The sequence below is a fragment of the Haliotis rufescens genome, unplaced genomic scaffold (assembly GCF_023055435.1).
Source record: "Haliotis rufescens isolate VD_foot unplaced genomic scaffold, xgHalRufe1.0.p SCAF_5, whole genome shotgun sequence".
Classification (NCBI taxonomy): Eukaryota; Metazoa; Mollusca; class Gastropoda; order Lepetellida; family Haliotidae; genus Haliotis; species Haliotis rufescens.
The window spans coordinates 52,186,951-52,312,948 of record NW_025964223.1 but is presented as its reverse complement, the minus strand read 5'-3'; the positions used below and the strand labels follow the sequence as shown (position 1 = coordinate 52,312,948).

At 39.3% G+C, this 125,998-nt stretch overlaps 3 protein-coding genes across 5 annotated transcripts; 1 reads left to right on the top strand and 2 right to left on the bottom strand.

Annotated features, from left to right (window-relative positions):
* The first annotated feature begins 18,172 nt into the window (after positions 1 to 18,172).
* Positions 18,173 to 54,296, top strand: LOC124126501 (excitatory amino acid transporter-like). 3 transcript variants are annotated; one of them, XM_048383904.1, is made up of 9 exons: positions 18,173 to 18,303; positions 29,022 to 29,220; positions 41,504 to 41,717; positions 42,613 to 42,812; positions 43,500 to 43,626; positions 44,901 to 45,134; positions 45,518 to 45,712; positions 46,498 to 46,632; positions 53,294 to 54,296. In XM_048383904.1, exons 1-9 carry the CDS (start codon positions 18,298 to 18,300, stop codon positions 53,451 to 53,453), a joined length of 1,470 nt encoding a protein of 489 aa, XP_048239861.1. In that variant the 5' UTR covers positions 18,173 to 18,297; the 3' UTR covers positions 53,454 to 54,296. The 3 variants fall into 3 exon arrangements, with proteins under 3 accessions (XP_048239861.1, XP_046345915.1, XP_046345905.1); XM_046489959.2 differs by lacking the exon at positions 18,173 to 18,303 and adding an exon at positions 21,877 to 22,035; XM_046489949.2 differs by lacking the exon at positions 18,173 to 18,303 and adding an exon at positions 25,977 to 26,128.
* A 5,762-nt stretch (positions 54,297 to 60,058) lies between these two features.
* Positions 60,059 to 66,957, bottom strand: LOC124127666 (excitatory amino acid transporter-like). The gene is made up of 9 exons (XM_048384329.1): positions 66,952 to 66,957; positions 66,331 to 66,535; positions 65,411 to 65,618; positions 64,660 to 64,847; positions 62,530 to 62,656; positions 61,847 to 62,080; positions 61,184 to 61,378; positions 60,648 to 60,782; positions 60,059 to 60,212 (listed from the first exon to the last, which is right to left on the bottom strand). Exons 1-9 carry the CDS (start codon positions 66,955 to 66,957, stop codon positions 60,059 to 60,061), a joined length of 1,452 nt encoding a protein of 483 aa, XP_048240286.1.
* A 15,240-nt stretch (positions 66,958 to 82,197) lies between these two features.
* On the bottom strand, positions 82,198 to 93,167 carry LOC124127676 (excitatory amino acid transporter-like). The gene is made up of 6 exons (XM_046491081.2): positions 92,963 to 93,167; positions 86,563 to 86,689; positions 85,694 to 85,927; positions 83,943 to 84,137; positions 83,164 to 83,298; positions 82,198 to 82,351 (listed from the first exon to the last, which is right to left on the bottom strand). The coding sequence occupies exons 1-6, from the start codon at positions 93,165 to 93,167 to the stop codon at positions 82,198 to 82,200; spliced, it is 1,050 nt and encodes a 349-aa protein (XP_046347037.2).
* Between the last annotated feature and the right edge of the window lie 32,831 nt (positions 93,168 to 125,998).

The following is a 125,998-nucleotide window of genomic DNA, read 5'->3' as shown; positions in this document are numbered from 1 at the left end:
TATCGTTATCTCTCTTGCAAACAGTGTGCAAGAAAACATATTTTTTAGATATCCTTACAAATGTACAAGTCAATAGTATACACGATGGATGGTGTCATCACTTGTTTTCAGTGATCTATTCATATTATTGTCACCCATATTTTGCCTTTCATGTCCAGTAGAATTGTTTTTTGTTGCGGCGGATAATAGATTATTCGCTGGCGTTCACATCTTTTGGTACATATGCTTTTCAACGTCTTGGTGTATCTGCACCGTGGTTTGGCACACACAGAAGCATCGGCACCAATTACGTCGTCGTTGTGTATCTTTCCTCGTCGGTTCTTCAGTGACAGTTAAAGCCACCCATGTTATTTTGCGTGTGCTTAGTTTCAGAGTTTAGGTACTATAATATATACTTAGAATGCAAATACTGTTTGCCTCTTTGAACACACCATGACTGTGGACAATTATACGGAACTGATCTGAATATTGCAAATGTTAAGCGAAAGGAAAGCACCATCGTTACCATCGACCATGCCATTATCTGGACACGTAAGTTTCTATCCATTACGGTTCACCAATGACATCCAGTGTAAGAAAACCGAATAACAGCAAACTTGCCTAAAAATACATCCCCGTCTCCTCTCGCACTGATAAACATATATTTCTAATATTAAGCGAAGCAAGCGGTCTGCGTTCTACCATGTTCTTAGAAAAGCTGAGATTATTAATGCTAAATCAACCCTGACACCCCATTTGCCACTTATATCTGAGTTATTCCACAACGTTTAATCTCCGTCCTCCTATAGCACATGTGATATTCGTCACGTGTTCCAGCCCTAGACCATGTTAACGTGTGATGTTAAAAATAGACCAAATATCCCACCTTTGGACAGTAGAACCGAACAGCGCAACTATCATGTTAGATAGGATAGGACCATTTTTACAAATACATTACAAATGGAGAATATATAGAGAATCTCACCAGAGTGTCTTTTGATATCAGATATATCAACACGAGTTGTTAAAAGTGGGAAAACTCCGAGGCTTGCCGAGGATTTTTTCCACTTTTATCAACGAGCGTTGATATATTTGATATCAAAAGACACGAGGGTGAGATTTTATTTATCATCCAACATCATTCTTCCAACTTTTCAGTTTGTAGACAGTAATAAGCAGTGTCTTAAGTGTAAAAGGTACTGTTAAAAGCTTCAGTAGCAGAGCTATTAGTGATGTCTTTGGTCTGCAAAGCATTGTGATGCAATTTCATTGCAGCGATATCTACAGTGTAGATCGCCCAAGCGATATCTCCTGTGGGAGCCAGTTTTGGATGATAAAAAGCGCGAAACAAGAACTATAAATGTTAATATACAATAACATTTTAGAAAAGTAACCAGCTTTAAATTACATTGAAATCTTTATTTCTTTAAAGATGAATAGATCTATTTGCGGTCAGCTTTTTATTTCTCTCTTTTGGAATTAAAAACGCATCGGATGCGAGGGTCCACCGGTGGCCATTTATCATCATCTGTCACCATGTTGCATGGTCCAGCGAAAGGGTCAGCGCAGAGCCTGTAAATGGAATGTACTCTTGTAACTTCAAACAGCACAATCTTTTCTGAGATCCGAGCGAATTCCGACCATGGGAGGTTATTGTATGTTGTTAATAGCAACGTACGTATTGGCGGCCATCGTTTTCAGTTTCAAACTCAACGAAAGCAGGCTAAGGTTGGATTTTGTACACTCAAAAAAGCCTTACAGACTCATTCCGCTGTTACGATATCTTATCCAGGACCTCGTTTCACAAGCCTGTGTTGATTAGGATTACAACTATCGAAGGTCTGTGACAGCCGAATGGCTATTATCGCTTTGTGAAACGGGCCCAGGATTCCATAACATGTTGCGCCGTGTTAAATTAAAATAAAAAAATACAGATGTATGAGTTTCTATATTTCCTAACGAGTATTGCTCTTTCAGTTTTTGGGATGCCCCCACTCTATGATCTGGACGCGTACGTCAGGCACCATTGTCAGCTTTTGACAATTAAAGATCGAGTGTACATTTAGTGTTATTTCAGTCGATTGAAATGTATTATTTGTGAAAAATGATAAATTAAGCAGACGCTTCGATCAAACGAAGTTAGGTTAATGTAAAACTATTACATTTGTACTTTTGGGAAAGAGTTAACAAACCTGTGGAAAATAGGAAATTACGATTTCTATAATTATCTCCCAAATCAGTCATGAGAATAGGATCCACTGTTCTAGAATACACTGTTTAACAGATAAAAACGTAATTGACCATGAAGCTATGTAATTCAAGAGCATTTTTTCTGAACAATGCTAGAATAGATTTCAATTTGATACAGCGCGTTTGATCAAACTGTTTGATTTGTCGATAATCATACATAAGAGACTGACATGCATATGTCTCCGATGGTTTGGATAATGTTTTATTGACTTATTTGTATAATACATAAAGTAGGGTTTTTTTCATATCAAGGGAAGAGAGGTCTTAGACAGGTCTGAGACGTTAGCTACTTTTCTGAAACCCACGATCACGATCTGGTCCTAACAAACCTAGAAACATAATCAGGGCGAATATTGGATTCGAACCCACAATGATTGGTTTAAGAGGGACGCAACACTGGACAGCGAATCGCGGCGCTATAATGCTGGCACAAGACAGTGGTTACATGACTTTATACCCACATGGTGAAGATACAGGTGGTAAGATACTAAATTCGTACGTCACATGTGTGTCGTACAAGGGTGACTTCGTTTTATTCGTTTTGATTGGATAACCGTGACATCTGTCCCACCGAAACTAATTTTTTCATTCATGAAAAATTGCGAAACGTCATTCATTTTGCAACTACAAGGCAGAACTGAAGCAATCCTATTGAACGAGAGATATTTACAACACTTGATTAAACCAAACAAGATAGTCACACGCATCAAATTCGGTTTGCATTCTATATAAGTTATGCATACAGCTTCTACAGACATTATACAATCGAGCTATATCCATTTACAATGTACGACTACCGATCAATAGAGCGAGGGTCCCCATGAGCGTGACGCACCCGACCACTTTCGTAACTTTCAATGTGATTTAACGAGGTTGTTGAAGAGGTCGGGGGTCAAATTCGAAATTTTCATTTTGCACGAGTTCCACTCATCAGTGAGAGCAACATGGGGTTCATTGAGAGTGGTGCGCGGATTTTGACGTTGACGCCCCAGACGTGTTCACTGGTGGAATGGTCCGGACTGTGTGCTCGCCATGACATGATGTGTGTTTTGCTGTTTGAGGAATTGGGTCATAATCTTGGCACGATGAACACGTGCATTATCATCTTGAATGATGAAATGTTGGGCAACACGTTGTGCAAATGGCACCACGAGTGATGCAATGTTGCTGTCCCGATGGTATTGACCTGTGACGAGCAGTAACTTTTTGGATGACACGCGAATGTCGTGCACGCAAATGCAATCAGTGCAGACTATTTCGCATTGTCTGGGCATGTACTCTAACGCCATTCGCCTTTTGTAACCGGTCCCTTTTCTGAGTGGCAGTTTGCAACCGATTTCTTATTGCCATCGTTCTTAATATTCTGTCCTGGGCTGGAGTTGTTGCCCTCGGGCGTCCAGAGCGGCGTCGATCATCGACGTTATATGATTGTTGGTATCTGGCCAACAATCTGCCGATGACATATTGGGAATCTTGCAGCGCCTGGACAACAATATTCCAACTTGTGCCCGACTGCAACATGCCAATGGCACGTAAACGTTCAGCACGTTGTAAACGTCGCATCATCAACGATATTTCTTCCTTAATGAATAAATGTGTCTTTGAGCATTTGGTTCCAAAAGAAACAATATGCGTCTGCTCCCAGCCGAGTCCGAGTGACAATGTTTAATCTGGCGTGCCATCCCTTGCACGTGCTGTTCCCCGTGACTGTCACAATGTTGTGGTTTGGGAGCTTGATATCTTTGGAAATGTTCTTGCCACATGAATCACTTACTTTCATTGCCAAACTTCGGTGAATTTCCCTTTAGTTTTACCTCGAAAGAAAATATCCCCTACTTATTGTTGTAGCAAATATACAAATGTAATTAATAACTGTCATGTCTTATATGTTAATGTAAACGTATGACACAACTACATTTTATCAAATGTTTACACAAATGTTTAAAAAAATACGTTCTTGTCTCCAAACAAATAGTTTAATGTGAAAGGCAAATGTCGTACTGATAACGTTATATATCATTTTAGACTTATAACTTCGAGGAATGCATCCGTTTATGGTCGACCTTCGGCCAAACAAAGAAGCTAATGAATAATATGACTTGGGCCAAGCTTACATCACTGATCGAGTATTGATCACGAAATTCTCTTGTTTCAGAGACAAGTCGCATCTAATTGGTTGATCTATTTACAAGCTCATGCAGCTCAGTTTTGTTTAACAAATCCGTAAATAATAATAAATATACCTGTATGACCGTATACTTTGTAACATCAGTCAATATATTAGAAACAACCATGTGCTGAGATGTCCTCATTCACAACAACAATGAATTCGCGTGTCCTATGCAGTCAATAAAGTATTTAAGTCAAGACGTGTAAACCATCCCCGGAACAACATTGCTCTTTTAATATTCTTGATGTTACAATGACATGAGACATACATTGAAATCATTGATTTTTAAAAGATATGTATGACCTATGAAAGCCAATGTTTATATATTGACGAAAACACATATTGAAGTCGCACATAATTAAATGTGTCTTCTGGAATAAACACTGGCTTTGAATCATTATGTGAAACTAATCGCGAAATCAAAAGAAATTAATACATTATTAATGAACAGGTATTTTAAACTTTAAGAGAATGTAAAAATGAAAAGTGCATTTTCTTAATTATAATATGACATTATATTGAGAGAATAAAAGAGATAAAAAACAATAAATAATAAAAAAACCTCAGCAGACCACCGGTCATTATAATAGTTTAGGTAACCAAATCTTTCTGTGGAACGACAGGAAACGGTTTAGTCAATCAATGTTTATTTCCAGAAGATCACCCACAGTGGTACATGGAATATACTGATGGTTATCATCTGCAGAATCAGCATAAACATATGCGAGCTAAATACATAGTGATTATTTCTGATACAGGATTGTTATCATCTCAAACAAGCGTGATAACCTCTTTATCATATAATGTCATTCTTAAATCATCATAAATAAAAGTCACTCACAAATGTTCCTAAGCATTGGTTGCCTGGAACAAGCGTATTGATACATGACGTTACAAACTCCGTTATTAGTCATTCGGACAGTGTCAACAGGTAATATAGTTCCAACTGTAACGTTGTTTGTAGACAATGGTTTAACAAACAATAAGGAAAAAATAATAATTTTAAAGGTTATAAGTTTATCAGTGATCGTCATTCCCGGCTATCAGGAGGTCCGCCGGCTGGAGTAGTTCAAAGGGAACCTACTCTAGTCGATGAGACGTCACGTCTAACAAAATGATTGTCATAACGTTACGAAATGGATACACGAAGGTGTATTTCGGATTTATTTCGTCCAAATCCAACTTTTTAAATTTTAAGCCACACCGTATATACACACCGTCCTCGCTAAAATTGATTCATTTATGTCTCTACACTTTTAAAATGCCACAGTTACGCCAAGTTAGACGCTGATTTTTTTTATAATGATAACACTTATCCCAGAAATTGGTCTACTTTCCCTACATCCCAGGTAACTTGCACATCGCGAATACGTACCACTGAGTTGACATGAACCAATGTTTATGCGATTTAATTGGGTAAGGGGAAGTACCTCGGTTCGTTGGCGTCGCCTGCTACGACTTTTGCCAACTCATTGAAACTGCGGACATATATTTCGGACCTGAATGAATGAATGTTGGTAAGATAAATTCGAAGTCAACCGATCCCTCGGGGCATATGGAGTGTTGGCCCCCTCGAGATCGGTTGATAACTTATTATGTTTCCCACTTGTCACTGAAAATAGACGCTTTGCAAACAAGAACTGATGCTTCTTGAAGGATTTACTTTTCTGCTCTACTTTTCAAACTTTATTGCTCATATATACACTGTAAACAGAATTTATGTACTTTTCTACTGTGACAAACTCTTTTGTAAATAAGTACTGATACTTTCCAAAGCTTCATTGTTTATTTATGCACTGTAAACAATTTCATATAAAGTAATCGGTTGGGACAAACCCCTGTGGACAAGAAATGATCTTTTTAGTATGATCTGCTCCATTTTTTGACCATTGTTAGTTTTATATACTCTGTTATCATCTGGCGGATACCGATAAATGAACAATGTATAATGGGCCGGTGACCCCCTTAAGAAATAAAAAGTCATTCATTCAACTTGTCACTGAAGCCATATTGTAAATGTCATTTGTACCGACTACCCGGATGTATCGTATATGCCATTTCTTGCACATGTGATTACGACATATTATATGAAATGAATATGTGGCATACAAAATAACATATAACACGACTGTTTGCATTTGTTTTTGTTTAATTTGTTTCATTTTTTTTAGCAGATACAGCCGTGTTATAGAAGGTTTATATCATGAAGAAGTTGACATGTAAACACTGATCTGCTGTAGATTCAGATTTATATCAGGTTTAATGTTTTTTATTATTGTTTATTTTCCTACAGCATTTACATGTCTTTGCATAACAATGTATTTGAGAAATATGACAGCTTGACGAAAGCTAATTGAAATAATCTCTGACTGGGTTGATGCATGTCATCGATCCCAATTGCGTGGATCAATGCTCATGATGTCAATCACTGGATTGTCTGGTCCAGACTCGATTATTTACAGACCACCGTCATATAGCTTAAAAAATTGCTGAGTGCGGCGTTAAACAACAAACAGAAACAGAAAAACAGAAATACTCTCTCTTACAAATAATTATGATTGTATACTTTGTTGATAGTTAATTCAGTGAACTACTGTATAATTTGGAATGTTGATGGATATTTGTTATTCCTTAAGTTGAACATGATACGTTTTCAGAGGAAATTGATAAGATTGAAAGGATTGTTATTTTTCGATGAATTATACCTCAAAATAACATTTTCCTGAGATATGCTTATCGAACTTTGCATTTTTCAATTCTTTCCAAATCCCATCGAACTCTCTGAATTTATTCAAGACAAATGTGCCTACAACATTATCTCAGGATTGCTCACATAAATTCTAATCTGATGTTAAACATGGGTGTCATTTTGAAATGAAATAATAATTATGAAAGTTTAGTGTACTCAACTGTTACAGGTTCTATTATAACTTCAAGCGTTGACCTTGAGGTACTGCTGGAATGTCACATGTGCCGTGGGTGTGATGATGAACATGCACTTATGCATATAAAACTGTGAAATTGAATCAACAATGTCTTAATCCCTCTTCATGGCAGTCAGATCGAATTTAATATTCCAGAAAATGCAGGTGAACTGCATTACCTTGTGGTTGTATTGTTTCACACTTTACTGTGAAATGTAATCAACAATGTCTTAATCCCTCTTCATGGCAGTCAGATCGAATTTAATATTCCAGAAAATGCAGGTGAACTGCATTACCTTGTCGTTGTATTGTTTCACATTTTACTGTGAAATTGAATCAACAATGTCTTAATCCCTCTTCATGGCAGTCAGATCGAATTTAATATTCCAGAAAATGCAGGATAACTGCATTACCTTGTGGTTGTATTGTTTCACATTTTACTGTGAAATTGAATCAACAATGTCTTAATCCCTCTTCATGGCAGTCAGATCGAATTTAATATTCCAGAAAATGCAGGTGAACTGCATTACCTTGTGGTTGTATTGTTTCACACTTTACTGTGAAATGTAATCAACAATGTCTTAATCCCTCTTCATGGCAGTCGGATCGAATTTAATATTCCAGAAAATGCAGGTGAACTGCATTACCTTGTCGTTGTATTGTTTCACATTTTACTGTGAAATTGAATCAACAATGTCTTAATCCCTCTTCATGGCAGTCAGATCGAATTTAATATTCCAGAAAATGCAGGATAACTGCATTACCTTGTGGTTGTATTGTTTCACATTTTACTGTGAAATTGAATCAACAATGTCTTAATCCCTCTTCATGGCAGTCAGATCGAATTTAATATTCCAGAAAATGCAGGTGAACTGCATTACCTTGTCGTTGTATTGTTTCACATTTTACTGTGAAATTGAATCAACAATGTCTTAATCCCTCTTCATGGCAGTCAGATCGAATTTAATATTCCAGAAAATGCAGGTGAACTGCATTACCTTGTCGTTGTATTGTTTCACACTTTACTGTGAAATGTAATCAACAATGTCTTAATCCCTCTTCATGGCAGTCGGATCGAATTTAATATTCCAGAAAATGCAGGTGAACTGCGTTGCCTTTTGCTTGTATTTCACATTTCTTTTCACGCAATTCCTTTTATGGTGAATCAGATGAGACGGACAAAGAAAGTGAGGAATCTCGTTGGCGCTTTCATTTTGCTTCGATACACATTTCCACGTTGACACACAAATGTCACAACGCGTTTCATAGTCAGTGAAACCCCATCAGGATATACTTCATGAAATATTAGGTGTTGTTTAGATCGGGCCACTCAGTGAGGATTTCGGAGTAGACTTGGTCCCAAGTAGTCTATGACGAACATTTCCGGTACACGGAGTACGAGGTGTGATAGTGATTCATTAACACATGATATATATGCATTTGGCATTCTTATGAATATGGAAATGGTTTTGTCGCTTATATACTCACACGCAAAAGAAACGCAAGTCGAGTATGCAGTATACATGTTATTTATTTTCAACAGAAAATGCAGGTGAACTGCGTTGCCTTTTGCTTGTATTTCACATTTCTTTTCACGCAATTCCTTTTATGGTGAATCAGATGAGACGGACAAAGAAAGTGAGGAATCTCGTTGGCGCTTTCATTTTGCTTCGATACACATTTCCACGTTGACACACAAATGTCACAACGCGTTTCATAGTCAGTGAAACCCCATCAGGATATACTTCATGAAATATTAGGTGTTGTTTAGATCGGGCCACTCAGTGAGGATTTCGGAGTAGACTTGGTCCCAAGTAGTCTATGACGAACATTTCCGGTACACGGAGTACGAGGTGTGATAGTGATTCATTAACACATGATATATATGCATTTGGCATTCTTATGAATATGGAAATGGTTTTGTCGCTTATATACTCACACGCAAAAGAAACGCAAGTCGAGTATGCAGTATACATGTTATTTATTTTCAACAGTAAAGACAAGAAATACAAATAGGGCAAGATTGACAAAAATATGACTGAAGACAGTTTAATGGATTAAAAGACATAATTGTTTTTTTCAAATGTTAAGGGCTTACACAGTTTCGGGTCAATACCCAAAATGTCAGTCAATACCTGGTGTGACCACCATTAGCATTGATCACTGTCACACATCTCCTGTACATTGAGTGGATCAGACGATTTGTGAAGGCTCTAGGGATCCTTCTGCACACATCCAGAGCAGCTGTGCGTAGTTCATCGGCAGTTGTAGGGACTTGGCGCACATTGTGCAGTCGCCTTTGAACCTCATCCCAGATCAGGGCTTAGGGCTGGCCACGGTAGATAACGGATGTTGTGTTGTTGCAGAAAGGCCATGGTAGCTCTGGCAACATGGCCAACGAGCGTTGTCCTGCTGGAAAATGTGTTATTGATGTTGTGCAAAAAATGGAACAATGTGGGGTCTGATCACTTGGTCGATATACCGCTGAGTAGTGACGCCGTGTCCCCGACCTTGACCAACATTCAGAAAGCACATGGGCCCAAGTCTCGCATGAAGTCCAATCCCTGCCCATATCATGACGCTACGTCCACCCCATGGATCCCTTTCCACAACGTTTCTGTCAGCGAAACGATCACATCGACGCCGCCAAATTCTGACTCTCCCGTCTGCATGGGAGACACAAAAGCGACTTTCATCAGAGAAGATGAAACGCCTCCACTTGCGATGACCCTGTGCCCACTGAAGTCGTGCTTGTCGATGCCGTGGTTGGAGAACAGGACGACGTGCTGGTCGGTGACACCTGGGGTTGTTGGAACGGAGACGTCGGATCACAGTGTCCCGGCTACTGTGTCGATTATGTGTTCCTATGGTCTGTCGAGCACTTTCACTTGCAGTTAGGAACGGATGTCGCTGGTGTTGACGGGTACTCTGCCGATCTTGTCGAGGTGTGGTGACCCTAGGACGCCCGCTCCGAGGAAGGTCATCTGTGGTCTATGTAGCATTGTATCAATGCAGGTGACGGTAAATTGTGGTTATGTTAACGTTGAAATGACGGGCAACATCTTGGACAGACTCTCCAGCTTCCAAACGTCCGATAGCCTGGTTTCTCTGAATTTGAGTTAGGCGTAGCATTGTTGACCAAGGAGTGGTAGGTCCAAGAATCAGCCACAGTTTTATACCCACTACAGTTCGTGACAATTCGTGCATTTGTTTATTTCGCGAGAAATGGGTGCATGCTACCCACATATTCATTGAAATGGTGCGTTTTGGCGACTCTTTTTTTATGTTGCGTTTTTACTCTGGGCTTCCAAAATGCAACCAAAAATATTGATAACATCATCAGGCTTCACTAAATGCTAAAACTCGTATCAATTTATGGTTCCGTGTTTGTTACCTATTTGCTCAAAACCACATGCGTTTCTTTTGCGTGTGAGTATATTTACAGGACACCGTGATGAAGCTAAATATATATCTGACTGTTACTAACTCAGTCATATCAGGGCACAGTAACTTTGCAGAACTGCGCTCGATGCATGTCTCGTAAACACCGCCATTACTTTACCCTGGCGGGATCGACGTGCATGTAACATGAGAAACCTCGCTTCGTACGAAAAATACTCGGGTTAATTACAAGGTAGACTGGGCAGTTATCTACGAACACATACAATGAAAGACACACATGTAGATTACACACACCTTAGTACTTGAAAAATATTTCACCCAAATTTAAGTCATCTCTGAAATTGATAATGTTGATTGAGCCAAACAGTTGAGCCAAAGGACGGATTATGCAAAATACATAAATCAGACTTACCTGACATAATGTTACATTTAATCAACAACTAGACTAGTCATGATTAGTGGCAAAATATATAAGCCCTTTATTCTCATAATTAATACACGATGTGTATCCGTGAAGATCCGTGTTAGAATTGGTCTTTAGTAACCAATGATTGACTAACGGGATCGGGTGGTCAGGCTCGCTGACGCAGTTGATGCACGTCTTAATATCCCGTTGGGTAGATCGAGCTCATGATGTCAATCATTGGATCGTCTGGTCCAGACTCGATTATTTACAGACCGCCGTGATATAGATGGAACATTGCTGAGAGTCGCATTAAACAACAAACAAACGCAAAAGGTGTTACCGCACTACCTCGGTACAAAGCTAATCAGCAGTTGACAGTTGAAAGACACGAGCTGTCGTACTTAGTGCTAGTATAGACATTCCTAATATGAACAATTGGCACATAGAGGCATTCGAGCAACAGTCATAATGTATTTAACCTAAGTCATGCGTACTTAGTACAAGGACCGCCTCCGTGGTCTAGTGGTAGAGCGTCATACCACAAGACGTTAAAAGATGGTACTTGTTATTACCCTGTCTGGCGCTCGGCATTAAGAGGCTTAAACAAGGATTGGTCGGCTTGGAGTCATTATACTGTGTCTGAGTGGGGTTTTCATGTTAAACTGCGGCATGGTATCTCAGTGAGCTACCAGTACAAGCAGCCACACAAACACACACACGTACATGCACGTCGCTATATAAGTGCAATAATCTTGGACGCGACGTTAAACCCCATTTCACCTCACCTTACCTCACTTAGTACAAGACATGTTGAGGTTATATTTTCACAATGTCATATTGGCCACACGCGTTGTTCACACGAGTATTTGCTGAACGATCATGATTATAAATCACCTAATGTATCACAGAGATTCACTGTCAAGCATATCTTGCTTCACATCGTGGACTTTTCAATCGTTAGAGCTGAAATGGATACGCGCGTGGGTTTAAAGAGCCTCTTTGCTTCACAGTCTAGTGGTTATTACCAGCCTTCCAGTCAAAATTATCTCTCTTTACAACAGGTAAATGTGTGTTTATTTCGCTGTGTATCGCCGTTGAGACGTCAGCCCACTCACACTTTTACTTTATTGTTATGCACCACGAAATGTGCGAGTGCCGATAAAGCGTGTGTTGGAGAACTTGAATTAACTTCAAGCGTCACCTCTTAACAATATGCTAAAGCAACTGAATTGCATGTTCCTGAATTAATTTTTTCAAGCAAGTGTGGGATTGATATTTTAAACTTAAAAAGCATTATCAGACATAAATCAGTTTCCCTAAATGTCCAGCAATATTTCAAAATTAAAAAAACAACCAACGGTTTAATTTTCCTCTTCGAACACCATTTCATCCTAGTTTAATCATAGGAACGTGTTGCAGAGCGTGGACATGATGTAAACTCATCATATTGCTCACAGCATGTTGGTCACATAATCACAGATGACTTCTTATTGCTGAGACCCGTGAAGATCCGGGGTAGAATAGGTCTTCAGCAACCAATGCTGGCCATAACGGGCGAATATGCTTGTCGTGAGAGGCGACTAACGGGATCGGGTGGTCAGGCTCGCTGACTTGGTTGATGCATATCATCGTATCCCAAATGAGTAGATCGATGCTCATGGTGTACAGACTCGATTATGTACAGATCGCCGTCATATAGCTGGAATATTGCTGAGCGCGGCGTTATACAACAAACAAACAAATCTTATTGCCACAACAATCTTCTTCAGTTATTCAAATATGCCCAAGAGATCGTGATCAGCTTGCTACCAAGTGGGATCACAACTTGATATTGACGATTAGCAATACTATTGTGGTGTTTATATGTGAAAACTAACAGTAGCAATGTAAACGTTTCCTCGTGAACACAAATTCAAGACAGTTTCACTCCTCGGGAAGATATACCACCTGAATCTAAAATCGTTTCTGTTAGGAGTAGCTACTTCAGTTTGCAGTTGTAACTTCTATACGTCTGTATTTCAAAACGACCCCCCAACCCCAACCCCCACCCCTGACCCTGAGCTGTGTGTGTATTAATGATATGTTTTCTTCTCATGAGCCATTTGTGAAATAAACATTTACAGTTTCTCACCCACTCCGTCCTTGACTCCAGCGTTTTCTGAAGGTCACTGCGTCAAAGTAACTGAAAGCCTCTGTACATAATTTGAAAGTTTGAAAAGAGGCGAAGATATCATAAAGACATTCAAACGCACTGGTGGTTGTGGTCGCCGGGATGTTAGGGCTACGTGTGTGAGAATGTATGTGTTTACTTGAAGCGGCTTTATATTTAGCCATGTGCATGTAGTAGAGAGCACGTCGTGTGACAGGACAAATAATGTCGCATATTGTATGTATTTAGACGAATATATAGAAAGTATATAATATAGTGCTTGTGTCATACTGATTTCATTACAACACTAGCTGACTATATTCTCAAGCGACATGATTTTTTAAACTAGGAATTTAGATAATGTGCAAAGTTTATGTAAATTAATTATTTTATTACTAAATTGTGTTTTTTTAGATTTTTATACACATGTATTGCGTTTCGTTTGAAACACACAGTAATAAACACGGGCTCTACAGAGAAAGAGTGTAATAATTTATGCATTACTCACTTACAAATGGACCATTATCTGAGCGGCTTCAAATGATATTTACCGGTATCGAAGCCTTGCAACTGAAATCGTGTTATGAACCGCCTCCGTGGTCTAGTGGTAGAGCGTCCGCCCGGAGAGCGGAAGGTCCGGGATTCGATTCCCGGCCGCGTCATACCAAAATACGTTAAAAGATGGTCCTTGTTGCAACCCTGTCTGGCGCTCGACATGAAGGGGCTTAATCAAGGACTGGTCGGCTCGGAGTCAGTATACTGTGTCTGAGTGGAGTATTCAGGTTAAACTGCGCCATGGTATCTCAGTGTGCTAGCATTATAAATCGGCATCAGTCCGGACCAGTACAAGCAGCCTGATTGCAAGATGAACAAACCTTGTGATAGTGCTTTTTGTGACCGAGTCTGAGGCGTGAGATAGCACTTTCAATTTTCCCTTCATTTGAGTATGAGTTTGGCTTTTGTTTGACATCGGGTAGAATTTTGTTCAATATCGCTATAAAATAGTTGAATTATGTTTAAATGATTACATTATGTGCCATAAAACTTGTAAGAACACCTGTATGTATTTGCGAAACAAAAACATGAGTTTTGGGCAAAGATAAATATGCCCATGGGCAAAACCTTTTTCTCCCCCCATTGGCGAAATATTTCAATATCGCTATAAAATCGTTGAATTAAGTTAAAAGGACTTAAATTTTGTGTCATGATACTTGAAATAAATACATTTATGTATTTACGAAACAAAAACATGAGTTTTAAGTAAAGGAACATATTCTCGTCCATGGACCTACCCATGGGCCACTCTTCGCCCATGGGCCACACTTTGCCCATAGGCAGGCCCATGGGCGACATTGTGTAAATATTGAGTGTTTGAACAATTTATTTTTCATTTTTTCTTCCTTAGTATGTTCCCATGAAAACAGCATGTCTATTTTTGTAAATACCTTTGACCGAGACTGGGCAAAGACCGTAGAGTTCTGGACTATTGGGTTTCCAGAATTAAAATGGAACGTGTTCTGTTCACGATGACGGTGCTATCTACAAATGTCACGAACCTAGAGGAAACACCGATCTGTAATTATGTTCAACATTAACCTTATGATTTACTGGTGGTAAAAAGCTTGCTGGCACGACCTCATGGCCAACGGAACCGTCCTGAAACTGTACATTGAGATTTGTACTTTTATAGCACCTATTGTGTGTGTTTGTGTGTGTGTGTTTGTGTGTGTGTGTTTGTGTGTGTGTGTGTGTGTGTGTGTGTGTGTGTGTGTGTGTGTGTGTGTGTGTGTGTGTGTGTGTGTGTGTGTGTGTGTGTGTGTGTGTGTGTGTGTGTGTGTGTGTGTGTGTGTGTGTTTGTGTCTGTGAGAGTAACAGCATAATTGGGTGTATTCGTCTATTGTCATAATTTTGATTTTATGTTTCAAGTTTGAGCGGTACATTTTTCAATTATATAAATGATATAAACTTCAGACAAATAGTATTGCCATGTGTGTTTGACCACGAGTGTTTCTAATTTCTTTACTATATCAATATGTAGTGTATAGATTGGTCATACATGTGTGTTCTTTTTGTAACATATATTCTTGACCATGTTAACATGCCATTATTTATAATTAGTTAGTTAGTTAAACTATTGTAATAAATAATCCGTTACATCACTCCGCACACGTTTGAGGCAGGGTCTCTTCAGAACAATATATATATATACGATGTAGTAATTCATAAATCATGCTTATTATGTTGACGGGAGTATACGGTAGACTGCCTTTGGCGACTACTTCTTATGATTATGTAAGGTGTTTTCTTAAAGGTTTTAATAAAAGGGACATGCAATCGACCTTGCTGAAGCTTTGTTTGTAAACAATAGCTGACATATCAATAGCCCAAGCTGACTCTGCTCTGCTCGCTTTATTCTGCTCCAGAAGTTTCTGCTCCAGTCACCACACCACGGGTGTAGGCTCGTCACGTGTACGGACTTTTCTCTTGCTTGTAACAAACGCACTTACTCTGAAATAAAAACAGACTTGCCTAATGCAAGCCTTTAAGTGCGCTTTTCATATTGGTTTGCATAATTATATAGACATACTGCTAGAACTGCGACAGTCTGGTGAATGAAAATATAGCTTTACATGTCACACTGACCTTATCGCTAGCTCATCGTAAGGCTTCGGTGACATCACGTGGATGATAAATACGCAGCGTCCAACAGACGAAAAAGACATAAATGGACTGTGAGATGTGACGATGTGACAGAGGAATGATGACCTCATTGGCTTCATACGACCGAGGCATATTTATTTTGTAATCTAGGCTTTGATAAACACTGACTTCTTATCTTATCAAGCTAGTGATTAATATTTCGTAACTCATTCGTAAGAAAAACACAATATTTCTCTTCAATTTGCCTCTGATACAAAAGCGCTATTATATTTTGGAAACACGCGATAGAGTAGTAAACTGATAAACAGAATGTCTGGTGCTACTATCACACAAGTAATAAATTTGACGGTGGTATTCGGTACCGATGTATTGGCGTTGTGTGAAAAATACTAAAAACGTTCATTTAACAATGCTGAAACGTATTAGCAACCAGCCCTCACCAAGAAGCGGACGGTCACATTTTGCAGTTAAAAACGATTATTGTCAGCCTAGTAGGAATCACCACTGACTCTGCAATAAGTATCTGGAATATCCGCCCTTCCCACAGATGACATTAGCGAGGCGTCTCCTCATGCTGCTGTTCAGACGTGATTTACAACACTGGAATCCTCTGCCATTCCTGGTTCAGGGCATGGGTTAGTTCACTCACGTTTTGAAATAGATGGTCTCAAGCTCTCACGTCGGGGCAAGGGTAGTTCCAAAGGTGGCCCAGTGGTCTATGGCGCCGCGATTTGCTGTGCAGAGTTGCGTCCCTTCGGTACGCCAGAAACCTATGATTGTGGGTTCGAATCCCGGTTCGCCCTGTTTACGTTTCTAGGTTTGTCAGCACCATACCCGTGCTCGTGGGTTTCACCGAAGTGGTAAACGTCTGAGACCTGCATCACTTCGGGCTTTCCTCCCACATTAAGCTGACACGCCGTGATATAAGTGGGATACTGTTAAAAGCGGCGTTAAACACAACTCACTCACTCACTCATTATGTGTCGGAATTGCATTTTGAAACAGGTGGTGTTTAATTAATTCTTATGTGTATTATATTAAAAAAATGTAACTGATATCTTTTTTGAAATTATTCCTTTTCTTCAAGTGTAACATTGGGTTTTCTTCAATGGTTACAGTGGGTTACCCAGATCTATGTATAACTGGGTCTAGATCAGTGAGTGAAAACGAACTACCCAAGTTTACTTAAAAATGCATTTGCGTCAGATGCATTACATTCTGTTGAATACCTCCAGCTAAACCGGAAAACTGAATGAATGGAAAGCAAGACTCCATTAACTGTTTCTTTTCCTTCTGTTTGTGTCCAGCGTATCTAACAGAAAATTGTGTATATAATGACAAAAACCTGTGCAGGTAATTAAGTTAGGACGTTAAAACCCTATCCTGCACTCTTGTCCTGGCTACGCTTGAATTTGAGTACTCTTGTATGTATTGAATTGGTGTGCTCCTTTATTCTTCTCATGAACTGTTATATTTTACGCTTAATTTGGCTAGATTTGGCCAGCTGTGATACGCATTTCAATATGTAAATTAGCACTTTATAATATTTACATTTGCCGAATCATTGCTATTTATGTTTGTTTGTTTGTTTATTGCTTAACGCCGCACTCAGCAATATTCCAGCTATATGGCGGCGGTCTGTAAATAATCGAGTCTGGACCCGACAATCCTGTGATTGATATCATGATGCTATTTATGATTTACATGGTTTTGCTTATATATTCAGTTCATACTTACAGATTGTATGGGCCCTTCACAAACATGTACATTATTTTATTGCCTTTATTAACAGAATAAACATGTATATTATGTGTTGCTTTTAGGAAAACACCGTTTATTTTTTTTACGTAAATGCTCTACTCGGCGCCAATAAGTGGTGCTGTTTGATTGGATTAAGGTAAGGATATGTATCATTCCATTGGGGATGGGGTGGGGGTGGGGGATGGGGTGGGGGTGGGGGAGTCGCGTTGATATTGAGTCGCATTGTTGGCTTGGTGTCAGCAGTCTTATTTATTTGGAGACGCATTAATTTCAAGATATACAGTAGAAATGAAATTGCAGCTTCAGTTGAAATAGTTTGCCTAGAGCCCAACAAGTCAATCAAAAATCTTCTTCACCTTTACTTTGCTCGTTCATTTCAGCTTGCTTTATTCTGACACTTGTCAATGCTTGAGCGACCGAGCGTGAGGCCAGGTCAGCGCGTGCAAACACTTGTGACACATTGCTTACCTTCCACTGCGACGGTTTGAATGTATACCATTTAAACCTGTTCATACACCCTCTGATAAAGCATTCACTCTCGAGCTCCTGAGCTGATAAACAGTAAAGTGGCAAAGGATAGCAAAGGATCAACAGAATGAAGGTACGTTATCCTAAAAGTTTGAACGTATAAACGAGTCCAGAGTGGGAGTGCGGGGGTTCGCACCAGCGTTATGGAAGCATATTAATCAAGTTGGCGTATGAAAACATATAGCAAAATCAAATTTGGTGACAAGTTTGCAATAAAATCACAATTCAATTATTGCTTTGTGACTTTGAATGTGTGTACTTACATGTTCTCTCGGTCAGAGAGTGTCGTAAAGAAAACGTTTGGAATGGGGATCGGACGGTGTGACAGGGTGCAGGCTAAAACGGCACCGATTTCTCTGGCGAAAACGGCTACTATGTGCAAGCGACCATTTTAGTTTAATACCACTTATTTTATCAAGATTTATTCCGCTCCAGAAGTTTCTGCTCCAGTGACCACACCACGGGTGTAGGCTCGTCACGTGTACGGACTTTTCTCTTGCTTGTAACAAACGCACTTACTCTGAAATAAGAACAGACTTGTCTAATGCAAGCCTTTAAGTGCGCTTTTCATATTGGTTTGCATAATTATATAGACATACTGCTAGAACTGCGACAGTCTGGTGAATGAAAATATAGCTTTACATGTCAAACTGACCTTATCGCTAGCTCATCGTAAGGCTTCGGTGACATCACGTGGATGATAAATACGCAGCGTCCAACAGACGAAAAAGACATAAATGGACTGTGAGATGTGACGATGTGACAGAGGAATGATGACCTCATTGGCTTCATACGACCGAGGCATATTTATTTTGTAATCTAGGCTTTGATAAACACTGGCTTCTTATCTTATCAAGCTAGTGATTAATATTTCGTAACTCATTCGTAAGAAAAACACAATATTTCTCTTCAGTTTGCCTCTGATACAAAAGCGCTACTGAAGTCAGTTTACTCTGCGCTGTGCTTGCCTGGCCGGCTTTGATGTGCGGATCTCTATTGCTTTGTTTTGAGAAGTGAAACGGGCATGTGACGTCAAACTGGGACATTAGGTCATGCATGATTTAAAAACACACAGAACCGTGGACATACTCTCCCTTTAAATGTCTAAAACTGTACATATTGATGTGGATGAATGCTTATGCTGAAGTGTGCACTCATGTGATTGTAATCGTCAAAGAATTTTAGCTGTGACATGTTGCAACACATAGACAGAGTAAAAAAACTTATTATTGTTGACGTGTTCTCACAGTTAACAAAGCCATTTACATTACACTAAAATAGCGACAAAACCCTTTCTATATATAGCAGAAATATCCTGTCACGGACCAGCACCATCACAGAAAAGGACAACACGCCTACTGTTTAACACAACAGAAAATGTATTCACAGATCACACAAGGTCATCCATACACAATACCATTCATTCAAGAAGAGCCAAGATGAAATCCTGCCACGAAGTTTCTGGATGTGCCACGCCTTTGTCAATGAAGGTTTGCACGTGTCCTGCTGTCATAGAGTAACAGTTTAAACAATAAGCCACTCCCCGTGATTTCCACTTAAGCGTAATAACTGCTCCCTTAGCAGGGAATTCTGGGAACCTCGCGACGGCTGCTTCCGCCATGAATGTAAACACTCAAGAAGAGTAAATACATGTACATCTTGACTATCCCTCTAATACCGGGTTGTCTTGTTTATTAAATGATTGTATGTAGTCTGGGGTTACCACACCTGCCTTGTCACAAGCAAGGTAAGACTGGTCCTGCCACAAAGCAAGGTGGAGTATCTTCCACTGAAGAAAGTTCTTGGTGACACCAGGTTCCTCAGGAGTCCTGATAAAATTTGACCTCATCCCGACGTCATCACCGCCGGCACATTTCTACCCAGCCATTGCAGTTAGAAATACTCAACCTCCTGTATGTTCAGTTTGAACAACTGGTCGTGTTCGAGATAGCAGTTCTCTGGTTGCGTTCGAGAGAGCTGTTCACACATACAGGCCAGTGGGCAACGTGTTGGCTTACTTTAACTTCACCGTAGCCTGATTACAGTTCAATTTGTGACAGTGTTGACAGTGTTCCATTAAAAACTGGCAGGTGCGAAACAAGGCGATAGAGTAGTAAACTGATAAACAGAATGTCTGGTGCTACCATCACACAAGTAATAAATTTGACGGTGGTATTCGGTACCGATGTATTGGCGTTGTGTGAAAAATACTAAAAACGTTCATTCAGCAATGCTGAAACGTATTAGCAACCAGCCCTCACCAAGAAGCGGACGGTCACATTTTGCAGTTAAAAACGATTATTGTCAGCCTAGTAGGAATCACCACTGACTCTGCAATAAGTATCTGGAATATCCCACATTAAGCTGACACGCCGTGATATAAGTGGAATACTGTTAAAAGCGGCGTTAAACACAGCTCACTCACTCACTCATTATGTGTCGGAATTGCATTTTGAAACAGGTGATGTTTAATTAATGCTTATGTGTATTATATTAAAAAAATGTAACTGATATCTTTTTTGAAATTATTCCTTTTCTTCAAGTGTAACATTGGGTTTTCTTCAATGGTTACAGTGGGTCACCCAGATCTATGTATAACTGGGTCTAGATCAGTGAGTGAAAACGAACTACCCAAGTTTGCTTAAAAATGCATTTGCGTCAGATGCATTACATTCTGTTGAATACCTCCAGCTAAACCGGAAAACTGAATGAATGGAAAGCAAGACTCCATTAACTGTTTCTTTTCCTTCTGTTTGTGTCCAGCGTATCTAACAGAACATTGTGTATATAATGACAATAACCTGTGCAGGTGATTAACTTAGGACGTTAAAACCCTATCCTGCACTCTTGTCCTGGCTACGCTTGAATTTGAGTACTCTTGTATTCTTGTATTTAATTGGTGTGCTCCTTTATTCTTCTCATGAACTGTTATATTTTTACGCTTAATTTGGCTAGATTTGGCCAGCTGAGATACGCATTTCAATATGTAAATTAGCACTTTATAATATTTACATTTGCCGAGTCATTGCTATTTATGTTTGTTTGTTTGTTTATTGCTTAACGCCGCACTCAGCAATATTCCAGCTATATGGCGGCGGTCTGTAAATAATCGAGTCTGGACCAGACAATCCTGTGATTGATATCATGATGCTATTTATGATTTACATGGTTTTGCTTATATATTCAGTTCATACTTACAGATTGTATGGGCCCTTCACAAACATGTACATTATTTTATTGCCTTTATTAACAGAATAAACATGTATATTATGTGTTTCTTTTAGGAAAACACCGTTTATTTTTTTTACGTAAATGCTCTACTCGGCGCCAATAAGTGGTGCTGTTTGATTGGATTAAGGTAAGGATATGTATCATTCCATTGGGGATGGGGTGGGGGTGGGGGAGTCGCGTTGATATTGAGTCGCATTGTTGGCTTGGTGTCAGCAGTCTTATTTATTTGGAGACGCATTAATTTCAAGATATACAGTATAAATGAAATTGCAGCTTCAGTTGAAATAGTTTGCCTAGAGCCCATCAAGTCAATCAAAAATCTTCTTCACCTTTACTCTGCTCGTTCATTTCAGCTTGCTTTATTCTGACACTTGTCATTGCTTGAGCGACCGAGCGTGAGGCAAGGTGAGCGCATGCAAACACATGTGACACATTGCTTACCTCCCACTGCGACGGTTTGAATGTATACCATTTAAACCTGTTCATACACCCTCTGATAAAGCATTCACTCTCGAGCTCCTGAGCTGATAACCAGTAAAGTGGCAAAGGATAGCAAAGGATCAACAGAATGAAGGTACGTTATCCTAAAAGTTTGAACGTATAAACGAGTCCAGAGTGGGAGTGCGGGGGTTCGCACCAGCGTTATGGAAGCATATTAATCAAGTTGGCGTATGAAAACATATAGCAAAATCAAATTTGGTGACAAGTTTGCAATAAAATCACAATTCAATTATTGCTTTGTGACTTTGAATGTGTGTACTTACATGTTCTCTCGGTCAGAGAGTGTCGTAAAGAAAACGTTTGGAATGGGGATCGGACGGTGTGACAGGGTGCAGGCTAAAACGGCACCGATTTCTCTGGCGAAAACGGCTACTATGTGCAAGCGACCATTTTAGTTTAATACCACTTATTTTATCAAGATTTATTCCGCTCCAGAAGTTTCTGCTCCAGTGACCACACCACGGGTGTAGGCTCGTCACGTGTACGGACTTTTCTCTTGCTTGTAACAAACGCACTTACTCTGAAATAAGAACAGACTTGTCTAATGCAAGCCTTTAAGTGCGCTTTTCATATTGGTTTGCATAATTATATAGACATACTGCTAGAACTGCGACAGTCTGGTGAATGAAAATATAGCTTTACATGTCAAACTGACCTTATCGCTAGCTCATCGTAAGGCTTCGGTGACATCACGTGGATGATAAATACGCAGCGTCCAACAGACGAAAAAGACATAAATGGACTGTGAGATGTGACGATGTGACAGAGGAATGATGGCCTCATTGGCTTCATACGACCGAGGCATATTTATTTTGTAATCTAGGCTTTGATAAACACTGGCTTCTTATCTTATCAAGCTAGTGATTAATATTTCGTAACTCATTCGTAAGAAAAACACAATATTTCTCTTCAGTTTGCCTCTGATACAAAAGCGCTACTGAAGTCAGTTTACTCTGCTCTGTGCTTGCCTGGCCGGCTTTGATGTGCGGATCTCTATTGCTTTGTTTTGAGAAGTGAAACGGGCATGTGACGTCAAACTGGGACATTAGGTCATGCATGATTTAAAAACACACAGAACCGTGGACATACTCTCCCTTTAAATGTCTAAAACTGTACATATTGATGTGGATGAATGCTTATGCTGAAGTGTGCACTCATGTGATTGTAATCGTCAAAGAATTTTAGCTGTGACATGTTGCAAGACATAGACAGAGTAAAAAAACTTATTATTGTTGACGTGTTCTCACAGTTAACAAAGCCATTTACATTACACTAAAATAGCGACAAAACCCTTTCTATATATAGCAGAAATATCCTGTCACGGACCAGCACCATCACAGAAAAGGACAACACGACTACTGTTTAACACAACAGAAAATGTATTCACAGATCACACAAGGTCATCCATACACAATACCATTCATTCAAGAAGAGCCAAGATGAAATCCTGCCACGAAGTTTCTGGATGTGCCACGCCTTTGTCAATGAAGGTTTGCACGTGTCCTGCTGTCATAGAGTAACAGTTTAAACAATAAGCCACTCCCCGTGATTTCCACTTAAGCGTAATAACTGCTCCCTTAGCAGGGAATTCTGGGAACCTCGCGACGGCTGCTTCCGCCATGAATGTAAACACTCAAGAAGAGTAAATACATGTACATCTTGACTATCCCTCTAATACCGGGTTGTCTTGTTCATTGTGATTGTATGTAGTCTGGGGGTTCCCACACCTGCCTTGTCACAAGCAAGGTAAAACTGGTCCTGCCACAAAGCAAGGTGGAGTATCTTCCACTGAAGAAAGTTCTTGGTGACACCAGGTTCCTCAGGAGTCCTGATAAAATTTGACCTCATCCCGACGTCATCACCGCCGGCACATTTCTACCCAGCCATTGCAGTTAGAAATACTCAACCTCCTGTATGTTCAGTTTGAACAACTGGTCGTGTTCGAGATAGCAGTTCTCTGGTTGCGTTCGAGAGAGCTGTTCACACATACAGGCCAGTGGGCAACGTGTTGGCTTACTTTAACTTCACCGTAGCCTGATTACAGTTCAATTTGTGACAGTGTTGACAGTGTTCCATTCAAAACTGGCAGGTGCGAAACACGGCGATAGAGTAGTAAACTGATAAACAGAATGTCTGGTGCTACCATCACACAAGTAATAAATTTGACGGTGGTATTCGGTACCGATGTATTGGCGTTGTGTGAAAAATACTAAAAACGTTCATTCAGCAATGCTGAAACGTATTAGCAACCAGCCCTCACCAAGAAGCGGACGGTCACATTTTGCAGTTAAAAACGATTATTGTCAGCCTAGTAGGAATCACCACTGACTCTGCAATAAGTATCTGGAATATCCGCCCTTCCCACAGATGACATTAGCGAGGCGTCTCCTCATGCTGCTGTTCAGACGTGATTTCAACACTGGAAACCTCTGCCATTCCTGGTTCAGGGCATGGGTTAGTTCACTCACGTTTTGAAATAGATGGTCTCAAGCTCTCACGTCGGGGCAAAGGTAGTTCCAAAGGTGGCCCAGTGGTCTATGGCGCCGCGATTCGCTGTGCAGAGTTGCGTCCCTTCGGTACGCCAGAAACCTATGATTGTGGGTTCGAATCCCGGTTCGCCCCGTTACGTTTCTAGGTTTGTCAGCACCATACCCGTGCTCGTTGGTTTCACCGAAGTGGTAAACGTCTGAGACCTGCATCACTTCGGGCTTTCCTCCCACATTAAGCTGACACGCCGTGATATAAGTGGAATACTGTTAAAAGCGACGTTAAACACAGCTCACTCACTCACTCATTATGTGTCGGAATTGCATTTTGAAACAGGTGATGTTTAATTAATGCTTATGTGTATTATATTAAAAAAATGTAACTGATATCTTTTTTGAAATTATTCCTTTTCTTCAAGTGTAACATTGGGTTTTCTTCAATGGTTACAGTGGGTTACCCAGATCTATGTATAACTGGGTCTAGATCAGTGAGTGAAAACGAACTACCCAAGTTTACTTAAAAATGCATTTGCGTCAGATGCATTACATTCTGTTGAATACCTCCAGCTAAACCGGAAAACTGAATGAATGGAAAGCAAGACTCCATTAACTGTTTCTTTTCCTTCTGTTTGTGTCCAGCGTATCTAACAGAACATTGTGTATATAATGACAATAACCTGTGCAGGTGATTAACTTAGGACGTTAAAACCCTATCCTGCACTCTTGTCCTGGCTACGCTTGAATTTGAGTACTCTTGTATTCTTGTATTTAATTGGTGTGCTCCTTTATTCTTCTCATGAACTGTTATATTTTTACGCTTAATTTGGCTAGATTTGGCCAGCTGAGATACGCATTTCAATATGTAAATTAGCACTTTATAATATTTACATTTGCCGAGTCATTGCTATTTATGTTTGTTTGTTTGTTTATTGCTTAACGCCGCACTCAGCAATATTCCAGCTATATGGCGGCGGTCTGTAAATAATCGAGTCTGGACCAGACAATCCTGTGATTGATATCATGATGCTATTTATGATTTACATGGTTTTGCTTATATATTCAGTTCATACTTACAGATTGTATGGGCCCTTCACAAACATGTACATTATTTTATTGCCTTTATTAACAGAATAAACATGTATATTATGTGTTGCTTTTAGGAAAACACCGTTTATTTTTTTACGTAAATGCTCTACTCGGCGCCAATAAGTGGTGCTGTTTGATTGGATTAAGGTAAGGATATGTATCATTCCATTGGGGATGGGGTGGGGGTGGGGGAGTCGCGTTGATATTGAGTCGCATTGTTGGCTTGGTGTCAGCAGTCTTATTTATTTGGAGACGCATTAATTTCAAGATATACAGTATAAATGAAATTGCAGCTTCAGTTGAAATAGTTTGCCTAGAGCCCAACAAGTCAATCAAAAATCTTCTTCACCTTTACTCTGCTCGTTCATTTCAGCTTGCTTTATTCTGACACTTGTCATTGCTTGAGCGACCGAGCGTGAGGCTAGGTGAGCGCATGCAAACACATGTGACACATTGCTTACCTCCCACTGCGACGGTTTGAATGTATACCATTTAAACCTGTTCATACGCCCTCTGATAAAGCATTCACTCTCGAGCTCCTGAGCTGATAACCAGTAAGGTGGCAAAGGATAGCAAAGGATCAACAGAATGAAGGTACGTTATCCTTTAAGTTTGAGCGTATAAACGAGTCCAGAGTGGGAGTGCGGGGGTTCGCACCAGCGTTGTGGAAGCATATTAATCAAGTTGGCGTATGAAAACATATAGCAAAATCAAATTTGGTGACAAATTTGCAATAAAGTCACAATTCAGTCTCGGTCAGAGAGTGTCGTAAAGAAAACGTTTGGAATGGGGATCGGGTGTGACAGATAGGGAATCACCTTACCCCGATGGTAGCAGTGTTGATCGAACTGTCAAACAGCCAGGTGTGTCTGGTGCAGTCTCGATTACATATTGGAACTGGAGTAATGCTCATTACAGCATGAAATATTTCTCATTCTCACGCCATTCGAGGAAAAACAAAGTTGTTTATTATGAACTATTATTCCCTTCCACCATCTGGGTGAACGTGTGATTAGTAACGATATGGAAATGGTTTTGTAGCTTTTAATTACAATCTGGCACTTCGATCATACTGATACAATGCTATTCTGAGCCCGTGCACGTGGTGGTCATTCCCACCCAACCATAAACTGAATAACTTCAATGAGTGGCATTTAGAAGTTGGAATGGTAACTAAGACAAAATCAGCTTGCCAAAACAATACTGAACTATTATCTTCCCACTGGCTTATCCCTTAACCATCAATCACTGTACACCAACCCTATCTTTTGTATAAACTTGTCTTATCATAACTACCTTATCAATCAGTGTACATCAACCTTTTCTGTTATATAAACATCTATCTATTGTTATGTATATATATCATGCTCATACCTAGTTTGTACATCATTTGCTTGATAACGGTGTTAGAATCTACACCGAAACGTCGCCCAATTGTATTAAAGAAGTTGCTCATCCATAACAATTTTGTCTTTGCCATAAACTGTATATTAAAGTTTTTAACGAAAACTTTCTTAAGAAAATGCATATGCTTTGACTTTATAAACTTGATAATCTAGATACAATGATAGTCACACGTTCGATGTAAAAAATATACCACTTACTCGTTTGATGGTCACCGCTTGATAACGCTGATGATGTCCCGTACGCCACAGCATGATTCTATAATGGGTGTGTGTTTTTGACAGTTAGTACAACGTCCACGTAGGACCATTCATCCTAGCACAAAAGGATCGCCCTCTTCAGGGAAAGGCATTGTATCCTTCACACATTGAAGGCAGTCTGCTTTTCAAGGAAGTGTCTACTCAGCTTAGGCTTTCGTCATGGTTTTGACTTGCAATAATGAATACATACGTAGGATGGCTGGATATTCTCGAGCCGATTACATAGTAGTCCCGGTACTATCTCAAAGCAGAGCCTTCTTTTTATACCTTTTTTCACCATTTCCTTCGTAAGTGCAGACAGACGGACACATATGGTTTGTTTTCAGCTTTGCACGATGCACACACGAAGATCTCATTAATTGAATATAATTATAAAACGCCAACGCCAGTGACTCATCTGCCACGATTATCTGCCGAAACAGATTCTATTTCACATAAAGGGCAAAATAGCAGTGAAAAGTGTGTGAATGTGGCATTAAACTAACAACCATTGGAACTAGATATATGAAGCTAGATCATCTCAGTTAATTGATTTGGGACAATAAATACATAATGACTATTGTAATTTCAATTTCCAAATACCTCGGCATTACAACATCAAACATTTGACGAACCGCTGCCACAGTGGATAAGCAGTACTAACGGAAAAGAGTATCTTCATATAAAGTTCAATACAAATATTTTTTCTGAAGTTAAATAATGCATTTTACAGTATATATTCACAAACAACATCTCCTCGACTTTAAGGTCGTGATTTACAATTTGCACTTGCATGTTAATGCACAATTTGGATGTTTGCGTGTTTCTTGGTAGCATACACGTTATTTTTGAATGAGAACAGCACACAATGATTTTTTTAGCTAAAACACGGCTTGCAGAAAATCGAAGTCTATGCGTCTAGCTCGGTGTAGACAGGGTCCGACGCCCAGAAGACAAGACTGGGACTGTGTTTCATCTGGACAGCTCTTATGGTCGTGCAAGGGTGTACAGATGTCCGGCAGAATGTTTTAGCGACGCTTTTATCACTTCACATCGTCCGTTTGAAGAGTCTGGGTGTCTGAGTCTAATGGAATAGGGTGGTATCACAATACATCATAATTGTTAATGACAATTTACATGACGTGCGCTACTGGGGCGACATCCTTCAAGATCATGCTCCACCCTTTGTGCAAACGCAGCGACGTAACATTACGTCGCAGCAGGACAATACCCGATCACTCGTTGCACGTGTTGTAACAGACTTTTGGAGGCAGCATAACATTGCTGTACCTCCATGGCCGGGAAGAGATTGGCCGACGCCTACGACAGGACAATAACCAGCTGGTAACGGTAGCTCAGTTGACATTTGGAACAACACCCCCGGGCTGTTTTCAATCATCTAGTGTCTTTAATGCACCGCCTGTATCAACGCAAACAGTAGACATGCCCGACATTGGCATTGTGAATTTTTACACCACCTCTCTTTTTGGGAGTCACTCTGTCTCATGTTACCAGGTATTTTTTTTTTATCAATAAGTTTGTTATGATAAAATAATTTTATTATATACCTTAATCACCAATCTCCGACTGTTTAATATACATTGCCTAGGCACGATGCGCGTTTTCATGTTTTTTGTTGCGTATTCGATACGCTATTAATTGGTTAGAATTAATGTTTCGCTAATGTTTCGTGCAAATGACTGTAAAAACTGTCTGTCACGTTCGTGCTGTTGAAATGAGGCGCATCGTGATCCAAAGTATTCCTTTTACTCGAAGTAATCACTGCGTCTGCGTTACTCATTAAAAGTCTAATTTCATACCTAAATATTGTCATGTTTTTGCAGGCCCTAGCATGTCTCCGCCGACATGCGTTGCTATTAGCAACACTCGTCTCTGTGGTTCTGGGATTTACGATCGGACTACTATGCCGTCAGCTGAATCCTTCCCCAGACGTCGTCATCCTCATCTCATTTCCTGGGGAGATGTTTCTGCGGATGTTGAAGATGATGATTTTGCCTCTGGTAGTTTCCAGCATCATAACTGGTAATTTAAAGAAATTTCAACATTGTATGCATTTTAGTCTTATAACTTATATATGAGATTTATATTAGTCGATACTATTTGCTTAATGTCAGTCTGTAATATCTGGACAAAACATACATTACGATACAGCTTGAAAATACTCTTTAGTACATAATGTAACAGATAGTAGTTGCATTCCCTAGATGAAGAGGTGAGTTAGAATTCTAATTCTAATGAAAAGATATCGCATACTTTGACGTTGTATTTGTGCCAATTTGTTAGAGCTTATTCCAGGAATGCACAGCTGGTACAATAATTGGTATACTAATGGCTACATATAGTGCACTGCCACACACGTCCCGTCAACTATATTGGCTATATTCTGCCTATGTGTTTAGGTTACACACAACCAAATGTTTTCGCATAGACTTCTATAGTAACGTTATATTTTTTTTAAATAACTAAGCATTCAACAGCTATTACCTGTACGTGTGTGCACAGTTTGACCTTAGAGCAGCAATAAAAAAAATATTAAAAATGACTAGCTTAGCCAGCTCCTTTTCCGAGTACACCACCCTCAGTTTCGCACCAAATGTCACCTACTTGAAAATAGCTGTGGTCACATTCAGCATAAGTCATCATGTTGAAAAAGACAGTACTACATATAGAAAAACAGGGTCAGTTTTAATAACTGGATGGATGTACATTTGAAAGACATAAAAACCTTACAGAATATCCTCCAATCACAGCCTGCAGATATATCTCGATCTGCACTGAAGGCTCCCTACGAAATCCGCACTGTCCAAACTGGTTCTGATTTGGTGTAGTAGAACCTGTATTGCGTAACAAGGATGGTGTAAAGATCAGACGCGGGTTGCAGAGCTGAAACATAATATAATTCATAATAAATACACACGTTCATAGATGTAAGTGTTGATTTCAATCCCCCAAAGTTTGTTAAAATATGATAATCTGCCCTGTAATTTATACTTTCAAATTTTTGATACAAAGATAATGCCAATTTTACTTTATGGATCAGAAATATGGGGTTCTCGAAAATATGAGTGTATAGAAAAAGTATTCATGTAAACGCGTAATTGGGTTTCGATCCTCCGACCCAAATGGTATTGTACTTGGGGAATGTGGCAGATACCCATTGTTTATAATGTCGTTTAAGCGCTGTATAAATATTGGTTTTAACTAACGACTCTTCCATCTGGTACCCAGTAAAACCCTATAACAAGCTATTCTATCTCGATCAAAATGCCAGTCACTCACGCAATAATGATAATAATTGGGCAACAAATATCAAAATCACCCTTTTCAGGTTAGGCCTTGGATACGCATGGATGGATCAGGGCGTTGGAAATATAAAGATGTTTGTGTCATTATTACTCGAAAGAGCTAAAGATTGTTTCAGCAAATATGGACAGAAAAACTAAGAAATAGCATATGTTCATATACCTATTCTCTCTTCAAACAACAATTTGTACTCGAAGAATATCTAATATCTGTAAACTTCGAGCAGATTATTATGATTTAAAGATCTATAAAGGCATATTTGAAAAATCTAACAATAACTGTACATCTTGTAATCTCAATGTTGTAGAAAATGAGAACCACTTTATGCTTGTGTGTAGGGTCTATTTTCAATTAAGAAAGAAGTATATTCTCAAGAAGTGTACAACTTATCCAAATATCAATTTGTTTTACATATTCTAGTCCAACTCAAATGTTACAAAATATTGCATTGTACATACAACATACATTTTAGTTGGAAGAAACATGCATACCTTGTAAATACGTTGAATAATGGGCCTTTGGCCTCTCAGTTTGCCACGAATAAGCAATTTGAAGATGTGTGTGGATACAAAACATTCTGTCCAACCATGTATGTATTAATTTACAATTTTAAGTGGAAGGCATCGTTATTATAAAGAATTAGGGTTTATGCAGAATGGTGTGATATTCATTATTAAACGCATATAAAAAATACTGAATACAATACTAGGCACCGAGGGCATTGTAATAGTTCAGCATGATGATAAATGATGATTGCATCTGCATTCAAATACAAAATAGAAACCTATTAACTCGGGTCAAACTAGTTAGCAAACAAGCATCATGTGATACTCATAACCTGTTTGTAAAAGCACTTTACGCAATACACAAACATAGATAACTTTGAGCGAACAGACACAGTAAGTAAATATGCATTCACCTCCTCATTCTCAAATAAGGATATAGGCAGGGTGAAGATATTGAGTGCTGGATAACTTTAAATTCTTTACAAACTTACTGACATGGTTGAAAACTATTTGACCATAAGAATTTTCTGTTTATATAAATATTTGAACACAATAATCATTTAATTGAATAGGCAAATATGTACAAATACATATTAACATTGCATATAACATATACCACCAACCTGTAAGAAGGATCGCAGTGGTCAACTTAAACACATACGGTTGTGGTCAGTCAATGTGATCAAGGTGTAAATGCATGTGTGCAGGTGAAAGACTGAATGCTAGATTAATGTTTGAACTGGAACAATCACGCGTAAGCAGACTTGAACAACGAAACCTACTTAAACCATACTGGAGTCGTTCACCCTCGGTACCTAATGTACCCAAATATACCCACAACTATTGATAGTTGGAGCTGAGGCTTAAAGATAGAGTTGACTAACGAAAGCGCTTTCTTATGACTAAAGTATGTGTCCATAAACCATACCACTTCAATTCACCATATGAAATATAAAGAAAGTATATTGCTGTCACGGTGCCTCATTTCAAGCTATACCAAAAAGATTGTTGCAGCTTTAGGGAGAAAATAATCACATTCCTTCAATCCATTCAATGTGTAAAGGGTTTGTTGCTTTACCTCTTCTCAAGTCCACTGAATCATCCGTGTCAACCCTCCGCCTTATATCATTAAAAAAAACACTTAAAAAACTCACAAAATGACAGCCTCCTTTCAGACATGACTTCACATACACATAGTTCAGTATTATTCGGTTTTATGCATGATCCAGGTACTGAAGCGTGGGCCTTGAAATACGTTCATTTTTGAAATACTTTCCGCATGAGGGCGTTCAACCTATTTTTTCTATTACATCTGATACACTATACGTACCACAACTTCCCCTTTACGACCGTATTTTCCTGTTGGTCGAGTTCCTGTCACAATCCAGTCAGTGTCCTGATGGGATGAACGTAATTGGATGAAGAACTACTTCATAACATTCAAGGCCATTTTACCAGCTATAATATAGTCGAAACATAAATAACTTGTGATACTTTCCGAGTCACTCACTTGTCAGGCTGTTATAGTATAAACATATCTTATATATGAAGTTTTAGAATTACAAAAAGATCTTTCTTCCAGACAATACAACATCGTCTGTCTTGTTTTTGCTGTCAGGCCATGTGCGGTAACAAGGCTGATGCAGCGCAAAGGCAGCACTCAGCAAACTGTGTCACCATTTCCTATCACATTCACAGCATTGACATGACAATTCCACACTCTCCTCTTCTTAGCTGACTGCAAACCATATCAACTCACCATTAAAACTAGTTGACTCAACTTGGTCTTGACATAATCAGAAAGAATAATCTGTTCCCAATTGATGCCCACTTAAAGTCTTTTCATCGTTAATAGTGCCATAAACGGAAATTAATATGTCGTAGTATGACATTTGTTGCCTCATTTGATCATCTCCATGTCGGTTCATCACGCCCTTATGTCCAATGTCTAGAGCAACGCCATTTAGTCTTTGTCCATTGTTGTTCGTTTTTCTATATATGTGTTATCATTTCACTGTTAGTCAGCTTGGTATTCCGAGTGCTGGTGTCGGGACGACCTCGAGCAGGATGTGCCGCTCGTAGGAAACGTCCTGAGGTTGAGCTGAAGCTCCGCTCACCTCATGTATGCCTGAGCTTGAAGGTCCGCTCATCGCTGTGTTTATGTTGTCAGAGCAGGTATTCAGCTCATTGAGTATTTTTGCTGTTTATTGTTTATATGTTATGCAAAAAACGTTCTGGGACGGCGAAGCCGAATTTGTCCTTGATTCCCCAAAGGGCTAATTCCCTGTCAACATGCGCGTTGACACATGGCAAAGATTAAGCAGACAATGATGTCAAACAGGTTGAACAGTTTGGACGAGTTTTAAATAATTTCCCATCTGAACTCAAACCATCCAGTGAATTCTATCATCCCCCTGAAGATGTAGGTGCCTGAGGTACTCTTGGATTTTATGCAGAATTGTCTTGATGGATGGTATCATCAAACGACTCCTGGAGGCTTTCATCAGCCCATGTCCTTCCTAGTGATTTGAGCTCGCAATGTTGATCAGAAAAAACACAATCAAATAGGATTATGTTCAATGTTAAACAACTTGCAAAGGACCCTGCAAGCTCTAGTGGAGATTAGGGGGACATGGATGGACAAGCATTGAACCTAGTGAATAACGTGCATGAATCAATGGAGACATTTCCGGACTCAAGAACTGCTAAATTATGGCTGCAGTCCGTGAATTTTGTATCCACTGTACACATGTTCATCCGGGCAGGGAGAATTGTTAATTGGCTTCTTTATTTAAAAACATCCCAATATATGGTTTGCCGCGATGGGACACAATAATTACCGTATTCGACGTAATAAGCGACCAGGGCGCTCTCAAAATTAGAAACAGGAGGCTCTTATTAGAATAATTATTATTTTGGTGAAAAAAAAAACAGATTTGAAAGATAAATTTCGCGGTTTATGCTGACAGACAGAAATGTTTATATACGACGGATATATTTTTTCAGAATTTAATTGCCCATAAATTAAGGGTGCATATAACACACGAGTGCGTATTATGCGCGAATAAATAAGTCTTGTGTACACTGATCAATCGGAAGGGGTGCTAATTGGGATTGTTCACTAGCCAATATATGAGCAATTATCGCCGTGGGCGCTTATTACGTCGAATACGGTATACTAAATACTGCAGTCTGTATGTACATTCAGGACTTTATCAGCCTTTGCGAGTGTCTCCCAAAACCACTGTCCTAAGGTCTGTTTACAGTGCATCAAAACACAAATGTGTTTTTGGACTGTTTCTTGATCAGATATGGTGATTGAGCAGTCTCTCGTGAGGTCAGGAACAACGCAGGGAAAAATCAACATCAGCTACAAGGACCGTGCTTGACGATCAGCCAACATCGCAGCAAGGTAAACAGAAGAACTGAGGCAGCTCACCAACAGTTCTGCCTCATTCTGGGTAGACCATCATCGCGAACTTAATTCTGGGCGAGTCAAAAAATTACAATGACATGACAAATTTTCTTGTTTATCGCAGAAGACACAACGTTTACCGGAGTCAAATCAGAGCTCAGAAATGTAGCAACATATGTCAAAGCTGATGACAGGGCCAATGCAGTTAAAGTTGGCCATAGTATATAGTCTGGCCTCACAAACCAGACATACAAACCAATCCCATCGCCAACTGTTTTCAGCTCTGTGTTTGCAACTGTGTCTGAGGTTATAATGAATGCCAAATTTCACAAAATCAGGACTTGCCATGTACATTACGAGCATAACTCAAGTGTTGTGATATTCCAGAAGGAGGTACTGTCATTGAAGGTTGTGCTTTACTGCAGCAGCTCAAAGTCGACACAATGTTCGATGTTTGTGTGACCTACATCACTGCGTTTTTTCATCAAAGTCGTCAAAAGAACAAAATGTGGTGGTCGTGTTTGACGACCATGATGTGCAGACAACAAAAGACCAGAAAAAGAACGTCTAAAACTGTTGAGAAAAGCAATTGACATGGCTACATATAACAGTTGTTGTTCATGTTATTACATAATGTACATCCTACCAGCAGCGTGCCTGTACACACGCACACATTACACTGCAGACACGAAAACGTCGTTTTTTTCCGTATATGGTCATTGGACGGAAAAACGACGTTATTTGGACGCTTTCAAACCATCGTTGTTATTTGACATCGGAATTTACTGGGAGAGAACGATATCATCAAGCTCCTCCCTTTCTTCATTGACATTGTCAATCAAGCAACAGCGTCTACCGGTATTCCTACTTCTCAGATTTCATTGGTCAGTTTTCGCGTGTTAGATTACAGGCCCGAGTTTGACGCTGTACTCGAAGCGCTTAGCGGAAGTACTGAAATCAATCGTTCTGCGCATGCGGATTGCTAAATGCCTTGTCCAAATTTTCCGTTCTGTGCATGCGCGATTTCGCGTATTGTTTCCACTATGTCACCACTATTTGACAATGATTCAAAAACACAGTCTCTTGATAAGTTCGGAATCGTACAATGTCGCTTTAATTTATGGCACGTACTTGATCGGCACGCATTTCCCATTAACTAATACAATGATAACGGTAATAATTTTAGTCAAAATAATTAGGAAAGCGCAAGGCTCAGGAACGTCTGAGTATAGGAATAGGATTTATACTTTCTAAAGTAATATAATCGTCAAATACGCAAACGAATATCAACCGGCTTTTAAAACTTATTTTTGTAGAAGGTTATCTTGGTGTTTAATGCCAGATATTATATGCACATACATTTTCCCGATATTGCTTATTTTAATGCTTACTAATAGTTTTAAGGTTCGTCCGCCTAATTGACGGGATTCAACTTTCTCATTTGTACATGACACTTAAGCACTGTAAACAGATTAGTTTCAAATTCCATACTGGTGATGTCTATTGAGACTAATGCTTAGTCTCTAAAACTGTATAGTTTTGAAAGAAACAAGTAACTCCATTTAAATTGAAGAGGAGCCCCAGTTATATGGGTGATTGCGAGATGAACCTATTCTATGGATATCTAAGCTGCCACCCAAACCGATCCAAACGGGACCCGAAAGCTTATTGTATGCCATATAGTCACATGGATGTGCACCAGAATTATACATTGTATTCCGGACGATTTGTTCTTTCATTTACTTTAAAGTCAGGAAAAAAGACTTAAAAGGAGAGTTGTTGAATTTAATAATAAAATGTTGCCTATACACTAATCTGGACTTACTACTCATTGTTCTATTTATGTCACCACATATATATATATATATATATATATATATATATATATATATATATATATATATATATATATATATATATATATATATATTAACGCATGTTACCGTTCTAAAGTCATACTCTCATATAACCTTATATTGTTCATGGTATCAAAGTTTAATCAACAATATCAAGAGCAGCAATTTAAACTACTGAAACACCCAAACACAAGGCTGTTATCAAGCGCTAGTGCAGACGTGATGCATCGTAAAAACTGTATCGGGATGCCTTTAGAAATACAATTTCTTGCAACATTTATACTACGAGATAGTAAGCCTAACGCTTACTCACCGGTGGAACGCAGACAATATCGCGAATACAGATATCAAGTATTTGAATGTTAATACTAAAGACAAACACTCATTATTTTTGCAGTGACGATATAACACTTATACACGTTTATTGGTGACTTTCATCAGTTTTGCTATTCATTTTAATAACTTTGTTTTCACATATACAAGTAGCAATACCCGACTAGCCTGTCATACATACTTATGGGGCAGTTTTCAATCCTGTACTGACTTACTCTGGTGTTCCCGAGCGAAGCTTAGTGGCTTGGGTGTTATACCCTGTTTTTATGGTAATCCTATTATTACTTCATTTTTATCTAACGACACCCTGTTATCTGGATCACGGCTCCGTGACTATCCATAACAATTAAGATAAACATTCAGATCAAGTACATGAATGAGTTTGTTTTGACGCCTCAGTCAATCAAAGACCAATGCTGTGCGGTTTGATTACACACTTCTACCAGGTGGTGGATCTTTATTTTCTACCTAAAGAGAAGAATAGTTCATATGCTAATCCATCTACGAAAACCGTCCCGCTTAAGATGACCTTACTTGTTGTTAAATCAATCATCTACAACCCCCCCCCCCCCACGCCACTCTCCCCCCCACGCCTCCCCCCCCACCCCGCGCCACACACACATACACGCACGCTTGCACGCACGCAACCACCCCCCCCCCCCCCCCCCCCCAATAAAGTCAATTCATAGTTACACGGTTGTGAAGAAGCTTACAACTTCATAACACTTATTCATCTCCATCTCCAATAGAGCTACTCGTACTCACATAAAGTTGTAGTTATTATGTTTTATTTCTTTAAAAACATATTACGTGTTCATCAATAACAATTAAGATGAACATTCAATTTCCGATTCAAGTAAATGAATAAGTGTGTTTTACGCCACAATCAGTCAAAGACCAAAGTTGTCCGGTTCAATCTACCAGGTACCACATTATGTTCACCCGATCCCCATTTAAGTCTCCGCTGTGTGGATATTCCTGCCGAAAAGACCCCATGTACCTCGAAATCTCATTGATACATTCATGCGCGGCATTCTCTACCTTAAGAAGATTATAGTTAACATGCTTATCCAACTCGAACTACTACCCCGCTCAAGATGAATGTTTAATGTTACATCCAACACACACACACACACACACACACACACACACACACACACACACACACACACACACACACACACACACACACACACACACACACACACACACACACACACACACACACACACACACACACACACACACATGCATGCACGTCGCTATAAAAGTGCAACAATCGTGTACGCGACGTTAAACCCCATTTTACCACACCTCACTGTGCAATTTGTATTTGCGATCACCATGTCCCAATCGTCTCAGTGATCGAACAATTCGGAAGTAATTGTAACATGTGTAAACTGCTGCCGGGGAAGAGTAAGTATACACCCATGTTTGATGGTGGTTAAAAATGAAACAAACAAGAAATGGTTATTCGATGGAGATATACTTGCTTCGGGTATCTTAGGCGATACTACATGCATCAAATCAATGAGTGTCTCACAACACTGGATCCATTGACCGAAGTTTGTAACTCTGTGACAACACGTACAAAAGAAAGTCTTTGTACAGGAGATGCAATGGGCTATTCATGACACATCACAGGCTTTTACGGATTGTGAATCGGCCTCGCGATGTCTAATCCGTTGTCCTCGCATAAATATTAACTTATCTTCACGATCTGTCTGAATGAAAGGCGTGGCAACATTCAAGTAGTTCTTTAACGGTTATGTGAAATATTAGAATGGCTCCTACACAGAAGCCAAATCTTTAAGTTGTTTGATTCTTCGGTAGCATTTTCAATAAATGTTGTTCACGAGAGGTTCCTGAATACATTAATCGAGATTACGCTATCCGCATGGATGACCTATTCCGGCATAGATATATATATCTAGATCGGTGACTCTAAGCCGGCGACCCGTACCCAGATCCGGACATACCAGTGGGGCAGGCACTCACTCACTCACTCACTCACTCACTCACTCACTCACTCACTCACTCACTCACTCACTCACTCACTCACTCACTCACTCACTCACTCACTCACTCACTCACTCACTCACTCACTCACTCACTCACTCACTCACTCACTCACTCACTCACTCACTCACTCACTCACTCACTCACTCACTCACTCACTCACTCACTCACTCACTCACTCACTCACTCACTCACTCACTCACTCACTCACTCACTCACTCACTCACTCACTCACTCACTCACTCACTCACTCACTCACTCACTCACTCACTCACTCACTCACTCACTCACTCACTCACTCACTCACTCACTCACTCACTCACTCACTCACTCACTCACTCACTCACTCACTCACTCACTCACTCACTCACTCACTCACTCACTCACTCACTCACTCACTCACTCACTCACTCACTCACTCACTCACTCACTCACTCACTCACTCACTCACTCACTCACTCACTCACCCACCCACCCACCCAATAAAACAACCAATAAAACAATCAATCAACTTCATAAAACAATACAATCAATATAACAAGTAAATCAATCAATAAAACAACTCAATCAAACAATTTAATAAAACAACAATAATCTAACTCAATCAATCAACCATTCAATTAACTCAAACAATCTATCAATCAAACAATCAATCGTGCTTTCTAAATGCAAGAAAATGGAAATCGAGTGACGGATGCTTGACTCATTGTAAGTCTTTGTACGTCATTGTATCGTTGCTAGTGGTACCAGTTACCAGTTTGGGCTAGACGAAGCATTGACGAAGCAAAGAGTTTAATCAGACGTCTCCTTGAGGGAGACTGGTATCACAACTGTGATCCCTGTCAGTAAGAGATATGGCATTGCATGCCAGGCCAGCAGTTAGACGTATCAACGCACAATCGCAAATTCTCCTCAGCGTAATATATATCTTGTACGTGTGTGGTAACAGGGTGTGTTTGGTTACTTGAGTAGGAAGCACAAGTACACGAATGGATGTTATTTCAGATGACAAATGAAAGAAGACAGAAACGCAAATTTAGTGACCGGTGTCCGTGTTTGCTTTCATCATTCGCCAACACACACACACACACACACACACACACACACACACACACACACACACACACACACACACACACACACACACACACACACACACACACACACACACACACACATGAACCACGCCTCCAGTACCCCAAGACTGCATGAATAGGTTAAACGTCAGTACCCATCCGCTCATTTCCACTCCCTGAGTGTGCATTTACAAGTCAGTACACATAAGTATCTGAAATCTGCTCTGAAACAAAGTCTACTGAACTTAACCAAAGCCGTTAATTGTTTTTGAGATCATCATTATTATCATTACAGGCACATTACTAGTATTAAAACACAGTATAACGAAACATATCCTGGGATCTATTGACACTGCAGACTCCTGAGGGTGCTCAGACTCAGTATTACCATGGTATGTACATCGTCACGAGGTTACACATTGAATACAGCTGCTTGGATTTTACAGTTTGAATATTGTGTCATCTTGGGGACATTACACATAGCTTTATTTACAAGATGGTGATAGCATATATTTGCACTGTCACTAACTGCGCATCTGTAAACAGATCACAGCTTTCTTCAACATGGATATGTAGTGCACATTAGGGGTAGCGATAACAAGGAAAGGAGGTTCACACGGTACAATATTCGCATTTTCATGTTTGTTTCTGTTAAATATACTACATCGTACATGCAAATGATTATAATAAGACTGAATGTAATTTTAATTTAAGTTTTGGGAGTTTAGCTGCAGTGAGTCACTCAAGGAAGAAACATAGGCATATAGGAAAATTTCAAATGTAAAACAAATTATTCTGCGGGCTTGAATTTGTGTGGGTTTCTTCGATAAACACTTTACACCTAACAGAAATGTTTCAAGATAGACTTTCGTTGTTGGGGAAAATGTCTGATTTGTGAGATTTTCCACTGTCTTAATCTTGTAGCTTCAGTATCAAGATCCATGACAAACGTTTGCTCCTTTTAGATAAGAAGAACTTTAAGTGAATAGCTAAAATGTCGACCTACTCATGCATTGATTCATATCACTCTCATCAGCTATACAGTGATAAATGTATATGTGACAGTGAATAGAGAATCCAGCATATCTCCTCCGTCCTCAATTTCGCCCCCATCAACTTAATGGACCCGAGAGAATATCTGTAACTTTATCTTTGATTTCTCTGCGATGATATCCCTGCACGTTTACACATCATCAGAAGATGACCTTCTTTGACACATTTAAACATTCTCTATTTATATAGTAACATTCCTCACTTATGTGATTCTAAAAGCCACCTCTTGTACTGTCCTCATTTTGCTTCCTCCCTTTGACAGTTCTTTTTACTGAACCACCGGAATGGTTTCCATGGTTGCCACTATTTCCTTGGTTACAATCACCCATTTGACGCACATTCTTTGCTTTCTTGGTAATCAAGCTAACATTCGCAATTCGATGCACATGCTTAAATAGGTTCGCATTGTTGGGGGGAAATGTAATGCACAGATGTTTCTCCTTCGCCTGCTGTGACTATGCCGTTAAAACGCCACAAAGCTGACAGTTGTGCAGTTCGTTGCGATGTGAAGTATCCAATTCGCCGATATTTCCTGAACATGTGATGCATTTTATTCCAATAGAGGAGTTTTCACCTAAAGTTTGAGCAGATTTGGGCGCATATTGTATGGGAGATGGTTGAAAAGTTAAAGGCTCTGTGATGTAGGTCCAGTTATATAGACTGCGATATTAAAGACCTTGCTCACTCGCTCATCACCAAATGGATTTCAAGTGATGTTGATACATGTACACATCTCTTTGACAGGTCTTGCTAACCTTAACAGCAAGTCAGCCGGGAAGATTGGTTTGTATACCATTGTCTACTACATCGGTACTACAGTATTGGCAACAATCATTGGCCTCATCCTCGTTCTCACCATTAGACCAGGTCACTTTTACAACAACAATGTCGTGGATGTCAGGTCATCAGGAGGTGCCCCTTCAGCTTCAGCTAGAGACGTGTTCCTGGATTTAGTCAGGTTAGTTTCATTGAACATGTTGATGGTTCTAATGCGTCAGCCAATATGAAATAGCGATTAAGAAAACACTTCGCATTTTATGGACACCAGAGAATATCTGAAAGAAATCGGTCTGACTCATACGTTTGTAACAATGTTTTTTCGTTTAAGAACGTGATGTAATACCTTTAGAAACAGAGGATATTGAAGGGTTTGCTAAGGATATTACACTAGTGTAAAACTTATGTTCCCTTTTGTGACTCGTAATTCTCATCATAAACAATATAACTATCACCAACCAGCGTTTTCAACCAACTCAATCCCTAAGAACGTTTAAATGTATGTGGACTAGTATTGTCCACAACCTACGGTAGCTTATTAATGACGTAAATCCTGCTGAGGTAGGATCAGGTACTGGCCTCAGTATTCTCAGTATGATGGACTAGGTTTGGCTGCAAGTTACCTACATTTGTGTTTAAAATCCTACGGACATTATTTCTCTGCTACAATATGTTTGACAGACTGCTTTAGATATATCTTTGATGATAATTTAATTCCATTAATTTTGTCAGTAATTAATCACCTTTATTTTGAGCATGCATATACTTTACTTTGGAATAGGTCCTTAGAAACACATGCTTGCCGTAAAAGGCGACTATGATTGTCGGAAGAGGCGACTAACGGGATCGGGTAGTCAGGCTCACTGACTTGGTTGGTGCATGTTAACCAACAAACAAACAAGACCTATGCCATGGGCCAGTGAAGTATGCAAGTTGATCGTGTGAAAACATTGTACATCATAGGCGAACGACGAGTCCATTCAACTTCGAGAAGACAGAAGGGAATTACATTTTATTGTATAATATGTGACTGTGGCTGCTCGATTTCACACTGACCTCTTTGTGATCCTCTGCAGGAACGTTTTCCCTGAAAATGTTGTTCAGGCAAGCTTTCAGACAAGTGGTACTGTTTATGTACAGAAGCATACAGGAGTATCTCTACAAGATAATTCTACAGCTACACATAATTCAAGTTTGAATGAGACATCATCAATTCAAACAAGTGAAGGCATATGGGCTCCAAAGTCTGTCTACAGATCAGGAATGAACACGATAGGTATGATTACCTTAGTAGTTCCATGTTGATTGTTGAACGTGCAATTTATACCGGTATGATCTTGTAATATGTTGACTGGGTAATCATAGCATGTCAATTTGCTCGTTAACTCTTGTCATTTATGAGCAGTCACAGATGTTTTTCACACTTGTCACGCTTGATTTGCATTGAAAAAATTTGTTAAAACTATGTAAAATAATAATTATATCGTTAAACATATATACATATTCGACGTAGAAAGCCATCTGTATTGATTATTGACAATATTGGCCTACAGTTTGATTGACCATTTGCCGTGTAGCGAGCAGGCTATTCTCTTCATTAATGATGACTTCACCGAATATGAATTCTTCCCAAATAAGAGTAATTATACAGTTGTCACATCTTTCACTTATGAGCTGTAATGGATTTTACTGGCCAAAATGTTTTGTACACCCCGAGACAAATTCTGTCACCTTGTAAAATCCCGTTAGTGACGAATGCAACTTATAACGCTATTCAGTTTAGTCAGGTCTCTATACTCAGGTGCCACACTGTGAGGACTCCGTTGTCTGTTAAACGATAGAACAGCCACAGGTAATGTGAGTAAACTGCACATGATGTTCCGCACAAAGTTAGTCTGGAACTATTATGGTTCATTGCCAGTTATCCCTGTGTATTTGTTATTGTTCTTTGTCTTATCTACAGGAATAATATGCTACTTCGTGTTCTTTGGTGTAATCCTGGGTCGCCTTGGGAAAAAGGGAAAAGTGGTGCTGCGTTTCTTCACTGTTGTTAATGACATTACCATTAGGATGGTACTAATACTTTTGTGGTGAGTATTATAATACAAAACAAACAGTGTAAAGTCCAACCGAACACAATATGCTTACATAGACAGTTGCAACCTCCGTCTGTTGTAAACTTTCTTAAACGCACGATGCAGCTAAATGTGTGCGTTAATGATCTCAGCACTACTGTCTCCATAAATGTTTGCAGAATCATTGTTTTTTTTAGATGCCACAGCATCTTTAACAACGATTTATCAGCAGTTCCTTCTTCCATTATCAAATAATTTGATATTCAGTTAGAATGTGGTAAGTGTAATAACACGTGTAACATTGTCAGATGTGTTTGGTGTTTCATCCTTCCCATACACTGGCGTTCATCTGGTGTGACTACAATGTGGATATCTTCCCCGTGGGAGGCTCAAATGGTCGCTATACGGCTGAGATATTGCCAAACCGACGTTCACTTGTAACACACTCACTAAGTAGCTCACATGTTACTTATATCAATGACACGACCATTTTGTTTATAAAGCCTCCATTCCGATTTGGGTGTCAGTGTTATCCACTGTGCGCCGTTTTGATATACTTTGATACATGATATATGATGAGATACGATGGTTTGAACTTCACATCACATCACATAATCTATTTGCAGCATTTCAGGATTCTCCTCTGAAACCACCAGATTTCGGAAGATGAAATGTTGTGCACACGATCCCAGCAATGATGACTACAAAGTGTGCCTGCAACAATAAACATCAGCCATAATGGACATCCATTGTCGGCTTTGCCCTTTACTCGTCCTTTTTTCGATTCATGTTGTTGTCTGCACAAAAAAATCAGCTATCACGGTTTGTTGTGTATTTCATTGGGCACAGTGTTAGTTTGCCCTCTGATCAGCCTAATGTTTTTCCATAATTCAAGTTCATGCTACCAATACTTTTTGGAATTCTTGTTTTCAATCCTTGGTCCCGTGGGAATTCCGGGGCAAAACGCGTCCTGGTACCCTATAAGATGATTGCCGGGAGCCAACTGAAGGAGCGTTGACATGGCTGATTTGGGTGTTATTGTGCCAATATAGCATTGATAATAATTTCACTCACTTGTTTGTTGGTTTCGAAAAAGGTTGCAGTGATAAAACTGAAAAGATGCTTTGACCATGCCTTGAGTACTCACTAACTAACTAAATCTTATAGGTGATCACGTTGGATCGATGTCCTGTTATTGAATGTACACGATTAAAACTATTGATTTCAATCTTATCGAGGAATAAACCTTTTGATGAACATTCTGAAAATAAGTTCTTTATCTTTTTCAGGTATTCTCCAATCGGGATTATGTTCCTGATTATGGGGAATATACTTTCAGTCAAGAACCTCACTGCCACTGCCAAGCAGCTTGCCATCTACATAGTAACAACTTTGACTGGTCTTGGAATCCACGTCCTAATAGTCCTTCCACTGCTGCAGCTTGCTTTGACGAGGAAGAATCCTTACAAAATCGTCAAAGGAATACCACAGGCCGTTTTAACGGTTCTTGCAACTGCTTCTAGGTGACTGTTTGAAATATATTTGAAATGACAAATATTGTCATTTGTTTACATCTGTCGATATTGTCGACACCGATGTTAACGACATGACTTGACATTTCAACTTGTCTTGAGTGAATTGCAATCGGGCCATCCATGCTGATAATGAATCCTTTCAATGTGGTACACCTTTTTGCCATACGGTTCTACAGTATGGTAGTCTTTCTTGAAGTATACTGTAAAACTTGTATATAATTTTATTTAACTTTATTGTCCCTTTCACATGTTGAGTCGTATATAATAACCCTATGTGTGGTCAGGATCTACGGCTGTTTACCAGACCTTCTAACATGTTCATTCTCGATGATATACGGGTTATAACGAATGAAAACGTAATTTCTGTTTAGCTCTGCAACCTTACCTATTACTATTCGATGTTGCGAAGAGAACTTGAAGATTAACACTGCCATCACTCGTTTTGTGCTGCCGATAGGGGCAACCATCAACATGGACGGTACCGCCATCTTCCAAGTCATCTCTGCCGTGTATATTGCCCAGATACGTAGAATACCTCTACACTTCATCGAAATCATTGTATTAAGGTAAGGTGAACCTAGCGACAACGAAGGTGCCTGAGGGTCAGACGATATATGGAGAATCTCACCAGAATGGTGTTTGACTTAAAAATGTCCCGAGGCTGATATATTTGGTATCAAACGACATTCTCAATAATAATTCTGCATTAATAACTACAAAACCAATCAGTTGATGTTTACATTGATGGCTGAGACTATCATGCAATTAATAAAGACGCACCACACCTCCAGTTCACGTCACTCGTCATTTCCAGTGTAAAACGCAACGTTAACGTGATTACAGAACTCTTCAACTGTTTATGTATCACCTAGTATAACTATGCATTCTCTCTGTCCCACAACAATACTTTTACGTCTACATGCTTTGAAACATCGAAATTTATACATTGCAATTACGAAAATATGTGGAAAGTGCGCAGTACAATCACATGTGGTAGTGTCTAAGAAATACGCCACTTGTGAAAATGTGAAAATATCTCCTAATAAATCGCTGCTCGAAACGAAAGAATACGCGCTGTTCAAGTAACGTGGCGCTTTGGGAGTTAAATGAAAAAGTTACAGTTTATAACGAAACATTTTCACGAGAAAGACAAGAAGCGATATTAACTCCATAAATTACCATCTGTAATTATCGGGTAACTCAACAGTTTGTGTACAGACTAAACAGTGAAATATAAAGTATTATGTTCACTGCAATGAAAACATCACTTTTCTCAACTTTGTAAAACTCAGTCTTTCACACTGAAATTGATAATGAATATAATTCAATGCCAAATATCTATGTTTTTCAGTTTATGCACAGTGTTGGGCAGTGTGGGTGTGGCTGGAGTGCCCAACTCGGCTATAATGGTATTGATGGTGATCCTGTCATCTGTAGGTCTTCCTGTAGAAGACATCTCCATCTTGCTGGCAGTCGACTGGTTCCTGTAAGCATGACGAGTACACATTTCAGTCACATTAACAATGCCTTGATAAGAGTGATTTTACGAATCTGTGAAACCAAAAGGATTTCAAAGCTAACTTGGCATTTTTATATCACGACCAAGTCTATAAAAGGCTACGTTGTTAAATATTGGGATAGTTCACCTGCCACATGAAATCCGCCATGTTTTAGCAATGGCTACACTGATGTGCCTGTGATCTTGTGATAATGTTTACTAAAGCCATATCAGCATGATAATAAGAATACAGTAATGACATATTATTCTGAAAGGACGAAGTGTGTGCTAAAGGAAGTTTTTGGCCCACTTGAAATAGCAAACACAATTGCCTTTATTATTTCTGTATGAAAGTAAGAACATAAATGTATATGGCAAAGAAGAAACACATTGACAAGAAAAAGTATAATCATCTTCATTTGACTTGTCAGCAAAAGCGGGGGTTCATAGTGGGAACGGGAGGTCATTCTAATTACAGTCTTGACGCTGTACCCGTGAAGTAGAATAGTAGAATCCGGGGTAGAATAGGTCTTCAGCAACCCATGCTTGCCGTAAAAGGCGACTGTACTTGTCGTAAAAGGCGACTAACGGGATCAGGTGGTCAGGCTCGCTGACTTGGTTGATGCATGTCATCGATCCCAAGTGCGTGGATTGATGCTCATGATCTTAATCACTGGATTGTCTGGTCCAGAATCGATTATTTACAGACCGCCGCCATATAGATGAAATATTGCGGCGTGAAACAACCAACCAACCAACCAACCAACCAACCAACCAACCAACCGTTGTTTTAGTATTAGCCATAACTGCCATTGGTTAAGCCACACGTTGCCTTTGGTCAAAATATTAATTCGCCATCAATTAATCAATTTCTTTAATATGGGCACATTCTTTTCTTTCAATGTGATTACAACAGGCTTTGCCTCTTTTATAAATTGCGAGGCTTTATTAAGTTGACTGTCTGATGAACATTGTCAAAATGTTGTCCCACTTCTTTCCGTCAAGTAGTGATCGAAACATGTGGCCTACATTTGTCAGTCGTTGAGGTTCATTAGTTTGACGTTGTGCTGAAAATCATCTTTTCTGAAATGCGGGTCAACTTTTTTAGCTATGTCAGTATATCCAGTGAACAAAACATATCGGCATATATACTCACCGCCAACAGAAACGCAAGCCATAGAAACATATAGATAAGTATGTACGTTAAGAAGAGATGTTTCCAATGTGTACCAATTAATGACAACATTAATCAGTAAAGTGTTACCACAGAGTAACTGCATTCTTATCACGATATGCTGCACGTGATTTCCAAACTTTACACGCTAATTCTGCACGAGACAAATGATCCTCGAATCATGGATCTATGACGTCACATGTGATGCGTTCATGAAAATCGGTTCACACAACATACCAGTATGTTCGTTTGTGCATGGAGCCAATCTCATATCTCTTGAATATTAGAAAGTCTTCACAGATTAACCATCATATATGGTATTCGTGTTTCTTTCGTCAGTGAGTATATATTGATCGGCTTGATTCTAAGTTTGCTTGTCTAAAATGCAGACGCACTGTTTTTCTTTCATGGTAGCAACAGGCGGACCTACATTAGCATTGTTTGCATGGATTTATTGTAAATGATATTATTCTCGTTTTGCAAGACTGAAGTGAAATGTTCTTAAAGCCCCACCCTGACTATAAATAGCCCGCAAGGTGGCGGTGTTTCAGTTTCGAACAATGACTGACAATGTAAACACAACTGAGTGTCGGGAGACGTTTTTTGAAAACCATAAGGGAACCAGATCACCATTGACCGTCAAACTTCGTATCAACTTGAATGACAAACCATGGATACAACAAATGGCTCCATATCAAGATATAAGTCAATAGATTTTCTGTAGTTTTATCATAAAAAATCGAATCGATCGTGTTTGGCGTCTGCATCAATCACAGTGGGCGGAGCTTATTTACGGTTGCGCTATAAATAGCAAAGCACATGGTCATGTGTACATGTGACACATTCAATGCATTTGTGGTCAAAGTGAATTGTGTTGCATATTTTTACGGCAGAACATCAGTTTCGTTTAATGTAACAGTAACGATATTTAAATACGAAATTGACGACGCGATTCTTTCAGTTCAATCCGAAAATTACAGATATTTGTTTAGTTTTGGTCATTTGCATTCAACAGTTAGATTTGTGCCACACAATAATCAGTTAATATTTATAAAACCTAAATTATTACACCGATTTTTCAACTAGTGTTTAGGAAGGGGCCTAATTTGAAGCACCAGAAGTTGCGCCAATATTTCTCAGCTTGACTTCCATAGATGAATATGTCACGTGTATCAACATAACAATGCACATAAGCAACTGGTAAATAAGTAACGAAATATACCTGATGTTTTGACCTACTGAAGGCGTATCCAGATAATATTGTACTTACGATAAACGAAAACTCCAATACACATATTCCAAGACAACTTTAATTATGAATTTCCTTTTCTTTCACAGAATTTTCACACACAAAACTGAGTTTGATCATTAGATCCACACTTGTCCCATGTATTTTTTGTTCGGGGTATTTGGATACACTTCGCGCACAAGTTTTAAAATACAATCTGGGATCCCTTTCCCGTTTTGTCAACACCAATCCTTCATCTGCTGCAACGTTTAATTCCGTTTCTTCAAGTCCAAGTATCTACGATCTCTCCAAACACTTCGTTTATTTAGCTCAGTCCAGAAACAATGTGTTCGAATCGACGAATTTCTGCAACATGGTGGCCGCACCATTCCCTAACTGCGATTGCCTGTGCCGTGTCACGCATGGTTGACAAAAGAAGTGTGAACATACATATTCGGCTTCATCTGGTTCCAAAATGAAATCTAGCTGTGACACTGATTCACTAATCCCAAGAATCGGCACTGAATTTATCAAAGTTTCTGTTGCACTTGCAAGGGCGGGAAGAGAGGCGCCATCTTGTCGATTCGAGTTGTGAATCGGAATGATGTCATCTTGAACTGGAACCTTCTCCACGATAAAGTCACCAATGTCACAATCGAAATGACCTAAGGCTCCCTGATTATCTCGAACAATTCTTCGTCAAATTCGGCTCCACATGAAAATGTTCTGTTGCTTATATTGAAGACAAGCGAAATTGCAAAGTTCTTGACAGTTGTAAGCAGCAACTCGATGCGCTCATGGGGCGTGGTTGCTAGGAGATCGCGTGTTCAGAAAGGCGAAAATAAAAAGTTTTAGAAAGTTATAAAAGAAATACCCAGTGCAATGAAAAAGTACCATGTACAGGATATTTTTTAATAATAATATTCACGAAAAAAATCTTTTCTAAAAATGCAAAATAATTTATTAATTTATCCCAAGGTCGTAACCCTGATCACGTGGTGGGTATTCGGAAGGAATCTTTGCGATGACGCCGTGAATGAGGCCGTGTGTATTACATTGTTGAATTCGACTGCCCAGGAAGATTGTTGAGGCATTAACATTATGACAGATGTTCGTCATGGATGGAGAGAAAAATGTATCTGAGAGAAACATTGTTGCTTTGAGCTTCGAGACAAAACACTACTGAAGTAGCCAGCGACCTGAATGTAAGCTTGATGAAAGTAATGTTGAAACCCATTTTCACGCACATGACAGAATTAATGTGAACAAATATTTATCTGAACATTGTTTCGTAGTCTATGAGGCTGTCCGTTTTTTAATATTTTTATCTCCATTCCGACGTGAAATAATATAATGTCTTCGTGTCTCAATTTTGCTGCCGCTGTGGAAAATTGCGCACCGATCTAATAAAAGAAATACTACTAGATCTACAATTGCACCGTCATAAAAGAACCAGGTCAACTTTATCTTTGTTCCCATGTTTATTAAAAATTCTTTTCCGAAAAAAGCGAATCGATCTACATCATAAATTAATTCATAGACTAGATTCTAGTACCAAGTGTTGAACCTTTTTTTAAATGTCATAAAATTACTTACACAATTATTGAAAGACATTTTTTGATAAGTCTGTCATATATTTTATTTCGTCCGCCCGCTCTCGACGAGGCTTGAGGGGAGAAACACATACAAAAAATATGGATGGCCTTATGCAAATGACACTTGGCATGCCAATCAACAGGGATCTGGGTCACTGGGACCCGCCAAGTTTCACGAATCGAGTTACTTCGGCATGAGGAGCTTCATCGGACAAGTGTGACTTTGCCAAAATACATTGCTACTGGGCAATGAAAAAACGACAAGAAACTACTTTGATCACTTGAAAATATTTTTGACCATTACCAGGGTTTTTTACACGATCGTTGTCATCCAGATTCCAGATGAGGCAAGACGAACACAACGAAGAAAAACATTGTTGAAATCACCGATTGCCGTATATATTGTGAGAAATGCTATTTGTAAACTGCAGATATACCGTACACCACAGGATAGCGATTGGTGCCCCAACACATATTATGTTTCTTCATTTACACTGCTCATATGCATCACGACAAACGTATTTCGTTCTAGAACTATAATTTGTGTGTTGGATAAATCGTGGACATTCCACGGTATCATTTTATGAAGATGTGAAGACGACATGGCAGGTAGGTTTTGAAACCAAAGACGTACGCGTTTGTTGAAAAGTCTTGGAATCGTTTGGTAGATATTTATATTATCATTAAAACTTACGTCCTTGTTGTCAAACGACCCACGTGGGTGGGTGTTTACATGACGTCACCCGTTTACGCATTAACCAATGAAATGTATGTGTTATCATGACGTCATATAGACCTGTCAAATCACTTTTATAAGCTCCGCCCACTAGAGTGCGGTAGTTACTACCGCAGATGGGGCTTTAAACATTATTGTATGTGGCGTGGCCTCCACGATAGGTACACAAAGTGTATGAAATTTGAATAGCGTCGCCAGCTCATTCGAGAACAGATTATAGAACAATACACTTACTTCAAAACAAATTTCGATTGGCAAAGAACCTTTTTTCCCAATATACTACAACACGTCAAAGCCGGAGAATAACCAGTCTCGATTATCGTACGAAACAGATTGTATTCGACGTAAAATGCAAAATAGTGGTGAAAATTATGTGCATGGATCCCCCCTTTTATCAAACCATAAAAGTCATCGGCCATATAAACAAGAAAGTTGAGTGTAAACTTGAATAAAACTGAGACATAACGCAGACCTAGGAATGATTGCATCGAACATTTCTGGGCACTTGTTCCATGAAAGGAATGTCAGTTTTCGATCTTTCTAGAAAAGTGCACGTTTGTACATTCAAATCCAATTATCATCGAGGGAACATACTTACTAAATAGTAATTAGTAAAACCGGTTTTTGGACGTAGTGCATATTTTCTTTGAAAGTGCGTTTCGAATTAATGAATTTCGATTAGTCAAGCAGTGTAAGCTCCCTTTTCGAACTACACATAAAGCGGTTTTGCGGACTCGTCTTATAACTTTCATAACGATTTCTCTTGCATACCGCAAGTATTCCTCTCACATCATGCATATCTAGATGTCCTTAACAAACCTCGTCCAATTGCGAGGTGTCATCATGTTAGACGTACACATAGATTTTGAAGAAATGATTCACATGCTCACATCCAGGTTATCTACGTTTTCGGGCGGCCCAGAATGGTCCCTATTGGGCTGTCATAATGACGGTGTATCGTGCAACAAATGTCACAAATTACGTCATAAGGCATTGTGACGTGACTGTAAACTTTGTGGTGCAGTTTCCCGTTCCACAAGGCGATCGTAGCGCAACAACAGTCGTAAGTCTTTGTTATAAAATTGTATGGGAGTTACGATTACCCCAGCTCACGACAGCTTTGTGGAACGGACCCGTAAATTCTAAAGGTAGGCTATTGTATGGTACGAAGTTAATACGTGTCTGTCATTAACTTTTAATGTGTTTTGAAGTTACTGTATTTTTCTGTTGAACTCAATTGGATGATGGTGTGGAGTGAGTGAGTGAGTGAGTATGGTTTTACGCCGCTTTTAGCAATATTCCAGCAATATCACGGCAGGGGACACCAGAAATGGGCTTCACACATTGTACCCATGTCGGGAATCGAACCGGGGTCTTCGGCGTGACGAGCGAACGCTTTAACCACTAGGCTACCCGACCGCCCCGATGATGGTGTGGATCGCATAGATGTATGCCCATTTACACAATACAGTGAAATTTAAGAAATAGTTTTAAACGGCAAGTAAAAGAATTGATACAATACTCGCTGCCGTGTTATAGCAATCTTATGACACTCGTGAATAGTTCTGGCATCTGACGAGTTTAATATTCTGTGTTTATCTGGACATAACGGTTAAGCTGCAAGAGCAAGTGGACTTTGTATTGCGTTATGGTACTTTAGTACACCCTCTGTTTGTCTTACAGCACAGTAAAATATACTGGACCCACGAATAGGCCTATGAACACATTACCGTAATATCCTTTTATAACACGTGGCCAAATTACCAAGTGCCAACATAACCAAAACATTTACCTGTTCTCTAACTCTACGTTATTGGTAAAAATGACAGGCTGTGATGATGCTTCCAAACTCAAGTAAGTTATTACAGTTATATAGGAAACACAGAACACTGACATATGCCTTCTTGTATTCACAGGGCTCGAATGCAGGGTATGGTGAATATAACGGGTGACTGTTTTGCAGCTTCTATGCTAGATCACTTCTTCCCATACACCCCCGTTGGTCAAACAGACGTCGATGATTCCATGCCCTCTGAAGACGAAGAGGAAACCGTGAAAGCGGATACAGACGTATAAGATGGGCAACTCCGAGATCAAGTAGTTTGTATAAAATAAAAGTTTAAAATACTGTGCATTACACTTGTAAATATAGGCCTAAGAGCAGAACATATAGATTTCATAGGCATGTAATGCCAGACGTTCGAATTGCGTTCGGATGATCAATGAGCGCTCTGTCACCTAAATAATGTATAGTGTGATTATTATCATTATTTTCCAAATGTTGAGAAGCATTGATGTATCACCTAGACTTGTGTTGATGAGAGCAGTGAAGTGGGTCAAAAACATTTCACTACATTGGGACTAACTATTAATAAGATTAAACGGATTTAAAATAGCCAAGAGAAAGATATTTTGAAGTATATGAAGTGTCACATTTTTAATAACATTAAAAACTTGTCGTTGTACTACTTCGTTGTGCAGCTACATTCATAGCTGTGATTAATAGTTTGTCGGAACTCTATTTTTCTGGTTGTATCGTGTTTTCATTAAAAACAGGATAAGAGTTCATTAGAAATTCAGAAACCAATCAGAAACGTGTTCCCACGGTGCCATTGGGAGAAGTCCATCAACCTCAGTACAGGAAATGGCGTTGTGTGTTCACATGTACTTCCACACCTGCGTAAACACCTTAAGATCTTAAGAGTGCTACACAGCATGTACCGTGACGTCAACATAAATGACATTGTTGGGAGCTGCCAAAAGTAACACACATACCGTGAGCTTATGACTGTTTGGGTTATTCTCACATTTTCAAAGAATCTACTGCTGGTTTGATTGTGTGGCTATATTGGCTATGGCAGCATCATAGCTGGTTGAGGGAGGAAATTGCGTTATGACGTATAAAACTCATTCACAATACATACTGTCTTTGTCTTATTTTCACACGTGGAACACGTGATATTGTTGCATAGCGCACAGGAGAAGTGAAGCAACATCGGCTGCAGAGTGAGTGAGTGAGTATGGTTTTACGCCGCTTTTAGCAATATTCCAGCAATATCACGGCGGGGGACACCAGAAATGGGCTTCACACATTGTACCCATGTCGGGAATCGAACCCGGGTCTTCGGCGTGACGAGCCAACGCTTTAACCACTAGGCTACCCGACCGCCCCTCGGCTGCAGAGAGATGGACTGGTGACTGAGCCTGACAACGGAGAGATTCAACGTCTTGAATAAGATGCTTTAAGATGTTATGTTTCCGTAAGACAAGTGACTTTATTCGAAACATGTCTCTGTTCACCCAGCGCAGCAAATGAGTATCAGCAGGATGAAATAGTAATGTGGCTATTAACCTTCTAGCACCTCATAAATACATTGCATATTAGCTGAGCAGAATGAAATTTGCAAACTGATCCATTCTTCTTCTTCATCATCATCATTATGATTATTATTATTATTAATTTATTCATGTACTTTGGAAGGGAAACTTTAAATGTTGAATATCTCAAATAAGCTTCATAAGTCTGTATAAATAGATGTTTGTTAAGTCGATGTTATAGTTGTACTGAGTCCTGGCATATTTTAATATAATTCAATTTGTTACTACGGTAAAGTGGCACAGGAATTTCCATTTGTATTACAAATGTTTCCTATTCATTTAAAGTTTAGATAGTGCTTATATAAAACTAGTTTCATTGTAATGCAATTATTCCCAAATCCTGGAATCAATTTGATGAATGTAAATAATAGCTTTCGGAATATGCATTTAATTTCCATAAAGTATTTTTGTTTCCTCTGAATTTAATGGAAAACACTCAGTTTTCACTGATAAAAGAATCATTAAGAACATGATTGATCGCGGCCAAATACATATGGTACTCTATATGTAAATTAAAAATGCGACAAAACCCTTTCCCTAACCACTTAGCATATCTGTTAAAAATGAATACCATGTGATCGCGAAAAGGTGAGCGTATTCTGCACCACAGGTGACAACCGTCACAAACACTTTAACAGGCAAGTCAAGTAATCACCTGAACAAATACGGAAACATATGGAACAAGTACAAATAGGAAATTGTAAAGGACATGATTTAGGTCACAGATACGTTTTGAACATATTTTGAATGGTTTACTTATGTCTAGAAAGCTGTACCACTGACCAAACACCTTTTGAGCAAGGATCTTAAGATGCTCCGTGAAATATTCGAAGAAATAACATGCTCGATTCTACATCAAGAGTTGTGAAATGTAGACCAGAAAGGTTGGAGCTACTGGAAAGTTGACTATGGAAAGTTTAAGTCATCCCACAAGTCATATATTCTTCTGGATCGGTTGGTCAATGGAAGAGAATTAGCTACTTAACCATCACTGAATGATATCAGACCATCGATATACCTGGAACGTGTTAAGTGGAACGTCTTGGTTCCATCTTTTGATTTTGCAAATCCGAGCACCCATGTTGGCAGTGATTTCTTATGAATTTGGAAAAGGTTTTGTTGTTTTTATTATGCTTTATCTTTGAGAAAGGGGTTTTGTAATTTATTTCCTAGATCCCGCAATGTATCTCGCAATACATATGTACGATTTTTATGAACCTCTGTTATCCAGTACTAGAGATGTAATTAGGTTTTAGGCAGCCCAAAAGCTTTCGGTACTGATTCGTGGTTTTGACGGAAAAACGTCATCGGATGACAGTGAGAAGAGGAATCGCAGTCAGCTGTATTCAATGTGTCCCAAAACCTTTGGTATCGTTACCAACAATAGGACAATATGACCGACCCAGGTGAAGAAATGCGACAAAGTCCCTTCAATAATCTTAGGAAATCATTCATTCTCAAGGTAATGATAACACATATATCATGTTCACCATTAGTCCGTTGCACGATTCCGACTAAACCCATGAATCACTATCAAATAGTGTTGATACCAGGTGTTCGCTTTAAGGTAACCAGATACTGCCCCAAGGTAGCACCCGACACAAACACATGCAAAGGCAAGTCAATTATTCACCTGAAACAACACGGGAACATAATTATGGTACAAGAAAAAATATGCTGATGCTTCAAATTTGCATATGTCCCATCCTTCACGTCTCTATCATATTACATTTTAAAAGCGTCACTGAGGCATAGAATGGTGGAAAGAGCATGTTCGACTGTACCACTGAAGTTATGAAAAGTAACAGTTAAGGCTGGAGCTGTTGACATATTGTTCGACATAAAGGGAAAGTTGTCTTTTGGAAAATTGAAGTCATCCCTCTCGTCATACAGCCTTGTGGAGCGTATTTTGTCACTCTGAATCTTTATGCTTAGATATAGTAATGAGGCGGCCTCACTGATCTCTTTTATTTCTTGATCAGGTAGGTCAATCAATGCAAGGGAAATAGCTATTTGATGGTTATTGAACGATATCAGATCATCGATACACCTGAAGCTTAAGTTAAACTTCCTGGCCAAATTTTGTTTTCACTTTGACAAACCGAGCAGAAATTCTGATTCATGTGCATGAAGAACCAGAACAGCAAGAAGGGGAGCACAATTGATGCCCATGGGAATGCCTTCTTCGTGCCTACATTGGTGACATTATGACTTTAAGGAAGCCTTTCTATTATTTCGCGTGGAATCAGACTCGAGGGAATTGCAGTATTTTATCTGGATGTAGTGTAGAATATGTATAATATAAAGCAAAAAATACCCATAATATTTAATCATACCAGAGAAGGATTAGACATCGTACCCAGGATATAATATCTTCCCTCCGTCAATCCCTACAATGTTAGCAGGTTAGCAGGATAATTGGAAAGCAATAAAATAATGTATGAAAAAAAATCTCGACCTTATGGGGCTGTTGACTTGAATTTCGCAAGCATGTCGGTAGTAGGATACAAACGAAAATTATTTGGATAAGAATTGTCAGTCGAGGGCCATTTTTAGGCTTCTCTCTTGATCCTATGACGAGGGCGAGGTATACGGGCCTTCTTGAACCCAAAGAAAATGAACAAAATATAATAATTATATATATGTCCACATCTAATAACCTTTATGAGATTTTAAAAAGTTTCATCAATTTCTTTAAATTATACAGGGGCAAGGAACCCTATTATCATACCTGGGCTGTCAAATCATAAGCGTCTTGTGTTTGATGCCAATGTGGTCATGGTGGAGTAAGCTTGTATGATTGTATTATACTATATTTTCAAAAAAAAATATTTTGTTGATTGATCCCTGTAATTGACATAAAACATTTGATTCAATGCGTCAGTATGACGATTGAAGCTTCAAAGTGGACACTGCTATTTTGGGGCAGGTAGGTTTGGGGTTTTACCTTTTCTCAGCAGCATTCTTCAGTTCTATCATGGGAGCGAAATATTGGAAACATTTTAACGCGAAGCAGGGTTTAGACGTTTTTCATTTTGGTCAAACCCAGGAGCATGGGTTTTGTGCTCACAAACCAAAAATCATATAGGCTGTATGAGGCGTTTCAACAAGTCATTAGCTAATACCGGATTTGTTCCTTGTAGTACCACCCACTCTATCTTGACTTCGGACAGGGATTTACAAAATTATATTTAATTTGTCAAGGATATTCCAAAGACACATTTGGTGGATTATGCTTTCTTTTTTCACTCGTAAGCATTTGTGCCCAGCAAACCTATAAATACTGATTGTGGTTTTGATCATTATTTGCAATGGACGAGTGAATGAGTGAACCATGGCGGTCATATGTATTAACAAATTGAAACAATGTACTCTACCCTATTTGAAAAAAGGATTGAAATGACAAGATATGATAACCGTTGGTTCTACATAATTTATTTTTGAATTGAAGAGAACAATTTCAAATCATTATGGCAATTGTCAGCTTTCTCCACAAAGAATGAGGGTTACAATATGTTCATGTCAACAATTGCATGTATGGGAGTTTCGATAACTCTTAATACATGGTAAGGTTAAGATGTGTCAAAATGATGACTTTGGACGTTTTCATGAAGCGTTAATTGTCTTAAATGCAGATGAAAACAGTACAACATGGAAAATACATGATCATGGGTCGCCTATACTTTCCATTTGAATATCGAAAAACTGCCCAATTTCACTGATTTTAAACAAGCGAATGTATTTGATCATGTCAGCTGTTAAAAATGCGGAAGTATTACATATCCCGGGGATCTCCACGTTTGGCAGAGATGTATGTGTAGGTAGAATTGGGACCTACACATGTCTGTAGAGGTAGAAGTGGGACCTAACAGATAGTTTCCATTTTTGCTATGTCATGACACTGGCTGTGATTCAACCTTTACATCTTTACAGGGTAATGCTTGCTTTCACAAAAGTTAAAATGATGTCATGGACAAAATAGATTGAAACAGGTGCAAACTATCTTGGCATATATGGCTTACTAGGCTTGTCAAAGAAATTTGTTGATTACTTCGGCAATCAAATCTCATTTAAAGATGGGCCTCACTCTCCTACACAAAGGTCCCTGTGGTCCACCTGTTACCTTTGTTATAGACCAGAGACACGGTAGCGCATTTATTGATTTAGTGGAAACTGCATTCGATTTGTAAATCTTGAATTACATTTGCTGTGCACAAGTGCAGAGATTCTGTTTCTTATATGTTCAGGCTCGTGATATGTTATGGAAATAACATGCTCTTAAATATTGTCTTCACCGATACTGCTGGACTAAATGAATAAACTTGTTCAAGTAAGCATAATAGTCACATAACTTATATGTGGCAGTAAATGAACACGTCATGCTCTTATCAATTCATAATTCAGGTGAGTCTTGTGGCTCCTTTTCTGAAGTGATGACACAGACCAATATTCTTTCAAATAGTTTTAATGAAACCAGAAAGCAAAGAAAGGAAAATAGATCTTTCAGATCATATGCTTCAAAATGAAAATTTCTTCATTACAAGGTACAATTTAGGAGGTCAGTTGTTGGCACATAACGCGACTGAGGCGTCGATCGTCGCAGAATATCCTTATCATGTCTTGACTGACACTCCAAGTAAGCATAACCTGTTTTTGGTTTACATTCATCAAGGTTATTGATGCCTCCTTGGGTGTCCTACCTCTTTGCATCAGGTTTCAATTCTGGCTAACAACACTGTCTCGGATAAGAAGTGGAAATATTTGTGTGTCAAGAGCAGGTTTAGTTGCAGCATTCACTTGTGAGTTACGTGCCATGTCAACATAGAGGGAACCACTGAAATATGATGCCACATTTGCCTGTGAAAATACAATTATGCATTTCTAAAATATGTTGCATGCATTGAAGACGCAAGCGCATATATGTGCATACAGGAGGAAGCTACATCTATGAGGTAACGAATAGATGCAGGTTATTCATACCAACACAATTGAAATAAACACTGGATAATGAAAGTGGATTGGGTTTGTCTTTTGTGCTCAGGAGAAATGAGTTGGTGGCATAGTGTTTTCAAGAACACACAATCACTCATCACAATAAAGTCAACACATTTTTATTACCTAATTAATAAAGGTTACACGGCTGAGCTACAATATTTGACACATAGAATACAAATTGAAGTGCATCTTTCGGAAATCCAGAAATTGTTAAATGTATTTTGTGTTTCCCTTACTCTAAATTAAATTTGACCTATCAAGCATTGTTCACAATAAAAAAATGAAAAGAGAAATGGGCCGCGATGGCCTCACACCAGTTCACTCTCGAGCATCACCTGCTCCTCACGTAGCGGCTCACTTTGTGTCTCTGACTGGTCACGTGGAGGAAGATTCGTGTAACGGGAGACAACTCCTACGACCAGGCAATCACTAGCCACATTTACCATGGTGCGAGTTCTATCTCTGGAGAAAGAGAATGAGAGAGTGTCTATGAGAGAGTAAATATCGTTTATGCCTTAGTAGACAGTATTCCAACTGTAACAAAGGGACGTGTATATTATCGAGGCTATGCCAAGCAAACCAGTTGAACATAATAATATCTCATGTATTGCGAATATTGAAACATTTTGATTCATCAACAGAATGAAGTAGACAAGTCATACAATCTCTGAGATCTATCGAAAAAATAATTTAGTTACAGTAAAACAAGATATCAACTATTTCCCCTCAAGTTATACGAGATCTGACATATATAAAATTTCTTTTTAGTTACACTAAAGGAAACCAGTAACTGTTCACCCTCTATTCACATCAATATGCTCACTTTAAGGGTTCGCAGTAACAATTAGATTAAACGTAGTTATTGCCTATAGGGATATTAAAGTGAGGATAACTCACAACAGCCATTCTACCGTGATCAGGAACGAGACGCCTCGATCCGGGAGTCCAACAGATTTAAGGACAAGCAGCAGGACAGCTAAACCCGCACCTGGCACACCAGCAGTTCCAACACTGCTGAGAATAGCTGTTAAACTGGAACAAATATTTCGATGTTTTAACTGTTGCAATTATGACATCTCAAATGACTATTAAGTATAGTACTTCTCGAGCGGACTTTTGTCTGTTCACCTTTCACCATTTACCTTGGAACTAACTGTTTCAGCTCATCAACATACCTTACAACTATTACATCTCCAAATGACAGGCTGACTCCATTGTACTGTGCTATGAACACAGGCCCAATGGCAGCATACACAGCACCGGCGTCCATGTTGATTGTGGGAGTCAGGATGGTAGAGGTGGAAGCTATGTGGCTTATGGTGCCATATGAATGTCAATATGGACTATTACTATGATAAAGAAGACACCAAAAGACGTTTGGTAAATAAAACAACTTTCAAACTTTTGTCAGTGTTACAGGGTCATGAACATACCTAACAATTATTACATCTCCAAATGACAGGCTGACTCCATTGTACTGTGCTATGAACACAGGCGCAATGGCAGCATACACAGCACCGCCGTCCATGTTGACTGTGGCTCCTGCTGGGAGGACGAAACGGGAAATTCGTGTGTCTATCTTCATCCGCTCCTCGACGCACTGCATGGTCACCGGCAGCGTGGCAGCACTGCAAGCAGACAAAGTAATTATGTACATGAGGCTGAGACTCACGTTCGATACAAGTCCTTTTCTGATCAGTGCACACTATCTTGAATTATATAGATATGCATTTCCGTTCGAAGTTGTCAGCTTCGTCATCGGGGATGCTGTGCTACAGATGTTATTTCACAGACGCGTACGTTTATAAACAACTGAGCCATTCAATAACTTGAGCAACAGTTAACATTGCACAATAAATATATGTTCTGCATGAATACACTATGTGCCTCGTCCAAGGAAAGGTAAGTACACAGTTTGGTGATAAATATTTTGATACTTTCTGAGAAAGTGTAACCACAACCTCTTATGCCCAAAACATTAGCATTGTAGACATGAGAAACATAACCGGCAGAAGTGGCGGCAGTCAAATCAGATAAAACCATAGCCATGTAACTGAAAGATAAACCGAGTTAAGATGTAGCTGGGGAAGTTATACCTGGAGGCAGTTGCAAAGGCTGTCAGAAGAGCTTGCACTATTTTGAGGTATATGGCAAATGGGTTTTTTCTTGTCAGGATGAAATACAAGCCTGGAAGGACCACCAGTGAATGGATTGCCAATCCGGCCAACTCAGTTGCAATGTAGATAGCCAGTGTTTGTCCAGTCTCCGTCATGTCAGTTGTGGACATTATCTGGCCCATGATGAGAAACAGTATGCCAAACGGTGAATACCTGGAACATAAAAAAATGTTGACTAATTTGGATTGAATAAACAGATTCGGTGATTGTGTTGTTGTCTTACTCCGATTTCAGCAATATTAGAACATTTTCACGAGTGCCTGTACATCAGTGGTTGATAATATGAGCTGCGCTGTTTATTTAGAATGGCATGCAATCAACCAAGTCTTTGAGCCTGACCCACATGCAGCTAGCATGGACATTCATTGCTGCCACATCGGCAGTTTGCATCCTCCATTAAACCTTTTCTAAATAAATAATGTACTGTCACCAATTTTATTTGTATGTTACTTTTCCCGGGACCAAATGAGTAATATGACGGACCTGTATATTTACAGATAAATCCGAAAACCTTTAAATAATACTGTGCCACATGAAGAACATATCAGGTGTGAAAGGTTACATGTAATGTTGAGATGTCAGTTGAAGTTGAGTCTACTCACCACATAACAAGTCTGATCATTTTTAGGGTGACGGTATTGATGACAGTAAAGAACTCTGTCACCACTGTTCCACTACGACCGAGTTGGCTGAGAGTCACACCAAAAACAATGCAGTACATAAGTACTCCTGTAAGGAGAATATTAGGGAATTAAAGAACATCACACATAATACCCATGATATACCCATGACAAACGACATTGTCAGACATTTACTGATTTCCGAATGGCCGTCCATGTGCACATTGATTGCGAAAGGATAAAACAGGATTTAATTTGGATCTGAACATTAGTGTAGCTAGTTAAACTTAGGTCACTGCTACTGTCAATATATACATATCAATCAAATGCAACCCTTCCTCAACCGACAGTATAGTGAGGAAATGTTCAGCACGAGGTAGTGCGGGTCATTCATTCTGTACTATCGGCACATGCGCGTATTAATAAAAGCGACGATCCCGACTATAACATGAGCATGGGTTTATGAATCACTTTCAAATATTGATGATACCATTTGTTTGCGACCCGGGAAGATCCGGGTAAGAATAGGTCTTCAGCAACCCATGCTTGCCGTAAAAGGCGACTATGTTTGTCGTAAAAGGTGACTAACGATAACGGGTGGTCAGGCTCGCTGACTTGGTTGATGCATGTCATCGATCCCAAATGCGTGGATCGATGCGCATGATGTCAATCACTGGATTGTCTGGTCCAGACTCGATTATTTACAGACCGCCGTCATATAGCTGGAATATTGCTGAGTGCGGCGTTAAACAACAAACCAACCAACCAGGTGTTTGCGAATAGGTGAGGGTATCCTGCCCCTCGGGCGGCCCCCGTCACAAACACATTGTAAATTGTTCACCTAAAAAAGCACGCGAACATATGGTGAAATTAGGGAACTGCGTCGGACATAATTTTTGTCACAAATATGTCAAATTTGGAAATAACAACAACACTTTTTGAAAGCTTTGACTGAGGCCTTAAATGTTTGTCAGACGACTTCTGAGCAAGAGATGTATGACGCTCTTTGAAATCTTGGTAGATTGAGTGTGTTCGATTATACCTCAATTGTGAAAACACTATTATACCTGTCCGATTTTACCATTTCAGTAATCTTTGGCTTGAGAAGAACTGCCGTTTTGTAACATGTTACAGGGCACCGTAGGCCAATCTACAAGGGATAACAAGCAAAACGACGGTCCCTTCAGCAATGCTTCGTAATTATTCAGATTTGAAGGAACGACTTGCATGCGAACAAACATGATTTATTGTTGAAGCGTTACTGTGCCACAGAAACGATGCATTTCGCGTCTGCAAAAGGCACGTGTGATGATGCCCAGATGACTGCTGTATCTGACCTGATTGTCGTGAAGAAACCGAAAGTGGAAACAAAAAGTGCTTCGAGCGAGGCAAAGGCTGTGATCCCGGACGTGATCAAGGCTGGTGGCCAGGAGGTCACTACTATTTTGAAGGCATCTGAAGGGCAATCTCAAACTGAACACAACACATACGAAAACTGTGAACGTGAGAAATCATTTATTTGACCACCTTAATTAGTGGGTTTAAAGTCAGACTTTGGATTAATCTCTTTAAAGCCAAAAATAAGGTTTAGAAATGAAAAGGGCTTTTGAAACCTTAGGTTTGAAATGAAATGTTTCAAAACCTAGGCTTTGAAATACGACACCTAAATATATAAGTATGTTGTTTTAAAATCTGGACTTTGACAGGGTGTTTCAAAATCTGGGTTTGGAAGTTAAGCCAGTAACCAATTACTTCAGCAATCTAGGTTCATGGAGCCTCACACATTGCCGACCAATCTGCTGATAAGTTTATAGGGTAGAAATTCCACGGCGACAGCGACAAATATATCTCTCAATTTCCAGAATAGTTACTTTTAAGTGCACCGAAATACTTCAATTAAAGTTGAGTTGTGAGCAAACAAAAAGGAGTTCCAGTCGTGTCAAAATATATTTCTGATAATGATATGTTCCTGTTATTAAATGTAAAAGTGAATGGGTTAAACATTGGTGGCATGCAACTTTCCATGACATTCTCCAATGTGAACTTGTGCATTCCACTTCCCAAAAACGGATTTGGGACTCTCTGTACATGTTGTTTGATCATTAAGAATACCTAAGATATTTGCACCATCAACCAGCTGTGTTTTTCTTGTTGAAGATAGTTGATTTGTCATGTTGACTTCTGTAGAATTTTCAGTATCATTCAAGAAATCATAACTGAAGCTGCCACCATCCTCTGTCCTTGTCACAGTGCTTGAGTGTTGGGATGTTGCAGCAACTATGTTGTCTGGCACTATGTTCCTAAGGAATAATGTATGAGTGAACGTGGTTTCGAATTGATTTTAATGTTTAAACCGTAGGATATTTTCATGGTGTAAGAAGCAAGACCAACCAGCTTAAAGGATAAGAAACTTAACAAATACACGTATATGGAACGATTACATTCACAATTCTAACGTTACCAGCACATGTATTGGCCCTCCTTAATGTTGTATTCAAACCAAGGTGTTGCATCAAAGAACTCGTGGATGTCTTTCTGGGATAGATTTATCCCACAGACATTTTTGGTCCAATGATCATTCTCACAACTGAGGTTGGTATGTTGGTATGAATGATTTTTGTTTTGATACATCTTTGTTAGGTACAGATTTTGTAATGGATCATGTGATATATACGTATAGTCCTATGTATTAAGTAAGAAAAAACGAGGACAACTCTAAAATAGCATTCTCTGTCAGATGTTTGTTCAAATTGCAGCGAGTTCAATTGTATACCCATATGTCTGAAATAACACATACACTTGTTCTTTAGTAACCACCTTTAGTATACATGTGACATGTACCTATTTCTCGTAAATATCTTACCTCAACAAGTCCAAAAAAATATCAGTTGTTGACGTCATGGCGTTGTTGTGTGATATATAGGCTGTTGACGAGTCTGAGTAAGCTCCAGGTTTGATGGTCAGGACTACTGTCAAGCCAACCAGTGTTGCCACAACAGAGGTACTTGCGTAATAAACCATAGACAGTACACCTATCCTTCCGGCAGATGATCCTTTCATATTCCCAAGACCTTTGAGACAGCATAAGATTCACTTCATAGTTATACAGATATAGTTTACATCGCAAAAAGAGCTTTTATATTATATATTATATCCAGTCAGTGCTGCAAAAGGAACTAGCAAAGACATATTACTGAGACGTACACGTTACATTAAATGTATGTATACACATATATACATTTGAAATAACTGGTTACAAGGGAAACGCAGGTAGACACACATGTGACTTTATCGTTTCTTGCAATTGTAAGAGTTAATGTGTAAGTAAATTTGGTTTATCGTTGCTTAGAAAAGTAGTGCAGGTATTCCAGTATGTGTCACTAACATTGGAGGAATGCCTTTGTCACGTAGATATTAAACGTATATTGCTTTCGTGAAACTCATATGTGGTCATGGTGCTAGCGCTGAGAAACTAAGGTGAATCATTGTGAATCAAGGATCCCTAACGACCTCCATCGGATTCCAGCACCCAATCAGAGACGCAATTCTGCTGAGGATGAATCACATAGATTTCTCCATAACGGTATAAGGTCCTTGGAATAATACGCTCACTGGCCATGCCATGAATATTTTCCATGAAATAACACTTTACAATTCTTAGCTGTATGGGAAACAGCTCCGGTTGGAAACATTGAGGGATAGCCCTATTATGTAAACAATTTATCTTATGGTCACTTTTCCCCCTTTCATCCTATAATGATGACAAGAACGTAGAAACATCACCTGTAATGATACTAGCTATTATCAGAGGCAGCATCAGCATCTTCAGCATACGAAGGAAAAGCTCTCCAGGAAACTGCACAAGATGAATAGTGTCAGAGGACGGCTTGAGGGGCCGGCACACCATCCCAGCAACAATTCCCAGTACAACAGCGAGAAGTGTAGAGATGAGGAGGATGTTGTGTCGGAGAAACTGAAGGACCTTCATCTGCCATAAGATCAAGAGTATGGTTATACATGTATAAGCTTATAAACATACCGATTGTAAATAGATGACGTTTAATTTGTCTTTCAGTACGACAATCCCAGTGCTCACTGTGCACGAATCGTCAAATCTCATTTCAAGCAGCACAACATCCATAGAATACCATGGCCAGCAATAAGCCCAGACCCTACTCCCATTGAACACGTCTAGGGCATGAAAGGGAGACGTGTGCGTCAAGGTCATTGGCTGCCGACCATGTTGGCTGAACTTGGCAGGACGCTGCAAGAGGAGTGGGTAGACTCCCTAAATCGCCATTGGGAGACTCATACGCAGTATGCCTGTTCGAGTGAATGCATGTTTGACAAATCGTGGTGATATAACCCACAACTGATCCAAAAACGTCAGATTTCCCATCTTACCCCCATCGTCCTTCAAGATAGCTAGCAGCCATAACATCTACTGTTATACTTAACTACCGACTTTGTCGTAAATTCGTTTATTGTTACCATACAACCACACCAGAAACTAATATATCTCTTTCAATTCTCTCTAAGTTATTTGTGAATATCCCCTACCTTTGACCGGAAACGTTTTAATGGTGTAAGTGGAGGAATAGGTTGTTCAGTTGTAGTTTGGAAATGTTTCAGTCAAGAACAAAGCCATATGATGTCTAATTTGTTGGGTTATTGTGTAAATTGTCATTTAAGGACTATAACAAAAGTAAGCACCTCAACATGCACGTACTTCGTACGCAATTCGCATAAGTAAAACTTTTCTATCTCTGAATTTCGCAGATGACAGATGCTCTCGTCTGGAATGGAGGGAGTGAGTGAGTATAACGCCGCTTTAAACAGTATTCCAGTTTTATCGCGGCGTGTCAGCTTAATATGGGAGGAAAGCCCGAAGTGATGCAAGTCTGAGACGTTTACCACTTTGGTGAAACCCACGAGCTCGGGTATGGTGCAGACATATCTAGAAACATAATAGGGGCGAATCGGGAACCACAATCGTAGATTTCTGGCGTGCCCAAGGGACGCAACTCTGCACAGCCTTAGACGACTGGGCCACCCGTGCCCCCTCTTCTGGACTGGAGGAGGTCGACCATTTTAACTATCTTTTATTATAAACTAAGCGGCAAAAGAAAGTATAGGTTGGCAATTTGTAATTTTCATAAAAAAGACAGCGATAACTAGTGGAAAGTGGGTATTGGGAATATGACTGCCCAGGAACAGGAACCAAAAACACCTCACCCGAACGCGCCACCTTTGACGGCGCTCGTGCGGTGACAAAAAAATGGTGAAACAGGTTTCACGCCTATGGCATAAACTGCACGTGCATGTTAGCTGTATACATGCGTTCGTCTGCAGGGTATGACCACACGTGATGAAAGCACACAAAAGAAATGCCACGACTGTCACAGGAGCAGAGAGAGAGAGAGAGAGAGAGAGAGAGAGAGAGAGAGAGAGAGAGAGAGAGAGAGAGAGAGAGAGAGAGAGAGAGAGAGAGAGAGAGAGAGAGCGAAATGGGGGCAACACAGTTCCAAATTGCCAGAAGGTTTGGTTGTACACCATTGACAGTAGCCAGGCTGATTCAACGGTACAGGCAGACAGGGAGGACACAGGACAGGCCTAGAACCGGACGACCCCGAGTGACAACACCACTGGAAGACGGTCAGATACGGCTCATTCACCTGCGAAACAGATTCGTAACCGCGGCGGCGACGGCAGCAACAGCTTTGGGACATCCCATTAGCCAACGTACAGTACTACGACTACTTCGTGCTGCTGGAATCCGAGCGTATCGTCCTTTCGGAGGAATGGTATTGACTGCTCAACATCGACATTGGCGTCGAGTGTTGTTTACTGATGAACGTCGGTTTAACTTGTTTCGAAATGACGGCAGAGAACGGGTTTATCGACGCAGAGGGGAACGTTTGTGTCATGGTGTGTGGCGGTATTTGTGGAGATCAGAAGACTGATTTGGTGATTATACAGAAAAACCTGAACGCTGTGCAGTACAGAGACCAAGTGTTGCAGCCAGTTGTGCTTCCGTTCTTACAAAACCAACAGCAGGGGACATTGTTTCAAGACATTACTGCAAGACTGACTCGGAACTTTCTTAACCAGCAGAACGTTGACGTTTTGCCCTGGCCTGCCCACTCACTCTATATGAATCCAATTGAACATCTGTGGGACCATCTTGACAGACAGATTAGAGCACGTCATCAACCTCCCGTCAACAGACATGAATTGCAGCAGGCCCTGAGAAACGAGTGGCAACGGATTCCAGTCCACGTCATCAGAAGACTGACGTCATCGATGAGGCGGCGTATCACAGCATGCAGCTGGATGTCATACACGCTATAGAAGGCAACTGTGTCGACAATGAACTTGTAGTGTGTCTGACAATTTTTTGGTGACATTTCAGACAACTTTTGAAAATGAAATTTCTTACCCCACCATTGTTTACCTGTGATTGCACAATTTCATTCAAACTGTGGTTGATCAATCATTTGTTACCCCTCCCTAGATTATATTATAATTCACAACAAAACCTCTTCTTGTTATTTTTTTCTCGTTCATGGCACTCGACCTATACTTTCTTTTGCCGCCCAGTTTATATCCTTAACAATACGAAGGTGTTATCATGATATGCTTTTCAGTGATCCAATCATATACTTTTCACCACTTTTGTCGCTAGTATTTTGCATGTTACACCAGATGGAATCCGTTTCGGATGGATTATTCTCTGTTGATGACATCCTGGCAGAATTCTAAAGTCTGTGTTTCATTATTTCATGTTTATGTTCTTTATATAGTACCAAATGATATCATTTACGAAACCAAACAGAAGCAGTGATGATTACTATTTCGTGAAATATGTCAGCATGTGTGCTTTGTTTCACTACGGAAACGTGTTATGCATACTGTGCTTTTGATACTGAGTTTTGGAGATGCGTTGGACCTTTAATGAATTGTCACAGTTACTGTCTCTTGAATGCATCAGATTCATGAGCATCCACAATTATATGTTCATTAAGACCTTGGCAACGCGTGATCCTGAATAGTGGCAATATCGGGGCAGTGTCCCATGCTTGTCGTAGAATCCGTTGGGGTGGATAAAGCGTGTGACCTGGCTGATGTTGCAATTCTGTGTCACTCCTCATGCAGTTCTCTTCCAGTGTAACTTGGCAACACTCGGTCATGATATCTATATGCTGCTGCATTAAACATAATTTTCTCCTGAGTTTAGTTTAACGCCTATTTGAACATTATTGCACTTATATCACGACATGTCGGCTTAGTGTGGGAGGAAAGCTGGAAGTGATGGTAGGTCAAAGCAGGTCTTGGGGCTATACCACTGTGGTGAAATCCACGAGCACAGATATATATGTGGTGCTCAAAAACCTTGAATTATTAGCGGGGCGAATCTGGATTCTAACCCACAATGCACAGCGAATTGCGGCGCCATAGAAGGCTAGGCCACCCATGCCTCCAGCACATATTTGATCATATACATGTACATAGGACAAATCATTGTATGATTCCGACTATATGATAAGCATGTGTCCATGAATCACTATCTATTCCCGACCTTGGCAAATATCCAATGGGATAGTTTTGTTGTACTGGTTGCAACGGTAAAGCTAAATACAGGTCAGTCAAATTTACGTACCATGTATATGACACAACCAGAATGCATATTTTAAAGATATAGTAAGAAACACGCTCCTCTGAGATGTCATTTGGATAGTGTGAGAGGCCATTTTGACACCAGTTGTAATATATTCTTGTTTTCTGACCACGTCTTGGTCCCAAGCTAATGCTGGAGTTTAAAATAGTAGTTTTGTCCATGTTATCATTATGGTTATTGTGCCACCTACCTCAATAAGGACAGTATGTACGGCAACACCACAGAAGAAATATCTTCTTTTGTGACGAGAAAACACCAAACAGGCAAGCCATTCTCTTTTGAGGTAATGTAATGAAAACACGAAAATTATTGACGTGTTACCCAATACAATCTTCACATCAAATTAGATTTTGATAAATAACAGATAGATCCCACTGATATGAAAGCACAAGTTATGGAAGAATATCATGTTGTGATATTGTGGAATGGATTTGTACACGAACATAGTTTAATGTTACATACTGTCATGACTATGTGGATGAAAATGTTAATATACATGCATACAAATAGCACAAACAAGAGGCCATAATCCACGCTAACCATGTCTAAATCAAAGGATAAAGACTTATATGTGTTGTTAAATCTTAAGTCTAACAGTCTAACGTTACCGGCCGATAATATCTGTGCTTTGCTGACGAAAAAGGTGTAATACAAGAGAGGCACCATTTGTATTTCACACATTATACAGAGAAAAGACCAAAAAGTTTTAAATGTATGTACTTCCGCTCAATCCATTTACTTATAGATACGGGCGAAAGTCTCACCCACCTGATCTCATCTCACCTTGTTATACTTGAATTTTTGAGGTCTGAGACATGAACTGACTGGAACTGCTCTGTTACAAGCCACTGACATTTGATCCATGGAAAACGTGTTTTGTTTCACGAGAAGCATGCAGAATAGGGCTATAAAAGACAGACTTTTAAAAGCCACATCACTTGTTGCTGCAGACGTAAAGGGTACTGACACAAGAGGGAGGGAGTGTCATGGTGTGGGGCGGCATCAGTCATAACCATCGAACAGAGCTCCATGTTTGTCGTGGAAGAGTTAATGCCCTTTACTACAGGAATAACATATTGGCAAATCACGTCATCCCATTCTTTCTCAGCACCAGGATATGCACACCTTCCAGCAAGATAATGCAAGAGCGCACACAGCACGTGTTTCAACACAGTACCTAGCGAACAATAATGTGCCTCTGCTTCCATGGCCAGCCCTGTCACCCGATCTATAGCCAATTGAACATCTATGGGACTACCTGGGTCAACGCCTCTCACGTCGTCCGCAAGTACAGAATCTGATAGAACTTGAAGATACACTACGTCAAGACGGGAATGCCCCAGAACACTATTCGCAGAATTATTCGATCAATGAGAAGACGTTTCATGGCCTGCGTTGCTGTCAATGGCGGACATACCAGAAACTGACTTTTCATTTTAACCCCGTGTGTCTTCCTTACACCGATGACGTAATTGTAATTACTGTGTGGTATTCCTGTTTCCTTTGTCGTCTTTCTTAATAATCCGTCTATGTCTGTTCTAATCAAAATCGATCATTGCTCAAGTCGTTTTTGTAATATTTCAAGATTTATTGCTTGTGCGTTTTCAATGCTGTTCAGTATATATGAAAATGTTATAATCAGTCGTAAAACGACTGGCTGAGACTTAAAGGTTTCGGAAATAAACCCAAACGTCCCAATACACCCGAAGCATTGCACGTGGACCAATTCCTCCTGCGTAGGGGGTCATTCTTGATTTTGACACTTCAGAGAAGGGTCGTCAAATTGCTCTGAGCCATTTTCGTTATCCACAATAACACATAAACTCATTACTCTTGCTTTAATGCAGTATCTGTGATCAGATTTGGAATGTATCAAAGTGATGAACGCCTCAGGGTTATTAGCATGCATAAAACATGATTTGTTACAACCCATTGTGTTCAGTGTTGAATTGGTTGGTATTGTGACAGCACAACATATCAACAGTGAGTGTTTGATGCAAATAATCAACATCAAAATTAAATAGTCAAGGTTTCATATTTATGTGCTACTTTATGTGGTATAAGCATGTGTAAAGTTGCCACATTTCAAAGAATTAAAATTTACAACAACTTCGATATGTTCCCGTTTGTCAATACAAATAATGCTGGTGTCATCGCCGGTCGTCACTCGCGTCCTGTCCGAAATACAAATCAGCTCGCGATCCGAATACATCGCGTTAAAAGGAAGCGTTTTTAAAGATTGAAATACGATTTCATGTCTTTTCAATGACACTCGAAATTTAACGTCTTATGTGAATAGCTCCTCAAGTTTAAGGTATGCCTGAGCACTGCGAGCATACAGTCCTGAGGGAAAATGTCATACTCTCGTAAGCTGTACGGGTGAGTGAGTGAGTGGGTGAGTGAGTTAATATTTAAAGTCACATCGGCAATATTTCAGCCATATCGTGACTAAGCAATTTATACATAAAAACAACATTAATTTAGACAATAAAAACCTGTCAGCAAAGGACAGTAAAATTACTAGAGTTATCACAGATATCAATTGGTTTTTAAAACTAGTACATGTATGTGACCATAAAAAGCTATTACTTACGAGAACAATACGTTGTAAAAACGGGCTATAGATCGCCAGCAATTGAAGGTAGATCACCATACTAGGGACCATGCTGTACGGGTGATCTACGCACACATCGCTGTTGTCAACATCTGAAGGGAACTATAAGTGACGTTTAGTTCGGGTTCAGACAGACAGACTAGTTTGTTTGAACACGGTTACGATTATTTCTAACTAAGTATTGTATGAGATTTCTTTTGACGAAATACAATATTGTTTCAAATTTAAAGTCAAACATGTTAATAATATATACGTGTAAATGGTATATTTGTACTATTGGAACGGTGTTTGTATGCTTCTGAAAAATAGGTATTTTCGTAAAATTATGGAGATATTCACTGGTAATGGAGGGGTGTCGAAATGAGTTCTGTGGTTTCGTCAAATAGTTTTTCGTTTTATATTTTCACATATTTTGGGGCTATATAAGATGAAAGTTCAGTATGTAAATATTGTATACGTTGCTCTTTATTACACATTTCTGGTCTGTTAATCTCTGGCTAGTCTTTAGGCTGTGATTATACAGTGATGGCCCGTGCATATATTTTATCTAACTTCTCATTGTATATTTGCATGGAGTCACTTTGTCTTTAATATTATCATGCTGCATGAGCGTTGTGAATTTAATCGGTAATTAACACAAGCAATGGGCTAACAGTTATAACCGTATTTATTGTTTGGGTATTGTCCTTTCAAAGTGAATATATTTATTATCCCGATAAAATAGCCAGCCGCCCATAAACGAAATAGATCTGCTAATGGCACAGATAGACGGAGCTGAAACCAAGCGGAGGAATATGTATTTGGATCAATGTTTCCTGTTGACTTGCAAATGGAATTCAGTTTGTCATGTCTTACAGAATGCATTGCAGGGATGGTGGTCCCGAAAGGTTTGTCAAGTACTAATTAATGAAGTAATATTTAGAAAGCCATTGAACAAGTTATAATTGCCATTTAGGACCTGCAGATTAATTATTGATTCCACTGTCCACTAATATAGCCACCACTTTCCTACAACAAATATTCAGGTGTATAACATTTTTGCAGTATCATTTAGTCATGTCTAAGAATTAGTCCTAAACGTTTAGGAGTCTGTTCTTTATGTATTATTTTATCGTTCATTTCTAGAGAAGTTGTCAAATGAGTTGTCAAATGTTTAACTGATATCGAAAAAGCCAATATTTATTTAAACTTCAGCTGAGTGACATACACAGAAGTGGTCTTCGTGACATAAATGTTCCTCTGGAGATATCACCTATAACAGTATAAAAGTATTCTTAAGTTTGAATTGAAAGAATTTCAAAGGCGTAATGGTCTTAAATTTCGATGCTATATTTCAACTGAAGTAGGTTGAAGGCAATATATCATACAAATAATACACTTTATTAGGTTTTAAAGTGATCGTGCCATATATTTGATGAAATAAGACGTAGATTTCGTAACTTCGTAAACCACAATTTATGTTCTGTTGGAGCACCTCACATTATAATTCATGTACTGATCATACATAATTGACTGCATTAACATGATCGCAATTGAAACCACATATGTAATGTATTGCATAATATTTACAAACACTTGTGTCTGTGTGTAGTACATTACAAAGTCTGGTAATCCAATGGTGTTATCCTCTTCCATTGTACTTAGATAAACTATGCTTAGTTTATTTTTTGCCGCAAATAGAGACAATTTGCCACATGTTTAGGTGTTACGATTCATTTTCTGTTGGAACATCCGGAAGAGGTACAGCTACATGTATTTACCCAAAGTAAGAATCTACGTTTTCATTTCATTAAACACTCATGTTTTGAAGATCTCCACCGATCCGTCTTGTCATTATGGAAGTCAAGTGAAATTGTTAGTTCGCTTGTTTAAATTTATAAAATAACAGTAAGAAATGTGTGATTAAATATGATTATAATAGATACATTTACCTTGGCTAAATTTGAAAATTTAACGACAGCTGGCGTCTGGCTTGAGGAAAAGATTAACTTTAACTATTGTTTGTAAATCATTTGTCTGTGCAAAAATATGTGATAAAAGAGGTTTATATTTAGATGATGAATTGTATGTTCACACATCCCTTTCATGTTATTATATTTTCCTGAGTATAATATGTTTTGAATGGAAAAAAAGGAATCTTTCACATGACTGAGAAACATATAGTATTGTCGATCTATAGTAATAGAATTCCAATAATTATATATTTATAAGACTTATTTCCACTGCTGTTATTGTATTGAATTATTTATTCTCACCGTTCCAACGTCAGAATACAAGAGTCAGTTATGTTCACAAACTATTATTGAATAAAACAGGTTCAGAATCCAAACAACAATTTTGATACAGCCTCAAAACCATATGGTTTTCGATATAAAAACATTAGTAATTTATATTAAAATATGGTAATAAAATAGTGTGGTATCAAATATCCGTATCTGACTCAAAAATAAGATTTGTTTTATATGTTATTTATGTCTTCTCTTACATTGAATATCATGACACTGCTTGATGCCAGCATTGGAAGAAGAAGAAGAAGAAGAAGAAGAAGAAGAAGAAGAAATGGTCCAATTCATGGCATTCTAGTATAAATTGAAATTCATCACTAATTTAATTTAACAGAGAGAGCAAAGTCTATCTTCCCTATTAAGGTTATAGCATCTACCAGTTCTAATTGGGCGTAGGTGTTTTGAGGTTGTGATTCTAGTAAGCCAAGTGCGTAAATTATAAGGTAAATACAATAAATAGTCTTCTTTTGAGAGGATATTGTTATATAAATTATAATAGTGTCCTTTTGAGGAATTAACTTTACTTCTCCAACTTTGTAAAAATTGATCTATGAGGACAGTTTTGACGTAAGCCTTTATCAATTGTATACTGGGAAATTCCTGAGACAGCTAAATGTGATTCACACCTGTACTTTGCAAAGGTGTTCACCTTGAGTTACCAATTATTACAATAATTTTCAAATATTTTTAAACATAGTTTCAGGTCGGAAGGTGTCTCAGACATTCAAACTGTATCATCCGCGTAACGAATAACCAATAGCTTAATAAAACTTCCAATTTTGTTTAGAACTCAATCATTTACTTTTTGAAGACCAATAACGTCATTATATGACTCAATGTCATTTAGATAAAGGACAAAGAGAAATGGTGATAAGCTTTCGCCTTGCCCGACTCCAATGTTACATGGAAAGAATTCATTGACAGTCCCGTTATAAGAAACACATGATTTTATGTGTTTGTATTTGTTATTGATAACATATCATAGGCCATAACGCCAAACCGTATCGAAGGCCTTTCTAAAATAAACAAAAACACAATACAGCCTCTTATTAAAGTTTAAGTATACATCGACGAATGCTTTTAAAATATATATATTATCAGCAGTTGAATAGGTTTTCCTGAACCCGACTTTGGCTTGGCCAATTAGGCCAACATGGTCAGAGGAGGTTCGTAGTCGGTTATTCAAAATAGAGGTGAAAATTTACCCAAACAACTTATAACGCATACTTATAAATATAGCTATCTGGGCCCCCAGGATCGCCTTTGTTTTTGAAAATGGGCTTAATCATGCCAACAAGCTAGGTTTCAGGTAAGATACCACTCTAACAGATTAAGTTAAACAATGTTACATAAGCAGGCAACATGAGGTGAATAGAAGCTTTGATATACTCGTTACATATATTATCTAATCTACAAGCTTTGTTAGTTTTAAGACCAGGGACTGCAGAAATGATTTCGTCACGAGTAATTGCAAAGTCTAACTCATCATTCGGTAACAAGTCCCTCAGGACAAACACATTATCGCAATCTGCAGCTTGTCTCTCATTTAGATCTCTAAAATGAGTGAATAACTTATTTATATCTACTTCATCCTTTTTATTACTATTATCAAATGATTTTAATACATTCCAAAACGTTTTGATCTCTATCTTGTGTAGAGCGCAACTTTTCAACACAATTGAGGCTAAATGAGTTGAAAGATTGTTTTGCTGTAAGTTTTACTGGCATTCAGAAGATTAGATCGAATTTCGTGAGAGTTATTACGTCCATAAGTACGATTAGACTTGTGATAATTACGTCTCATAGCTCCACAATTTAAGTTAAACCAGGGTCTGTGCTTACTACTATTTCCTCTCGGTCTTAATTTGGCTTTTCTACTTCCAAAGGTGACATCCTACGATGGTACTTATTCCTGTACATAGTGAGGTTACACAAGCATTTGCATTTTCAACATCAACATTTTCAGTTTCTTTACATAGATCAACTAAAACGGTTTTGTCAATATTATTTACAAATGTATCACATAGAACATTGTCAAATTTATTTACAGTTGAACGTGGGATCATCCCCGAACTGACACATGTATTTGTACTTAAGGGGTCGACAGGGGTATAGTTCAGTGAAATGGACACACCACAAATTACTCAGGGAGAAAACAGTGTCGAAATCACCCTGGTGAAAGGTTAAAGGTTTCTGCCGAAGCTATACAATAGTCCACTGTCCACTTACAGGTTAACTTCCCGTGTTTCTTATCACAGCCGAGACGGCTATTAGCGATAATTAATTCCAGTATTCTTACATAAGTTTCACAGCTTTCTCCCGTAGTTGTCAGACGATTTGTCCGTTGCAGCACGGTCAGGTGAAATACTTTTATTTTCAAGTACTTAAATACTCGAACATAATATATCACAGTCAATATTGTCTTTCGTCATGAAAAAATCAGTAGGTCTTTTGAGTACGACGACGAAGTGTCATCTCTCAGAGACGGTTGATGGACGGACAACAATCATGCCATTATAGAAGCTATAAAACTTTAAGCGTATTTATAGTAATATTTCTTTCTCTGAACTTCACACATCACAGATGTCTTCATTTGGAGTGGATGTGGTGGACCATTTTGACCATCTTTTATTACACTTCTTTAGGAATTGGAAGGTGTCAAGTTTTGCTTTCAAGTAATGATATCACTTTTCAGTGATCCAATGATATAATTTTCACAACTTTGTTTGCTAACATTTTGGCTTTTACACCAAATGGAATCTGTTTCGGCAGATAATCGAGACTGAATATTCTCTGTCGTTCTATATTAATGAGATATCGATGACATATTGGCCTACCTCTAATGTTTGTATTTCATGTTTTATGTTCAGTATCTAATAACCATAATTTCATTAACAAAAACAAACGGAAGCAGTGATGAATAAATAAATGTTTCATAAAAAGCAATGTATGTGTGAACTATGAAAACTTGTTGCCATATGCATACTATGCTTTTGACATTCCACGCCAGATGGAATCTGTTTAAGGTTGAATATTCTCTGTTGATGACGTTCTGTACATATGAGCTTTCGATAATGAGATATTGACGTGATTCTTCTGTCTGTATTTCATTATGCCATGTGTATATTCTTTATCTAATGACAATAATAGCTTTTACAAAAGCAAAAAGAAGCAGTGATGTTTAATATTTCGTATAAAAGTGAAATATGTCTCTATGTGCTTTGTTTCACAATAGAAACGCGTTGTGATATGCATACTATGAGTGAGTGAGTGAGTATGGTTTTACGCCGCTTTTAGCAATATTCCAGCAATATCACGGCGGGGGACACCAGAAATCGGCTTCACACATTGTACCCATGTCGGGAATCGAACCCGGGTCTTCGGCGTGACGAGCGAACGCTTGAACCACTAGGCTACCCAACCGCCCCTGCATACTATGATTTTAATACTAGGTTCCGGAGATGTGGTGTACCTTTAATGATTGGTCACAGTTTCTGTCTCGTGCTTGCAGACGATTCATCACAATTCATCAGCATGCCGACAACCATACGACAGACAACCAACAGACACTCCCGTGATAATACATTTTAACATTTCTATTTACCAGCAAACGTGTAAGCCATTCTCTTTAAAGGTAATATAAACAAATAAAGTGACAAAACCCTTTCCATATCCAATAGAAATCTCTGTATAAAGCAGAATCGATTGTACGATTCATACAGTATCAGGAGCAGGTGTTTATGAATCACTATCAAATAGTAATGATACCAGGTGTTCGCAAAACGGCGAGCGTATCCTGCCAAACGGTGGCATCTGTCACAAACACACACAAAGGCAAGTCAATTGTTCGCCTGAAAAAACAACACGGGAACATATGGTACAAGTCACAATAGGGAATTGCATCGGACATCATTTTAGTCACTGATGCGTCAAATTCGGAAATGTCCTCCATGTATCTACCATAACACTTTTTGAAAGTTACTGATGAGGCCTTGAATGTTGTAACCTCAATCAAACAACTTCTGAGCAAGAGTCGTATGACGCTCTTTGAAATCTTCGAAGAAAGAGCGTGCTTGTATCTCAAAGGTTGTGAAATGTAAACACCTAAGGCTGGAGCTGCTGGAATATTGCTCGACGTGAAGGGAAAGTTTACTATTGGAAAACCGATGTCATCCATCTTGTCATACTGTCTTGCGGAGAGTGTTTTGTCACTCTGAATCTTTATGCAAAGGTCTAAATATGAAACGGATGAGGCGGTCTCACTAGTCTCCTTTATTTCTTGTTCAGGTGGGTAAATCAGTGGAAGGGAATTGGCTATTTGATTATTATTGAACGACATCAGACCGTCGATATACCTGAAGCTTAAGTGAAACTTCTTTGCCAAATTACCTTGTTTTGACTTTGCCATTCCGAACAGAAATTCCGATTCATATGCATAAAGAAACAGATCTGCAAGAAGGGGGGCCCAATTGGTGCCCATTGGGATGCCTACTTTTTGCCTAAATGTCCTACCCCAAAATATTACGTAGATGTTATCAATGAGGAAGTCCAGCATTTCATACGTTGTTTTCTCAGTTAACTTCAGAAGGCATTTGTTTTGTTTGTTTCCCACCGCACCAGTGCCTGCCACTATATGCCACCTAATTAGCTGCATACATTGGGCAATAAGCATACATTGACAGACAGGTTTTCACGTATTGTTATCGTGGAAACCAAACTTAACTTCAAACAGAAGGGAATGGTTGTTGTTAGGAGTCTCCAGCAAAGTATCATCACCCTACACCTTGTGGAAAGATGAGTACACAGTGAAACAAGTTGACGCGGGTTAAAGCTGCGGAGAGAGGGTTGGTTGGTTGGTTTGTTGTTTAACGCCGCACTCAGCAATATTCCAGCTATATGACGGCGGTCTGTAAATAATCGAGTCTGGATCAGACAATCCAGTGATTGGTATCAATTGGGATGTCAAGATAAAAAATTGAAAAAAAGATGAAGATGATGACACAATATGATAACGAATGGATACAGTTTATTCATGACATGATAATAGAATTGAAATATACACTGGATAGTCCAGGAAGGAAAGGGAACACTAACTATCAAAATTGAAAGCTTTAACATGTATTGACGGAAGTAAATCTGGGTGCCACTGAACATTTTCATTGATCACGGTCAGTGTTAAGTGAGTGAGTGAGTGATAGGAATTACATGTCACACAGAGGGACAATAATTTTCGAAGCTTTAACATTTAACGTCCTGGGCAAAGCATTCAATCTGACTGTTGATAACAGAATCACGCCAAATTGAAAAAAAAAACACCAAGCAATTTGTTATTCACATACATATTACAAATTTATGATACAGACCAATGGCTTTCAAGTGGCTTCGGGTGAGATGCCCGCCCTCTCGAGAAAACAGATCTTTTCAGATTTACTGTTTGATATTGTGAAAGTCATAATATGCTTGAACCTTTCATCACAAGAGATACACTTACATGTAGGAGGTTCGTCCTCACCTGTTCTATTCGCGAGTAAACGGACTGTGGCCAATACGACATCGACGCAGAACGACCTCATCATGTCTTGACTCACAACCCAGGTAGGTATGACCAAAGAGGTTTTAAGAGACTAAGATTGTTTAGAGATGAGCCCATGGCTGGCCCTTGAGATGTTCAAACTTTGTACTCTGTTGATGGCGAATTTGGAGTCTTTCGTCCTTTCAAAGGTTAGATGTACCTTCATTCTTATTGACATGGCCTTGATGTGTCTCCAACATAACATTCACCACATTCATGTATATATGATGAGGTAAACTGCACCGAAGGAGGTACATCATTCTTATTGACATGGCCTTGATGTGTCTCCAACATAACATTCACCACATTCATGTATATATGATGAGGTAAACTGCACCGAAGGAATTATCTGGTCTTGTTAAAAGTCTGCTGTTTGCTTTGACATTGTTGTGGATCCTTTGTTCCCTCTCTTGAACAGTGTTGGTTTGTGTTTAAGAAGTCGGCTGATTTGATGGATGGCTATACCTGATCACATAGAGCTGTTTGATGGCGTGAGATTGGAGACACGTCAATGCCTCTCCCAATAAGAATTAAACTTCTGTACAGAAGACTCCAAATTTGTCATCTTTTATCATATCCAGGCCACGACATCAATTGGAATAACGTCAACATACTCACCAAAAATCATACCACATACAAGATCGTTAAACATAAGAGTCATCAAGGTTATTACATCCCTACAGCCTGCCATGAGCTCATCACTAAACATTCTTAATCTCTTTGACATTGTGCATTATTTATGTCTTAATCCTTCTCATCTAAATACTGGCTTTCAGTTAACGTGCCCATACCAAACACTGTGACGTTTTACTGTCATGCCTTGTTAATCCTATTTAATCCAATGTGTACATCATAAGGCGTCATACTTCAACGTCATCTGTTGTGTTAACATCAATCTATTATCATTCAATCTTGTGTCCACATCAATTATCCACATCACATTTCTGTACATAACGGTGTTAGAATTTATTGTATTAAAGAAGTTGTATATCCACTAAAATGTATCTCCCTTGTTTATTCAGAGTCACTCTTTCATTATACAAAGTCAAACATTCGTCAAAGGAGAAACGAGAAAAGTTAAACTCCATTTCACCTCGCTTCAGCTCACCACCACCACCGACACCTGTGTACATTATTTAGCACATAATCAAGTCTGGTCATGACAAACCAGTGATTGATATAATGAACAGTGTATCACAAAGTAGAGGTAAGACCAAACAAGATCAACCACGTCATCGAACCCGACCCTCCATTTTGTCGTTTCTTACAGGCCATAGGTTGCTCGGAGCTTTTTTCACGGGATAGTTAAACAACAAACAACACATACAAATACATATGAATACAAGGGAAATTGAAGACAAAATAATTCTTTTTTCATGTTTTTCACAATTTTGAAATATGATTAAGTCACTCATAAAAAGATATACATAGGAGTCGTATATTGAATTATAGAGAAAAGAGTTAACAGTGCTTAGAGACTTGAGAAGGAGCTTTTGTAGCTTCACACAAGGCCATTCTCAAGCATCTCCTGATCTTCCTGTTGCGGCTCACTTTGTGTCTCTGACGGGTCACGTGGAGGAAGTTCCGTGTAATGGGAGAAAACTCCTACGACCAGGCAATCACTTGCCACATTTACGGCGGTGCGAAAACGATCTCTGGAGAGATAGAATGAGATGAATCAGTTGTTGATGGCACTAGTAAAAACCCACGACGTCGAGACACTCCAACTGGGTTCCAAAAGTAGACTCACAGCCCAAGTGCCAAGGCTAGCTAAATACACTGTTTATTTACAGGATATTGACCATCCCAAAACACAGAAATGTGGTAATGTCATTATCATACAATGTCATTCTTAAATTCTTTTGTCAAAAAAAAAAATTGTCATCCCTGACAATCGGTACCTAAACATTGCACATTTTCCTGGAATGCGCGCAGTAACATATTAGATTACAAGGTCAGTTTTGTTTACAGCCGGACAGTGACATCAGCCAGAAAAGTAGCTTGTTGTTCAGTCACTGATATATAATGACAACAAATACGTAACAATATGTTTCAATAAACATTTAGAAATAACAACATAAGATTTGGCTGGATTTAATTGAAAGTAATATCTACCTGACCTTCATATTGGCTTCGTTATCTGTAAATGACCCCAGCAGAAATGTACCGTTTTGTTCCATTGGCTTTATCATGTCAACATAATGTACCCTATTATGTGATAAACATTTGCTTTCAGACGGATAACGACATAGTTTCACTTTGAGAACACCAGCTAATGTAATATCAATTATCATTTTCAAACTGTAGGTTGTTTTAGGCATAATCAGAAAGGTAGTTGTGACCTCAGACAACTACCAAAAGAATAAAACAGATGACATGAAACCAAACATGAAATGTTTTCATTACACCGTATGCATATCCTTATAATTAGACCAAACATTAACATATTCTGATAAGGATAACTTACATCAACCAGTCAACAGTCACCAAGAAGGAGATGCCTCGATCCGGGAGACCAATAGAGTTTAGGACAAGCAACAACACAGCATACCCAATACCAGGAACGCCAGCAGATCCTATACTGTTCAGAACAGCTGTTAAACTGGAAAATAGTTTAGTGTGACACAAAAGTCATTAATCATGAAACTAGTTTTTCTCAATTTACATTAAAGCCTAACAACTTGTCCACAAATGCATCAAAGCTGATCGTTCTTCTGTCGACCGACCATACCTATTTTATTTCATGATCCCCTAATTTTTGGGGCGAGTATACTTCAGGACCAGATTTGTTTAATGTTTCTTATAAGAAGGTTCTATCTCATGTTTTTGCATATGTGAGAAATCTTGTTTTGATGCCACAGTCAGTTGTTGATATTACTTCCACCGTAAACAACTACATGTATGTCATAAAGATAGACCACGTCATCCAATGTATTGACCGTGCTCGTGAGTTTCACCAAATCTGTAAACGCCTGACACCTGAATCACCTCGGGCTTTCTTCCCACATTAAACTGACACGCCATGATATCACAGGAATACTGTTCAAAGCGGCGTAAAAAAACCTTACTTCGCTCACTCATTCTAAATGCATTGGACGTGTCCGAGTGCCGTGCTATATGTATTTTAAAGCCTCCTTTTAGAGTAAGAGGTCAAATGGTCTTACTACGGAATACATTACTTATCTAAACAAACTGCGTTTTCCTGACCTACAGTATTCCAGAATTCCATCAGGGTCATCAACATACCTTACAATTATTACGTCTCCAATTGACATGCTGATTCCATTGTACTGAGCTATGAACACAGGGGCGATGGCAACATACACCGCTGAGCCATCCATGTTGACTGTGGCGCCCACTGGGAGGATGAAACGGGAAATCCGTGTGTCCATCTTCATCCGCTTCTCGACGCACTGCATCGTCACCGGCAGCGTGGCAGCACTGGAAATAGATCCGACTGTTATGTAAAGCAGGCGATGCTCACCATTCTTGGTTGCAATATGATTACACTACGTGCGTTCGATAATTATATGTTGAGTAACCGAGGTTCTTATTTTTCTGACATTAACCAGTGTCAACAAGGATAATTAAGCGCAGGACCAGTAGCAAAAGACAACTTCAGATTAAATACAAAATGGCTGATAGGAGAAGGAGAAACACAACAGCAAAGATATAAAAAACAACATATCTTTCTGAATTCTAAAATTTCAAATTTGGGAAGCAATTTGGATATTTTTGTCCACAAGTTTGATATGTTTGGTTGTATCAAACTAATGTCAGAGATGTTCAGTAATTTAAAAATACAAGGTGTGGTTTTCCTTGTGCGAGACTGATTGTCCGTCAGCTAGGGTAAATGCAGAGTGGATCATACCTGCGTTTGTTCTCCGTTGACACTTGTATACAGAGTAAAAGAACTTTACTTAATATGATAAAATCAACGTTAACGGTTTCCACAAGGGTGAACCAATCAGAAGTCACCCGTGAAGATCCGGATTACAACTGATCTTCAGAAACCTATGCTTATCGCAAGAGGCAACTAACGGGATCGGGTGGTTAGGCATGGTGACTCGTGTGATGCATGTCATCGCATCCCAATTGTCTAGATCGAGGCTCATGATGTCAGTCACTGGATTGCCTGGTCCAGATTCGACCACCTTCATATAGCTGGAATACCGCTGAGTGGGGCATCAAAGAACAATTTGAAGTTCTATATTCCATACTGAATTCATATGGATTGTGGTAAAATTCCCAGTGTCGATGGTAACATGAATATTCAAATTAATGTCATATTGTGAGTGAGTATGGTTTTAGTCAGTTTTGGGGATTATTCCAGCAATATCATGAGGTGGGACACCAGATGTGGGTTCACACATTAAATTCATTTAACCACAACGGAGCTTGTGCAAATTAAAATTTAAAGTTGGAGCTACTAGTATATGTCGACTATTATAATGATTACTGTTTAATGTCGCATTAGGAATGTTCAGCGCATTACACTGTTAGTAACCTGTTTTCTGATTGCATATTGCTCATATTCTTACAGTATTCAAACACAAACAGCTGTTGCCGTCGTATAACATTCGTTTCAACATATGTATACATATTTCGAGGATAGGAACTGAGAAAGATATAGGTATAAAGGTTCATTGGTGTAGAAGTGAGCTGTAATTCATATTGCAGACTTTAGAGATCGAAAAATAAATCCAGACAGGTAATAGGTCAGGGCACGCAAACTATGTCACCCAACCTGATATCCCTATCCAAATTTCTCGTCCCTTATGAAAGGTAAGTACATCGGACCCAATCGAGACCCTGCCCCTTTGAAGTTATACTTTATAAAAATACCTAGAATCTTTGATCTGTGTCATAATTATACGGTAAAATCGTTTTGTATAATTTGACGCCATTCCTCATTATACCTGCGGTGAATATTGTTTCATTCATTGCACTTAAAACTAAAATACGACAGAGATGAATTGAACTGTGAAAATGTGTACCTGGAGCTTGTTGCAAAGGCCGTCAGCAGAGCTTGTATTGCTTTGAGATATATGGCATATGGGTTCTTTCTTGTCAGGATGAAATACAAGCCTGGAAGGACCACCAGTGAATGGATTGCCAATCCGGCCAACTCAGTTGCAATGTAGATAGCCAGTGTTTGTCCAGTCTCCGTCATGTCACTTGTGGACATTATCTGGCCCATGACGAGAAACAGTATGCCAAGTGGTGAATACCTGGAGTAATGCAATGTTGACAGAAACAGGCAGTGGACAAGCAATCAAATTAAATGCAGACATATAACTTATACAGTAATCATTGCTATTCTCTTCGTTTGGTGTTCAACGCCGCACTCGGCAATATACTGATATTTCTGATGGCCTGGAAACAATAGATTTTGGGCCAAATAAACAAGTGATTGATATAATGAGAAACGTTCCATCCCTTCCGGGAAATAAATTTGACACGCTATCAATCAAGTCACCGATGCTTACCACCACATCATTTAAGACGGCTCTTTCAACCCGCGCGTGCGTGCGTGTGAAAATATTTGTTGCAGAAGACACCCCGAAATCCTCACGGGGTGAATGTAATATATAGGCGAAATACACAAAACACTTATCATATAGGTAAATGAATGTTATTGATTACTTGTGTAAGACACTCCACAATCCTATGTTGACAAACACCCATACTGAGTCCAGCACTAACGTTTAACTGATATGAGTAATCACAATATCATTCACAGTTTCAGGATTCTGATCCTAAATGTTTTTATTCACAGACAATTTGATTATCAATTGTTGCTTTGTTAAAACAACTGTTGACACATGAATGTCATTTTATTTCCCGAAAAGTTTTATCTACCAACCACATGACAAGTCTGATCATTTTGCAGGTGACGATGTTGACGGCTGTAAAGAATTGTGTCACCACTGCTCCACGACGACCTAGCTGGCCGAGCGTCACAGCAAAAACAGTGCAGTAGGTAATGACACCTGTCAGGAGAAAGTTATGGGATAACAAAGAATCACGAACACAAAATACGGAGACCTTTAGCAGTGGAGCCGAAATCAAGAAAACGTGTAATTGTGATCTCATGGCGCATTTACAGTTTTTCTTACAAGTGTCTTTTGCTCCGTGCTCCGAACGAAACAAAGGCCGAATCTTCCAAAGTACTAAGCATTTGATATGCATGTCCCATCTCATAATGAGATTTCTGAGTAACGTTTGTTTGTTGCTCAACGGTTTTCGGAAGAACCTGTAATATCAAAATATCATATTTGTTTTTTTCACCTGACCAAAAGGATATATGGCATCACCATATAGGTGGATTATATATGGGGATCTGAGTACTGCAACATTTGGGGAAATATGTCTGACAATTTCTTCCGATATAGTGTTGCATGTGGCTGCACAGTCTCTCTGGCATTTCGCTGGAGTGAACTTATGCCATGTGTCAGATGTTAAGACGTTGCACAGAGTAATATCTTGCCTCCTGCGTTAGCGCCTACATTGTTCACATGTTGAGTATCTAACGAATATATTTGGAACGCCTCCTCTTGTGTGTGTTCATTTTCGTAGTGACGTGGTTGGCAGCATGAGTGTCACTGGTGGCGTACTTGTTTGATATTGATATTGGCTATTTGCTTGTGTTTGCTACCGTCCAATGGAGTTAGCTTGTAGGCAGGCTCTAGCGAATTGGTCACATTTAACATAATTTATTCCTCTTGTTGGACACAGTTTCCATATGGGAGGCCTTGTAACTCCATTTCATTGTGTTTGGTCCAACGCACTTGTTTCTCTATACCTCTTATCAACTCTTTAAATTAGCTTGTTGGCTTTCTGTGCAGCTTGGGGCATTAGTTCCTTATTGTTGTCTGATTTCAGATGTGTCATCAGCAATTCAGTTCTTAATTCACTGTCGTGGTGATCAAAATCAAACTTGTCACACCATTTCTCACCAGCTAATGCTGCATAATCACACTAACTGCCTGCTTGCTTGACCTTGGTAGTTGGTAAGTGCCACAGAACCTAAATCTGTCAATCACGAGAAAGCTCCTGATTGTTCTGGTATCGAAAACCCGAAGTTTGTAGATCCATATCCATGGTTTATTACCGCCTGCTTCGGATATGTGGGGTTCAATTGTGTATCTGATTACCTGCAATACTTCATCTGGAATCGATGACCTGAGCGATGATATTTCAGGTGGTTGGTACTTATAATATAATATTCAAACTTTTCAGGATCGGGGTTCTTCCTTAATCTCTATAATCAGTTTGAATACAACAGTTGTTGAACCTGACTTCAAATTCTTGAAATTCGCTGCTACATTTCCCCGAGAGTTTGAGCTAAATATAAACCAACACCACAGATACTATTTTGATGAGAATCGTGATGAGGCTTATTTCTATTATAGGTTACAAAGTATTTAATTATATTAACCTACAGCAATCCGTTTGCTGAATAATATGATATCCCTAAATGTCAAACTCTCAATACGCACACCTACGCTCGTTACTTCTAAATATGTGGATAAGGAATCTTTTTAACTCATTTGTGAGGTTCCGTTTTGATATGCATCCTTAAGATTAAGATCTGGTATGAGCAAACCTTCTATCTATATTTCCTCCATGACATTTTGTATTCAGAAATTGCATTCAACTGAAAAAAACTATTAAAAAATATGTAACTTTGAAAGTTATCTTTTAAAACTGTTCAGTCAACATTACTCGATTTAGAGCTTCGTGTCATCGCCTTTCCATTGAGAGAGGACGTTGGAATAAAATACCTATCGTTTCTGTACATTATGTATGTCCTAGGTGATGAATACCATTATTTATTTACATGTGACTAATTTAACATTAGGAATTCTTACATACCTGCATATTTCAGAAGGAAAACATTTAGGTATGCAAAATTATCTCCTTACTACAATCCCATAGACTAAGTGTTTTGGGCGAAATTTGCTTGTTCCAGTCGAGTAATTTTGTCAAAAACAAATATGCTCCTCAGTTAACCTCAACATACTATTTACATAGTATTTACATTGAGTGGAATAAAGTTCTGTTTTGTTCTCATTATCTTTGTTCTTATTTACTGAGATCGACTTAAGTAGAAATGTTAATCTTTAGATTCAATTCATGCATTCTTCATTTGGTTTGTGCGGTCAAGAATTGCATAATCGTTGGACCTCAGCCTTTAATAGAAGGAAAGGAAGTGCATAATCGTCAGCTTATGAACATGCATGACGCCTTTAATATGAACACGCTAATCATATTTGCACAAACATATTTCAAAGTGGCTTACGTAACTATTTAGCAACAACTTCTAAGAATACCTATGATATTTGCCCCATCAACCATCACTGTTTTCTTTGCCGTAACAGATTGGTTGACCTTCCTGGAATCACCACCAGTATCCTGCAGGTAACCAGAACTAGAGTTGCCATCGTCCTGTAACTTTATTCCATGAACAACCATCTCAGTGCGTGAGTGTTGGATAGTAGCAGCAACTATGTTGTCAGGAAGTATGTTTCTGGAGGACAAAATGAAAAGCGATGAGTATCAATGAATGAAAGAATGACATCGTAGTGGGTTATGTGTGGGTATCCTGCTTTATCCGGCGAAAATTTCACGTCATCTCATATCATTTCATTATATAACATGACTTAGATGTATATGACTTATTGTCGACGAATACAAAGCATCTATTAAACCTGTTTCTATTTATGTGCAGCAAATTCAAATACGACATCGCTATGTGTAGCGAAATGAAACACGGTCATGGCAGCTGTTTTCAGTACGCGATTATTTTCGCACGGAACAGTTGTAAATTCACTTATCAGTATGTTGTTGTAAGTGACAATATATTTTGTACGAAATCCACCTTTGATTCAGTTGCCTCAAATATGTATTTAACTACCATCTTGTAAGTACTGTTGAACAATGGAGATTCTGTAATTGCGCTCATGTTATTCATCCTTCAAAAATAATTTTCATCACTTCCTTCTGTGTTAACATTTTAATGCATGTATTAAACAGGAAATAACACGGATACTTACGTAGATTACTACCTTTTAGATTCATATCATGATGAGCAAATGCATAGATATTTAACATAAAGGCCCTGTAAAATTCCCGGTTAGAATTGCTCTTCAGCAACCCATGTTAGTCGTATTAGGCGACTAACAGTATCGGGTGGCCCCATTTGCGTTGGATGAGGAGACCTCTGTGGTCTAGTGATACCCAAGATACCCACTTTACATTGATTCGCAAATAAAGTGTTTAAAATTTTGGTTTAATATCATCCGTATGCCAGAACATCGGCTTCCGAAAAAAGCTTATAACATGCTCTTTCATTTAGATAGTTTCGGTAAGGTTAAATGGGTATCGCATATTAGGACACTATTATTCTCACATCGATATGGGTATATATGGCTTAACCAATCTGTTGGTGATCAACATTTATTTCTAAATGATTTTCTTAAAATGGCAATAAATATGTTCTATCAAGGGTGGCAATGCAACTTGGAAAACAGTTCACGTTATGATTTGTACAGAACATTTAAGACTTTATTAGAGCCAGAACAATATCTATCAGTTTTAACAAATAGTCACCTAAGAAATGTATATATTAAATACAGACTTGGCTTGTCAAAACTTATGATTAATTATGGACGGAATATATCACTTGAAAGAATACAAAGAATTTGTCCATTCTGTAACTCTGCTATAGAAGACGAAATACATTTTACCTTTGAATGTCCTTATTATGCAGAACTACGTACTAAATTTATACCAGAAAGTTTCGTATCTAAGATGAGTAGAATAGCGTTTGTTTCTATTTTGTCATCGAATGATGCCGACGTAATGTTTAAACTGTCTTTATTTGTAAAACACGGGGTTGAACTACGAAATAACATGTTGAGTGGGAATTCAGAATTTTAAATTCCTTACCCTAGAAAGTCCTCATGATTATCACCGATTGTTAACAAGTAACTCGTCGGCTCGGTCTGTGTATATTGTGTTTGAGTGATATCCACTTTAAACTACAGCATGGTGTCTCACTATAAAATCGTCAATAGTCCCGACAAGCAGCCACACACACTCGACATTTCATCTCAACGCGTAGATCGATGCTCATGATGTCAATCAGTGCATGTCTGGACCACATTATAGCCTTATATAGCTTAAATACTGCTGAGTGCGGCGTTAAACGACAAACGAACCAACAAACAAACCCTACCTTATCAAGTCCAAAAGGATATCCATTGTTGATGACATGGTATTATTGTGTGATATATCCGTTGTCGACGAGTCTGAGTAAGCTCCAGGTTTGATGGTCAGGACTAATGTCAAGCCAACCAGTGTTGCAGCAGCAGAGGTACTTGCATAACAAACCATAGATAACGAATAACGGACATGTCATACGTGTTACGAGTAGAAAGCTTACTTAATTATTACTATATTGTGCTGTGCTTTTTCTATGCAATATAGTGAACCGCAAAAGAACCGTCACCATGGATAGATATATGAGAAACCTTATTTGTCCAAACATTGTAAACATACTTTGAGACATAATAAAAAGATGAAACTTGGCAAAACTGATCATCAAGGTTGAAATTAAAGTGTAAAATGTTCTTAAAGTGAAACACTATTCTCTAAGAAAATGTCATCACAAGTCAGTGTCTCGTGTGTCCGCCATGTGCATTGATGACTGCCGTGCAACGTCGATACATGGAATGGATAAGGCGGTAGATGAAGGTCATAAGCACTTGAGCCCACACTCTGAGGAACGCCTGACGCAGTTCAGCTGCAGTTGTCGGCCTTGGTCGGACGTCATTCAGACGTCTTTCAATCTCTTCCCACAGGTGCTCAATGGGATTTAAATCGGGACTGAGGGCAAGCCACTGCATGGTTCGACGCCATTCTGCTGGAGGAAGTTTCTTGTTGCTCTCGCAGTGTGGGCACGGACGTTATCATGCTGAAACTCGTGGTTGCGGCGACGTGCCAAATGAGGTATGGCGTGTGGTCTCAAGACTTGATTCCACCCCACACCATGAAGCTCGGACCACCAACGAGTCTCAGTCAACAACACACGCATCTGAATAATGTTCCCAACGGCGTCGCCAGACTCTCTCTCCCTGCCATCTGAATGTTGAGATACAGTAACGGCTCTCGTCTGAGAAGAGGATTCTTCTCCACTGCTGGTGGCGCCAAAGCTGATGCTGTGTTGCCCACTGAAGACGGTCCCGGAGATGACGTGGTGTCAGAATGTGTCCTCGGTGTGGCCAGTGACAGTGGAAGTGTCTGCTCGTCAATCGTCGACGCACGGTGTCCGCACTAATGTGTCTCTGGTGTGTTCCCATGGTCTGTCGAGTCGTTTCCCCAGCAGTAACAAAGCGATCTTGAAGATGCTGTCGCACAATCTGACCATCCTGACGTCGGGTGGTGACCCATGTCGCTGATTTCTTGTCAATCTTGGCATGTGGTAGGAATTCAGTAACGCATGAATGTTATCCGATCTGGGTGGATGTTTATAGGGCAAGAAATGGGGGAACGCATGGCGATTTCAGTTTGCACGGAACTCACGTGCACCGGGTTACCATGGCCGTTGCCGTGATGCATTTGGGCGATCGGTTTTATTGTCATCCATTTTGTTTTTTCATTATCAAATTTCATTTTCCAGGAAACTTTTGGAAACTTTGACAAACATGTCCAAGATATTTAAATGACAACTTTTCATGCAATGTTCCTTGGGTGACGTTTCTATTGCGGTTCAGTATATATATATATATATATATATATATATACACACATATATATACATACATACATACATACATACATACATACATACATACATACATACATACATACATACATACATACATACATACATACATACATACATACATACATGCATGCATACATATATATATATATATATATTGTTTGTGTGTGTCTAATTTTGCTTTTCCAGAATAGAAAAGATAACATACTTTTCAAACATGTGACATCATATACTCTAATGACATACATGTAGCATTATTGATCGTGAGTAAGTCAACGTGGTATATTGCAAGGGCAGGGTTTAATTCGGTATCTGTTCCTTCTTATTATCAAAACTGAAAAGATATAACCGGAATAGAAAACGTGGCAGTTGTGATGTCATTAATGTGCAAATATCATAGGAATATATAGACAATGACGACATGTACATGTACGTCAGTACACAAATGTGTATACATGTAAGATGGTAATCTTACCTGTAATGATACTGGCTATTATTAGAGGCAGCATCAGCATCTTCAGCATACGAAGGAAAAGCTCTCCAGGTAACTGCACCAGCTGAATAGCGTCTGGGGACGGCTTGAGCATTCGGCACACCATCCCAGCAACAATTCCCAGTACAACAGCGATAATTGTGGAGATGAGGAGCATATTATGCCGGAGAAACTGTAGGACCTTCATCTGCAATTTTCACAATGTATGCTGACGAATAAACACCAAGTATGTGTGTAGTTTACACATTCACTGAACGCACATGGTGGATTGTGGAAGTATTGTTCATTTATTACACCCCCGGTTTGAAAAAAAACAATTGGGGGGATATAGCGATCAGCATGTCCGTCCGTCCGTCCGTCTGTTTTCCTTTTCCTGAGCAGAACTCCTAAACCGTTGAAGTGAACTGGTGCCTTTTGATCATGTTTTGGGAGTTGATGAAATTTCCTTTATAGAAAGTCGTTATTCTGAGGATTTAGGGTATTAGAAAATACTGAATAGCATTTTATTGAACAGAAGGCATTCAATGGCTAAAAACCAAAAGTAGGGTATAAGTATCCAAACTCCATTTCATAATTGCACAAGACCAGGGGAAAGGTAATCTCCTGATGACTTTTGTTTCAGTAGTTTAACATTATATATTCTGGTACAGGAGAGACGTATGCTGCTGTCACATCACAAACGTCACATGCAATGGGGAACCACGTTTGAAAAAGGTACATGATAAAGTCTGTACTATTCTATCCGAAGTTGACATTACCCTAGGGCTCGTTAAAGGAAATAATAGATTGATTTTGAAACATTTGGGCATTGCCTATAAACCTCATTCAATTACATAAGGGTATTATAGGGTATTTGTAAGATAAAAAGAATATCTGTATAATATGTCTGCAGGGATTACATTGACTCAAAGGTTACTCAAATTCCGATGGCACTCACAGGTATTTAAACATGCATGAGGGTAATGTACAGAGTGGAGGATTAGTTTTGTAGTTGAGTTATGTATAATAGTTTGCGTTTGGTTCACAACATCTCGGCCATATGACGATCGTTCCAGTCATGAGAATATATTTCAAAATGTTATGACAAAGATGTGTTTATTATCGGTGGGGTAGGATACGCACACAGAAATCTGGTATTATTAATATCACTATTTGATATAGATACATAAACATATACGCTTATGACATAGTTGGAATCGTACAATGGACGCTTTGTTTATAATATTTTCCCCACCAAAATCTAAGGATCTAAGGCAAGAAGAAGACGTCGAGATGGTAAAACCTCCAAAACAACATGACGTCGAGGGTAGATGGTACCCCATTTCGCCTCAACAAGTAGATGGAAGATCCTAAGAATAACGGTCATTCCCTGATGGCATCTACAGCAATAAGACGTCGAGGGGAGATGGTAAGAAGACCGTCGAGGGTAGATGGTAACCCATTTCACTTCAACACGTAGAGGGTAATTAAGAAGACTAATCATTCGTTGGGGTCCTTCACAACAAGACATGGAGGTTAGATGGTAAGAAGATTGTCGGGGTAGATGATAACACATATTACCTCAAGGCGTAGATGGTAGATGGTAAGATAAACAGTCTTTCGCTGAGGGCCTCTACAGCAACATGGTAAGACGACTAATCATTCATTGGGATCTTCACAACAAGACGTCGAGGGGAGATGGTAAGACGACTCATCATTTATTGGGATCTTCACAACAAGACGTCGAGGGTAGATGGTTAAACGACCAACCATTCACTGATGGCCTATTCAGCAACAAGACGTCGAGGACAGATGGTAATTATAAGAAGACCAAACATTTCTTGGGGGCCTCTACAGCAACAAGACGTCGAGGATAGATTGTACAAAGACCAACCATTCCCCGATGGCCGCTTCAGCAACAAGACGTCGAGGGCAGATGGTAAGAAGACCAATCATCCAATCATATATATGTGTGTGTCTGTGTCTGTGTGATCAAAAACATATTGTATTATACCCCGTGAGTGTACAACCCTTTGCATCCCAGAATGCAGGGGCCATAAATTTCTTCACTGATCTTGAATACTTGAATTTCGTTGGTGCCGGAGAATTTGAATTGTGCCATTCCACGGATTGACGTTTCTACTCGGGATCATAGTGAAAGACCTGTTACTAATCTCTTTTTGAATGATGAAATCCTCCTCATGCAATAAGCTGTACATTTTCTCTGGCAACGTCAATTCTCTTTTCCTTAACATCATAATTTAGAAACCTTGGCACCCATAGAGGAGGTATTGTATTCATCCGTAAATGTTAATGAATAACAGTTACAGTGGATCCATGTCTTCCCCTAGTTCAGCAATGGTAATACGTCTATCTGAGGGTACAAGTATTTCTATCTCGTGGATTGAATCTTCATTGATGGAAGTTGAGGGACGTCCAGACCTTGGGTCATCCTCAATTGTTGTTCTCCCAGCCTTTAACATAGCTTCCCAACGTTTAACAGTGTAATAGCTTGGATACTTATCCCCATACACTTGTTTGTGACATGCGGTCATTTCTTTGGGACTACTTTTCACTAAAATAAAAAACTTGAAGAATTCTCGGTACTCGTTCTTTTCCATTTCTGTGTCCATTTGGACCCCAACTGGCTGTCACTAATATACAAACGGTATTAACGGACCAAATACACTTGCAATGAACTACTCAAACAATGTACTACATTGACTGGCTCACTTTGTTTTATGGCCCATGGTTGAAAATTAGACGGGCTTTAACCAGCCCTCGGAGTATCAATGGGAGATAATAAAAAGATCAAAAACCCTATCTCTACTTACAATGATCTCTGATTTAATAAATCAGAGAAAATACAGAAGTGGCTTACTTAAGCAACTGTATTACAGTAATAAAATGCAAGTAGCTAAAAACAACACTTTGTTACCGACAACATGCATAGACAGCCAATTAAGTCGGTTGCTACCAATCAACACCTGAGTTAATTAACTAAACACTCTAATGATTGAATAACCTCGGTTAGGTAAAATAACGGGTCATAAACACAGAAGGCCTATCCCCAAAATAAGACCCTTTTGACATTAAAATAGACGAGAACGTTCGAATTTCAAACTAGACTAATAAGACTAAAGACTAAGAAAGCTACTTGACAACCACGTAAATGTTTGTTATCTACGGATAAATAGAAAAACAACGGAGATGAAAACCCAGCTAATAAGTTTAGCTCAAAACAACCAGAGTACATTTGTAAGTCAGTACGAGATAAAAAGTGCCCCGTAATCACTTTCTAACGAAACCTGAGTTTCGAGTGACGACATAGTAACATAGCGACCCGTAGCGGCCTAGCGAATCCTGGGGCGTAAAGACACGAGATCTAGGTTTTAAACTGCAAGGACAGTACAATAACTAAACTGTTACAGATTTGAGGTAAATCTAGCCTGAGAACATATTAAAGAATAAACTATCAGTAACCAACACAATATAAAAAAGGCTACAGATTGCCAGCAACCAAAAAGTTAGGCCACCGTGCTAGGGACCGTGGGGACTTACGATATGTTGCTACCTTCACGGTTCCCCAGCAGGATGTACACAATCCCATCAGCTGCTGGCTATGATAGGCGAGTTTAGCCATCAATAAAATAACAAACATGCTGCAATTAAAACCAAGGTAGGAATAACATACTTTGAAAGTCATAGTCTTACAATACCCTCTCAGGGGGACAATATTTTTTTCAGTACTTCAACCCCCGTCAAGGGCACAGCCATAAACAATCTCGGTTAATAATTATACAATACCAATTTATAAGAACCATCTATTTAAATCAAAATCTATCAATAGGTTCTATTTCCAATAGTTCTAAAAACCAATAATTAAATGAGAGCTAATATTGTTAACAAGATCCTTCAGCGATGAAACTTTGAAATATTGATCCCTTGTGATGGAAAACTCAACACGGTCAAGCAGGACATGCTTGACCGTGATTCTCTCATCACAAGGGATACAGAATGGAGGATCCTCACCTTTTAATACACTATTCGTGTGTTTATCTGCCGTGGTCAATACGTGGTCTTCGTGAAATGACCTCATCAAATCTGGACTGACAACCGAAGTAGGTGTAACCGATATTTTGTTTGATTTCATGTAATTTATTAATACCTACTTCGGTGTCCCACTTCTTTTGCATGAGATCTCGGATGTAACATCTGATCACAATTTTGTAATCACTGTATGGAATCAGAAGTGGTGTCACATATTTGTTGAGTGCTGCTTTTGCATCAGCATCAGCAAGTGTATTTCCTTTTATGCCCACGTGACTAGGCAACCAACAAAAGACGATGTCGTATTGGCCAGTTACACATGCACTACTGTACCATAAACCATGGTACCATGGCTTGTTATATTAGGTTGTCCCAGAAGTTTTACGTATGAAAGACTGTGTGCTTACATGTAATATCGTAGTTTTAAATACCACTGTTCTATGGGAAAACGATGATGCCACATTTGATATTGTATATCATTTTGTATGATACACTGACTATAGGGGTAGATATTTATCTTAAAGTTATTGTTCATACAGTGTGTGTTAGTTGTACTGATGGCCAAAAACAATCAAGATTGCATGAGGAGCAGTTATTTTATCCATGGTCCCCACGAGGTGCCACGTGGAATAAGATTAAACATGGTACACGGTCGGTACATAAGGAAACAGGTATCGAAGGCACGTTGGCGGGACATAGGTCTCAGAAGGGAGTCTATAGAAGTGTTATATATCCTCTGGCTCAAGAAGGTATCATATGTATCTAAATGTGCATTATATAGTTCATACAAATTAGATAACAGCTGGGATATAATAATAATAATAATAATAATAATAATAATAATAATAATAATAACAACAACAACAACAATAATATTTATATATACTGACCAGACAGGTTTTGTAATACGGTACGTGACAGTTTGACAGTGATTCGCCTTATGGTATTATGTATTATGTTTTAGATTAGTCAGGACTTGACTCAAAGGCAGGCGTTAGAGGGGATGGGCAACCTACGCCAGCAAGATGCCAACTGGACACTGCAGTCCCATTATCATTATCGTTATTATGTCGTTGGAGTTGTGGCTGAAACCTGAACGTCTTCGTGCGACGACATCTTGGAATAAACGTTGTGGATCCTGATCTTGTGTCAATATCAATGTATCGAGTGGAGTACCAAAGTCTTCAGGGGAAACACGCTACACCTTTTAGTGTGATGCATGTATGTATTGTTCAAAAGACACATTCTTGTGTGTATTGAATACTTAATCGAGAGACACAACACTATTCTCTACAAGGTATTCACATTGTACATTACATTAGGAGTATGCTAGTACTCACCTTGTATTAGAACATCGGGTATCAAAAAGCATCAATAATGAACGTCACTGTAGGGACAGAAACTTCGTTTCCCTATATTCCCCAGTCGTTCTCGTGACGATATTGCGTCGGCAATGCCTGCGGCATTTGTTGTAAGAGAGACCGCTCCGCCTCCAACTTTTATTGACAGTGACAATCAACATTTAGCTCGCGCGTGCAGCTGGTCCTGGTACGATATCGGGTGACAGAAATAGCATCACTGGATGTCACCACTCCTTGATCATAAGATGCTTAAAGTGAAGCTCACTACTGTGAAAACATGTTGTTTGTTACTGTACACTGAGTCTCGCATCAACTATTCCCTGTAAGATACAACTGTTGCTGTAAACATGTTGTCATCGACTTGTGTAAGATGGTATCATGACCTTACATTGACCGTGGTAGTTCTTCGACGTACACAAAAAGCAATGGTGAAAAGGCCGAATCTGTTACTTGAATCCATAATCATAGCATCATGGCACTAGCTAACGGCAACATATTTTTGAAAGCAAATTGTGACACCTCAGACGACCGGGACAAATACTTTTATAACAATAATGTCAATTCCATCTACTGATGGAGTGTGGCTATCTAACTAGGTTTTATGTAAGAAAAATTTACACGTTTCGAAGGTAACATATTTACAATTTGGGTTTCTATTTCATACATCTAAATTGATAATGGTATAAGGTTGTGAGTCACAATATCGATCTCAATGATAAGATCAATGTTTCTGTAATCAGTTCCCAATTGTTTAGTACTATTTTATCTGAAAGCTATAGCGAAAAGGGACAAGAAACAGTTGCTGACAGGGGCTCAACGGCTCCACGGCAGATCAAGGTGTACAGCTGGGACGGAAACTAACATACTACATCGCTATGACAGTACCATAGCAGAGAGAAGTAGAGGGACCACAACCACGCTATAGGTGAAGGCTATAGAGGTTCCAATAACTTCTTCCGTGGCGCTATCCGAAGTGGCATCCACACCATCCCTTCTTTATTACCCACTTCTAAACCACCACTTGTTCCATCGATCTCCAGCAGTCCAGAACTAGCACCAGGTTCCAAGCTAGAACTAGAATCAGAGCTAGAGTTGGAGTGAATTAGAACCCAACTTGTTTTAAACTGAGTTGGATACAAAATGCATTGTGACAATGATTTAAGCTATACTTGTGTTGTCAGAGATGGACAACTTACATCAACATCTCCATGTCCACTCCAAAAATACAGAAGTTGTTGTCCCAGCCTATACCGTAGCTACTTGCCTATACTATATAACCCCGAACCTCCAGTTGCGGGATAGTAGGAAACCGGTATTGCTTCGATGTAACTACACCCAATAATCCTTATCACATAGTGTTTGATTGAGGGATGTCAGATATACTAACAAATTCAAAACGTCCACGCCAGAAAATAATCAGCCTCGATTATCTGCCGAAACAGATTCCACTAGGCGTAAAAGAAAGCAGAGTGATGAAATTGTATGAATGGATCACTAAAAATCAGTGATGACACCACGAGTTCGCATAAAGGGTACACATGAAGTACAGCCTTACAATTATGTAAATTAAAATTTGTTTGTTTGGTAAAGGTTATTCTTTTTTAATTCATCTATGTATTCAAAACAATTCTAAATTCTAAAAAATCATGTTCGCTTCACACAAATTCTCACTGACTATATGTACGGTTTATTAATGATTTTATCATGAAGGTGTTGGTAGCGTTTGCTTGCTGTGACATTGTTTTCTGATCTTGTTTCCCATTGCGGCTGCCAAGACACACCATACAGCTACCGACCTGTTGGTCTATTAATCACAGGTGACTCTGTTCTTGACAATAATAACCGTAAGCAGTTATTCAAATATGGGACAAGATATCGTGAGCAACTTCCTACCAATTGGGATCACAACTTTAAAATCATTGTAGATTCTGTCGAAGCATATGCTAAGACATCGACCAAACGTGAAGGTTAACCCGTTGAATGTATTTCAGAATGGAGTAAGATGAGTGCGTTGTATAATGGGTAGAATGCAAAAAAGAAACAGAATTGGAATAAACCCATTCTGTATCAGCCAATTGTCTTTCAAAGTAGAATGCTCTGCACAACATAACAGTATTGCATGAATTTTCCCATCGTAAATATTAAATGATAATTGTCAAATCCTATCAAATATACTGCAGTTATATTAAAAAATAGATTTACATGAAGCGTTTGCACTAGCCTCCTCTTGTTACTGCTCATATGCTTGTTTTTCCTTCTGTCACATCTGGAGTTAATTGTAGTGTTTATTTTCAGGCTTCACTGCCGCTCAAAAGTCATACAATGCGCAGTACGGAGAGCTGACAGATCCCCTTGCATGCATGACGAAGTTTAGATCTACTTCCCGAGTTGATGATTAAAACTAAATGATGCAAACCGTACCCATTAAAGTATACTATGGATATTCAGAATTTATTATTAGTGAGTGAATGAGCTTGGTTTTTCGCCGCTTTTAGCAACATTCCAGCAATATCACGGCGGGGGACACCAGAAATGGGCTTCACACATTGTACCCATGTCGGGAATCGAACCAGGGTCTTCGGCGTGACGAGCGAACGCTTTAACCACTAGGCTACCCGACCGCCCCTAGTTCAACAACAGAGATTGTGGAGTCAAACAGGTGATTTTGTCAGGACTACTGGGCAGGAATACTGTACATGTCTCTTTACATAATTCTATTGGGATACTATTCTTTTCAGATGATTTATTGTTCACCATCTGTTCGTCAGTAATGCTGCTGTTCAGGAATACCATGGTAATCCAATCATAAAGTGTCATGGTTGTAATTCGTAATATGTTCAGACAATATTTTATTGTTGTTCGTCTAAATCTATCTAAAAGTGATTTGTGCCATCCTACATCGGTATCTGCTCCCATGCATTAATAATACTGGAAAGATAACGAATAAATGTAACGAGCATAAAAAATGTGAAATAATGAGAAATAGAAAATGTGACAGTTGGGATGTTATCAAATTGCAAATATAATTGGAATATGTTGACACTGACGATATGTATTGTCTGGTTTATGGTACAACTTCAATACACGAGTGTAAAAACAAGAAAGTGGTAACTTTACCTGTAATGATACTGGCTATTATCAGAGGCAGCATCAGCATCTTCAGCACACGAAGGAAAAGCTCTCCGGGAAATTGCAGCAGCTAAATGTGTCTGAGGACGGCGTGAGCGTCCGGCACACCATCTCAGCAACTATTCTCAGTACAACAGCGATAATTGTGGAGATGAGGAGCATAATTATCATGTCGGAGAGACTTGAGGACGCACATAATGGATTGTGGAAGTGTTGTTAATTTATTACTCCACCGTTTTCTTATATAGCGATCAGCATGCCCATCCATTTTCAGTTTCCGGAGCAGAACTCCTTAACCGTTGAATATTTCCAGATGAGTGAGTGAGTTGGGTTTTACGCCGCTTTTAACAGTATTCCAGTTATATCACGGCGTGTCAGCTTAATGTGGGAGGAAAGCCCGAAGTGATGCAGGTCTCAGACGTTTACCACTTCGGTGAAACCCACGAGCACGGGTATGGTGCTGACAAACCTAGAAACATAATCGGGGCGAACCGGGATTCGAACCCACAATCATAGGTTTCTGGCGTGCCCAAGGGACGCAACTCTGCACAGCGAATCGTGGCGCCTTAGACGACTGGGCCACCCGTGCCCCCTATTTTTTTCCAGATGAAACTTGTCTACATAAATAAATGCAGTAGTAAACGTGAGCCTTTTGGTTCTTTGGAAGTTTTCTTTTTGTTTGTTTAGGTTGACAAATTGGACTGAAAATGAATAAAATGTAACAGTTTCGATTTTCAACTTTGTTAAAAAAATATGGACTTTAATGCCATTATTTGTTAAAAAATGCATGTATGTACTACAACATAGCCAATCAAATACAGAATTGATTTCGGGGACTGAAAAAGGTGTCTGTTGATAGTATATGTAATGACGAGACAGGAACAATTTCCATTTGGTTATGGAGTTATGGACAAATTAGAATACACTCAAATGCTATGGGTTAAGCATGGTTTCAAAGGACTATAAGTCAAGTTGTGTTAATTAGGGTTTCCAAATTAGAGCATGCAACAGTGTAAGGGCTTAGTATTGATAAAGTTGTATTTGAATTGCTCACTTTTTTGTGTCCTCATACCACAGTTATTCCCCCCATTGTTGACAGTGGTTATGGCGAAATCCAGGCGAGGATCCAGGCCGATACTTTGCGGTTTAAGTGACAAGTTTTGTTTGTTTGTTTGTTTGTTGTTTAATGCCGCACTCAGCAATAATCGAGTCTGGACCAGACAATCCAGTGATTGACATCACGAGCATCGATGCACGCAATTGGGTGGGAGTGAGTGAGTTTAAATTGTAAGTCACATCGGCAATATTTCAGCCATTTCGCCGATGTGACTTAAAATTTTAACTCACTCACACCCAATAGCGTGGATCGATGCTCGCAATTGGGATTCGAGGACATCAACCATGTCAGCGAGCCTGACCACCTGATCCCGTTGGTCGGCTCTTACGACAAGCATAGTAGCCTTTTACGGCAAGCATGGGTTGCTGAGGACCTATTCTAAACCGGATCTTCACGGGTTTTAAGTGACAAGTGGAAGGTTAGTCAGCATACAACAGGAGACCGATATTAATTATGTTGGGCTGTCATGTCACTGAAGATAGCAAGGAAGAAAAATAATTGCGGTCTGATGCCATCTTTGAACGTCTTTTGGTATAACGCGGCCGGGGATCGAACCACCGGACCTTCGGCTCTCGGGCGGACGCTCTACCACTAGACCAAGGAGGCAAGGTCGAACCTCCTTCATGTATACCTTGTGATGAAGGGTTCACTGTCAACCATATGTCGATTAGAAGGAGGTTTTCATTATAAAACAGACACTCGGATAGATTGTTTTATGCGCTGACATGAATTTGACATATTATATTGAAATACCTGAAAGTAACAACAAATATCGTGTTCTGAGCTTATGTGTAGTTTATTATCTGTAAATACTTGTGAATATAACACAGACCATGCATTTATTTGAACCAGTAATTATAAATAATACTATATCATAATTCAACATGTAAGTTTGTAAGTAGCAACTATATTGTTTATCAAGCAGCCGTGTATGTTTCCCATAGCATATGGCGCTTCTATATCACAGCAAGAAATATATAGAATTATCTATGATATAATTAACACTTGAAAATAAACCTATTGCATGTTCAGATGAAACAATTAAACCTTTATATCACAATTCAGCACTCACTCAACTCTCATTATAACTCAACACACCTGTGGATATAACAAATTAGATGTAATGTGGCAGCTAGATTGTCCTGCATGGTGCGTGCTCCGCCTCATACACATATAGTTTTTATGGGGGACAGTCAGGTGACCGGCCTCCACAACAATTGCAGGGACTGCATGTGCCAGGGCCCAGATGGCAGACCACAAGGTCGGCTGGTCAAGCCAAATCAGATTATTCATAACGTGAAAAGTTGGTGACATGAATCATAATTAGTAAACAACAGATTTGTAACAAATTTAACCTGAGACAACAAGAAGCAACCTTATACAGGAGGCATTGTGTACCGCATAGTACCAATCATGATTCTTTTCTTGTGTCATTCACACAAAGTTTCAACATTCTGTGTCTCTTGGTTCAGAATTCATGCTCGTATAATTTTACAGGAAATATAAGTATATATTTATATTTTTAATAAAACGCGTAAATTAAACCACAACGACGTGAACAAAATAGGATAATATTGAGAAGGAACATGAATGCCACATTTCAGCTTCAGTTGTGCAGCAGCACCAGTGAAGAGATTAAGAGCATGGTAATTGTGCAAAAGAGCCACAAGACATAGACACCTCCTGGTTGTAGATCCCTTGTCCCTGACTTCACAGACGGAGCTTTAAGTGGCCAAGACTTGAACATCATCCAATATTTGAAAGAAAACATCTGTAAATCAGACTACCGACACATTTCAGGCTTGCCTATGGATTATATGTTGTCATAAATCCCAAACTTGCAATTGTTGAAATGAGCAAATTCTAACGCGAAATTCTACATTGCGCTCTTTTTTCCACCAAAGTGTCACACGCTGAAATCTGCTTCACTTTAATATTATTGAAAGTATTCATATGAAGATTTCTGTAATGCTGATAGCTCTACCAAAACATGTCAACAACACGTTAAAAACAAACAAACAATAATGTTCCAAAACAGATGAATCAAATCTCTTCTAAATGTATTGATATGTTGAAGATATATTATCCTTCCTTGATTTGATTACACGTAATAGATATTTGTGCTTTCTATTATACACATTTTAAACTGCATCAGGAACATTTCTTCGTGTCTGATATGCTTTCTTATATAGACTGATTAAAGCACAACGAGTAAAAGATGCATATCTTATACGTCCAAAGAGGTATTGAAAGTCTGATCTTCAGATATCCTGGGATCGTCCTCGACTTTTTGTTCCATGGGCGTATGTGGAAAGAAATGATCAAGCATAGACGCTGCAAAACAGTCACCCGTTATATTCACCATACACTCCATCCGAGACCTGTCAATAGAGGATAGCAGATATAGTAGTGGTAATATCTTCCAAAAACATTGTAATGTCGGGTAGATATCAATCTTTTTTTATGCCAATACCTCTTCAATGTCAATGGATGAAAACGCCACATATTGTGTGTTCCCCAAACAGTTCATAACAGTCTGAGACAGTATAGATGTTAAATTATTGGCACAACACCGGACCATAAACATATTACATTATCAGAAAATGATGAAGCGCACATAAAAGTACTTACAATGTACAGTATGGGGTTTATTTATATATCTTAGAAAATAGCATACATTGGTTTGGATATTTCGAATAGAGTTCACTTGCATCAGGGTTCCATATTATAATTAACTTTATCAAACCTTGGCAGTGCTATCTGATTCATAACACGAGTATAACCCTCACTGTTACATTGTACAGCACTGCTATTAAATGAACAGAATGATGGTTTGAAAGGTCATGTGTTTTAAAGGGCAGTTGTTACAATCAATCTACTTCACAACACCCATTGTGTGTAAAGCAGGTGCATTCACCATGCTTATCTGCAAAAAAATCCGCCATTCATAAGATAAGATGATCGTGAATATTATCCTGAATAAAATCAACATTGTCATTGAGAATATAATCGATGAGATCTTGAACTCTTGCATTCTGGTCTCCTGTGAGGGGAATATAACAATTACGGTGATCAGTTTTTCCCTGCCATTTCTTCTTCAGTAAACCAATGTGATATGGCGGGGGAAATACTCTGTCACTCGAAACTGTGTAGTCTGTAGCAGATCCGTAGCGTATTTGAATCGGGCATTTCAAGTGACCCAGACAAAACGTCACGAACCTTTTATCAAATTGTTCCCATGTTTCGCCCCCACAGCCAGATATTACATGACAAATATTTCGATTATTTCTTCTATTTCGGCATTCGAAATCATCGCAGTCTATCGCTCATAACCAGGATTTTAGTTGTTGGTTTTCATTTTTTTGTGACGCGATATGTTACATTTCACAACTTTTAAGGTACTGTCCAGTATGCTCTTTCCACGAACGTTTCAAAGCGCGTCATACGACTATTGCTCAAAACATGTTTGATCAAAGGCCCTAGTAAAGCTTTCAAATGTTTTATAGTAGACATATGGAAGACATGTTCACATCAGTGACAAAAAAGTCCAATGTCCAATGCAATTCACTATTTTGTCTTGTACAATATGTTTACGTGTGTTTTAGGTGACCAATTGTCTTGCACTGGCATATGGTTTTGACGGGTGTAACAAGTGGGGCAGAATACGCTCACCTTTTCTCGAACACGTGGTATCATCACCATTTGATAGAGATTCAGAAACACATGATCATGATATAGTCCAAATCGTAAAATGGGCTCTGATTTTAGCAGAAATTTCTTCTGATTATGGAAATGAATCTTGTCGCTTCTATGGTTCTAGCCAACTGATGTGTCATGTCTGTATATCATTGATACCCAACAAAGACACATTATACTGACTCAGGGTCGGCCAGTCCTTGTTTCTCCCCTTACAGCTAAGCACCATGCGGGTAACAAACAAGTACCGTCATTAACATATTTGGGTATGACGCCGACAGGGGATCGAACCACCTTCTGCTCTTCCTGCAGAATCTCTATCCTATGCAAAATAGGAACAACATCATGATCCACATTCCATTCCAGATGAATGTCACACTTTATTTGACAACTGGATATGGTTGAATGCAGACATGTTTGTCCAACAAGCGAGTAAAGGTTGTTTTACGATTTTGTCTGATATTGTTCCAAATTATCATAGCTTATGTACAAAATCTGGAGGAGTCAAACAAGTGTATGAAAACATAATAACGTCAAATGCCATCCTGGGACGCTTAAAGAATCACATATTGACCATACAAACATGGGTAGCTATTGGCCAATTCATACATGCAATGCCCACGAGGCAAGAGTCAAAACTTTGACGCGCAAAGTATTGTCATTACCAAGACGACGTTACGCAAACCTCTTCGTTACTTAAGGGCCACGAATAAATAATCATCTACGCGTATCTTCGTACACAGCTTGTTAAATCAATATCATAATAAAGGATGTTCAGTGCTTACAGGAACCAGTCGACAGCCAGCAGGATGGAGATGTCTTGTGGAGGAAGACCTACTGATGACAGGATTGCCATCAGTACCAATACAGACGAGTTTGGCACTCCAGCCGCGCCCACACTGCCCAGCACTGTACATAAACTGAAACACAGGGATTAAGTATTAAAATGCATAAATGAAACAAAACGGTGTTGACAAAATGGGAATGTGTTGTGCGGATGGGTAGAAGAAACATAAATTTGGAAAAAACAAAAACTGTCAAACTGTGACACTACTCAGGTCTACAGGAAAACAACATTTAATGATTGTTTTTATTGTTGTCATTTGGATCATGGGCCTAATGCTCATCCGAACATGGAGAGATTTATTAGTTCTTATCAAGAACCGCGTTATTAAGACACTATATGAAAGCCTCGAGAAAACACATGCACGTATTGGTTCACTTTACCTTAATACAATGAGTTCGATGAAGTGTAGAGGTATACAGCGTATCTGGGCAATGTAAACTGCAGAGATGACTTGAAAGATGGCGGTACCGTCCATGTTGATGGTTGCCCCTATCGGCAGCACAAAACGAGTGATGGCAGTGTTAATCTTCAAGTTTTCTTCACAACATCGAATAGTAAAGGGGAGGGTTGCAGAGCTGAAGGGAAAAGAAGTGTTCTTTTGTTACAATAATTTGACATATCCTACATATTAATATTGTACGTGGCACTTATGGATTTTATGACAAAATCATATATTATTATTCACACCAGTGTGGTTGCATATATATATATATATGTATATGTATATGTATATATATATATATATATATATATATATATATATATATATATATATATATACATGTGTGTGTGTGTTAAACATACACCCGTTTCTAGATAGAAAGTATGTAACGACAACTAGGTAAATGTGAGTTGCAGACACATCTATATTTTACATCACCTCGCTGCAGTTGCAAGAGCCATTAAAACGGCCTGTGGTATTCCTTTCATGATTTTGTATGGATTCTTTCTCGTCAAAGCCAGATACAGTAGAGGAAGGACTATTAGGACATGGATTCCAAGACCAGTCAAAGTTGTTATTATGTAGACGACAAGGTGCTTGGCGGTGTCAGTGAGGTTCTCGACTTCAAGAATATTCCCCATTATCAAGAACAGTATTCCAAATGGAGAATACCTGAAAACGGGAATTTAGGAGACACTTTTCGGAAAAGTCGTCTGGAAGAAGAAAACCAAACAACACTAATAGATTTCATATGCCTGAAAGCACGTTAACAAGGTTAACTAGTGGACTGATCCAAACTATCTATTTCACAGGACATCGATCCCACATATGTTCATCAAACAAATTGAATCACAGATTACTTTATGTCAGCAGGGGGGCTGGTCACTATAAAATAAAGTATTTTGTCTGGGTTGATGCAAATCCTCACTTGAAAAAAAGGAAGCCTTACAGTCAAAAAACGAAAACGTTTTCTTTCATAACACTCACCACAAAAATAACAGCAACATTTTAATGGTAATATCATTGACAACCGTGAAGAAACGCAGCACCACTTCTCCCTTTTCCCCAAGGCGACCAAGGATAACACCAAATAACATGGAGTAACATATTATACCTGAAGATGAAAATGAAAGACAACAGACCTTTGTGAAACAAACAGATTTGTAGAATGCTGAAAGCATATGTTTTTCAATAGACAATGATGTAATAAGACTCAATATCACTTGAAGTGTTCTTTATTCTGTCAACTGTATATAGTGTTTAACGCCGCAATCCTACTATGCAGAGGTGCATCGCTCTGGTTCCAAGATTCTCGTTGATAATGATTACCAGATGCACGGGAAGTGACACCTCTGTCGAATTGGTTCGACGTTAGCGTGCAGAGCTTTAAGGGACTTGTAATTTATTGTGGAGTGGGGGTGGAGAGGGAGCCTGGTGGATGAAATAATATTTTTTTAATCGATTGAAAAGAACATTATTTAAATATTAGTATAACAAATCCCACACATATATATCATGGTCTGTATGCTGTTAGTGGGTTTCACCAAAGAAATAAGTACTAGTATATACTGTGAGACTTGATCTCCAATAGACATTAATCCATCAACAGTCAAAGCCATAAGTAGAAAACATCTCAACAGTATTAGTGAGTGAGTGAGTGAGTGAGTGAATGAGTTTGGTTTAACGCAAACTTTAATAGTATTACAGTTATATCACGGCGTGTCAGCTTAATGTGGATGGAATTCCAAGGCTATGCAGGTCTCACAGTATTCAACAAATTGTTTCCAAGATAAAACACACATTGTAAGCTATTATTAAGTATTCGACCTATCGCCTGTTGCTTGTCTCATGCTACCCCAGATTAAATAAATTAGTGCATTTGGTCAGTTATCGAACTGATCATGATTTAGTAAGAAATGTTAATGTTTGAGATTTTACTAAAAAGTGAATTGTATTTCGTGTAAATATCATGATTATTAATGAATAAAGAAAAATGAAATATTTTGAATATTCATGGATGTACAATAAAGAAATAGAACAAGGTCGGACCAGTACAAATTCATAGTAATTGTATATTGTACATCTGCCCCTTCACCATGTGGGTAATACATTCTAATACCAACGTCAACATACCTATTGTATTCATTCCTGAACTGTAGACAGACGTTGGGGCCCACACATGTGTGCCATCTTTGCTTTGAACTGACAAAGTGTCATTGAAGTTTGAACTGTTTAAAGCCGTAGAGTTCTCGTGCCGAGATACCTCTACATGCTTCTCTACATAAACAGTCCCACTTGTCTGAAAACTCGCCTGGACAACATTGTCGGGGAAAAGGTTCCTGAATGGCATTACAAAAACATTGGCACTATGACCATCATGATGTGATGTATAGCTAACATGTCCAAGACCATCAACAATTGTACCGATTGATACCTCAAAGTACCTCATGATCAACTATTCCTAAAAGTAGTCAGTTTTAAATATCGAGTGTTGACAGTATTCATTTCATGTTTGATGTGATTTGATGTCAGTATTACTTGGTATCATCACTTATTTGATAGTGATTCATAAACAGATGTTCATGATGTAGTCATGATCGAACAATACATTTTGCTTATAGTAGAGACTCCGTATGATGATAGAAACAGTTTGTGCCGCTTATATATTACAAACACAACATAAAATCACATGGTACACGCTCTTTGATCATCCCTGTGAAGAAAAAGAATATATCCCCCGCGTATCATGTCACGAGATTATAATCCGTTTATCATTAAAACATTACTTCACAAAAGCAAATGCTGTTATAGAATTAGACATACAGGAACATTGACTTTGGCTTTAAATGCCATCTTCACTTTCAATATAACTAACCTGACTAAATCCAGGAACACGTCTATAGCTGAAGCTGAAGGGGCACCTGTTGATGACATGACACTCGTGACGTTGTTGTTGGCAACGTTGCCCGGTTTAATGGTGAGAACGAGGATGGCGCCAATGATTGTTGCCAATACTGTGGTACCGATGTAGTAGACAATGGTATACAAACCAATCTTTCCGGCAGACTTGTAATTAACGTTAGCAAGACCTGAAAGAGAGACATGTACATATACACACATGTATGCTGACATGACTGGTCGAAAGAGAGATATTTGAAACCCACATTCGTATAATTTAACCCACATTAGTATGTGTCTGTTTTAGGTAATATTTTAAAAATTGTTTGAGTTGTTGTTTAACACCACACCAATCAACATTCCAGCTTAACCATGATGGCTTTTAACCGAAGCCTGACTGCTCAGGTTTATTAACAGGACGTTGACCATGATTAGCTCCCTTGGTGCCAGGGGACTTCACTACGTTAAGTAATGATATTTTCATTACATTACTTTGCATATCGAAACATTACATTATATTGTTTATTTCATTTTTTACATAATAACAAATATATTTTTTCATATATAACTAAATGATGAATATTTTCTGACGGTCAGGCATGGCAAATAGTTAGATATGTAAATGTTAACTTTAGAAAGCAAGATTAAAAAATATTAATGCAAATGTGTAATATTTCTTATGAAAATGAATTATTGTTTATAAATTTAAGCATAAATTACATAGATGGAAAAAGTTACTTCGACCTTGACTCATATCCATAAACATCACAGCAGAATGTCACACTATCACAAGACTTGGTGTAAGTTCACGACTTGAGGAGATGAGATGCATCGGTTCTGTGTAGATTCTATCACCGGAGTGTCCCCCGCCGTGATATTGCTGGAATATTGCTAAAAACGGCGTAAAACCATACTCGCTCGCTCTATCACCGGAGTCACGCATGTACTGTCACAGCAAATATGACTTGGACGTGATTATAAATGTAAATTATCTGCACATTTGCGATTATAGAATGATAGTTAACACAAGCTTTATTGCTTTTATTTAATTGTCTGTGCTAATTATCGAGCCATGGTTCATTTGTCCATTACTATTATCCATTGCGATTACCTATCATTGCGAATTACCCCATGCCTCCCTGATCCATTTAAACACCTCCCATGACAAAGCAATATAGTATTGAGGACATATCCTAATTCAAGGCTGGAGTCCTTGCAGTGTGATGACGAATTCGTTGTCCAGCCGTAATACAGTTAAAATAGATATGATACATGTGCATACACAGAGTCAACAAGGGCCGGCCAGGATATACCTGAAATAAGCATTTGAGATAACTGGTATTAAACACATGTGTGAGATCGAATTCCAGGCCTATGATTGGCAACTCCATGGTGATGACCTGAGGTCAGATTCTGACGGACTATTTCCCTTATCGTAAGTCATTGATAAGTTACTCGTGCTTCAGTCGAATATTCACCTGTGTTCGTTCTGTGTTGAACGTTGTGGTTTTAGAGTGTTAGCCCCTGGATGCCACAGCGACATATATGTCCCTCTTCATCAACCCTCACTTCGAAGTCGAATAAAATTCATTCAAAGTACATCACGCAGACTAATACACTTCACAGGTTTGAATAATTTGGTAGCTTCCACAGTCATTTTAGGCAAAGCAAAATTACTGATAATTTGGTACATCATCGTATAGTCTTTTTGATACATTACTAAAGCACTATTCACAGCGTTAATTACCTTTTTGTGTAGGGTCACACTATGTATGACTAGTAAGCAGTACGTCGGGTGAAGTCAAAAATTACATTTGTGTTATGTACGAGGGGATATCAAAAAGTTTTGAGCCTCACACAGTAAAAGTAAAAGAATTGGATTGTTACTACTTTATTTTTCAACATAGTCCCCTCCCAACTCCACACACTTGTTCCACCTAGTTTGCCAGTCACTGATGCCCGATCGGTAGAAGTCAACATGCTGGTCCCCTAACCAACCCTCCACAGCAGCAGTAAGCTCATCGTCATCTTCAAATCTCCGGCCCCGGAGGTGTTTTTTCAGCCTGGGAAAGAGGTGGAAGTCACTGGGGGCTAGGTCTAGAGAATAGGGTGGGTGAGGGAGGAGTTCGTAGCCATATTCTTGCACAGCTGTCATTGCAACACGGCTCGTGTGGACTGGTGCGTTGTCCTGGTGAAGCAGAATCCCACAACGGATTTTTCCAAGGCGTTTCACCTTGATGGATTGGCGCACCTGCTTCAATAACTTGGCGTAATACTCCCAGTTTATCGTGGTGCCATGGGGCAGGTAGTCGATGTGAATCACTCCTTTGTTGTCCCAGAAGATGGTCATCATAACCTTGTTGGTGGATCTGGTGGCTTTGAACTTCTTTGTCTTTGGAGAAGTGGCGTGTTTCCATTCCATCGACTCCTGTTTGCTCTCCGGATCATAATGATTAACCCAGGTTTCATCACTGGTTACAATCCTAAAATGAAAATCATCTAGGTTGGCGTTGTACCGAGTTAGCAAGGCTCCACTGATGGTGATCCTTGATAGCTTCATGTCATCTGTAAGCATTCTCGGGACCCATCTGGCAAACACTTTGGATATGTGGAGTTTGCCATGAATTATATTATGTATGGATCCATATGATAGGCCTGTTGTTTCTTCTAGCTCATGTAGAGTAATACGGCGGTTTTCCATCACTAGTTTGTGTACAGTGTCAATGTTTTGAGGGCTGGTACTGGTTGATGGCCGTCCGGACCGGGCATCATCTTCTAAGCTCTCTCTGCCACGCTGAAATTCCTTCACCCACCGTTTGATAGTTGCAGACGATTGGGAAGACTCTCCATAAACTGCAGTCAATCGCTCTTCCACCGGTTTGGCAGATTGACCCTCTAGGACAAGGAACTTTATCACGGCTCTGTACTCAGATTTGTCCATTTTGCCAATTCACTAGGGGTAGGTCTCTTCCACGAAGTTTTGTGACAAAATAATTGCAGCCAGCAATATGTTTCTACATAGCATCAGTAGCTAAGACATTCACGTACATCAGGTGTAGCGCATTGTACCATTCGACCAGGAATACTGTGTGAGGCTCAAAACTTTTTGATATCCCCTCGTATTAATGCGCCAATGCGACCATGAGAATAAACAAAATGCGTCGATTCGATGTTAAAAAGGTGCGATTTAAGGGTATGTAAGAAACAGATTACTGCACTCGTTCCTGTCGGATACCATTTATCTTACAACTCGTTGTTTCCAAGCGAATAGTAATCTCTAATTTGTATACAGATCTAGAGTCTTCTAAAGGACCGTAGTATAGATGAAATATATATGACACATGTTTATACCCACGAAGTGTGAACTAAGGCCAGCCGTGATATAGCCTAGAACAACATGTGAAGTAATTTCCCGTCCCCACGCAATACATACTCACTGATTAAGCTAGGACTCAGCTTCATCTATCACAAAGGAGAGTTTAAGTGTTTTCATAACCGGGCCTTTTCTTTCGTACAAATCACGAGATATTCTAGAGAGAATCATGAAGAAATATATCTTCTTTGTTGTATTGAAGAAAAAGATGGGATTTACCGTGGACCTTCGAAAACGTTGTCTGGCTGAAACAATGCTGATGCGATTTTTCTTCTACATTACAGAATGACCACGTGTAGTTAAGATGATGACCATGAGTAGTAAATCGACCTCGGTTGTTTCTTATTTACCAGTTATGATGCTGGAAACAATCAGGGGCAGTATCAGCATCTTCATCATCCGCAGAAACATCTCCCCAGGAAATGAGATGAGGATGACGACGTCAGGGGAAGGATTCAGCTGACGGCATAGTAGTCCGATCGTAAATCCCAGAACGACAGAGATGATTGTTGCAAGAAGAAAACCGTATTTGCGAAGACACACCATTGCCTGCAAAAAGCATATCAACATTTAGGTATGAGAATTTAGTTTAATGAGTGAAAACAACTACTGATTTCGTCGAAGGTCCTGAAAACAAATCATGGAGTCGAGATTAATCGTGGCCTTATTTCATATTATTCACTATGGTTCTTCCCATGAACTACAACACGAATGCACATTTTACAAGGCCCCTTATTACATTGTTCCTAGACAGATACGACATACGTAAACACGTTCATACCTTCATTCTTCGTTTCCTTGTCCTTCAACAGATTAAATAACAGTGGTGACAATGCCCACTGGTAGTGCTGAGGAAATGTTTACACAGGTTTAATAACTTCGACGTGCCTACCCTGTAAATATACACATATACAAATATAGAATGGAACTTAAAAATATTGAATTAAACATGTATGTTGCCAATCAGACTTCACTTCATATTATAACATATATATTACTACATATGTAAATCGACACCTGTAATATGGCAGTGACGAAATCAGATGAGAGCTACTTTGTCGTCTTTCAGCCTTGGTCCTTCGTCAGTTAACGTCTTTTTCTGAGGGAAGGTGAGGTGTTTGCTGGTTTGTGCAGGGACCGTGTTGCCGTACACAGCCAGTTTCCAGTTGTTGGGGAGTTGCCTCCCTTGGCTACTATTTGTTATGGGTCCCGTGCTCAAAAAGTTTCCGGATGTCGTGGATGTCCCTTGGCTACTATTGTAATGGAGCTGTTCTTGAGACAGTCTTGCTAAGAGGTTTTCCATGAGATCACACACACTTCAGGGCAACAGGCAGAGTTATCGGGCTGCCTGTTAGGTAATTGTATGTTGTCAGTCAGTCTTACTCTGTTAGGGCAGATGTTGGATGTATTATTGTTGACTTTGTTAGTGTCATATTCCAAGCCCACGTGGTTGTTTACCTAGCCTGTCAATACTCGTAATTGTTAATCAGTATGGTAATATGTTTGATCAATGCGCGAACCGCTGTGGCTAACTGTGTCGTGTGTGCCTGTGTGCACATTTATGGTGTGAATTGTATAAATGGATGCTACGTGCTTTCTCTGAAGAGCGGCCATTTTGTTTCTGACAACGTGGTGTGTATGTGTCGTGGGTGTGGTGTCGCGATAAATTGAAATATCGATATATTGCTATTGGTAAGCACTTAAAGTCAATTAATCGATTGTTAAATCAGTTTCCGATCAATAGTATCGATTTCAGTTAGGAATATCGATAGTTTCGATTGTATTTACCATATCATGCAATTGAGTCACCGAAACACGTTCGCGGACGCATCCGAGTGAGGATTAGAGTTAACTGCCCGTGATGCTTAGCAACCGTTCTTTCTTAACGTAAAATGGCGGGGGGTGACAGTCAAGTGGAGTTTGTGACAAACTTGGGTGGAAAATCGAGTATTTTGAAGTTTTATGGTAAGCACATTCAAACGAAACTTCAGTTCCAAGGTTTACTCTAAAATCCATCTAAAATGATACACTGAAAACTATCGATATTTATCGCAATTGTTGCTTGCAATATCAATAGTTATCGCAATAGTTTCTTTCAATATCAATAGTAATCGCAATAGTGATTTCAAGATCAATAGTCGGCCAAGTTGTTTAGCTATTTGTTATTTGAAATTTGTGTGGGTTTGAAACTGAAAAACCGCCACGCACTGGTTTCGTCGCTATACTGAGACCATAAGCGCTGGTGTACTCTAGTGAAACTTTAAAAAGGTTTACAAATGACGTTGTCGACAGGATTTTGTGCAGTTGACCATACAGATTTAGTGAATATTATTTGTTTTAGAGAGTGACCTTACAACTTTATTTCAACTAGCATGCCTTAGTTTAGATAAATTTTCGGCAGTTCTTTCGTTTTGATTACACGACTTGAACTGTAAATTCAAAATTTTGAAAATAACATGCACCAGCTTATATTTCAGTTTAGTTTGACTTTTGGGAACTTTGAAAGTCGAAATTGGTATAAGTGTGTGATTTGGAAAGTAATTGAATTTATGCTGTAATCATCCAGTAGTCGGTGTATTGCAGATAAACTCTCCAATCAACTAATCTCCACCCTCTTCAACGTTCTCTGACACTCAAATGGTCTTCCTTGAATATTTTTGACGTTTTAATCTGCCGTTTTTGAAATGTCCTCGGTAAATTTAAAATATGTGACGCCACTTGAATCTTCTGTTATTGAAATTGAGAGCTTGGGCCCACACGTAGATTCCTGTGCTCGTCCTCAGCTTGAAGTGCACAGTTTAAGCCAATGAGAAACAACATTTGCATGTCTTTTCAATGGCGATGCCCTGCTTAGCTAATGACTGCATGCGAGCATCCAAGACGTTTCTCATTCCATTGAAATAAGGAGACTCATAAACGTTAATCTCGATATCGCGCCTTCAGAGATAGCATAGCAATGACGCAATCAGTTCATATAACGTATCTCCCAGATATGCTTCGACCTGTTGGTTTCGTGTTTTATCAAGATCTGAGTGAGTGAGTGAGTGAGTGAGTATGGTTTTACGCCGCTTTTAGCAATATTCCAGCAATATCACGGCGGGGGACATCAGAAATGGGCTTCACACATTGTACCCATGTCGGGAATCGAACCCGGTACTTCGGCGTGACCGCCCCTTATTAAGATCTGACTCACGAAGCGAAATAATGTCAGGGTTTAACAGGACGTCATCACATAACCCGCGTGATTGTCTTTCCTTGACCCACGCTTGGAAGACTTTGACGGCCGACCTACTCTTGTTTTCTGTGTTCTGATAAAAAGCTGAATATAAAGACTTTGAAGATCATGCTCTTGCAGGATTGCTAAACCAGTTAGGAACAGGACCTGCATAATTTCCGGAAACACTATCTGCGTCATCAATGTTATGAGTAGTCACGGGAATTGGTTTGACCTGGGGAATACTTGCTTTCACTTGTTGAGATAGTTCCACTGAATCTGTATCATTTGCAGAGAACAATAGCTGGTAGAGCCACGTCAAGTGTTTCAATGTCAGCATTAATAAGTCTTTCGAAATCTGAGTTTAATTCTGTCTGTTTCGAACACGTAAATGGCTTCGTGTTCGGAATCAGAATCGAAATCTCCCATGTTCATCACGTACGATGACGTAAATGAGAAATCGCACGTGCTTTTCCGCGCTCTTATTAAACGAGGCCTCCAACAGTTTTGCTCGTACTTTAGCGCGTTCATTCGCGTAGTTCGTATCGATTAAGCATTGATAAGAACGACTCTCGATACCAGGTGGACATTAGTTTAACATGTATTGTGAATGGGACTTTGTTTTAAGCTGGATATGGTCCTCAAAGTCCTCCTGACGGCAAAAATAATCGTGACTTTGAGGACCACTTTATCCAAGACCACAAATGATGGGAACACAGAATAGGAAACAGAACTGAATATAACACGTCACTGCATAATGTTAATAAGCTTCTATCCCTACCCAAGTCAGTCGTAGATTTTGCAAAAGGTATGACAATGACTAAATAAATAAATGTTAGTGTTGATATGAACTGAAATGTTTTCAAGTGTGCTGATGTCACATGTAATAAATGTTCAAATCCTCCATGTCTATGGAAGGAAAGGTTGACAGGAATGTCATGTAACACATTCATGTGTGGTAATCTTTATCAGATATACAGCCCTACAGTCTAGAGGTCATTCCGCCCAAATAACATGCATATAGTCACTGAGCCATGAGGGGGCAATCTGTCTTCGAGTAGAACGTCTGGGTTCAACGTCCACTGGGGCGGGTAGTGGGGTGGTAGCATTGGTGTATTTGAATTCGTTGTCAATGATGATGCGGCCGGTTGTTGTGAAGATAAAGTCTGGTGGTGGAGGCCATGTAGTTCCGATGACAGGTCTGAGACACAGTAGATATCATGGCAGAGAAGGATGGTTCATTCAAGATTAATTTGTTTTGCAAGGGGGACAGATGCTGATTACTATTGCCATTGCTGGCCTCCTGCAGGAAAGGACGGTGTTGTGTACAACTGAGACTAGATGTTTATGATAAAGCCTTGGCAAATCATCAGCAACTGTGACTGTTGATGTGGGTGGATATACAGGAGAGTTTATTCTGCCTGTTGCATATGGTTACTATGCATGAGCCATATACACGTACAACATACTACTGTCATCAGGCTTCTCGCTGCGTCTTCTTAAGGCTTGGATCGTGTGACTGAGAGTTGAGAAAGTTGGGAGGTCAGGGAAGTCACCATCATAGCTAATGGCTGCGTAATCATCTATCAACACCATTTTCTAAGGACGGCCAGTTGGATGGCTGGACATAGCATCAGGACGCGATGTTTTGTACCTCATATATGAACCATCAGGAATTTGTTGAGGCGAGCATGTTAGATATGTTCGAGGGATCTGTCCCCAAGCAGCTTGAGCAGTGGTTTATGGTCAACCACAACAGTGAGGTCGTAACAACCGTGAACAAAGTACCTGGCTTTGTCCAGTGCATCAGCAACTGTCAATGCCTCTCCTTCCTCAGGGGTGTAGTGGGATTCAGATACATGGGTGCATCGACTGCCAACCAGAGTGTTTTTGCCAACAGTTAGACACTGTCTTGAGGCATTTGCAATGTTTTGGAATAGCCAAAATCCAATTCCACCTTTTGACCAGTCAGTTAGCAAGGCATATCGGTGATGATTCCATCAAAAAGGTGTCTCAGGCTTCAATAACTGACGGTATGGTTGCATCGTTTCTACCATCATGAAGGCATGAGATACTTGGTTGATAAGGCCAAACCATGACCACATTTCTGTAATATTCCTCGTTGGGGAAAGTCCAAGATATCATGGTTTGGACTTTTTACAGGGTCGAACACTGTAATGTGTTATCTTAATGCCTCTGAATTCAACTGTATCCTGAGCAAAGACAAACTTTTTGGGGTTCAGAGTAATGCCGTTTCCACAAGCTTGGAAAAAGCAATCTTGCAATGTCATCAGCGCAGAGGAGTGCATTAACAATTTAGTTTGGTACATCAGCAGCAATTAAATCGAAAAGCCTTGTATAACAATCTCCTTAGGCAATGTATCCTTGAGGGGCAGTGAGATATCTGTATGTTCCCCAGGGTGTGATGAATGTTGTCAGATGTTTGCCTTCATCAACGTGAGTTTGGAAGTCAACAGTGCATCTTGGCTGTCGGTTCTGCTTGGGACAAATTACCATTCTATGGCACCATGTGACAGCCTCACCTATTGGTACTTGCTCGATTACACCTATTCTGACGTCTTGATCCAAGCAAGCCTTGCTATCATCTTGCCAGTGGAGAGGAACTGATACAGGTGTGTGGTAAGCAGCTGGTGTAGCATCTGGAACAACCATAAGTTTCATTGGAGGGATCTCCACGAGGAGAAGTTGGTGCTCACATGTCCTAAATTCGCTAAAAGATCAGGTAGGTGCTGCTTTTATTTTGGTTATTTACTTCAGTTGCAGGATAGGGCAGTTCAGTAGGAATGGATTGGTAACTTGCATTTACATGTTTATGTGTTGCATATAAGATGTGAACTGTATAAATGAACTCTGTGAAGAGCGGCCATGATGGTCCTTACACGTTGTTGGCGTGAATTGTCAAATGTGTATGTGGGAGTTTGTGGTGTGTGAAAAAAACTTTGTGTGCTGAGATTCTTCTTGTGACTTTTTCATTTGGAAATTTGTTATTTGAAATTATTGTGGGTTTGAAACAACCACCACCACCACACACTGAGACCGTAAGCTCTGGTTTACTCCAGTGAAAGTTACAAAGGCGTACATAGTTACAACACCTCTTAGTCCTGCCTTAAGAAGTATGGGTCGCTGTTTCTGGTCAGAAATCCTTTAAAATCCTGGAATTGTTGTTGTACTAAGTGGCTGGCCTCACCTTGGTCGGTCATATGATATGCCATGTTGTTGGTACAATAACAAACTCTAGAGATGATATTCTTGGACACATTGAATACTCCGGCCACATCTGTGACTCCCCGTTGTTCTGTAAAAACCATGCATCGGTTCCAACAACTTTTGGTTTGCCATCAAAATCTCAAGACATTTTGAGTCGTCTTTTGTACTGGATTCCAGAGTTCAAGAAATGTGTGCACAGAAATATAAAGAAAAGGAAGGATCGTCTTTACATTCACAGAAAGTATTGAGTATTTATGGCATGTGGATTCTCCAAACCTCAAAACAGTTGTATGAAATTTGACAACATCGATGTGAAATTTGGTGACAGCACAAATAGGCAAGAAGTGTGCATCCAAGTGAATATGTAATTCGGAATTTCACTCGGGTTGGCAAACTCAAAACACGTGAATTGGCCCTGTAATTTAACTTGAGCTTTACAGACATACAGTTGATTCAATACAACATAATGCAACATATTTGTTTAAATTTTATCAATATTTTGTTGTATTGTAACACCCCTATTTCAGATCTGTACAATAAAATTGGAGAATGTGTTGTCCATGAAACAATTTTGTGGCTGGCTTGAAAGATAACTGCCTATTGTTCTTGAGCAAATTATTAATGATAATTAAAGCCGTTGATACTTGACCAGCTAAATGTTTATAGGTAGCCCACTAAATAACACTAAATGAAAACAGTTTACCAAGGTACTAAAAGTAATATACTTCTTCGATGTTTTTAATAAAGACCAGTTTTTCATTTTTACTAACAATACCAACATGTCTGAAAACTTTTATCCTATTCTTATTCTGTAGTCAACATATGATACAAAATATTTCGAAAATATTCAACTGTTTTTGTAGAATGACACTGCATATGAAAACATAATCACATCATCAACAAACAATTATAAGACTTATTTTCTGCTTGACATATATTCTATGATCACAGTTTTCATACAGAGAATTAACTAGTTCATCAATACAAATAATTAACAACACGGGACTCATAATGCAACCTTGAGGGACATCGCATAAATATACTAGCCACATAAAGAAACTGTGCACGGAGAAAATATATTCTGGATTGAAATACAACACAGCAAGAACAAAATGATGCAGACGCTGTAGCAGCTGAATGATCGGACCATAAGAAAATGTCAACGGGACCTGAACAACATCTGTTACGATGACGTCAGAAGATCAAAATGGAGTAGGGGGTCAAACGACAAAGTCACAAAGTCAATAACTGGTATGACCACCCTGTGCGTGAATCACAGCAGTGCATCGGCGACGCATGGAGTACACCAAATGGGCATGGAAGGCCTGGGGAATGGCCTGCCATATCCTCCTCAAATCCTGTGCCAAGTCACGGACGTTATCTGGAGGATGTGGAAGACGACGCAGACGGCGCTCCATTTCATCCCACACATGCTCTATTGGGGAGAGATCTGGAGAAATTGCAGGCCATGGCAGTAACATGACATTGTTATGGTGAAGGAAATCCATTGCAACCCTAGCCTGTTGAAATGTCAATCCCGGGCCATGACGTTGCAGGAAAGGAATGACCACAGGCCTCAGAATCTGATCTCTGTAGCCAACACCGGTGAGATTGCCCTGACCAACCACCAAAGGGGTTCGGTGCCGTGCTGTTATCCCACCCCAGATTATCACAGAGCCACCTCCAAAACGATTCCTCTCCACAATACAGTTGCGTGCATAACGTTCTCCCAAACGCCGGTAGACACGTTGGCGCCCGTCACTGTAGGAAATGTTGAACCTCGATTCATCTGTAAAGACAACATGTCTCCACCATATTCGAGGTTGGCGAACATGATTTCGACACCATCTTAGACGTTTGACTCGATCACGGTGTGTCAGGATGGGACGTATGGCGGCGCGACGTGGTCGAGTCCCGTACTGACGTAAACGATTCCTGACAGTGTTGGGATGGATACGGCGCAGTCCAGGAATTGTCTGGGACATCGTTACTGCCGTTTGGAACCTGTGTCGGAGATTAGTAACTCGAATCCATCTGTCCTGTCTTGGCGTCGTTACTCGGGGACGTCCTGAACGTGGGTGGTCGGCAACGTCATTTGTGTTCTGATTACGCCTTACCAATGCCGATATCGTGTTACGATGGCATTGGAAATGTGTTGCCACCTGTTGTTGCCTCATTCCCGCTCGGATCATTCCAGTGGCTTCATGACGCTGTGCAGCTGTCAATCTTGGCATGATTTGCTTGTAATATGCTTGTGTCTGCGCCTGAGAAGTTTTGAATTTTTGAATGACCACAGATCATGCTTTCCAAAGTGACAGCGAATTTTGAGTTGCACATGCTGTGTACAGCTGCACAGGATGCACGTGCAGTAACACATTGCACGTCCATAGGCCCCCATCAATGATGTCATATCGCATGGTACGTGCATGAGCGTTTGAATGTCTCCAATAATTGCTGTGTTCAAACCTATCTCTCATACATGGACGGTGTGCCCTTATATCTATATTTTCTTGGTGCACAGTTTCTTTATGTGGCTAGTATAGTTAAATGTTCGGGAATAATTAACCTCAACTCACGATTTCACTGCTGAATACACATTCATTTCTCCATAAACATGAATACCTCAAGATTGTAGAAGTGTATACTTCCACAAAAGCCACCATAACTTAGTGTCCAATTATTTACAACGTAAAGTTTACATTGGTGTTCGCTAAGTCATTCTATTACTCACCTTATATTAGAATAATCAATCGTGGATAGGATCAGAAAGCATTGCAAATGAATGGCACATTCATTACACTGTAAAAGCGATAACGTCGTTTGTTTCGTTATATTGTCGCCGGTCGTTATATAGATGCTTTTTAAGCGTTGATATTGCTCTGAATAAGCCTCGAATTGTGACGTATTTTCTTTGGGAATACGCTCCGCCTACACGTTTGATTGGCAGTTTTATTAAAGCAAATGGTCGAGAGTTCCACGTTGACCTGGTATTGTTTAGAGGGGAAGCGCTGCAGGATTAAATTACAAATACTCAACAACACAATTACGCAATTATTCAATATTACGAAATGCCACGCCTGTCCGAAAATGAGCGTCTGCGAGCCATTGGTATGCCTGAAGCAGGATCGAGTCAACGTGATGTTGCAAGACAATTTAACGTTCACAGAAACACCATTTGGTGTTTATGGCAACGTTGGCAACAGACGAATGCAGTCAGATACTATCCTCGGAATGGCAGGCCACGGGTAACCAATAATCGACAAGACAACTGGATTAGAACAACTGCAAGAAGCATCCCTGGGGTTCGACGAATATCTTCACAAACCGTCCGTCGCCGCCTCAGATGTGCAGGGATTGCCGCAAGAAGACAGGAAACCACCGTCAAGCACGTCTACAGTGGTGCAGACAGCGCCTACGCTGGACGGCCAATCAGTGTGGACAAGTTCTATTCACTGATGAGTCTCGTTTTCACCTCAGCCACAGCGATGGGCGGATTCAAGTGTTACGTCAATCATTGTGTTATGGAAGAAGATCGGTTCGGGGGCGGCAGCGTCATGGTATGGGGTGGCATTACAGCGAGACAGTGGACCCGTTTGATAGCGGTAGAGGGAAATCTCAATGGACAGCGCTACCGCGACGAGATCATCGGCCCTGTTGTTCTACCGTTTTTGCGTCGTCATGACCCAGGCATTAACTTTCAACATGACAACGCCTGGCCTAACATTGCTCGACTTGTTCAGGATTCTTTTCAACAAAAGAACGTGAATGTCATCCCCTGGCCGGCTTGCTCCCCTGATCTCTCACCAATCGAGCACATGTGGGATGAGATGGATCGGCGCCTTCGACATCAACCATGTGTTCCACAGACACTCCAGGAACTGCGAAACATGCTCCAGCAGATATGGACAGATATTCCACAGGACCTTGTGCGACGCCTGGTCCATTCCATGAGAGGAAGATGTGTTGCTTGCATCGTAACCAAAGGTGGACACACACGCTATTGATTTGTAAATTGACATTTTGGCATGTTCATGTTTTTTTTATGAAATCACGCATTTTCTGAAGTCAGTATGGCAAATTAAACCATTTGAACACTTACAGGAGTCTTTTATCTGTTGCAAACCGAAATTGTTCAGATTTGGTAAAAAAGCATAACTTTGCAAAATCTTATTCAATGTCACAGTAACCTTTGTTGTTCAGTATACTTGAGTGGAGATATTTCTGAAGATTGTGCTGTATAGGACCATATCTGACTTGTATTGCTGCATGTATTTAACCTAGAGCTCACAAAAATGAATACTGGTGTATTTGCCATCATTGATGAGTTACATATAAACATATATTCAAATATTCACCACAACCAAAATCCTAATTTTCCATCTCTCAGCTATCGCATATCTCTCATCTCATAGCATATGACAAATATGCATGCGGTATATAAATCTTTCTGTCTGAACAAGCTGTTTCAACTGGAGCTATGTAATACAAAACAACTGAATGTGTGCCGTTCTAATTCTCCATTCAACAAGAAGTATGCTTTGCAAAAGGCTTATCTATATTTCATAATATGAAATATGATAAATAATATTCACTTGGAGACTGAAAAAATAATAATACCTAAGTGTGGACCCGGAGTAGAATTTGTTCTCAGCACCCCATTGCTGGTCGTAAGAGGCGACCGAATTGGGCAGCCTGTTTGCCGTGGATCGTGCCCCTGTGTCGGTGGAGGAAGGGAGTCTGGTAGTTGAGGGCACAGGTTAGAGGAACCGTGTTCCTTTGCCCAACACACAACTTTGACCCTAACTTCTCCTAGACGGGTGGTAGAACGGGCCCGGTTCTACCAATTGCCTGGTCACGCCAAGCCATGTGCGTAATAATTATCATTCTTCTTTTTGCACATACATGTATTTTACTTTTCACAACTGTATTGCTTGGTCTTTGGAAACACAACTATTGAAATTATATTTTGACTAGAGTCCTAGGCCAGAAGGCGGTGGCTCATGGGCCAATCTGGTAATGTTGACCGCTGAATTCTGTATGTCTCTTAATTATTGTTATTGTTATTGTTATACCAGCTTGGCAGAAAATCTATAAGACAAATACAGCTATTCATGAGTATAACACCCCTGTAGCCCTGGTGTTTTGCATTTTGAATATCCAATGCAATAAGACACCGTCCTTGTTGCCACTCGATAGTGGATGGGGAGCAGGGGTGCAGAATCACTTACCCTCATTATGTCTATAAAATACTCTGGTTCAAAAAGAAAACACTTAGGTGCCAGCTCTTCTGATGAAGAAACTGAACTACATTACATTCCAGGGCCCACTTGCACAAAACGATCTTAGCGCTAAGACTATTGTAAGCCTATGTTAAAGTACGGGAGTTAAGATCATCTTAGCGCTAAGATCGCTTTGCAAGTGGGCCCGGGGCTCGATTTATTGTAATGGAATCTTGAGATTAACCTTTGAAACTGAACCCGTTTGCCATCTCTAAAACGATCAAAGGTTGTTGTGGTAAAGTTGAAAATGTCACACGCCTCCCATACTTGGCTCCATACTTGTGGAGTGTGTACGGAGACAGAAATCTCTTAACTTGTTATCAATCAGCCAATTTGCAAATGTAGGAGTTGATGAACACTGAACTCCTGTTGAGGCATCGTCAGTGACAGAACCCGATGTCTGTC

What these genes read in the sequence shown, in the direction of transcription:
- LOC124127676 (XM_046491081.2), bottom strand. Translation starts at nt 93,167, where the DNA reads ATGAAGGTCCTACAGTTTCTCCGGCATAATATGCTCCTCATCTCCACA. An exon ending in ATGATCAGACTTGTCATGTG is followed by an intron (nt 85,928 to 86,562) that starts GTTGGTAGATAA and finishes GCATTACTCCAG; the next exon opens with GTATTCACCACTTGGCATAC. An exon ending in GCCTTTGCAACAAGCTCCAG is followed by an intron (nt 84,138 to 85,693) that starts GTACACATTTTC and finishes ATCTATTTCCAG; the next exon opens with TGCTGCCACGCTGCCGGTGA.
- LOC124126501 (XM_048383904.1), top strand. An exon ending in AGTTTCCAGCATCATAACTG is followed by an intron (nt 29,221 to 41,503) that starts GTAATTTAAAGA and finishes TCTCTTTGACAG; the next exon opens with GTCTTGCTAACCTTAACAGC. An exon ending in ATCAGGAATGAACACGATAG is followed by an intron (nt 42,813 to 43,499) that starts GTATGATTACCT and finishes TCTTATCTACAG; the next exon opens with GAATAATATGCTACTTCGTG.
- LOC124127666 (XM_048384329.1), bottom strand. An exon ending in ATTTTTTTGGACTTGTTGAG is followed by an intron (nt 64,848 to 65,410) that starts GTAAGATATTTA and finishes ATTATTCCTTAG; the next exon opens with GAACATAGTGCCAGACAACA. An exon ending in ATCACGGTAGAATGGCTGTT is followed by an intron (nt 60,213 to 60,647) that starts GTGAGTTATCCT and finishes CTCTTTCTCCAG; the next exon opens with AGATAGAACTCGCACCATGG.